At 39.7% G+C, this 144179-nt stretch overlaps 1 long non-coding RNA gene across 4 annotated transcripts; it reads right to left on the bottom strand.

Moving 5' to 3' along the window:
* Window positions 1-32637: 32637 nt before the first annotated feature.
* On the bottom strand, window positions 32638-132878 carry LOC108178325 (uncharacterized). Of its 4 annotated transcripts, none has more exons than XR_007910344.2 (10): window positions 129322-132877; window positions 125663-128679; window positions 109157-109265; window positions 95349-95486; window positions 89985-90069; window positions 85297-85391; window positions 83809-84011; window positions 63537-63677; window positions 62664-62824; window positions 32638-33444 (listed from the first exon to the last, which is right to left on the bottom strand). It is a non-coding gene; the product is annotated as an uncharacterized lncRNA (long non-coding RNA). The 4 variants fall into 4 exon arrangements; XR_011380675.1 differs by lacking the exon at window positions 32638-33444 and adding an exon at window positions 45530-60237 and having other exon boundaries at window positions 129322-132878; XR_011380674.1 differs by lacking the exon at window positions 32638-33444 and adding an exon at window positions 61629-61866 and having other exon boundaries at window positions 129322-132878.
* Window positions 132879-144179: the final 11301 nt, after the last annotated feature.

Genomic DNA, 144179 nt, shown 5'->3' with positions numbered 1-144179 from the left:
CTTAAGGCATGCAGATCCGGCTGAAAAGCCCATGAAAGTATTTCAGGCATGGAAGGCCAAGACACTCTGGGGGAAAAAAAAAAAATAACTAAATGAAAGATCTCCGCGAGTGAGATCCCAGTGGAAAGAACGGGTCATCAAAGAAGGGGGTACCTTTCTCTGAAGGGAGGAGAGAACTTCCACTTTGACCATGGCCTTGTCTAAATATGATCAGAGTCAGTGAACTCAGGGGGCTTCCATAGCCTTGGCAGCTCATGACAAGAGCCTAGGGTGATTACTGAGGCCATAAACAAGAGTGTCAATTTGTTAAGTCAACAACAGGAGTCACTGTGCACTTACTCCTCATGTAGGATCTTTGTCCTTAGTGTGCTGTACATTGAGATTTAATGCTATAACTAGTACTCAAACAGTATTTTACACTTTATGTTTCTGTGTGGGAGCAAACTGTTGAAATCTTTACCTGCTGTATGCTAAACTGATCTTCTGTATATAAAGAGAATCGAAAATGAATCTTGATGTGAATGGAAGGGGAGAGGGAGTGGGAAAGGGGAGGGTTGCGGGTGGGAGGGACGTTATGGGGGGAAGCCATTGTAATCCATATTCTGTACTTTGGAAATTTATATTCATTAAATAAAAGTTAAAAAAAAAAGAAATAGATCTCTGGGATGGAAGGTGTTCTAAGATCTTTGGACTGAGTTGAGATTAATCCCTGAAACCATGGTCTGCAAGTCTTTTTCCTCCCTCTAGTGAGAGGACAGACTATACTACCCTAAAATAAGGAACTGTTGAGCTGAAGACAATTAATGAGATACAGAAAATTCTCTGTCTTCATTTTACTTGCCTGCAGGTAGAACACAATTTGCAAACACAAAAGGTATCCTATTACTCCCCCACCCTTCTATCAGGAAGCACAAAAATAAACCACTAAAAATAATATTAGACCCTTACCAGAGTAATCTACCTTATTAACTATCCTATATCTGACATGCGTTTACATTTCCACAAGTTGCTGCTTTTAGAGCCTCAAAATTCTTTGTTTTGTCTCTTGTCTGCTATTCCTTGTTGAAGATAACACATGAAGTAGAATTCAATGACACTTCTGAGAACATCTCATTCTTTCTCTTCTTTTTTGCTATGTTTTACATTTTTTTTCTACATATAAGGAAATAATCAATTGATTAGGCAGTTCCAGAGCTGTTAGTATTCACTGATCAAGAATGAAATAAGGTCAGAAGGCAAACTTTTCATTTCCTCCCAAACATACATTACACAAGCATCACAGACATTCTTAACACATGCAACACTGGTTTGCAACACAGAGGCTAAGCAAGAAGGGTGAATATGGAAGATGCACAGGGGTCAGATTGGGAGCAGTGCTCCAGGAAGCTTGAATCTACTCAAGCAGCCCTTTTCCTCCACATCCTATTACTTCTATTCTAAGTTTGCTAATCCATACACAGAAACCCAGGCAGCTCCAAGTAGGATTGCCCAGCTGTGTTTCACAAGATGTCTCTACAAGGTAGACCCTGCTCAAATTCTGTACAGGAAGTTCCCATTTCTGTCAAAGAACTCCAACCCCTTCTGCACTGCTTTGCTGTTGAAGTTCTAGTCACCAGCTTCCCCTGCCTTCAACTCTTCCAACTTCTCATCACTTGACTATCATTTCTCTCTCTCTCTCTCTCTCTTTTTTTTTTGATAGCTGACCTCTATGGGTGTTGATTTGTTTATTTAAAAATTTGCTTTAAATTACACTAATAAAACATGAATATACCCTCTTTGTGATAAGTTCAGTGAATCAATGGAAAAAAAGGCAAAAAAGTTCCTTTGACTCTTCCTCAGCCTCTCTTCCCTACTCAGGGATCAGAATTGGTGTCAGTTGGGGGCAGGGATGTATCTTTCCAAATGTTTAATGCATTTGGATATGTTATGGGTGAAACGGTGGCTATATTACCCTAGTTCTCTGTCACAAATGGAAGAAGAATTTCCAAGTAGGCAAGGCAGAGAGAGAAAGTATTTAAAAGTATTTAGAAGCAAGATTTATTACAGAAAAGACATCCAGAGTGGCATGGAGAGGGGCTCCAAGAAAGGTAAAGGCCAAAGGAGCTGGTGGTACGCAGTGTTCAACCCTTCTACCTTTCCACTACCAAAATGGGGAAAGATTTCCTATGGGGGGGAGGGGGGAAGGAAAGTCTTCTACCAGTTGAAACTTAAATTGGAAGTTCTATCTCTCTTTTTTTTAAAATATTTTTATTTATTTGACAGATAGAGTTATAGACAGTGAGAGAGAGAGAGACAGAGAAAAAGGTCTTCCTTCCGTTGGTTCACTCCCCAAATGGCCGCAACGGCTGATGCTACGCCGATCCGAAGCCAGGAGCTAGGTGCTTCCTCCTGGTCTCCCATGCTGGTGCAGGGCCCCAAACACTTGGGTCATCCTGCACTGCCTTGCCTGGACACAGCAGAGAGCTGGACTGGAAGAGGAGCAGCTGGGACTAGAAGCCGGTGCCCATATGGGATGCCGGCACCCCAGGTGGAAGATTAACCAAGTGAGCCCTGGCGCCAGCCCTGATGGCAGTTCTATCTCACAAAGAATTGAACATGACCATCTAGCAGAGGATGATGATAAGATCTGGCCTACAGTGAGCACTTCAGCAATCTCCTTGTACAACCTATCCTCTGCTTTACCAGAACTATTACCAGGGACTTTCCATGCTTCTCTCTGGAAATAGGTAAGGCTTTGGATACTATTCAAGCTAATGTGAATTTATCTCTGATTTTGACACTGATTTGAGAATCATATCATATCATATTACTGTAATCACCTGCAAAAGTTTATGCAGAATGGGCTCTAGATTTTCTAGAAACAAATATGCCAACGCCTGGCATTACATATATCATCCTTATTGGTTTTGCTGTTATTGGCCTAAGAACTACATTGCATCATTTAAAAAAAAGATTTATTTTTTGAAAGACAGAGTGACACAGATAGGGACACACATACATGCACACATGCACACACATACAGAGATATCCTCCATCTGCTGGTCCACATCCTATATGCTTACAACTGCTGGGGCTAAAATCAGGAACTCAATCCAGGTCTTTCATGTGGGTGGTAGGGACCCCAGTATTTGTGCCATCATTTTTTGAGTCCTCCCAGTCACACATTAGGAAGCTGGTCGCAAGCACAGAAAAGCCAGGACTAGAACCAGGCTCTCCTATATGGGATGCAAGCATCCAATGTGGCAGTTCAAGCCATTGTGCCACGACGCCAACTTCTAGATTACATTTTGTAGGAAGTTTTAAAAAATACTATAGATACTTATTTATCATAATGACACTCTTTTGTTCTTTATACTTCAAGTGAAAATGTATTATGTGGGAGACAGGTGTTTGGTGCAGTTACTTAAGTCACTTTCTAGGACTCCTGCATCTGTGTTATAGTACCTGATTTGAGTTCCAGATACCCCATTTCTGATCCAATTTACTAGCAGTGTGCATCCTGGGAACCAGCAGATTATGACTTAGGTGCTTGGATCCTTGTCACCCATATGGGAGGCCCAGATGGAGATCTAGAGTCCTGCCTTTGACCTGATCCAGTCCTGGCCATTGCAAGCATTTAGGAAGTGGATCCTAAGATCCTAAGATCTCTCTCTTGCTCTCTCTTCATCTGTTTCTGCATTTCAAATAAAATGAAAATAAGCCAATAAACTTTGAAAAGATTTATCTATATAGTATGTACTTAATTGAAAGGCAGAATGATGGAGGGAGAAGGAGAGGGAAAGAGAGAGAGAGTGCTTTTGTCCATGTATTCACTCCTCAAGTGGCCACAATGACAGAGTGGGCCATACTGAAACAAGGAGCCAGGAACTCCATCCGGGTCTGTTACATGGATTGCAGGTACCCAAGCTCTTGGGACATCATCCACTGCTGACCCATGTGCATTAGTAGGGACTTCCTAGGACCCTCCTGATTTAACCAGGAAGGTTTTGGCAACACTCAACAAAGACAAGGGGCAGCAGCACCCAACATCAAACAATGGGACCTTCCTAAATGGTGCTAGCCACATGATAAGTTCTGTTGGTAAGCCAGGGAGAATGTAACGTCATTATGTTATACTCCTTAGAATTGTGACCACAGAGCATGACTGCTGCACCAATTGTGATTTTCCATTAATTTGTACTAGGGTCTCTCTCAGAAGAGTTGATATAAACTGTAGCCCTGCCCCAAAGGGTATAGAAGAAGTAGTCGTGGATATCTACTGTGTAGCGTCCCTTTCACTGGATATTTCTTCATTAGGTGGATAGCCTAAAGCCTGTGTTTGACCTATGATTAAGTGTCTCTCTTTAGGAAACCTGTTTATGCTGACCAGCACCAGTATGGCTATTGGCTGATGTGAATCCAGTTTATTCTTTTCAATATAGATACTCTGTAGGAGATCTCTGAACAGGAAAGAAGTTAGGTTTGGGTGTGTAGGTCAGGTGAGACAAAGAGAGGGCTGCACACAAAGCATATGGAATAAGAGAAGTAGTATATGACTTACATATCCTAGAGAGAAGAGGCAGCACACTTTACTAGACTGATAGAAAAGAGGAAGCCTTCTGAGACATGTGTGTTCAAACAATAGTTGCAAAGCAAGAGAGAAAATGTCAGATTTTGAGGTCCAAGGCCTTAATTGGGGTCCAGAGTGTTACCCAAGTAGGTTTCCCACAGGGAATTTTAACTGGTGCATTTAAAACAAGCAGGCTGGAATTCCAGGAGGTTACACTGTGCCATATCTTGTGGGGTGTTGGGATCATTGGGTTGAGTCATGTAGACTGTCTAGTTATCACATAAATAGGTGGTTTCCAGAAGATTACAGAGTTATGTAGGAGAGATATCTATATTGGCTATCTTGAGGAAAAGGAAGGAGGTGAGGAGCTAGAAACTGTCAAGAATGACTAAATTCTGATTCTGGTGTTAGAAAATTAACACCTTCAAAATGGATGTTGAGACAACAGAAATGCCAAAAATTCAGTATTCAAGGCAACAGAATATAAGAATTCATCACATCATGTAATAAATCTATTTTATGATATTCTATAATATATCAACATCTCTGAACAAGTGGTACAAATAGGTTTTCACTTTAATCTCACTAAATCTGTCTTCAAACAGACTAACCTTTATAGCAGTCAAAAACTGATGTCTGCTTCAGCTTGTGTCTTACAGAAGTTTAAATTTTATAAATGAAATATCTCTTAATACCAAATAAGATATCGCCTACAGTCATTAAGATGCATTTTAAATGAATTAATTTTTTATTTGATTAATTATACTAAGTTCTCATTTTCCATCAAAGGGAAAGGATGGAAAATCTAACTCTGATATTTCTATGTGCATTATAACTGTCAGGATTTTGTCGGTCTTCCTTTATTGATTTTATTACAGTTTCCCTCTATCTCAATATTACCAATAAGAAGTCAAAAATCTGACATACTGAAATCTTTCAGTAAAAGTTTGCAAAAGAAATGAATAATAAAATCATTGCAAATTTTAAAAGATGGAAATTCTAATGAGCTTCAGCCTAAAAGTTTTGATACTTAATGTGATTTTAGTGACTGTGCTCCTGTGTATATAACATAATTGGAAAGAACACACCTGTGCATTGAAGAGCTTCAAGAAATGAAAGAACAAGTTCAGGATGATGGTTCCTAAATATTCTCAGTATTTGGAAAACAGTCAAATTTCAATCTCGAGCAACTTAATATGTTATCCCTCTTAGTATTTTTTTGTTTGTTCTACTTAATACTTTTGGTTGAATACTGTAATCAATACACAATTCTTCTTAAGTGCTGAAACTTAACTGAAAAGTGATCGCTGTTAAATATAAGAGTCGGAATAAGAGAGGGAAGAGATGTGCAATTCGGGACATGCTCAAGCTGACTTACCTCAAATGGTAGAGTTAGAAACATACCAGGGGATTCGAATTCAATCCCATCGAGGTGGCATGTACCAATGCCATCTCACTAATCCCAGTGATCAATTTCTGTTCACAATTGATCATAATGATAGGACTAAGAACCAAAGGGATCACATAAACAAGAATAGTGTCTGCAAATACTAGCTGATAGAGTAAGAAAGGGAGAGAACGATCCAACATGGGAAGTGAGATACACAGCAGACCCATAGAATGGCAGATGTCCTAACAGCACTCTGGCCTCATAATCAGCCCTTAAGGCATGCAGATCCGGCTGAAAAGCCCATGAAAGTATTTCAGGCATGGAAGGCCAAGACACTCTGGGGGAAAAAAAAAAAATAACTAAATGAAAGATCTCCGCGAGTGAGATCCCAGTGGAAAGAACGGGTCATCAAAGAAGGAGGTATCTTTCTCTGAAGGGAGGAGAGAACTTCCACTTTGACCATGGCCTTGTCTAAATATGATCAGAGTCAGTGAACTCAGGGGGCTTCCATAGCCTTGGCAGCTCATGACAAGAGCCTAGGGTGATTACTGAGGCCATAAACAAGAGTGTCAATTTGTTAAGTCAACAACAGGAGTCACTGTGCACTTACTCCTCATGTAGGATCTTTGTCCTTAGTGTGCTGTACATTGAGATTTAATGCTATAACTAGTACTCAAACAGTATTTTACACTTTATGTTTCTGTGTGGGAGCAAACTGTTGAAATCTTTACCTAATGTATGCTAAACTGATCTTCTGTATATAAAGAGAATCGAAAATGAATCTTTTTTTTTTTTTTTTTTTTGACAGGCAGAGTGGACAGTGAGAGAGAGAGACAGAGAGAAAGGTCTTCCTTTGCCGTTGGATCACCCTCCAATGGCCGCCGCTGCAGCCGGCGCACCGCGCTGATCCGATGGCAGGAGCCAGGAGCCAGGTGCTTTTCCTGGTCTCCCATGGGGTGCAGGGCCCAAGCACCTGGGCCATCCTCCACTGCACTCCCTGGCCATAGCAGAGAGCTGGCCTGGAAGAGGGGCAACCGGGACAGAATCCGGTGCCCCAACCGGGACTAGAACCCGGTGTGCCGGCGCCGCAAGGTGGAGGATTAGCCTATTGAGCCACGGCGCCGGCTGAAAATGAATCTTGATGTGAATGGAAGGGGAGAGGGAGTGGGAAAGGGGAGGGTTGCGGGTGGGAGGGACGTTATGGGGGGAAGCCATTGTAATCCATATTCTGTACTTTGGAAATTTATATTCATTAAATAAAAGTTAAAAAAATTCAATCTCCAGGACGCAGTTAACATAAAAATAAATATTTTGACCAGATTCAAGTAAAGTGGAAATACAGTTTCAGTTCTGATGATAATAATGCTACTTCTCATAATTTAAAATAATTAACCTATATAAAATAGGGGAATGTTACAATCTTATAATTGTTCTTTCAGTCTTATATAAAGAGTGAAATTCTAGTGTTGTTACTTACCCTTAAAATAGTGATAGCATATTCTTTACCATCAACCTGGCCTCTAAAGTAAATCTTAAAAAAAATTGCTTATATTCTATTCCAAAATAAATTATCTACTGTTTTCCAAGATGATTATGCATAGTTGTATAAACTCTCTCCTGACATCTATAATCTCTCAGATGTGTGCTATGGTTTGGATATGGTTTGTTCTCCAAGGGTTGGTACACAATGTTATGGTGTTAAGAGGTAGTGGGGCCTTTAAGAGGTAGGACCCAATTGGAGGGTATCAGGTCATTGGGGAAATTATCTCCTGAAAGTGTTAATGTTGGTCTCTTGGAATGAATGAATTCTTACAAGAGTAGGTTGTTGTAAAAAAGAAAGATTGGCCCCTCCCTGGTGTCTGGATTACTGTATTTCAGTATGACTGCTCTCAACCCTTTCATATGCACTCTTGTCTCAATGCCATCTGCCACAAATGAAGCTCTCACCAGAACTGAGCAGATGCTGATGCCATGCTATTGAATACTCAGAACTATGAGCTAAATAAACCTCTTTTCTTTATATTTTACCCAGCTTCAAGTATGTTGTTATAGGAACAGAAAACAGACTAATACAATGTTGTCGCTCCCCCTCTTCGTGGAGGAACGACACAGGACCCTGCGCTGTTCTTTCGTCTGCTTGGCCCTCCCCGGGTTTGCTGCTGGTTCTTCCTGGGTTGGCTGCCGTCCCTTCCACCTCCATGGAAGGGCGGTTCCCCCTGGCCACTTTCCCCACTTCCGCAGGGGAGCGGCACACCGCCAGCCGGCTCTCTCGGGGGCTGCACAGGTGTTCCCCTTAGATGTTCCCCTTAGATGTTCCCTGGTGCATGCCGTCTCTCTCCTCCTTTATAGTCCTCTTCCACCAATCCCAACTCTGCTACCCACATGCCGAGTACGCTGCTCTCCTCCAATCAGGAGCAGGTCCCACAGTTTATTGGTTGAACTGGAGGCAGCTGTGTAGAAGCTGTTTCCCTTCTCAGCGCCATATTGTGGGAAAGCAGATGCATAGAATAAGTCTTAATTCCAGTAACTTAGTCTAGTCCGAGTTGCTCCCAGTTGCTCCCCACACAATGTGTCTTATCAAAGGCAAATTCAACACAACCTTGCAAAAGAAGGTTTAGTGCCTCCTAATACCACAGTGAGATCTAGCATTGTACTGTAGGCAAAGCCTCTATGATTCCTGATGGCCTCTGTGTCATTTCTTAACTCAGTCCTGCCACTTGCCAGGTAGGATCCCAACCAAGGTATGTGCCACAGTTAGTTTCAGTTTGCAAATATCCAATATTTGAAATATAAATCTACAATAATGATTTTTTGAAACATGAATAGGGTAAATGCATATGGAATAAAATTATTGCTAATATTTGAATTCACTTTACATGTTCAATCCTATTTAAAGTCATACTCACAAAGTGTGTCTTGGCATATTGACATGTGGGTCTCTCCTGAAGAAAATGGCTAAACCCTACACTGAACCCAAAATTCTAGTGTCAGGAATGAAAAAGGAACAGAGACAATCCTTACCTGGAAAAGTGCCCCCACGAAATTGACAACCCTGTGGAAATTTTTGGAACTCTAAATTCCTTTCTTCAAACTATCTGTAAAAGAAAAAGAATATTCAACAATACTTGCTAAAGCACGATAAAGACAACTTCATTTATAATAAGTATAGGGACCATAGCAATGGGGTTTTGCAGTCAAGCAGAGAGATTGGGCCCAGTTATGAATATAGCATGGCAAAATGGGAAATTTAACTAAGGAACAAGATAGAGGGCAATGGGTGGAAAAATCATAGGAGGTGACAACAGGAGGAAGAAGGATTCTGGCTAAAATGTCCTAATGGGATTATTGCTGAAGATAGGCCAAGGTGATCAGATATTACTTGGAGGTGGTTAAAGAACTTGATCATCTATCAAGGATGGGGAAAATTATTGTTAAACTGATTTTTCAGAATTATTCTTAAAGACAGATTTTATAAGGCAGTGCATGGATGTATCTAGGAGAAGGTTCAGGAACTTTACAAATATTTGGCTAAGAGTAGAATCTTTGTTCCATCAACCAGAATTAGAGAATGAAAAGAAAGGTTACATGCTGAGGATGAAGAAACAGAAACCAGGATTCTGGGTCCACGCAGATATTCCGTTTTTTTTTATTTTTATTTTAATTAAATATATTTATATGAGAAGGAGAAAGGAGAGGAAGGAAGGAAGGAAGGAAGGAAGGAAGGAAGGAAGGAAGGAAAGGAAGGGAGGGAGGGAGGATGGAATGGAGGGAGGGAGGGAGGGAGGGAAGGGGAAAGGGAAGGAAGAGAGAGAGGGAGGGAAGGAGAAAGGGAAGGAAGAGAGAGAGGGAGGGAAAAAGAGTTCCCATACATTGGTTCACTCCTCAAATCCCTAAGGCCAAATCCTGGAATTCAGTCAGGAGTGAATGGCAGGGACCAAATTATTCGGGTCACCATCACTGCTTCCCTGGGTCTGCATTAGCAGGAAGTTGTAGTCAGGAGTTGGAGGCAGGTGCTGAATCCACTCAATATGGGATGCAGGTGCCTTAACCACTAGGTCAAGTACTTGCCCCCGTGCAAATATTTTTTTAATACTATGATTTTTAATCCCAGATATTCTTGAACTTTGAAGAGTCTTGGTCTGCCCACATTAGAATCTACCATACATTTGAAAATATACTCAAAACATGGTCATATCACACATAGGCAACGCCCTAATTATAGCAATCTATACATAACAAAAAATCCTCAAATCTCTTCCTCAACAGTGCTCCCTATCATCAGTCCTTGCCTTCTCTTTTGAATTGTGTATCCCTCATTAGTTGTATTTATTTTTTGTGTGTTTGTGGGTTGATTTGGAGCCCTTAATTTCTTCTTTTTAATTGCTTTAAAGATTTTATTTATTTATTTGAGAGGTAGAGATACAGACAGTGAGAGGAAGAGACAGAGAGAAAGGTCTTCTTCCATTGGTTCACTCCTCAAATGGCCGCAGTGGCCAGAGCTGCGACGATATGAAGCCAGGAGCCAGTAGCTTCCTCTTGGTCTCCCACGTGGGTGCAGGGGCCCAAGCACTTGGGCCAACTTCCACTGCTTTCCCAGGCCACAGCAGAGAGCTGGATTGGAAGAGAAGCAGCCGGGACTAGAACTGGTACCCATATGGGATGCTGGCACCGCAGGCAGAGGATTAACCTACTGCACCATGGCACTGGCCCCATTATCTTTTTAATTTTTAAAACTTATTATTTATTTATTTGAAGGGCAGAGTGACACAGAGAAGGAGAGAAAAAGAGATCTTCCATCCATTGGTTCACTCCCCAAATGACTGCAATGGTCAGAGCAAGGACAAGAGCCTGGAACTCCATCAGGTTCTCCCATATGGGTGGCAGGGCTTAACCTGCCATGCCACAATGGCAACTCTGCCCCTTTTTGGTTCTAGATGTTGCAGATATGTTGGAAAGCCCAGGTAAGGAAAGCAATAAGTAGCACGATGATGAATAAAGGAAAATTGATTATGGGCTGGCGCTGTGGTGTAGTGAGCTAAACCTCGCCTGCCACGCCATCATCCCATATGGACACTAGTTATAGTACTGGCTTCTCCTCTTCCCATCCATCTCTCTGCTATGGCCTGGGAAAGCAGTAGAAGATGGTCCAGCTGCTTAGGCCCCTGCATTGACCTGCATGGGAGACACGGAAGAAGCTCCTGGCTTCGAATGGTGGACTTTTCTCTGTCTCTCCCTCTCTGTATCTGTAACTCTACCTCTCAAATAATTAAGTAAACTCTTTTAAAAAATGGTTAAATCATTCAAAAAAATTAATATGTGATGTGACTCATATTTTGCAAACATGCATATGTTTCTGGGGCAGGTGATGTGACACAGCAGGTTAAGTCATCACTTGAGATGCTGCATCATATGGAGTGCCAGTTTGAGTCCCATCTACTCTGCTTCTGATCCAGCTTCCCTGGGAGGCAGTGGGATGGCTCAAGGACTTGGGCCCCTGCCAATCATAGGGGAAATCCAGATGGGGTTCCTGGTGCCTGGCTTTGGCATGGTCTAGCCCTGGATGTTGCAGTCATTTGGGAAATAAACCAGCAGTTAAGAGATTTCTCTCTCTCTCTCTCTCTGTCTCTCTCTCAGCCTTTCAGGCAAATGAATATAAATATACACTTAAAAATGTTTCTCTGTTTATCTAGAAAAGTGAACAGAAGATAATAATATCATCTTGTGAGGTAAGAATATTTCAAAAGCAATTTGAGAGTTCTAGAAAGATTTTAAAGGAACACATCAATCTCCTTCACACAGAACATTTATATTATGATTTAGTTATATGTCTAGGCATTTGTATTCCAACAATGTTTTTGCACTAAAAATAATAAAAAATATTGAAATATAAAAAATAGGAGTATAGGGAAAGTAATTACGGCCAATCTGTACAAAATACTAATGAAAACTTTTAAGAGAACAAAATATAGAAGAATCAAAAAGCTGGATACAAAAAATGACCAAGACTTCAGAATATCACATGGGTGCACAATCTGGCACAATAGTGAGAAACGTGATCTGTGGGGAGAAAGGATGGGCTTGCTGTTAGGACCGCAGCATTTCACACCTTTGAAGTATCCCAGGAACTGCCACCCCCAAAATCTGGCACTCTTGTAGCTGATTATTTTAAATTAAAGAGATATAGAAAGCAGTATATGTTGGAAGAGGCTTTACTCTTAGATGCTTACAGCAGCTCAAAGTCTTACCCCCCCTCCCCCCCAGGAAGAAAACAACAACCTTCGATCCCTTCTTTAAGTGTCCATTAACTAAATTCATATCCCAGGCAGAGAGACTGTAGCCTGTCCATTCACCTGGACAGATTTTATCACACACTTTGTCTACTATTTCAATCCCAAAGAGAATCATTTACAAACCATTGTGTGCTCTGCAGGCCTAACAAACTTTGTCTCAGGCCGCTGTATATTCCTAAAATCCACTAAGTTTCTCTAAAAATCATTTACTGTTCCCCTCACATTCCCTATTCTCCCCGTCTCCATAGAAAAAAGAGATCTATGTGTTTCTTCGTTGTGGGGAGCAACTAGGAGCAACTCGGACTAGACTAAGTTACTGGAATTAAGACTTATTCTATGCATCTGCTCTCCCACAATATGGTGCTGGGAGAGGAGAAAACAGCTTCTACGCAGCTGCCTCTTGCCAACTTGAGTGATGACCTCCAGGAGCTGATCCTGCTCCTGATTGGAGGAGAGCAGCGCGCTCGGCGTGTGGGCAGCCGAGTTGGGATTGGCGGAGGAGGACTATAAAGGAGGAGAGAGACAACATGCACCAGGAACATCTAAGGGGAACACCTGAGGAACACCTGTGCAGCCCCCGAGAGAGCCGGCCGGCGGTGTGCCGCTCCCCTGCGGAAGTGGGGAAGGTGGCAGGGGGCCCGCCCCTCCACGGAGGTGGAGGGACAGCAGCCAACCCGGGAAGAACCAGCAGCAAACCCGGGGAGGGCCGAGCAGACGAAAGAACAGCGCAGGGTCCTGTGTCGTTCCTCCACGAAGACGGGGAGCGACACTTCGTAATTTTAAGCTACTGGGTAATCACACTCCTGTGATTTTTCTACTTATGTGGGTTAAACTGCATGTCTTTTCTCATACAAAGTTTTTGTCAGTTTATTTTAGCACACATTTTGATGTCAGAGGAGGAATTTTCCTTTGCCTATACTCTTTTCCTGATTATCTATGCCGCTCTCTCAATTCCTTATTGTGCACTTATACTACACAATATTAATTCATACTTTTACCATGAGTATTAAACTATGAAAGACACATATAAGACACTTTGCTCAAGGTATATGTGCTATATTCTTTGTCAATACTAGCAGTAACTAATATTACAATTGTATATTGAATACAATAACACTCACAAGGAAGCACACATAAAAATGTGTATCTTTATGCAAATATTGATCTGAAATGATAAACTCTAGGCTGTTAGCAATGATGGGTGTTACTATACAGAATGAAATTAGCAGCATCCCAGCACCAAAGCTGGATGTGGAAGTTCCAGTGTGTTTGCTGGGAGTAGGGAACAGGTGCCCTGTCTGTTCCACACTGTGGAGGTGCATTCAGAATTTACTCCTGGCACCTGCCAGCCATGTGGCTGCCTTTTGGCCCAGGAGTTGGGAGAGCTGCCACTGTGGCCAAGGCGCTTTTCCTGCCCACCCGCTGTGGTACATGATAGTGCAAGCTGACAACATGACCGTGGCCAGCCGCTGTTTGACCCAGGAATGTTCTTGACCTCTCAGTGTGCCAGGAAGTGGCCACAAAACCTCTGGATTCCAATTTCTTTGGTTTACTTATGGACAGTCCAGAAGTTGGAATTTCAGACAACTATGAAAATGGATCATGGATTTGTAATGTCACTGCAGTAATATTCATTGGTAAAAATTTTGAAAAATATTAAACACACACACACACACAGACACTTGCTAAAATATCACAAGATAGCCACAAACTTTAGGCAGCATTTTTTTCCTTCTTCTTTACCCAGGTTAATGTAAAATGTTTACCTTTGAAAACAAATTGTAGTTAAAAATGTAAATCAAATGGGGCTGAATTTAAACAAAAAGACTTTATGGAAAAAAACACAAGTTAACATGCACAAGATTGGGAAAAGCAAAGAAATGTCTAAATATAACACAGAAGAACACCAAAGTTCAAAATCAATTATCAGAACACCATTGAGATAATATGCAATTCTATAAAGAAGCCCCTAGACTATGAGTAGGGAAGGGCCTTTTTGGTCTAACTCAGAGCACCCTGGGAGGCTTAAATGGGTAGACAGAAGATTGACAGCTGCGAACCCAGGGCCACTTTTGTTGAGAAAGTGGTCTTGGTTGTGCCCCTAGTCCTCATTTGTCTGCACAGGATGTATCCCTAAGGGCCTGGATTGTTCATGCACAGTTTCACAAAGAGGCTTGACAGTTACACACAAAGCATTTCTAAGATTGGTACTCCAAATAAAACTCATAAATAATTATTAAATTCATGAACATATCATAAGATTATTTCAAAATATAGATGTACTTCGTGTAACTCATATTTCTCAAGTTTTTTTTTTTTTTTTTTTTTTTTTTTTTTTTTTTGACAGGCAGAGTGGACAGTGAGAGAGAGAGACAGAGAGAAAGGTCTTCCTTTGCCGTTGGTTCACCCTCCAATGGCCGCCGCGGCCGGCGCGCTGCGGCCGGCGCACCGCGCTGATCCGATGGCAGGAGCCAGGAGCCAGGTGCTTTTCCTGGTCTCCCATGGGGTGCAGGGCCCAAGCACCTGGGCCATCCTCCACTGCACTCCCTGGCCACAGCAGAGGGCTGGCCTGGAAGAGGGGCAACCGGGACAGAATCCGGCGCCCCGACCGGGACTAGAACCCGGTGTGCCGGCGCCGCTAGGCGGAGGATTAGCCTAGTGAGCCGCGGCGCCGGCCTCTCAAGTTTTTAATGCTCAGGTTTATGCTGGAACACTGACTTTTCTGTTCATTTTTATTATTTTAAATTTTTTGTTTCACTCTACTAGATACACCTGTTAGTTTTTAAACTATCCTTTTCTATGCAGATGGAAATCACCTTCAGATGTCTGAATTCAGCTTTACTGCTAGTACCTGGGGCAGCAAGATCTTCACCTGTTTTGAACACATGTCTCAAACTTCATGGAAATTTAAAATATAAACTGAGACCCAGAGCAAGTCCACTATTATCATGATAGTAGGTGCATTACAGTGGGAAAATATAGAAATACTAGAGTATGTTTACTAATACCTATACAGTGTTTCATATTAAAATGACATTCTTATTCAAATAACAGAAAGAATGAACTGGGCTGAAGATGTTATTTTATGGGCGTAAATGTGAATTTGTTAGCACAAATTAAAGACTTTTCCGTTGTCTTTTTTTGCTAAAAGAAGTAGAATAGGCTGCTACTAGGGCTCCATTTTTAGGAAAGATAGAATAAGTATATTCAGCTCTGCACTGATTAAAGCTACAAAATTTGGATGAAATCTGTGGAACAGCTCTATTATGTAGGACTACGGAATTGGTGATGCATTTTCATTTTTTTTACCTGTTACATATAATCTGGCCTGAACTTAACAGAAGGTTTCAGAAGAAGTCTTCTAATTCTAGTCTGAAAATTGAAAAGGGAGAGTGAAGAATTTTCCTTCCCTCCCCCACTTTTCTCCAAACTTTCCTGCTCCAACACCCAGGCCAGCCTGTTGTCATGGTGACAATGGCTCCCAGAGCTCACTGAACAAAATTTAAGGTAGGAAAGTTTCTCTAACCGCTGGGAGGAGTTGTTGGTCCAAGAGAGTTGGGCCAATCTCATCGCTTGTTTTCATTTTTTTCCTCTTTCCTATCCTCTGACCACCCATCCTAGATACAAGACCAATTGTGATCAAAGGAGTGAAAAGAGGAGCCCAACTGAAACTGAAAATACTGGGAACTCAGGGAAACAAAAATGTCTGAGAAAGGGAATCCTCAGAATTGTTTAAGAATTCACAAGCTCACTCCCTTCTTCAAGTTGCCAAGAGAGGATCTCATGGTAATCAGCACACCAAAGGCTGAACCGCCCTCCCCTGATGGTGTGAAGGCCAGAGAGCAAATACTTTTGGCTTTCCTGGCCATACTGTCTCTTGTAACTATTGAACTCTGCCATTGTGACATGAAGGCATTCACAGAGAACACATAAATGAAAGGTTGCAGCAATGTTCCAATAAAGATTAAATTAAAAATAGCATATATTAACAGGATTTGGCACCCAGGCCCTATACAAACAGAAAAGCAACTGATAGTGTACATTCCAGCACAAGGGAAAAGAACCAGGTCTCTATAGACAGAACAGGGAAGTTTTTCTCACTCCAACACTAATTGCTGCTTTAAAATTGGAAAGGCATTTTACCTCTTCTTAAATTCACGTAACACATTTCACATATATTTTCTGTTTCAACAAAATGCTCATCATAAAATAATCTCTAAATAAGTACTGGCTGAAGTTAACATTATCCTTATACATGATACATAAAATTTCTTTTCATATTTAACAATCTTTAATTCAAATGTAAAACTTCCAATACAAGCCATTTGTAGGGCTTGGGATTTGTTTTTCCTTTAAAACAAGAATGGGGAAATTCAGCAAAATGATCTTTCTACTTTTTAAAAACTTTAAAGGAAGGGATAGATCATAGGGCCATGAAAGATCCATTCAACCAAACCCAGTCTCTCCCCTACCAATAGTCTTCCACCCATTCCACAATCTTAATTCCATATTCCTGAATGAAAAGATTTATAGTTCAGCTTTGCTTATATAACCATTGAAAAATACTTAGAACCAAAGCTTGCTTCCGGTAATGCCAAACAAATCATGAAATTACCTTAGTATTTGTTTCTTCTTTTTAAAACAAGGGGGCAGTTATTTGTAAAAGGCAGTACTTAGCCTCCAGATACATAATATTTTAAAACACATTGGCAGATTCTTTGCTTGACTAAACTTCAGTTAAGTTCCTGAACCTTCTTTTAGGCCCAATACACAGTAAAATCCAGTCAGTAAGAACCCCCACCCTTGTTGGCTGATCAGGTTCTTTATTTTTTACCATCCCCCAAGCTGATGACTGCCCACCCTGCCCTTCACCAGAAGAATCTTCAACAAAAATCCTGTTACGTCAGTTTACCCAGACTACATCCGCAACTTTCCTCCTAATGTTATTTCTTGGTAATTTCCTATCTGCTGACTCCTTGGCTATAAATTCCCATTTGCTCAAGGTGTATTTGAAGTTGAACCCAATCTTTCTCCCACACTGCAAAATCTCTGTGGTACCTATCTCTCCTGATTGTCCTGAGTAAAGTCTCCCTTGTCTTACTTTTAACAAGGACAACTGAGTAATTTTTCTTTAATAACAAATAATAAAATGTAGTGATAAATATAAATATGTATTAAATGCACATATAAGAAAAGGAGAGCATCAAAGCCCTAATGTTGGTAGTGCACTTCAATTTTTATTTTCTGGAATTTGAGTTAGGAGGAGAAGTTTACAATTATTTTCTCTTCCCATTTCATTTATTTTTAAAAATCATCAGTAGGGATTTCTTTAAAAAAAAAACTAAGATAGTAAACATAACTAAAAAGCATACAAGATTATAAAAAATGTAATAAGCATTTTGTTAAGATTTAATAATTTGCATTTCATTTTCTAAACAAGAGTTTTCCTGTCCTTTCTCAACTTTTTGTCTTATTTAAAGCATGATGACCTATAACAGTTGTGAAAATTGAAATAGCTATACATAGACATTTAAAAGACATGAAAAATAAGTCAATCAAGTACAATAGATCTTAATGTAATTAAATGGAGGTTTCCTTTTTTATCCTTCTCTAGTACCACTTTAAAATTTTCACACTAACACTTGAAATGCAGGTAAAATCAAAATGTGTAACAAGATAAAAAATATACATGACCTTGGGGTTTGTATAAACTTAGGTATTTGTTTACAGTGAGCAAGGATCTTAGCTTAGCTATAAGAGCAAATCCTACATTTCTAAATAAATCTTTACTGGGATAACCATTCATTTACATATGGTCTATGGCTGCTTTCACACTACAGCTGCAGGGAGTCAAAATGATACATAAAATTTAAACTACTTAATAAATGGGTTTTCACAGGAAAAAATGCTGACCTCTGTACTATGGCATTTAGGCAATATTTTTCTAAAAAAAAATGGAACTAGGAGTGTAGGTGGAAAAATAGGAATAATAATAAAAAAATTACTTGGGGATTCAATTTATCAGTTCTAAGATAAAACTAGGGTGATGAAGAAGGGGATGCAAGATGTATACAAAAGCAATGCCTAGTACCTGTTTAAAAACAGTGTGGACCTTCTTCCAACCTTGTACATTTTTTATTATTAAAAATAGTACTTTATCTAGAATATTGAGTCTTTGGGGCAGATCCTACCTTGAAATCCCTACAATTCTCTCGTATTTTATTAAAGGTATTTTGTTGTCAAGAAAAACAGTAAAGAATCATAAATCATAAAGAAATGATTAAAGTAATATTCCATTTCAAGGAAAACAATTCAGTATTTAAAAATATTTGAATTTTTCAGACAAGTGCAAGAGAAATGAAAACACTGAAAAGTGTATAATCATGGTTCCAGACAATGTTTATATAACTATAAAGAGGGGAGCGTGTTGGTAAAAAAACACCACAGTACTTAATTTTTTGGGCAAAAGATACCACAAACTCGACAAAACACAAAATTCCAGAGTAAGAACCGAAACAATGACAGGAAGCCAAGGATGAAAATTTTTAGAGGGAGGTTTGGTTTACATGCTAAAGCCTTTGCGACTCAAGCGACCAACGGGAAATTTCCAGCATGCGCCTTAAAAGGAACATTAAACCGAAAGTGAAAAGGAAACCCCGCAAGCGAGGGTCACCGCCCACGCGTCGCTCCGCCCGCTCCGCGCAGGCGCGTACTGGATCGACCCCAGCGGGCCGCCGTCCCCCTGCCAACCATGTGATCATCCCAGAGCACACCGCACGCTCGCGGGCAGAGCCCGATAATGGTGCACTGCCTGCGGCTGCGGTGCCGGGATGCACGTAGTGACGGCAGTCGGTGCGGCTCTGCTGAAATGAGCCGGGTAATCAGGACCCTGACCTCTACCAGATTGGAAATGTTTCAAAGAGTAATAATTTGCCAAAGTTTTTTTTTTTTTTTTTTTTTTTTTTTTTGACAGGCAGAGTGGACAGTGAGAGAGAGAGACAGAGAGAAAGGTTTTCCTTTGTCGTTGGTTCACCCTCCAATGGCCACCGCGGCCGGCGCACCGCTCTGATCCGATGGCAGGAGCCAGGTACTTCTCCTGGTCTCCCATGGGGTGCAGGGCCCAAGCACTTGGGCCATCCTCCACTGCACTCCCTGGCCACAGCAGAGAGCTGTCTGCCAGAGTTTTAACCAAAGAAATTTCATTTTATGAACTATATGACGCGACTGAGGAGGAAAATTAAATGTATGTAAAGGCACACATGTTGATCAAGGATGAATGTGACACAGTGCAAAGACAACTATTGGTACCGTCAAATAGGACCTAGGTCTGTGGGCATGGGACTACTTCTGTCCATCCCTGTTTGTAAATGAATTCGGTGAACCTAGTGATTCCCATCAACCTTTAACGCTAGCGATTGTGTGTAGCAAGGGATAGGCTTTTCTGCGTCTTTAGCGGAAGTAATTAAAAGCTGCATTTCTTTGTGGAAGCAATTATGCATTATCTTTAAATTGTGAAACAAATGATTTTTAAAATCCCACTCAAACATACACAGTAATTTCTGTCCCTCGATCTGCATCTTTGTAAATGAACTCTTAGAATTAAGTTTGCTATTAGCCCTCCATTGTTGCTACATGGCACTGTGAACACAAGGGTTATTCATCCGGCAAAGCAAAGTGTAGCTTCTTCGGAAATGTAAAGTGAGTTTAAGGCAGGAAACCCAACTTGTTTGGAGAGGAATTGTCTTCCAGGAGGACAGTTTATGGTCTGACTCAGCGTCTTTTATAGGGAAGTTTAAGAAAAAGCTCTATGCTGAAAATACTAAAGTTTTTTTTTTTTTTTTTTTTTTTTTTGTGACCATTTTCCCTGTTCTTTAGGCTGTCTCATTTCCCACACCCTATATTTTTCTTTTGCCTGTACAAGGTCTGATTCTAAACCCCATATGTTTTTTTTCTTCAATTTCACAGGATTCACATTCTCATTTTACATTTATTTTGGATATATTCATTAGTAAGCACACCTCATAGTACAAAAATCCAACCATATTGACATGGGATAAAATCCCTTAGAAATCTAGCCCAGGTATATATTTCTAGCTTCCTTCAGATGTGTTGAAATTGCTACTCTCCTTGTCATGTGTCAAACTTTTTGACTTCTATACATGCTCTGGTCTCTACATACTAATCCTACTTTTGTCTTCACTAGGTCTAATTTGCATGGTTTCCACCTACTTATTATTCTTGTATTCAATAATAAATTCTTCCCTTCAAGAAAGCTTCAATGATCATTTAAATTTGAGTTGCACGTTCTTGTATCTTGTGGTTTTCCACAGAATAATGCAGTACTACAGTATCTCCACTCTGACTTTTATTGCCTATTTTTTGAGTATATCTTTGAGATGTCTCCAATAAAGAAAAATTTATCTTTACTGTTAATTTGCCCACCCTGCACTTGTAGCTATGTGTATGTCACATGGTTGCCAATTTTCTTAGTGAATGGTTCAACATTGTATTCCCATTTGTCCATAATGAAGAACTAGTTATTGAAGTTAAAACTTTTTCAATAGGTTCAAAAATATGATACATATAAGGATAATTCTGACAAAGTGTATACAAAAACATGCTTTCTAGATATTAGAAAACACTAAAATTAAGATATTAAGATTAAGAAATTAATTAAAAGATTCATGTAAAATGTAAAGATAAACCAGTTTTGTGGATTGGTAATAGTAAGAGGTAAATTATTATAATATTTTTTAGAAGTATAAATTAGCATACACATTTATTTAATGTACATAGGCCGGGGGGAGTCATAGGAAAGGTGATGCCCCCCTCAAATTCTTATAAATTTATCTATATTGTACTATAACATATAATCATTATCCATTTATGAACAATTGGATTTTAAAATTTATATTATAATACAACAGATTTAGAATACCCACACCAATTTATAAGAAAGTGGAGCAATGTTGGAGGACTCACATTATTTCCAGACAATTTAAAACAACATTAACCAAGATAGAGTGGTATTGGTATAAGGGCAGGCATTTAAATAATGGAACAAGCAACCAGAAATAAATGGTCAGTAGATTTTTGATTAATGCACCAGAGAAATCCTATGGAGAAAGGTTAGTATTTGCATTAAATAGTACTGGAACAATTGAGCATCCATATGTCAAAAAAGAAAAAAACACAACAAAACTGTCTACCCTTGTTTTGCACTATAAAAATTCAAAATTTATCATAGAAATAAAGGTACCATCCTAATATATAAAATTTCCAAAGAAAAACATAGCTGGTAATCTTTGTGACCTTGGGTAAAGATCTATTTGATAGAAAATAAATATAAGCCACACAATTAAAAATTGGGTAACTAATAAAAATAAATGCTTCTTTAAAATATAGGCTGAGAGAAAACATTTTCAATGTATAAATTGATAAGTCATATCATTATATATATATATGATTAAAACTTTTATAATTTCAAGCCAATAAACACAGCTTTTAAAGTGGAATGAAGGGGCCGGCGCCACAGCTCAATAGGCTAATCCTCCACCTAGAGGCACCGGCACACCGGGTTCTAGTCCCGGTCGGGGCGCCAGATTTTGTCCTGGTTGCCCCTCTTCCAGGCCAGCTCTCTGCTGTGGCCAGGAAGGCAGTGGAGGATGGCCCAAGTGCTTGGGCCCTGCACCCCATGGGAGACCAGGAGAAGAACCTGGCTCCTGCCTTCGGATCAGTGTGGTGCGCTGGCCGCGGTGCGCCGGCCATGGCGGCCATTGGAGGGTGAACTAACGGCAAAAGGAAGACCTTTCTCTCTGTCTTTCTCTCTCACTATCCACTCTGCCTGTCAAAAAAAAAAAAAAAAAGTGGAACGAAGGGCTGGTGCCATTGCGTAGTAGGTAAAGCTGCCCCCTGCAATGCCAGCATCCCATATGGGTGCCAGTTGGATTCTTGGCTACTTCACTTCTTATCAAGCTCCTGCTAATGCGCCTAGGAAAACAGCAGAGGATGGCCCAAGCTCCTGGGTCCCTGCCACCTATGTGAGAAACCTGGAAGAATCTCCTGGCTCCTGGCTTCAGATTGACTTGGTTCTGGCTGTTGTGGCCATTTGGGGAGTGAACCAGCAGGTGGAAAATCTCTGCCTCTCCTTCTCTCTCTGTAACTCTGCCTTTCAAATCAATGAATTACTTTTTTAAAGGGGGAGTGACACTTAAGGAAAGATAGGACAAATAAGCCCATGTATATAAGCTTGATTCCATTATTATTAGAAATATATGAATAGATGTCAGTTAAGAGAAAAAAAGAGAAGTGCGTGGAAACCAAAATGAAGTTCCACTATATATCCACTAGAATAACAAAACTTTAAAAATGCATTTTATATATGATTCATGTAATACACCTCCACTCCCACACACGTGTGTTTTTTGTGTGTGTGTGTGTGTGTGTGTGCGCGTGTGTGTGTGTGTGTGCGCGCATGCACGCTAAGTATGTGTATTCATCTCCAATACCAAATGCTGGTGAGGCTATGGAGCAACTGGGATTCTCATGTTTTACTATTGGGTTGCAAAACTGTATAGCCACTTTGGAAATATTTTGGCACTGTCTTGTAAATTCAGTCATCCATGTATTATATTATCCAGCAACCCTGATCTTAAGTATTTTCCCGAGATAAATGAAAGCATATGTTTGTAGTAACTAAATTTATATATATCCTTCACATGGTAAAAAATGGAGAATAGATTATGGTACATTTATTTCATAGTGTTAACTCAGTACCAAAAAGGAACAAATTACTGATACATAAAACAACATGAATGGCTCTCAAAACTCTAGTTTTAAGAAAAAAAAACTAGATGGAAAAGATTACATAGAGAAAGATCTCACTTATAGGACATGGAAAAGACAAATCTTTTGAGGTACATATGATCAATAATTGCCAAGCTATCAGGATAGATATGATCAATAATTGCCAAGGTTATGTGTGTGGGAGGATTACTACACACAGCACAATGGAACTTTTTGGGGCAATGATGCAAGACAGTTGTCTGAATGGTCTTGGATGGCTCCAATTTTTCCTTACTTGTGGATCTCAATAATAACTGTAGAATGTGCTGGGAATACAATACCTTGAGGTGTCCTGAGGAATGCATTAGCCTACAGGATTTTCTAGAACAGCTTGGATCTGGTTCCTCTCACTTCTAGGGAATGTGACATCTTGGGTTGCAGAGTAACTGTCTAGCACAAGTTGGGCTTTGTTCCTCTAACCCCTGGAAGCAGGATGTCTTTTAAAGCTTTTCCCAGGGAGCCATTTTGGCCGGGAGGTCCATAACCTGAAAGCTGCCTTTGGTGAAAGTAGGGTATGCACAGTAAGGCTCCATTTTCTCACATAATTTCTTAAGCATACTTGGATTTACTCACCACGAAGCAGTGGTTTTTTGATCTTTTGCTGCCTCCCTGTAAGCGGTAAGCCAGCTTCATTTAAATTGTGTATCAGTGGGTTCTTCCTTACTAGACTGAGTGCTTAGGAAATGGTGCTCAGATGGATCCCGAGGCATCTGTGAGGGAACAGTTGTGAGGGCCTCAGATGGTCCCTGAGGTATGAGAGGAGATTAACACAGGAAATGTCAACTCCCACAGATAGGGAGGGTCACACTATGGAAATGACAGACACTGAGGAAGACAGGGAATGCTGAAGAAGCCTGGCTAGTGTGGCTGTGTGTGGTTGGTAACAAAATATTGCAACACCACTGCCACAGGCTGAATGGAGCAATTACAGATGGGGTCAAGGTCTTGAACCCACTGGAAGTCAATGGCCATATGTGCCTGTCAAGATAAGAGGAGAGAAAAGGGGATCCAGACCTGGATCCTGAAGTCCACATTACAATGTTTCTGTATTACCTTAGGTGGAAAAATTATATTGAGGGGATTCAGGGGTAAATGCAGTGACTCATGGTGCTGAATTGTTTTTGGTCTCATCTGCTTGAGGGTGAGACCCTTTGGGCCACTTTGCATGGTAACCACTGTGAGTGCCCTGTGTGCATTGATAGTCCAGCTACTTGTGGCATTACTTCTCCCTGGGGAGTTAATGTCCCTCACCACTAATTACCCAGCTCTAATAGTGGGGCATTCCCACACCTGCTTGCTACCTAGGTTCCTCAAGCATCACTGGGCTACTCAACAAAAGCAGTGCTGCATACCAAATGAAAAAAAGGGAACAATACTTTTTCAATTAAGGATTTACTTGTTACAGATAAAAATGTTACGACTCATCCTGTCTCAATGTAACAGTCCAGTTTAGCTACTCCAAAAGGCCTCTAGGGAAAGGAGACCATGAATGTCAAAGCCACTTGGGCAAGAAGTCATAAAAGTATCCTAGATACAAATAAAATATAATTCTGGTGGTATTCACTAATGAAAAATAGATCTGACAGCTAAAATAGGCATCTTTGTGTCCTGGAGGCAGCATGTACTCCATTTGGTTAGAATGCCACCAACTTTCAATGGAGTTCTTTTACAGGAGCAGGCCTTGGAAGCTGTTCAATGAGTTGTGGTTTAGGAATTGCCTTTAAAACTGTTATAGCCTGCTAGCCTGATGAAATTACATTTGTCTGCAACTTCATGCATGCTAATTAGAGTTTGTGGCAACAGAAAAGTACAGCTGGGATGTACCAGCCTCTCAGATGATAGACAAATTTCCTGAGGTAGCCACCAGCATTGCCTCTTTTCAATGATTACTCCTTGCCTGCTATTGGGCACCCATGGGAACTATGTGTCTTATGGACAGAGTGCCCATGTGATTCTGCAACCTGAAATACCCATTCTCCATGCTCTTAAACCTTACCAATAATATTGCGCAGACTCAACAAAGCTCAGTGATCAAAGGGAAATAGCATATTCTATATCAGCCTAGTCAGTATGCTATAAGACCAAGAGGCTCCCTGCACAAATGGTGAGATCACCAGAAATGACCAGGAGACGCACAGGGGATGCTAGACCCTAGTTGGGGTGGGGGAGGTTGCTAATCTGCCAATCTTTTCTTTTCAGAGAGCAGTAGCAAGAGATTCCTGGAAAGATAAAGCCATTGCTAGGCTTTCCCAAGCTGTGGCCATAGCTGGGATCTTGATTATGTTGATGGTTGTATAACAATGTATATTTGTTGAAATTCATTGAACTATCTACTGTAAATTTATGGATTTCACCTTAATAAACCCAACTTTGAAAATCATTGCATAAATGTCCTTATTTTGGCTCTTTACTTCTTTAAATTAGTAGCTTTCCAAATGTGAAAAATATAATGAGCCCTTTACCAGACACTTTTTCAAATTATTCCCTCTGCATCTGATGAAATAATCAGAGTTTTACTTTCAAGTTCAGAATTGTCTTTTACCCCAATCTCCAATGCCGATTTTACAAATGGATCATTCTATTGTCTTATTACTCTTAGACAACTGTACCTCTCGGTAATCCTTTTCTTCCTTTCTCATGATCAAAATCTGTATTCATACTTGCAATGCATAAAATGCTAAAGATGATGGGGTACAGGAAACATTACCCAAAATATGGTACCTTGAGTTACTCAGTGTTTTAAGCTGAAGGAAACTGAGAAAACTGCAGAGGAAGGCCTCTCTTTCTCCCACTCCATCTCACTTAATGATCCATACAGGACAAGTGCCCTGCCCTAAAGAGAAGGAATATCAACAGAGAGGCCTGGAAGAATTAAAATAAAGAAAACTGGTTAACACTCCCCAACAAGTTTATTACCATTATATCACATCCTTATTCATGCTTGATTGTCCATGAAAATACACAGGTATCCTTGGGTCTTTGGATCTTCATTTCTGATGGTTGGATCACATAAAGCTTACATGAAATAAATGTGCATGCATTTATTTTGTTCATATAGGTTTAATTATAGGCGAATTCATCCATGATACTTGCAGTGGGTAAGGAATGTACTTTTTTTTTTTTAATCTACAAAGTCCCGACACCTGGTGTCTCAGAACATGATTATATTTAGAGATTGGGCCCTTAAATAGATGACTAAATTAAAATAAGGTCATTAGCATGGGCCTAATATAATCTGACTAAGAAAGTTTGTACATACAAAGAGATAACAGGAATAACAGAGGCAAAAAGCATTGGAAGATACAGCATTAAGGTGGCTATTTACAAGCTAAGGAGAGAGGTCTCAGAAGAAACCAAACCTGATGACACTGTCATCTTATATTTCCAAGTTTCAGAACCATGAGAAAAGAGGCTTCTGTCATTTAAGCTGACCAGTCTTCAGTGCTCTGTAGATAGAAGAATGGGATGGGAGAGGGAGTGGGAGATGGGATGGTTGTGGGTAGGAGGGAGGTTATGGGGGGAAAAGCTGCTATAGTCCAAAAGTTGTACTTTCAGGCCAGCGCTGCGGCTCACTAGGCTAATCCTCCGCCTTGCGGCACCAGCACACCGGGTTCTAGTCCCGGTCAGGATGCCAGATTCTGTCCCGGTTGCCCCTCTTCCAGGCCAGCTCTCTGCTGTGGCCAGGGAGTGCAGAGGAGGACGGCCCAAGTGCTTGGGCCCTGCACCCCATGGGAGACCAGGATAAGTACCTGGCTCCTGCCATCGGATTGGCGCAGTGCGCCGGCCGCAGTGCGCCAGCCGTGGCGGCCATTGGAGGGTGAACCAACGGCAAAGGTAGACCTTTCTCTCTGTCTCTCTCTCTCACTGTCCACTCCAGCTGTCAAAAAAAAAAAAAAGTTGCACTTTCGAAATTTATATTAAATAAAAGTTAAAAAAATAAATAAAAAGAAAAAAGAAAAAAATATAATGCTCTAAGAATTCATTCAGTTATCTTATTTAAGAAACTCGGCCGGCGCCGCGGCTCACTAGGCTAATCCTCCGCCTTGCGGTGCCAGCACATGGGGTTCTAGTCCCGGTCGGGGCGCCAGATTCTGTCCCAGTTGCCCCTCTTCCAGGCCAGCTCTCTGCTGTGGCCAGGGAGTGCAGTGGAGGATGGCCCAAGTGCTTGGGCCCTGCACCCCATGGGAGACCAGGAAAAGCACCTGGCTCCTGCCATTGGATCGGCGCGGTGCGCCAGCTGCAGCGCGCCAGCCGCGGCGGCCATTGGAGGGTGAACCAACGGCAAAGGAAGACCTTTCTCTCTGTCTTTCTCTCTCACTGTCCACTCTGGCTGTCAAAAAAAAAAAAAAAAAAAAAAAAAAAAAAAAAAAAAGAAACTCTCTCCTTGACCTCTCAGGCTTTCCTTATATACATTTCCTCTGGATTAAGAAAATATACAAGCTTAGGTCTTGTTTCTCTCTTCCTCAACATATTTTTGTAAAACTCATTCAGAGTTTCTGTGCCCATTTAATATTCTTTATCTTTAAAGAGCCAATGATTAGTAACTAAAGAAGAATGTAAGCATTCATTGTAGTGATGACTTAATCCATTTTCTGTTGCTATACAAATGATTTGTTGATAGGTATTTTATAAAGACAAGAGGTTTATTTAGCTCACAGCTTTGGAAAGTGAAAGTCCACGACTGGTCTGCCGAATTTGTTTGACCTCTGGTGAGGGCTTCATCATTGACAGTGGTTCAGAACATGTGAAGAAGAGAAACTTGATGAGACATGAAGCCAGAGAGAGTCAAGGCCCAACATTGTTTTTAGAACAACTGCTTTTATAACAGTGCTTATATGGGGTGGGGTCTTAAAGAACTATATTAATATACTTCTGAGGTTGATTACCCCAAAGGCCTAATTTCCTCCCACTAGGCCTCACCATTTCAAAGTTCCCACTGCCTCTAGACATTACCACACAGGTTCCCAAGCTTCCAGTGGGTGAACTTTTACAGGAGACACACTCAAACCATAACTAAACAATGGCAAGGCATGACATCATTTGTGAGGAAGGAACAAAGAATAGGAAAATCTGATGGGGAATAGCTTGAATCTTTAGAATGCCTAAACTCATCAGATGCTCCTTCTATAGGGACAGGTTCCAGTGAGAGGTAATATTGACACAAGAAGGCCAGAACCAATAGTAACAGGCTGAATAGTACACTAATAAATAAGCAAAATAGCTAAAGGAATTGAGTTTCATTTTGATTCTATGAAAATAACATAAATTTAAGTTCTTACTAACCATTTAATTACAAGTTTGGGCAAACAATGACAACACATGTTACTAGAGCTAATAGTGCCATTTTGAAGTCAATATATTCATTTAAAAGAAAATACTATACCACTCTAAGTCACTTGTAAATTTTATAGAAAAACTGAGGCGGGCCGGTGCAGCAGCTCATTAGGCTAATCCTCCGCCTGCGGCACCGGCACACTGGGTTCTAGTCCCAGTCAGGGTGCCGGATTCTGTCCTGGTTGCTCCTCCTTCTGTCCAGCTCTCTGCTTTGGCCCAAGAGTGCAGTGGAGGATGGCCCAAGTGCTTGGGCCCTGCACCTGCATGGGAGACCAGGAAAGACACCTGGCTCCTGGCTCCTGGCTTCAGATCAGCACAGTGCACCGGCCGCAGTACGCCAGCTGCAGCAGCCATTGGAGGGTGAACCAAGGGAAAAAAAAAAAAAAAGAAGACCTTTCTCTGTCTTTCTCACTGTCCACTCTGCCTGTAAAAAAATAAAATAAAATAAAATAAAAAGAAAAACTGAGGCAAAATGCCTTTAATGGTTTGAAAACAAGTGATCTGTATGCATTCCATGCATGTATTCATCCAGACTAAATGAAAATTGAATTTAGAAGGATGGATTTCCACATGGGAGACCAGGAGGAGGAGGAAGCACCTGTCTCCTGGCTTTGGATCGGCGCAGCACACCAGCCGTGGCGGCCATTTGGGGGGTGAACCAATGGAAGGAAGACCTTTCTCTCTGTCTCTCTCTCTCTCACTGTCTAACTCTGCCTGTCAAAAAAAAAAAAAGGATGGATTTTCTGAGATGTAATTCTTCTTCAAATATTTCACCTATATATTAATTCAGTATCTAAGTACTTCTACCAATGAGGTCAGAGTAAATATTCTAGACTATTGTGGTACAGTTGAAAATTCAAATAACATTCTCTGCAAAGGACTTACATAGTAGTTCTAGTTTTCAGGTGCTATAAATGCAGAACTTATAAACATGATGTTCACATTCTGATTAAGGGCTGAGTGTTAACGGAAGATATGGATATTAGCCACTAAGAAACTGCTCTGTGATTACCTAACACCACAGTAGAGCAAGAACCAAGCTCTAGGTGCCTTGCCCCATAATTTCTGTCCTATGTTCATCAGTTTTTTATTTCATCCTATTCCTCTTCTGTAGCAAGAATCTGCAAGCTCTGTGCATATTTTTCATCTAATTGACAGCTTTTGTCACCAGGTTGAACTGAACCCAGATTCTTAGCTGATAACTCTATGTAAACAGACACATATCATATTTATATATTTTTAAGTTATATATGTTTTTAGATATAGAATTTGACAATTTTAACACTTTGCCACATTCATTTCATATGTAGACATTATATGCATGATGTATTTTTTTCTTGAAAACAGATATTAATATCATAAAGTGAAGGATTAATGATAAAGACCATGTCATGGTAAAAGAGTATATATATCTATACACACAAACTCAAATATATATAATAGCTTCAGTAATTATATTTTAACACTTAAAAATTTTCTAAAGTACTTTGAAATACTTTAGAAATAATGTGCTAAATACATGCAACATAAAATTTACCATTCTAACCATTTTTAAGTACTATTAAGTATATTTCCCAAGCTCTTTTCATCTTGCAAAACTGGAATTGTATAACCATGTGCGTCATGTGTCAAAATTTCCTCCCATTTTAGGGATCAAGATTATACCATTTTTATTTATTTATTTAGCTTATTTGAGAGAGAGAGAGAGAGAAGAGGGAGATGCACCAAGAGAGTAAGGGGAGAAGGAAAGGAAGCATTCCTACTCACTGTTTAACTCCCCAAATGCCAGGTCTCCCATGTGGGTGACAGGGACTCAATTTCATGAGCCAGTTCTCCCACACTGGTGGCAGGGACTCAACTTCTTGACCTCATTATCTGCTGCAACCCAGTATACACATTAAAAGGAAGCAGGTGTAGAACAGAGACTCCAACCTAGACACTCTGAAACAGGGTATAGGCAACACAAGTGGCTTCTTACACCTTGCACCAAATGTTTACCCCACGTTTTTCTCTATCTCTTCATCCATCCTTCTGCATTTGGGTTGTTTCTACTTTTTGGGTATGGTGAATAGTATCATGAATATTGAACATAAGTGTATACATAGCTCTTTAAGATCCTGTTTTCAACTCCTTTGGGTTATATAATTCAATGTTTTTTAAGTTTTTATGGAACCACCAAACTATGGATATACCATTTTATTTTTTAAACCACAGTGCATAAAGATGCCAATTTATCCACATCCTCTTTTTTTTTTTTAAATAAAAGCAACTACAATTGGTGTGAGATGGTATCTCATTGTGATTTTGATTTGCATTTCCTTAACAATTAGTGATATTGTACATATTTCCATGTGCTTGTTGGTTATTTGTTTCCTTCTTTAGGGAAATGTCTATTTAAGTCCTTTTGTTACTTAGAATGAAATTGCTTCTTGTTACTGAGTTACAGGAGTTCTTTATACATTCTGAATATTAACTCCTCACCAGATTTGTGATTTGCAAATATTTTCTCCCATTCCATAGTGTATTTTCAGTCTACTGATTGTGTCCTTTAATGAACAGAGGTTTTAATCTTGGTGCACTCCCATTTATTTACCTTTGTTGACAGTGACTTTGGTGTCATATCCAATAAATAATTGCCAAGACCAATATCATTAAGCTTTTCCCCTATGTTCCTTTTAAAATTTTTTTATAGCTTTAGCTGTTATTCTTAGGTTATTGATCCATTTTGAATTTTTAAATTATGGTATAAAGGTTAATACCATACTTTTGCACTTGAATGTACAATTTTCCCAACATCACTTGTTGAAAAAAATTCTTTCCAAATCAAATAATCTTGGAATCCTTGCAAAATTAATCTGGTCATGTATAATATGACTACACACTTTTCAGAAGAAGATACATAACTGGCCAACAAATATGAAGGTACCTCAGCAATTTTTGGAATATGCATAGTATGAGGAAGCTATGCATAGATATGAAAATATTTGACATGAAAAGAAACTTTTTTTTTTTTTGACAGGCAGAGTGGACAGTGAGAGAGAGAGACAGAGAGAAAGGTCTTCCTTTTGCCGTTGGTTCACCCTCCAATGGCCGCCACGGCCAGCGCGCTGCGGCCGGCGCACCGCGCTGATCCGATGGCAGGAGCCAGGAGCCAGGTGCTTTTCCTGGTCTCCCATGGGGTGCAGGGCCCAAGCACTTGGGCCATCCTCCACTGCACTCCCTGGCCACAGCAGAGAGCTGGCCTGGAAGAGGGGCAACCGGGACAGAATCCGGCGCCCCGACCGGGACTAGAACCTGGTGTGCCGGAGCCGCTAGGTGGAGGATTAGCCTAGTGAGCCGCGGCGCCGGCTTTAAAGAAACTTTAAATTTCATCTCCTGTAAGATTTTTTGAATCCTCATATATAACAAAATACTTAAGATAACTAATAATAATAGAAATGCAGATCAAAACCATACTGCATTATCCTCTTATCTCAGTTGGAATGGCTATAATAAATTAAAAAAAAACAGCTGTTTGAAAGGATGCAGAGAAATGAAAACTCTTATATGTTACATGTAAATAATATAATCATTATGAATAACAGTATGAAAGTTCCTCAAAAAACTAAAAATAGAATTACCTTAGAATAGTTATCCTCTCACTACTGGATATATATCTAAAAGATAAGAAATCAATATATCAAAAATACACCTTCACTTCCATATTTATTATGGCAGTAGGATATCTAAGGAAGTAATGAGAGTTCTGATGTGATATTCTGAGGTTCAAAGGTGATAATCCATGTGGACATTAACACCACATCATGCATGTAGAAGCATGCTAACATAGGTCAGGACTCATACTCCAAGCTGTTGAATACAGGAACTGCATCTGAGCACATTTTTGTCTCCATGAACCTTCTTGGTAGCAACTTTTCTACATGGCCAGGCACAGACCAATTTCCCTAGGCCCATCTGTCCAGGTGATCACCGATCACATTTTAGGTTCATGTAAAGCCAAAAAAAAAAAAAAACTATTTGGGATATGACAATACCTTCTATCTGTAGTGGCCCAGAAGGTTCCATAGAAGAATGTGACAGACATTACTTGCACATTAGTTCACTTTCTTAAGTCCTTCTCCATATCCAGTAGCAAGAATGGGACAGAGCAATTACACCAGCTTTCATGGACATGAGGGCTGCTGTATGCCATCATCTCACCACTGAGACATGGATCACGGAACTACAGAGCAGTCCAGAAGAAAAAAAAAACATAAGGAAAAGTCATTTGAACATATTTTCCCTTCAACTATTTCATCTAATTGTTGACTACTAAGACAGAGGCCTTTGCATGACATAGCTATCTTGCAGGAAGCCCAAAGATGAAAGGAAACCCTTTGTAGATAATGCATGTATAAGTAGGTTGAACTACTCCATGGGGACTCAACTCTGCCTTTCCTATGACTTGTTCTGTGTAGTTGAACAACAGCCTACATTATAAAATAAGTGTACTTGCCGGCGCCACAGCTCACCAGGCTAATCCTCCGCCTTGCGGCGCCGGCACACCGGGTTCTAGTTCCAGTCTGGGCGCCGGATTCTGCCCCAGTTGCCCCTCTTCCAGGCCAGCTCTCTGCTATGGCCCGGGAGTGCAGTGGAGGATGGCCCAAGTGCATGGGCCCTGCACCCCATGGGAGACCAGGAGAAGTACCTGGCTCCTGCCATTGGATCAGCGTGGTGCGCTGGCCGCAGTGCGCCGGCCGTGGCGGCCATTGGAGGGTGAACCAACGGCAAAGGAAGACCTTTCTCTCTCTCTGTCTCTCTCACTGTCCACTCTGCCTGTCAAATAAATAAATAAATAAATAAATAAAATAAGTGTACTTCTCTGTTTGCAAGAGCAGAACACAAATGTCAACAAAAGAAGAAACCAGTAAGGCTTAGGTCCTCTAATCATTTCTGCAGAAAATGTCCAGCTTTCTTTAAATTTTGGAACCATCTTACCTTTGGCCTTCAGCACATAAACGCTGCAGTCTAAATAGCTGGCATAGATGATCAGATTGCTGTTTAGACATGAATGTGTTAAGATCTAATACAATAATACAGTGAAGATCATAGGCATATTCTTCTATTAGTAGTAGTAGTAATTTTAAATTTATAAAAAATATCGTGAAGTTGTACTACAATGAATTCCCCTATATCCCTCACCTTATATCCCCTATTAACATTTCATATTGGTATATTTGTCACAATTAATGAACTACACCCAGGTACATTTTTTAACCAAGATATGACCTTGAAATTCTTTCTATATAGTATTGATGCTCATAGCTGATGACTTCAGCATTTCCTGACCAAAATCTACCCATCTATTACATGGAAATTACCCATAAAATGTCAATATCTTTGGCCTTTGTGTTGCTGGCATCTAATAATTTTTTAACATTTCTTATAAATCTCTTAAATATTGAACCAATGCCTCCCTACCAGAATAGGTACTAGACCATGCATTGAGGTTTCCATTACTTGCATAGCAGACACATACTACTGCATCTGAGAGACACACCCTGTAGCAATGCGTGCTTTACGGGCCAATGTGATCCTCTCAACACAGTTATGCTGGCATTAGTGCATCTATATTGCAGGCCTTGGATTTTCTCTATCCTGCTTGTTGAAGTACTATATTTGTTGTACCCTCCTCTTGCCTTTGTGTAACTTGTTTTCAGATGTGTAAATCCTTGCTCAACCCAGGTTGAAGACACTAACCAGGATACTCAATCATCTATTCACAAACAATGGCAGAGAATAATCAAAGGTTCAGCTTAAAACAACGGATATCGATGGATCACCTAGAGATGGGAAAATTATTGACTGAACCAATTAAATGAAAATCTGAAAAAGTCACAACATGAACACCTTTTTAAAATATTATGCCAGATGATAGAAAAAGAAAAGATTACAGTTCCTTATTTTTTACAAGCCAGTAATACAAAAGTATGTTCTGTCTTGAGTACATTTATTTAAACCATCTTCTGCTAGGGACTTTTGATTTCATTAAAAAATGAAAGCAATTTTAGTAAATAATCAGTAAAGAGCAAGAAAATAACATCTATGTACATTATGACCCATCTATCCCAGGAAATGCTGTACAGACATTTATAAAAGTCAGATGGATGGAATCACAGACTCTAGCCAGTGTCTACAGCTTTTGAGTAAGGAAAAAAATCAAGCAATATGATGTAGTTCACACTGGTACAGTAGCAAAATGGCTGGCCTCTGCTTCAGAATGGGAGTCTCAGTGTTCTGTCTATACAAATGGATGCCTCTGTGAGCCTTCACAATGAGAACAAACTAAGCCACACAATGGAAACATTCACAGATCTTAAGTATGAACATCTTAGAAAATTTTGCCTGTGGCTCCCAGAAATATCTCTGTTTCTCTCCTTTTCAACCAAAGTTATTTCAGAGGAAATTTCTGGAAAACACTGAAACAGAGAATGTGTAACATCTGTATGTCCTAATAAAAGTGACATTTCCATTCAATTACTAAAAAGTGATGCTTGCAAAAATGAAGACATTTGAAACGATTCCTGAAAAATGATCATAATTAATTTTTAAATGAGAAACAAAAAGCATTAATACACAATAAAAAAGTGAATTTGGTTGTAGATGATGTTTATGACTAAAAACCCCCAAACTATATACAAATGATTTCTTTTTTTATAAAAAAGGAAGAACAAATATTACCAGGTAAGCCTGAAGCGGTAACGTGTCCTTCCTTGGTCAGCAAGCAGAACCACAGCGGGGAAAACTCGCTCTTATACAAAAGAACTGCACTCCCCAACCAAACCCAGAGGCGGAGTGAGCAGCTGTCTTTGCCTGTGCAGACCCACAGAGTGGCTCTCAGCTCTGCCGCAGCGGTTGCGGCACGACCCTTGGTGGGCGTGGTCTGGAAGAGGAGGGGGAGGACCTCTCTCACTGGGGCATCTGCGCTTGTGCAAAAGGCCCTCAGGGTGACTTTCTAGGTTCCCGCCCTCTATGAGTGTTTTGGCTGTTCTTGGGGGGTAGGGGGATGGGAGGCTCCAGAAGGGAGGAGAGGTGAAAGAGGAGTCTTGGAATCTAATAAAATTCATGGAGAATATGCTAAGCAAATAAGCTGGGGAAGGGGTCAGTATTGGGTGGACTGTCCAATACTAAAAAGCATGTAAGGTGTAGAATCTTCAACAGCAATGCTCCGAGGTTCTACACCCTCCTCCCCATTCAAGGTGCATCTGGGAATACAGGTGTAGGTGCCAAGCATACAGGTTTTCACTCTTCACTTTCTTCATTTTAGAAGAATGTAGCAGATAAAACAAAGAGCTCAAGAGGAAAATTCTTGTGTTAAATGAAATCTCTTAATAAGACATGATATCTGTACAGACCTAAAGAAATAAAACATGAAGAAAGAGAAAAATACCTCAAAAATAGACATACGCTAAAAGAGAAGGTTTGAATGTTCTCACAACGAACACATGACAAATATTTAAGGAGGTGAATGTACTAAGCATCCTGAGATTTGATAATTACACATTGCATGTATGTATTGAAGCAGCACATTGTATCCCAGAAATACATAGAATTACTATGTGTTATTGAGCGCCACGGCTCAATAGGCTAATCCTCCGCCTGCGGCACCCACACACTGGGTTCTAGTCCCGGTCGGGGCGCTGGTTCTGTTCCGGTTGCTCCTCTTCCAGTCCAGCTCTCCGCTGTGCCCCAGGAGTGTAGTGGAGGATGGCCCAGGTTTTTGGGCTCTGCACCCACATAGGAGACCAGCAGAAGCACCTGGCTCCTGGCTTCGGATCAGTGCAGTGCACCGGCCGCGGTGCGCCAACCACAGCGGCCACTGGGGGGTGAACCAACGGAAAAAGGAAGACTTTTCTCTCTGTCTCTCTCTCTCATTGTCCACTCTGCCTGTCTCTCTCTCTCTCTCTCTCTCTCTCTATATATATATATATATATATAATTTAAAAAAAAACAACTGATGATAAAGTCACTGCCCGCAGTGCTGGCATCCCATGTGGGTGCTGGTTCAGCTCCCGGCTGCTCCACTTCCCATCCAGCTCTCATCTGAAAACTACCTTTATATGTATACAAACACATGATTTGAGCTACAGTGAGGAAAAGATGCATTTTTCTATAAATGTTCTATGAGATTGAATGTCCATAGGAGAGATTATAAGACTTTTGATCACACATTACACACAAAATAAATCCCAGTGGGATCATTCACCTAAATAAAGGAGTATTTTAATGCAGCATTTATAATGTAACTTAGAAAAGTAACTTTGTGACCATGGAGTAGGATAAGTTTTCTGAAATTAGACCAAGAAAGTATTCTGTAACTGAAAAAATATCATAATAACATTGATGTGAGTAAAGACACTGGAGCTAGAGAATGAATCAGCTAAAGTTTCTTCTATCCATTTCAAATTTAGTTTTTTTTGTTTGTTTGTTTGTTTGTTTTTTTGACAGGTAGAATTGACAGTGAGAGAGAGAGACAGAGAGAAAGGTCTTCCTTTTCTGTTGGTTCACTCCTCAAATGGCCGCTATGGCCGGCGCTGCATGGATCTGAAGCCAGGAGCCAGGTGCCTCCTCCTGATCTCCCATGCCGGGTGCAGAGCCCAAGCACTTGGGCTATCCTCCACTGCCTTCCCAGGCCACAGCAGTTAGCTAGACTGGAAGAGGAGCGACCAAGACAGAATCTGGCGCCCCGACTGGGACTAGAACCCGGGGTGCTGGCGCCGCAGGCGGAGGTTTAGCCAAGTGAGCCGAGGCACTGGCCTCATATATATAATTTTATGAACATAATATTACTTCCCAGAATCTATCCTCTTTCCTTTTTTGTTTTTCTTTTAATTTTTGTGATTACATATTTTCAATTTACTTTATAATCACAAGCATAAGCCTCCACTAAATAAAGAGTTCAACAAGTAGTAAGTAGAAACACCACTGTTATGCAGGAGTAGAGACAAGAGCTAAAAACAATAATCAAATCTCAAGATGTCGATTTCACTCGTATGTATTACATTTTTGTACTGTGTGTATTAGTTCCAACAAATCAGAGAAAACATGATATTTGTCTGTTTGGTCTGGCCTGTTTCAGTAAGCATAAGGGTTTCCAGTTGCATCCATTTTGTTGCAAAAGACAGGATTTTGGTTTTTTTTTTTTTATTATGGTTCAGTAGTATTCCATCATATATATATATATGTGTATATACATATATACCACAATATATATTATATATACCTATATAGTAGATATCTATATCTATCTATCTATTTAATTCAGCCCCACATGAACCAACCTAACAGGTTCCACTTTATTGTAAGTAGCTTACAACTCTAAGAGTTGATGCCATTTGCTTAATCATTGCATACCAAAATCCATGTGTAATGATTTAACAGTTGGTAATATTTACACCCAAAGGAAACAACTTAGCACAGTTAAGGCACAGTGCTTAAGTGTGTTCTTCAGACTCAGAATATCCATTAATCTCTTAGTTAATAAGGTCATCATTTTTTCTCTTGCCCCCTCAATTAATATTTAAAAAATAAAAAATGAAAAATAAAAAGTTCACATGTTTCTTTTTTTTGACAGGCAGAGTTAGACAGTGAGAGAGAGAGACAGAGAGAAAGGTCTTCCTTCCATTGGTTCACCCCCCAAATGGCCACTACAGCCAGCACGCTGCGCTGATCCAAAGCCAGGAGCCAGGTGCTTCCTCCTGGTCTCCCATGCGGGTGCAGAACCCAAGCACTTGGGCCATTCTCCACTGCCTTTCGGGGCCACAGCAGAGAGCTAGACTGGAAGAGGGGCAACCGGGACAGAATCCGGCACCCCAACCGGGACTAGAACCCCGGGTGCCAGCACCCCAGCCAGAAGATTAGCCAAGTGAGCTGTTGCACCGGCTGATTTTTTAAATATACAAAACACCTACCATGTGATCAGAACAAAATGCCTACTTTCCTAACAAAACCATAATATACCTCTTAAGATGAATATACACATAGTACAATGTGTACAGCACTTATAAAATATAAAATAGAAACTGTGCACAATTATGTAACTCATCTTTTGTATATTTATGTTGCAAAAAGACAAATGTCCATTGATAAATTTTCTTTTAAAGAATCCAGGGATTTTGGAATAATTATATACTGCATACATATCAAAAATCTGAAATGTAAGTTTGGAATTTTTAGGAAAAATTTAAAGTGTGCTGACATCAGCTCCCTATTTTGGTTGGAACTTTCAACAGTGCTTCAGTCAGTAACTAGAAGACCTTGAAGGAGCATTAGGCAAATGTAGATCACTAAACTACTTCGCACCAGCATAAATTTCCTTAGGGCTAGCTTCAATTAGAAATGCTAATTTGTTTTCATATGCATACTTTTAAGGTTCTCAGTAATTTTTTTTTTTTTTTTGACAGGCAGAGTGGACAGTGAGAGAGACAGAGAGAAAGGTCTTCCTTTGCCGATGGTTCACCCTCCAATGGCCGCCGCGGCCAGCGCGCTGCGGCCGGCGCACCGCGCTGATCCGATGGCAGGAGCCAGGAGTCAGGTGCTTTTCCTGGTCTCCCATGGGGTGCAGGGCCCAAGCACCTGGGCCATCCTCCACTGCACTCCCTGGCCACAGCAGAGAGCTGGCCTGGAAGAGGGGCAACCGGGATAGAATCCGGCGCCCCAACCGGGACTAGAACCCGGTGTGCCGGCGCCGCAAGGCGGAGGATTAGCCTAGTGAGCCGCGGCGCCGGCCGGTTCTCAGTAATTTTTAAAAGTGCCACCCCCTTGCCCCAGCTTCTGAATTCTATCGGATGAAACAGAATGCTTCAAAATTTTCTTCTCTTTTCTTTTCCAAAGGTGATCTTGGTTAGTGGTAAGTTATATTTGCTTTTCTATTAACAAGCTGGCCATGGGGAAGTGCGACTGTTTGATAATTTTCGCATCTCTCACTTTAAACAGCAGCCCAGGGGCAGGGCTCTTGCCCTCAGTTCCACTGGCGGCTGCAGGACCCTGGCCAGCCCGAGGCTGGGACAGCATGGCTGGAGCTCCCGCATTTCTCTCCTGCTGGTCACCTGGCTCTGGCCGCCTGCCAGATTCCGCCAGCGCTGCTGGTGCTGGTGGACACCACCTGGCAGCTAAGCACTGCTTCTCCGTCGCTGCCTAAAGGGAGCCTCCCGCTTTCACTAGGCTAAAGTTGGGCAGAGTTGCTGGAGGAGAGGACATGGATCACGCTACCCCCTAGGAAGTGAGCAAGGCACAGGGTCGGGGAAGCGCCCTGGGTTCCGGACAACAGCAGCATCGGAGCCCGGTCACCATCCAGAGGGCTCCAAAGTGAGTGAAGCAAGCTTGGGTGGAAAAGCAAAACAGACACCAGCTCCGGCTGGAGGGAGACAATGGTCACAGCTCTAGGAAGCCAGTGGCTCAGCAGGAGCTAAGGGAGACAGCAGGAGCTAAGGGAGACAGCCAGAAAGAATTTGTGGGGGCCATGCCTCCAAAGGGGGCATCATAGCAACCAGAGGAAAAGGTTGGTGTAAGCTTGGGCTCTGAAGACACACACAGACAAGCTCAAGGTTCTTATATTCCTTTCTTGTAGGCTTTAGCTCAGTGGCAAAAACAGTGTGAGTAGTAATAGTGCCTACCTCTTAAGACATTGTGAGGGTGGAGTGAACTAATATTTCTAAGTGATTTCTAAGTAAGATAATTTGTAAGATGCATTATTATCTTAAGTCACAATGAAGGAATAGCACCATTGACAAACTGTGACATAAAAAAGTCTTCTCTATTGGAATGTTTACTTCCTAATCACTTAAAATACTTTTCAAATTATGAAACTGTGGATGCATGTCTTATAGCATACCTGTAATTACATAATACAGAACATATGAGCATAATGCATGAACAAAGGTGTTCCTACAATTTCTCCCATTAATATAAAACTCTCTTTAATTACTTTTCAACTCCTCTTCCATGATATTCCCTGCATTTTCATTATATGCATCCGTCAGACGTTCTGGTGGTTCTGGTGATGTGGCATTTCCTGAGAAAGTTCTAAATCATGCTCCATGAGATTATCTTTGCGAATCCAGTGGCACCCTCCTGAGATCAATGATATTATCAGTGCCTAAATTGACCTGTCTTCTATTCAGGCCAGAACGTGGATAGTGTTGGTTTTTGGCTTTATGATGTGACTCAACTTTGGGATATTTACAAGGCATCTTTTTGAGAATTCTGGTGGCCGGGAGACCTCTCTGAAATTTGGTTACAGGAAATTTAAAAGGTTTGGGAAATCATATTCCATGCTCTCAAAGATTAATGTTTGGAGACTATGAACTGAGTAGTATGTGCCTGTGGCACCCTGTTAATCCAGTTTTGCATCTATCATCTGTTCACTCAACTGTGGGCATGCAGACCTCACCAACCCTCATTTGACACTTCCAAATGGATCACTCTTTGTGCAGAATGATTTGTGGCTCAGTTATGGCCTGTAATTCTTTTTTACTGATTTTGTTTTTTTGCTAAAGTGTTTGGTAAGAAATGATATTGACAGTGTATCTAATGAATTATATGCATGGAAATTAAGAGGAAAAGGGGATTTGCCTAGATATTATATATTATAGAAACTCCAGGCAAAATTAAGCTAACTTTTTGTTACTACATAACAAATACATGAAAGGAGCTACCTATGAGAGAATACAGTTTATTACAACTTACATTTTTGGAGGTTCATGATCCAAGATCAAGCAATCCCACTGGTTTTGGCATCTTGTGAAGCCAAAGGTTGACAGCATCCAGGGATGATCTCATGATGAACAAGGGAGCAGGCAGACAGGTAACATGCTCTAGTAATGTAAAGACTTCCTACTGGGCTCATCTAGATAACATAATTAGTTTAAGTCTCCACATTTAATCCATCAACATGCATCCATTAATGATTAATATAAGACTTTGGGATCAGGCCTCCAATACATGGGCCTTTGGATGACGTTTAAACCATTATCCAAATGCTAACACACTCTCTGTATTAAGCCATGAACTTTAAGTGTGTGTGTTTTTTCTCAAGGAGTGCAGTTTGAGCTTGGAGAAGTGAAGTTTCTTGAATTCCAAATGCTCAAAATAATACCACTTAAAATAAATATTCCCCTGACCTCAGAAGTGAGAAAGGTAGCCCAGGTCAGCTGTTAGGTCTCACTGTGGGTCTCCAGGACATTGGGGCTAGTGTTCTTACTGACATTATCTATGACTGTCATGGGAATACAATATGATCTTGGACTGAAAAAGCAAGAGTCTTGACTTTGTAGATGCCCATGGGAGTGAAGTATACAGTCAGTAAGCATATATTTGTACTCCATTATAGAAAGGAGGGATTATATATTTGTAGAGAATAACAGGCTGCTAAATATGCAAGCCTAAGAAGACCCTCATATCTTTTTCCAACCAATTGAAAAAGCTTTGGCCGGCGCCGTGGCTCAATAGGCTAATCCTCCACCTTGCGGCGCCGGCACACCGGGTTCTAGTCCCGGTTGGGGCGCCGGATTCTGTCCCGGTTGCCCCTCTTCCAGGCCAGCTCTCTGCTGTGGCCAGGGAGTGCAGTGGAGGATGGCCCAGGTGCTTGGGCCCTGCACCCCCTGGGAGACCAGGAAAAGCACCTGGCTCCTGGCTCCTGCCATCGGATCAGCGCGGTACGCCGGCTGCAGCGGCGGCCATTGGAGGGTGAACCAACGGCAAAGGAAGATCTTTCTCTCTCTGTCTCTCTCTCTCACTGTCCACTCTGCCTGTCAAAAATTAAAAAAAAAAAAGAAAAAGCTTGCCTTTTCACCTGAATGATATTATTGGTTGATTCAGTTTCTTGGCTATGAGGAATAACAGGACAATAAACATTCAAATGTAGGTATCTCTTTCATGTGCTGATTTCATTTCTTTTGGATATATACCCAGAAAGATTGCTGGAACATATAGTAGACCTATTTTTAGTTTTTTGGGAAACCTCTATACATTCTATATAATGGCTTGAAACTACTCAAGGATGAAGGGTATTCTATTACAGATGAGGGAAAGGAAATCTAAGTGGGTTGAACCACCCTATATGGCCTTAATCTGCCTTTATTATTATTTCTTGTTATATGTGGTTAAAATATTTCTTCATTATGAAATAAATCAAGTAGAGGTTTCTATTTATAAAACCAGAATGTAATTATCATCAGTAGAAGCAGAAAGAAGAAAGGCTTTATTTACACTATTTGTTTCTGCAGAAAACCTCCAGTTTCTTTAAAATTTGGGAGTAATCTTGTCCCTGGTCTTGACTACATAAATTCCACTAATTAATTTGCATGGATTTAGTATTGTTCTTCATATGCAGTGAATTTAAGAATAGTGAAAGGGTGTAATACAAAAATAAGAGTGAAGATGATGAGTTTATTATTTTTGAGCCATATCTTGCCTTCAAATTCTTTGTGTCCTGTATTGAGACCCAAAGCCCTTGATTGTAGCATTACCTAGGAATACAAGTGCCCATTTATTCAGTTGATATGAAAGTAATCATAAAGTTTCAGCAATCTTGCTATGTTAAATGCTCAAATTTGATTGATCTTTGGCAAATTACTTCCCTACCAATTTCAGAATACTTTCTAGACATCAGATGTTCACTAGGCAGTACACTGAGCCATCTATTCGCATCCAAATTATGTCATATAAGTACCAAGGATTCATCCTAAAATCATGGACATCAACACATCAGCTAAAAAGTAGGAAAGTAATTAAGTTGTTGACAAAGTCAAGAAAAGTGGAAATCTAAACAATTATAAGTATGAAACTTTAAAAAATGTGCCAGCTGGGACCAGCAAAAATCCTCACGTGTAATACTCATAAAACAAATCACTATCATGCAAAAAGAATTATATACTATGTCCAAGGAAATTTATATCATAAATGCAAGTATGGTTCAACATACAAAAGCAATTAGTGAATTGGGTGTCTGACCTAACAGCTAAGACACCAGTTAATATGCCAGTATCTCACATTGGGCTACCTGGGTTTGACATCTGGCTCCAGCCCTCAGCTTCAGCTTTTCATCAATACAGACCCTGGGGGACAGAGGTGATGGCATATGTAATTGGGCTCTTGCTACAACATGTGATATCTTGATTGAGTTTTTGGCTTCTGACTTGGAACCAACATAGCTCCCCTGCCAGTGCAGGCATTTGGAGAGTGAATCATCAAAGAAAGTTTTGTCTTTATGCCTCGCTCAATAAATGAGTAAATAATTTAAAAGGCAAATGTCCCAATTAAAATGGGCAAATTATTTGAAGGCACATTTCTCTAATACTGTAGTCATGTTCCAGGGGTATAGGAAAAGATACTCAATGCCATTTGATATTAGGCAAATGAACATCTAAAGAGCCATGAGACACATTTCACAGATTTAAAAAGCAGGTTAAGTGAAAAAAGGCAAGCTTGGAAAGGGCAACATTTTGTGTGATTTGATTTACACGACTCTGGAGAAAAGGCCAGATATAGAGATAGTACAGTGATTAGTGGTTACTAGGGTTTCGGGAGACAGGAAGGTCAAATAAATGAATTCATGAATTCAAGTTTTTTTTTTTTTTTTTTTTGAGGAACGTGATATTATCTTCTATGCCACTGTAGTTTTACATAGTTGATATGACAAAATCTTCAAGGGCTACAGAACCTTATAAAACACAGAATAAAAACAAAGGCACACACATTAAAAACATTATTATTAAATAATAATCCCAGGAAGGAGTATAGAAAAAATTAATATAATTGTACTAAAATGTATGAAATAATGTTCTTAAAGGGAATCTGGAAAAAGAGGAGTGACCTCAACTCACTAAATGAATGCAGATTTTAAGTCTAAATGTCAAATGATTCTTCAACATAGTTGATAAAGTTGGTTTCCATGGGAGTACTGATTATCTCAACTCTGAAACCATTACACATGTATTTTCAGATGGTATAATTAAATTAACAAAGCCAGTTTTCCACCTATTAGGACACAGTGTACACACAAATAAATGGAAATAGGTAAATTAATTCATATGCTCCCGGGAAGGAACATGTGGTACTGACTACTAGAATAGAACATGTGGTTCTTGAGACATAGTAGGAATTCATGCAGAATTCAATATGGATACATATGGATGAATAAAAACATATTTATGAGTATATGTATATTTGTGTAGCATACACAGAGAAATATATTTTTGCTCGGTTGGCTTACAAGGCTTTAAAGCAACAGATGTCCCCATAGCAATAAATACAACAGTGCCACTGATCTTCATTTTTAACTCAACTTACTAGTAAAAGGAAATAGGGCACCAAAGTACAATTATGGGGATACTTCAAACTCATATAGGAGTCAACTCCAAGACCCTCTAATGGCCCATACTGGGACAAACTGAGCAATAATAAATCAAATGTATAAATAATATAAAAATCAATATCCATGCTGACATACTGACATAAATAAATGCTTGAAATAAATGGAGGATAATAGAAACATGAAGTTGGTATAGGATTCTAGGTAACTTTAGTAACTACTCTGTTGTCTTGCTGGCAAACTCCCTTGATGGATGGATTTCACAAAGTACATTATCACTTCATAGGTCATGTTGACACCTTATAATAACAAAATAATGCTAATTTCTCCTTCCTGTCCCCTGTACTATTGCTTTCATTCATTTCACTTATATATAGTCAACAATGCTTCTATAATGCATATGTGCATATAAAAGATATATACATAAAAAAACTACATAACAAAATATATAGGGGTAGGTGTTTTGTTCAGTGGCTTAAGTTGCTACCTGAGATTCTCACACCCCATGTCAGAGTGCCTTGTTTGAGTCCAAGGGACTCTGCTTCAGATTCAGCTTTTTGCTAATGCACACCCTAGGAAGAAGCAGGTGAAGGGTCCAGTGCTCAAGTCTCTGCCAGCCGTGTGGGAGACCCAGATAGAGTTCTAGGCACTTGACTTTGTTCTGGCACAGCCCTTGCAGGTGTTTGGAGAGTAAACCAGCAGATGGAAGATTTCTGTCTGTTTCCTTCCTTCTCCTTCCTCCCTTCTTCCCTCCCTCCCTCCCTTCTTTTCTTCCTTTTTTCCCTCTTTTTTTTTCTCTTTCTTGCTCTGCCTTTCAAATAAAAATGAAAAAAAGAATAAAAATTCATGTTCATTAAAATTATATATAAGTGATATGCTAATAAAGGAGAGAAAATAGAATCAGATAAAATACTCAATTAAAATTAGAAAAGTAGAAAATTAGTGAATGATGAAAGCAGTAAGAATGAACAAGGACAACAAATAGAAAACAGTAAGAAAATGGTAAATACCAACAAATTACAAATTACTTTTCATGTTCACGATCTCAATCCATCAGTTAAAAGTTGCAGAGAAGGGTAGCTATCTGGCCTGGTGGTTAAGATGCCAGTTAAGACACCCACAAACCATGTCAGAGTGCTTGAGTTCAAGTTCTGGTTCCACTCCTGGTTTCAACATCCTGCTAATGTTCTCCTTGGGAAGCAGCAGTTGGTGTTTCAAGGAGTTGTCCCCTGCCACAAATGTGGGAGACCTGGGTTGAGTTCCCAAATCCTGGCTTTGGGATGGTCCAGCTCCAGTGACTGCAGGCATTTGGGGGAGTGAACCAGTGGATGGGAGCTCCCCGTTTCTTTGTTATTAATAAATAATAAATAAAAGATACAAATGGTGAGGGTATTTGGTCTAGGGTCAAAGCATTGGTTGGAATGTGAATGTCCCATATCAGAGTGCCTTGGTTTGATCCTGACTCTGGATCCTGACTACAACTTCCTACTAATGCAGACATTGGGAAGCAGTGATAATGGCTCAAGTGATTTGTTCTCTGTCACTTAGATGGGTGACCTGGATTGAGTTACTAAAATATGGTTTCAGTTCCTGGCTTGGGGCAATTGTGGACATTTGTGGAGTGAACCAGCATATTGGAATGCTTTCTCTGATTCTCAAATAAATCAATAAAAAGTAAATAAATAAATAAAATGTGCATATTGGCAAACTGATTTAGAAAATAAAACCCAACTGTACTGACTACAAAATTCCATGTTAAATATAAATATATACATATATATGTATATCTAATCGGATGGAAGAATATGCAAAGCTAACATTAATCAAAGAAAGAAGAATAGCTATAGTAATTTCAGACCCAACAGATTTTAAAGCAAGACAGTTTACCAGGACAATATACAGGCATCACATGCAATATTAAGGGGGTAGTTCTACAATAAAATAAACTAATCCTTAACAGGTACATGCTTAAAAGTAGAAAGTCAAACTATTTGAGGAAAAATTGAATTGGAAAAAGAGTCGAATCCATTATTACATGTAGAATCTTCAAAACTCTGTCAGATATGTGCCAAACCAGGAGGCAAATTTTCAGTAAGAATGCAGCTGAAGTCAACAATATCACCATTAATTGGATATAACTGACATCTAAAGACCACTTCATCCAATAACTGAAAGTCAATTTCTTTTAAGCTTACATGACAGATTCACCAAGATAGATCACATTCTGGGCCATAAAGTATGTGAAAACAAATTTCAAAGAATGGAAGTCATCACACCATGGGAATAAAATGAACTCAAAGAATAACTGGATTGGGTGGTGCCACAGCTCACTAGGCTAATCCTCCGCCTGCGGCACCAGCACCCCAGGTTCTAGTCCTGGTCGGGGTGCCGGATTCAGTCCTGGTTGCTCTGCTTCCAGTCCAGCTCTCTGCTGTGGCCCGGGAAGGCAATGGAGGATGGGGCAAGTCTCGGGGCCCTGCACCCGCATGGGAGACCAGGAGGAAGCACCTGGCTCCTGGCTTCGGAGCGGCGCAGCGCCATCCATTGCAGCCATTTTTGGGGGTGAACCAACGGAAGGAAGACCTTTCTCTCTGTATCTCTCTCTCATTGTCTAAATCTGCCTGACAAAAAAAAAAAAAAAAAAAAAAAAGAATAACTGGATAAAAAATAGAAAGCCCCAAAATTAATTAAAATTAAGAAACACGCTTCTAAATAGCTATGGATAAAAGAAATGCCCAGAAAAACATTTTGAGCTAAATGTAAATGAAAACACATCAAAATCTGTGCGATGCAATGAAAGCAGGGCTTAGAGGAAACTGAACAGAAATGTTAGAAAACAGCAAAGATTTAAAATGATCCAACATGGGAAGTGAGATACACAGCAGACCCATAGAATGGCAAATGTCCTAATAGCACTCTGGCCTCATAATCAGCCCTTAAGGCATGCGGATCCGGCTGAAATGCCCATGAGAGTATTTCAGGCATGGAAAGCCAAGACACTCTGGGGGAAAAAAAACCTAAATGAATGATCTCCACGAGTGAGATCCCAGTGGAAAGAATGGGTCATCAAAGAAGGAGGTACCTTTCTCTGAAGGGAGGAGAGAACTTTCACTTTGACCATGGCCTTGTCTAAAAATTATCAGAGTCGGTGAACTCAGGGGGCTTCCATAGCCTTGGCAGCTCATGACAAGAGCCTAGGGTGATTACTGATGCCATAAACAAGAGTGTCAATTTGTTAAGTCAACAACAGGAGTCACTGTGCACTTACTCCTCATGTAGGATCTTTGTCCTTAGTGTGCTGTACATTGAGATCTAATGCTATAACTAGTACTCAAACAGTATTTTTCACTTTATGTTTCTGTGTGGGAGCAAACTGTTGAAATCTTTACTTAATGTATGCTAAACTGATCTTCTGTATATAAAGAGAATCAAAAATTAATCTTAATATGAATGGAAGGGGAGAGGGAGTGGGAAAGGGGAGGGTTGCGGGTTGGAGGGACGTTATGGGGGGGAAGCCATTGTAATCCATATTCTGTACTTTGTAAATTTATATTCATTAAATAAAAGTTAAAAAAAATAAAATAAAATGAACCACCTAAGTTTCTTCTGTTGGAACCTAGAAAAGAAGAACAAATTAACTCCAAAGTATAAAAAAAGATGAAATATCATAAAGAAAGTAAAAACAAAATAATATTGAAGCTATATTTTCCAAACAGATAAGGATATAGATCCCTGAACACAGAAATATCCACTATTACCAAGGAAAACAGCACAAATAGAATACTTGCTTCTGTGCATGCAGATGTGACTCCTAGCTGAAATAAGACACTAATTTTCAGAAATTATTGACCAAAGGATATTAACGTGGTCTAATTTCCACTGTTTACTAAGTTGGCAATCGTTTTACAAGTAATCCATCAATAAACCAAAATAAGGCAATGTTTACTACATATACACAAGTATTTTAAATGAGACATGAAAGAAGAAAAGTATGTAATTCATGTTATGAATTAAGTTGAGACAGAAGAGCATAATCACTGCATCTGTAAGAGGATGTGGAGACAAAGACCTCTGGACAAAGGTACTTCTGCAGAGAAACGTCCTGTAAACCCAGCCTACTGCCCTCCCCCCACCTCCTTTCACCAGCATTTACACCTTCCTTCACTACCTCACTGATTCTTTGACTCCATGTTAGGCTGCTCTCAGCCTCTTAAGTGTAAACACAAGACAGGTGTAAGCAAGCCAATATTTTTTTCTAATCCACAAATCCCCATTAAAACTGTAAAAAGATGAACATATAGTAACCTGCACTCAGGGTGGCATGGCAGTTCTGAATGACACAGGAAGGTGAAAGGGAGCAGTGTCACTTGTTCCTTAGTCAATTCAGGAGCCTAGGAGTCCTCTCTACCCATCTATACTGTTGATCCTCCCCAGACAATCTCACCCCAGTAATTATGAATGCATTGTTAAACATAGCATAAAAATACAGATGAAAATTTGGTTGTAGATGTTTGTGACATAAAAAATGAAAAGAAAAAATTACATGCCAGAGTTAAAGAATTTTGAAGGCCAAAAATAAAAACATGAATGCACATTACCAGGTGAGGTCCTTGGTCAGCAAGGAGAATGATTGCTGAATAACTCCTTCTGGAATTCCAGAATCAACCCCAGAAGTGGAGTGCAGAGTAACTCTTATTTCTCAAGCAGACTTCACAGAAAAGCAGTCAGCTCAGGGCAACCACAGGGCTCTGTCTTTGGTGGGTGGGATCAAGAGAAGAAGGACCTCGCCCACTGGCTCATCTACCTTTGCACAGGTGCCCCCACGAATGCTTTCCCAGGTTCACACTCTACTGGTGGGAAAGAGAATACCACAGCCTCCCAGAGCAGGAAAATAAAAGTAGGAGACATAATGACAAATACAGTTCCTGAGTTGTACTAACAAGCAAAGCTGGGGTCTTATTTGTTCTTGTAGGGGACTAAGACTCACAAGGACAATGGAGATGGAAACATCAACAACAATTTTCTAAAGTTCTAAACAATCCTCTTTATTCAAACTACACCTGGGGATACTGGTAGAGGTTCAAGTCATGCAGGTTTCTACTATTTCTTCATAACAGCACAGCAATTGAAATACAACAAAGAAAATAGAATAGTAATCTCAAAAAACAGGCACATGCTACATAAACAAATTATTTATAAGATGAGTGGGTAAAAGATTTTTTTTTTTTTTGACATGCAGAGTGGACAGTGAGAGAGAGAGACAGAGAGAAAGGTCTTCCTTTTGCCATTGGTTCACCCTCCAATGGCCGCCGCGGCTGGCGCGCTGCGGCCAGTGCACCGCGCTGATCCGATGGCAGGAGCCAGGAGCCAGGTGCTTTTCCTGGTCTCCCATGGGGTGCAGGGCCCAAGCACCTGGGCCATCCTCCACTGCACTCCCGGGCCACAGCAGAGAGCTGGCCTGGAAGAGGGGCAACCGGGACAGAATCCGGCACCCCAATCGGGACTAGAACCCGGTGTGCCGGCGCCGCTAGGTGGAGGATTAGCCTAGTGAGCCGCGGCGCCGGCAAGATTTTTTATATGTTGTGGTAACTGAATACCCATTTGAGGGGGGGAGGAATCAAAATCTAATCCTTGGCTAAATTACATACAAAATCAATCACAGGTAGATCATTTACCTGAATATAAAACAATTTAAAGTATCTCCAGGACTGTAGGGGATAGGGTAAATTTTTTTTGACAGGAGGTAAAATTAACTACACCAGATCTAATATGTATTTTCCACATAAAAGATATTCTGACATCATTAATATGGGTAAGGACTCTGGAGACAGAAACAGTCAAGCTTAACTGTCTTCTTATCCAGGAGGGCTTTACTTAAGATTCAGAACTGGAACACAGGTGAGGTTACATCTCCTAGCTGAGATGTGGGGAGGACTGATTCAACTAAAATGTGCAGTGTATAGACTAATAACATATAAACCATTAAGTATTTATCTACACTGAGGAAATCTTCTGAGTAATTACAAGGTGAATCATTTACATCAGTTTTAAGATGCATTATCATTTTTTACCACATTTTTTATGAAGAATAAAACCATTGACAAAACATGACACAAATGATTTCTATTAGAATTTTTACTTCATATTTATGAAAAAAACTTTTTAACTCAAATAAATGTGGATGTTTCTTATGCCTGTGATTGCATAATATGAAACATGCCCCACATGATCATGATCTGTATGAACGTGAAGCTCTAGTGATGCTGCATTTGTGAAGCAAGTACTATGCCACTGCACCTCAGTTTATCTTTCCAGCCTAAAGAAACCCTATCTGGATGCTTTAATGCTGATATCACCAAAAACTGCCATATGAAGGGTTTTGGATCAAGTTTGTATATGTGCACACAAGGTAACCATATTTTTTTAAATTGTCTTAAATTTTTGTTGTATTAGAAATGCATGTGCCTGCACCAACATACTACACACAACTGGTTCATTTGATTTGCTCCTGATGCTTGCAATAGCCATGCATGGGTCAGGAAGAAACTAGGAACCTAGAACCCAGGTCTCCCCATGTGAGCGGTAATGACCTAGGGATTTGAACTGTCATGTGCTGCCTCCCAAGGAATGACTATCAGGAAGCTGAATCAAAAGAGAGGGGCTGGCACTGTGGCACAGTGGGTTAAAGCCCTGGTCTGCAATGCCAGCATCCCATAAGGACACCAGTTAAAGTTCTGGCTGCTCCACTTCCTATCCAGCTCTCTGCTTTGGCCTGGGAAAGCAGTAGAAGATGGCCCAAGTCCTTGGGCCCCTGCACTCGTGTGGGAGACCCAGAAGAAACTTATACTATACAATCACATCCTGGAGTCCACCTAATTATGGCACAACGAGGTACAACATCCTACTGTGTCCAATATCGCATGGGCTATGCATATCTGCTGTTTAGACTACAACTTAGTTACATTGTGACTCCATAGAACCTGTGCTTGCTTACTCCAAATGTAACAATTTGCTCTCCAATTGAAACTTGAGTAATTTCCTGAAACTAAATAAAAGCTTCATACCACAAGTCACTCATATTGTCCCTCTCTACTTTCCCACCGTGTTCCGGATTTACCTGTGGGACAAGACATTTCTCTATTACACAATAGCCACTTAATCATGCTGTCCTCTTTATCTGAAATCTAAAAGTGATATACTTTTTTAGTTTTATTTTACGTGTTTTATTGAGTTGTCTCCTCTGTGTTTTACTTTGCCAACACAACTGATTTTGACTTCTTCCCAATTCAGACCCTCCCCCCACCCTGAGAGTGTTTATCTTTGCAGGAATGAACTTGACACAGGTAAGAGACAAATGGACATTTTTTTTCCTGTAGGAGGGACTCTGAGTAACTCATGAAGTCACTTAAGCATTAAGTCACCCACTTGTGTAGCACAATTTTAATTTCTTTTTACTACTGAGGCTTCTTTTCCCAAACTTTGAAACTTTTGCTTTGGAAGATACAGGTTCTATATCTTTGCACAGGTTCTATATCTTTGATTCAGTGTGGTATGCAAACCACACTGAAAGCTCTTGAATTAGGAGTTAATAGTTAGGGCTGGTGCTGTGGCATAGTAGCTAAAGCCACTGCCTACAGCACTGGCATCCTAGAGGGGCGCCTGTGAGTCAAGGCTGTTCCACTTCCAATTCAGCTCCCTGCTAATGCATCTGGGAAAGTAGTGGAAGATGGTTCTAGTCCTTGGGCACCTCCACCCACATGGGAGACCTAGATGAAGCTCCTGGCTCCTGGCATCAGCTTGGCACAGCCCTGACCATTGCAGCTATCTGGGGAGTGAAACCAGCAGAGGGAAGATATCTATTTCTCTGCTTCTCCCTCTTCCTCTCAGTAGCTGTGCCTTTAGAATAAAGAAATAAATCTTTTAAAAAGAGAATTGTTTAGACTCTGCCATACTCCAAAATCATCATGCCCTGGATACTGATGGGCCAACAAGGAGTGACTTGCATCGTCATTGGTGGAGAATGATTTTTTTAAGATTTATTTATTTATTTGAGAGGTAGAGTTACAGACAGTGAGAGAGAGAGTGACAGAGGGAAGGATCTTCCATCCACTGGTTCACACCACAGATGGCTGCAATGCCCAGAGCTGAGCTAATCTGAAGCCAGGAGCCAGGAGCTTCTTCCTGGTCTCCTATGTGAGTGCAGGGGTCCAAGTGCCTGGGCCATCTTCTACTGCTTTTCCAGGCCACAGAAGAGAGCTGGATCTGAAGAGGAGCATCCAGGACTAGAACCAGCACCCATATGGGCCCATATGCAGGTGGAAGAATAACCTGCTATGCCACAAGGCCAGCCCGAGAATGATGTTTTTAAGTAAATCACATGGGATACACAGCGTCTAAGATGCAAATTTTACAAGACAAGTTAAGCACTCTCCATGATGTGAGTGAAGCTCATTCATTTGCTGGGCTTGATTCATTCTCAAGGGCAGGAGGCTAGCCTACTGGGAAATGGGAAAATATGCTGAGATCTATTCTTTTCTGCTTCTTGATCTAGTTCTCACCTTTCCCTTTGCAGCTTTCTTGCCACTTAGTTACTGACTTTTAGTCTTCTCTCCACATCTACTTAGTAGCTTTTTAATATGTGAAACTTCCAGAGAAGTTCCAGACTTGGTGTGTGTATGAAGAAGCTAAATTTATAGCACTATGACGTATTGACTATCCTGAATTCTTTTTTTAAAAGACTTATATATTTGAGGCAGAAATTGAATCAGTAATAAAGGCCCTCCTAACAAAGAAAAGCCCAGGACCAGATGGATTCAGTGCTGAATTCTACCAGACATTTAGAGAAGAACTAACTCCAATTCTTCTCAAACTATTCAGAACAATTAAAAAAAGAGGGAATCCTCCCAAATTCTTTCAATGAAGCCAGCATCACCTTAATCCCTAAGCCTGAACGAGATGCAGCATTGAAAGAAAATTACAGACCAATATCCCTGATGAACATAGATGCAAAAATCCTCAATAAAATTCTGGCCAATAGAATGCAACAACACATTAGAAAGATCATCCACTCACATCAAGTGGGATTTATCCCTGGTATGTAGGGATGGTTCAATGTTTGCAAATCAATCAATGTGATACAGCACATTAACAAACTGCAGAAGAAAAGCCATATGATTATCTCAATAGATGCAGAGAAAGCATCTGATAAAATACAACACCCTTTCATGATGAAAACTCTAAGCAAACTGGGTGTAGAAGGAACATTCCTCAATACAGTCAAAGCAATTTATGAAAAACCCACGGCCAGCATTCTTTTGAATGGGGAAAAGTTGGAAGCATTACCACTGATATCTGGCACCAGACAGGGATGCCCACTCTCACCACTGCTATTCAATATAGTTCTGGAAGATTTAGCCAGAACCATTAGGCAAGAAAAAGAAATTAAAGGGATACAAATTGGGAAGGAAGAACTCAAACTATCCCTCTTTGCAGATGACATGATTCTTTATTTAGGGGATCCAAAGAACTCTACTAAGAGACTATTGGAACTCATAGAAGAGTTTGGCAAAGCAGCAGGATATAAAATCAATGCACAAAAATCAACAGCTTTTGTATACACAGGCAATGCCATGGCTGAGAAAGAATTCTAAGATCAATCCCATTCACAATAGCTACAAAAACAATCAAATACCTTGGAATAAACTTAACCAAGGACATTAAAGATCTCTACAATGAGAATTACAAAATCTTAAAGAAAGAAATAGAAGAGGATACCAAAAAAAAGGAAAAATCTTCCATGCTCATGGATTGGAAAAATTAATATCATCAAAATGTCCATTCTCCCAAAAGCAATTTATAGATTCAATGTGATACCAATCAAAATGCCAAAGACTTTCTTCTCAGATCTGGAAAAAATGATGCTGAAATTCATATGGAGGCACAGGAGACCTCGAATAGCTAAAGCAATCTTGTACAACAAAAACAAAGCTGGAGGCACCACAATACCAGATTTCAAGACATACTACAGGGCAGTTATAATCAAAATAGCATGGTACTGGTACAGAAACAGATGGATAGACCAATGGAACAGAACAGAAACACCAGAAATCAACCCAAGCATCTGTAACCAACTTATATTTGATCAAGGATGTAAAACCAACTCCTGGAGCAAGAATAGTCTATTCAACAAATGGTGCTGGGAAAACTGGATTTCCACAGGCAGAAGCATGAAGCAAGACCCCTACCTTTCATCTTACACAAAAATCCACTCAACATGGATTAAAGATCTGAATCTACAACCCAACACCATCAAATTATTAGAGAACATTGGAGAAACCATGCAAGATATAGGCACAGGCAAAGACTTCTTGGAAAAGACCCCAGAGGCACAGGCAGTCAAAGCCAAAATTAACAATTGGGATTACATCAAATTGAGAAGTTTCTGTACTGCAAAAGAAGCAGTCAGGAAATTGAAGAGGCAACTGACAGAATGGGAAAAATATTTGCAAACTATGCAACCAATAAAGATTTAATAAGCAGAATCTACAAAGAGATCAAGAAACTCCACAACAACAAAACAAACAACCCACTTAAGAGATGGGCCAAGGACCTCAAGAGACATTTTTCAAAAGAGGAAATCCAAATGGCCAACAGACACATGAGAAAATGTGTCGTTGGATCACTAGCCATCAGGGAAATGCAAATCATAATCACAATGAGGTTTCACCTCACTCTGGCTACAATGGCTCACATACAGAAATCTACCAACAACAGATGCTGGTGAGGATGTGAGGAAAAAGGGACACTAACCCACTGTTGGTGGGAATGCAAACTGGTAAAGCCACTATGGAAGTCAGTTTGGAGATTCCTGAGAAACCTGAATATAACCCTACCATACAACCCAGCCATCCCACTCCTTGGAATTTACCCAGAGGAAATTAAATTGGCAAATAAAAGAGTTGTCTGCACTTCAGTGTTTATTGCAGCTCAATTCACAATAGCTAAGACAAGGAATCAACCTAAATGCCCATCAACAGAAGACTTGATGAAACAATTATGGGATATGTACTCCATAGAATACTATACAGCAGTAAAAAAAATGAAATCCAGTCATTTGCAACAGAATGGAGGAATTTGGAAAACATCATGCTGAGTGAATTAAGCCAGTCCCAAAGGGACAAATATCATTTAGTCTCCCTGATTGTTGACAACTAACCAAGCAAAAAAAGGAAACCTGTTGAAGTGAAATGGACACTATGAGAAACAATGACTTGATCAGCCCTTTTTCTGACTGTTGATGAACAACTTAATACTTTATTCCTTTTAGTATTTTTTTGTTCTACTTAATACTATTGGTTGAACTATTTAATTAACACAATTATTCTTAGTTGTTTTAATTTAACTGAAAAGTGATCCCTGTTAAATATTAGAGTGGGAATAAGAGAGGGAGGAGATGTACAGTTCGGCACATGCTCAATTTGACTTGCCCCAAACGGTAGAGTTAGAAACATGCCAGGGGATTTCAATTCAATGCCATCAAGGTGGCTTGCACCAATGCCATCTCACTAGTCAAAGTAATCAGTTTCAGTTCATAATTGATCATAATGATATGAGTAAGAGTCAAAGGGATCACATAAACAAGACTAGTGTCTGCTAATATTAACTGATAGAATTAAAAAAGGAGAGAATGATCCAACATGGGAAGCGGGATACACAGCAGACTCATAGAATGGCAAATGCCCTAAACAGCACTCTGGCCTCAGAATCAGCCCATAAGGCATTCAGATCTGGCTAAAAAGTCCATGAAAGTATTTTAGGCATGGAAAGCCAAGACACTGTGGCAAAAAAAAAAAAATGACCTAAATGAAAGATCTCTGTGAGATCCCAGTGGAAAGAACAGGCCATCAAAGAAGGAGGTAACTTTCTCTGAAGGGAGGAGAGAACTTTCACTTTGACTATGACCTTGTCTAAATAAGATCGAAGCTGGCAAACTCAGAAGGCTTCCATAGCCTTGGCAACTCATGTCGAGATCCTCGGGTGATTACTGACGCCATAAACAAGAGTGTCAATTGTTAAATCAACAACAGGAGTCACTGTGCACTTACTCCTCATGTAGGATCTCTGTCCTTAATGTGCTGTACTATGTGAATTAACAGTATAACTAGTACTCAAACAGTACTTTATACTTTGTGTTTCTGTGTGGGTGCAAAGTGTTGAAATCGTTACGCAGTATATACTACATTGATCTTCTGTATATAAAGATAATTGAAAATGAATCTTGATGTGAATGGAATGGGAGAGGGAGCAGGAGATGGGATGGTTGCAGGTGGGAGGGAGGTTACGGGGGAAAAAGCCACTGTAATCCAAAAGCTGTACTTTGGAAATTTATATTTATTAAATAAAGTTTTAAAAAAGACTTATTTATTTATTTGAAAGGCAGAGTGACAGAGAGGCAGAGGCAGAAAGAGAGAGGTCATTCATCCACTGGTTCATTCCCCAGATGGCTGCGATGGATGGAGATGCATCGATCCAAAGCCAAGAGGCTGGAGCTTCTTCCAGGTCTCCCATTGGGGTACAGGGTCCCAAGGACCTGAGCCAGTTTCTACTGTTTTCCCAGGCCATAGCAAAGGGCTGGATCAGAAGTGGAGTAGCTGGAACTTGAATTGGCGCCCATTTGGGATGCTGGCACTGCAGGTAGTGGCTTTACCCTCTACGCCACAGCACTGGCCACAGATTTTTCTGAATTCTAAGCTCTTGAAAAATTCCAGGTGCAAGAGCCCATTGACATGCCTTCACTCCTTAAAAGTAGGAGATAGTAAGAGAGGCAAATATTTCCTCTTTGGGATACTAATTAGAAAAAATACCACAGTGCCAAAGATGATTCTTTTTTTTCTTTTTTAAACTCATATTGCACCTGAAGCACATACATGTGAGGAAGTTAAAAACCAAAAGAACAATTTTAGGTATCAGTGCTGTGGCACAGTAGGTTAATGCTCTGGTCTGCAGTGCCGGCATCCCATATGGGTACTGGTTCAAGTTCTGGCTGCTCCACTTCTGACCCAGCTCTCTGCTATGGCCTGGGAAAGCAGTAGAAAATGGCTCAAGTCCTTAGGCCCCTGTACCCATGTTGGAGACCCAGAAGAAGCTCCTGGCTCCTGGCTTCGTATTAGCACAACTCTGGTTATTGCAGTCAGTTGGGGAGTGACCTAACAAATGGAAGACCTCTCTCTCTCTGCCTCTCCTTCTCTCTCTGTGTAACTCTTTCAAATAAATAAATAAATCTTTCAAAAAAGATAATGACTTTATAAAAAATTCACAGACTAATTTGTAGAAATAATGTTCCTGGTTCTGATTTTTAAAGGAAACAAAAGGAATTTATCAACTTTTTAAATATTAAGAAATATAATTTTGCTGTTACTTTATAATCAAACCTTTCAATGATTTCCAAGATTGTTCCTACAGCCTATTTCCAATGAGCCAGTTCAGGAGACACATTGGTTGATAAAAGTCTTGAATATATAAGCTTTAAGCCTAAAATTTCCATCTTCAAAATGTAAGGATTTAAATAGAGCCCTTGACAAGTTACTCAATGCAAAATTTCTGGCCAGGAAGGAAACAAGTACTAGACAGAAAAAAAGGTCAGGCTTTAACATTTAACTGGAAACAAAACAAAACAAAACAAAACACAGGTCTTTCATGGCATAAGAGAATTTAGTTAGGTCAGAAGGGTGATGGTCTAACAGCCTCAATCGCAGTATGTCAAGTACACATAGTTCCATTAGAGATATCGACAGTCCAGATGCTTTTATTTATTTTTTTTTATTTTTATTTTTTGACAGGCAGAGTGGACAGTGAGAGAGAGACAGAGAGAAAGGTCTTCGTTTGCCGTTGGTTCACCCTCCAATGGCTGCCATGGCTGGCGCACCGCGCTGATCCAATGGCAGGAGCCAGGTACTTCTCCTGGTCTCCCATGGGGTGCAGGGCCCAAGCACTTGGGCCATCCTCCACTGCACTCCCTGGCCACAGCAGAGAGCTGGCCTGGAAGAGGGGCAACTGGGACAGAATCTGGCGCCCCGACCAGGACTAGAATCCAGTGTGCCAGCGTCGCAAGGCAGAGGATTAGCCTAGTGAGCCGCGGCGCCGGCCAATCCAGATGCTTTTAGTAATAAAAGCAGAATTTTTGAACTTCTGGGAAAAAATAAAAACAGAAGATAGGATTGTTGCCCACCTCCCCATACTTGAAGGTTCTTATTATCAAGGATAGACAGGCAAGGAGATAACTGTGTACAGAACTTGATAGAGTAGCTTTTTTTTTTTTTTCCAAAGAGAAAAGTAGGATTTATTTAAGTCAGAAACCTCCTTAAGTGTCTTGTAGTGGGGCTTCAAGAGGGGCAGACTCCCTGAACTATGAGGTTCTGAATCTTTAAAGCATATTTTTTTGGGAAAAAAAAATAGCAACTAACAATTGGTAGAAGATGGGGACAAAACTCATCAATAATGTTGGTTTGTAATCTTGCCTGTCTTGTTTAGCTTGCTCATGATAAGACAAAATAACCAGCAGAAGCGTGAAAATACCACTCCCTTGCTATTCTCATGATAAGACTGGAAGTTCTCAAGGAGTGGGATAGGCACTTTGATCTTGCTAAAGGTAACTTTTGTAGGAAGCAAGCATTTTATAGCCTCTTAGAGGGACTACCTTTTCTCATTTTCCATTGGGACCAATCTGTCTACTGTCCCATCTGACTCCGTGCATTCTCTCCCCTTGGAAAATGGGTCCTAACTTCTGTTAGGGGTATGGGATGACGACTGTTCTGGCTGCTTAATGCTGAAAATGAGAGAAAGCAGCAGAGCATTCTTTTGAGGGTTGGATCTAAGGGTCCCAGATAGAATGCAGATATCTTCAGGGACACTGAAATAATGCCTCGAGTTTGATGGATTCTAGTAGTTTAGTCCTGGATAACACAGAGCATAAGGCAGGTAAGGCAATTACTATCTCTCCCAATTGAGAGTCATATGTTGTGAGAGTTCCAGGGATCCAGCTGAAAACCTCAATGTCAAAGACATTTTTGGAGCTTTAGATATAAGAGAATTTTACATCAGGTTTAAACTATCTGGTCAAAGTGAGTTAGACCTGAGCATTTTAACCAAACTTGTGGGCCGGATCTAATCAGATAAACCTAATTCCTTATGATTGAAATTCAAAGCAATTAAACTCAATAAAGGCAACAGAAAAAAATGCACGAAACATCCCTGAGATACAGAAAACTTTGTTACACAGGACAGTTAGAAAAGAGAAAACCTTGATTGCTAATGATTAGCATGTGATAGCAGCATGCACTCATCAGGACAGTTTCATTTAAATACATAAAGCAGTTTTTGAATTTTGAAAATGTCAAAGCAGTTTTTTTTGAATATTGAATAAATGAAGTTACTTTACCTAAGTGCTGCATACTCTAGGAGTCTCAGGAAAATATTTAGCCTAGAAATCAAGACATTTAAGAATAGTACTAACAATGCTTTGTTAACAGACATAAATATTTTTGAGAATCATATTATGGATCACAAAAATTTTAAATAGTCATGATTATGATGACAATGGTTGGTAGTGTCTTAGGAAGTATAGCAGAGTTTCATAGATCTTTATACTTTTTAGCCAGTGGTGACTGCAGAGCACTATAGTTTACCAAGGCATATACTGACAAATGGAGAACAGAAAAAATCTTAAAATGGTGGACAGAGAGACTTCTACAGTTTAGTAAGAAAATATTATGACCAAACAGCACCTAAAACTGGTCAGAGACATTGCTGTAGAACCTCCAAACTAGGTCTGCTCACTCAATGCACAGAAAGCCAATCATTGAACTAGGGTGGTGAAAGAAAGTAGGTGTTTTTTGGAAAGTGATAGCAAAGAGCCGGGCAGCTATTTCTTAATTCCTGGGCTCCCCGAGGAGTTAGGGATGAAGGTTCAAATATATAGATTGATATCTGGAAAGGCAAGGAGAATATTGAGAGCATTTAGAAAGGACATAACAGAGTTGGACCCAAGAGAGGGAGTGACCTGAGAAGGAAGGCAATACCGGAGAACATGCTGGATGATCTGCCTATACATGTTCAGTCCATGTTAGGATCTATAGTTAATGGGAGTCTAGATGGAAAAGCTGCCTGTCTATAAAAGAGATAATTAAATGCTGACCTAATACTAATGAGATATCCAGGAAATACTAGCTAATGGGGCCAGGAATTAGAGTTTTTAGGAAATGAGGAAAAGTAATTAGAAGAGCAGAGAGAGCTTTTGTTAGGATCTTGGGTAGAGGAACAATTCACTGAGGCATGGAGCCCAGAGCCCATGTCTCACTGACAAACTGATCTCCAACACTGATCAGCCCGACACCCTGTCAGCTGTCAAAGTTTGGTGGAGTCTTTGAAAAACACCAGAGGGTGGCTGTGGCCTGAATTCAAAGTTACTCCTCCCAGTCTTGTGCCAACAGGCCAATCCCCACAAAAGGAAACTGAGTTGGACTGGATCAATATTCCCAGAGCTGAGAAAAAAAAAACTAAAAATGGTGGAGCCTCTAGAGTTACAGCTTGTGAAGACTCCAAAAGAGCTGGGGACAGGTACTCAAGTCTGGAACAAGGTAAGTAGTCAATGTTCCAGACTGCGCCCAGTCTCAATAGTGCTGCTCCCTGCAGGAAATAACTTCCCAGCCCGACACCAGCTGTCCGGGTCTGATGTCCTGCCAAGAGACCTTCTGGAAGCACTGGAGTGTAGTCCAAGCCAGGATCCACCATCTCAAGGCCTTCTTCTGTTACTGGAGAAATTGCAGGGTTCTTGTCTTCGCACAAGAAAGAATTCAGGCGTGAGACAGAGAGTAGTGGGAGGTAAAATAGCAAGGTTTATTAGGGAAGGGACATCCATAAGGATGGATGGGCACCCCTCCAGACAGAGCCTGAGAGACTGGGGTGGGGGGAGGAGCGAGGTTACATGATTGAGTAGAGAGATTACACCTGACCACGCCAGGCTCAGCAGAGAGGCAGAGGGCTGAGCTCGCAGTCCGGTTGAGGCCGGGGGTTTTTAAGGAGATGAGTCTCTGTCTTCACACATTTTCTTCTGAAACAAAGGATTTTACAGCTGTAAATACTAAGAAGCTCCTATCTGAGTTTTTTCTTGAAGGTATCAGACAGGAGGAAACCTAGCTGGCGCCATCCTGGATTCAGAGGAAGGGTGAGCAGGACCCCCTAGAGAATGGGGATCCGGAGCAGGGTGTTTGAAATGCAGATACTGGGCTGCATATGGGAGATTGTGGAAGATTTGTCAGGCAGAAGGGGCAGGATCGGGGCCTGGCAGGTTATCAGGTAGAAGAGGGCAGGGCAGGATGCGAACACTGGGCTGCCCCTGAAGCATTATCGGGATAACTTTGAGATGTAGATGCATATGCTGGACGTAGAAGTCTTCTCCGGAGGCCTTTGTCACACACACATAAGCTCATAACTAACTTCCTGCCTAACACTTCCAGTTTCTCTCAAAGGGCAGATCTACACAAGAGGGAGGAGAGTGCTTCACAGCCCAGTGCCCACACAGGCTTTTCTGGCACTGGGGTCCAGCCAAGAGAGTTTCAGAATACACCACAGAGTGCTCCAGCCAGAGTTTTTCAGTCACCTCAGGGCATTTTCCCATCCTTCATGAAGGGCCGATCTACACAAGAAAGAGAGGTGAGAACAGTCTCAGCTCCAGGGGATTTCTGGCCTCATCAGTAAGCCTAGCTCCTGAGTCTTAAGGCCTGAAGCCATGCGAACCACTTTTAACTGGAGGACACGGACCCAGTGTTCTTGAGAAGGTGAGAGAGTTAACATGGAAGAGAGTGAATCTCTCTGGAAGACAGAAGCGAGAGCAGTCCACGTGCTTACCTGTCCAGTGAGGCGATCTGATGCTGGCTAGAGTTGAATTCGAACTGGATCCTGGTCATGTTGGAGTCCGATCTGAGTCATGGCACCAAAAATGTTACAGCTAAAACAGTGGTGGAGAAAAGACAACTTCAGTTCTTTGTCTCATGTGAAAGAAGATTTCTCTGTGGATAAGGAAGAGAGAAAAGCAAGATTTACTTAAGTCAGAAACCTCCTAATAAAACAGCTGGGAGGAGGGCTACAAAAGAGGCAGACCCCCCAACAGAGTAACTCTTAGCTTCCAAGTCTCCTGATATAATTTAGTTGCTTTTTTCACACATTTATTTATTGCCCAATTCATTATAAAAGGCTTGACAAACTACTTCTGTGCTTGTGTATTTCTTCTCGAACATTCCTGTGCCATATAAATCTTATCCTAAATAAATTCATGAAATTGTACTCTTTTTACCTCCTGATCTGTCTCATGTCAATTTACTTCTCAGGCCCAGCCCCGCTCCCCCACCCACCAATCCAAACAAACAAACAAACCCACATACAAACATAAGAAAAATCTGAATTCAAAGAGGTAAAAACCTACTTAGGACACCTACATTACAGAAAATTTTATATGAATTCCGGCTTCCTATAACATTAATAATTTACATAACTACAGATAATTTATGAAAAGGAAATTGACAGTATTACCAAATTATTAACTGAGCTGGACTTTATTCATATTTTACTATGTTTTCTAATCATATTATTTATCTGTTCATGGTTGTAATACAGAACACCAGAGTTTGTTGAATGTCATACGTATTGCTGGTTTAGTGCTGCATAACAAATTGCTCCATAACTGTGTGGCTTGTAGACACAAACACAAATGTGCACACTCACTAATCACTCATGTCCACATGTATTTCTCACAGTATCTCTGGGTGAAGAGTCCAAATGTAGATGATGACCCAAACTGAGGTCTCCACAATCACGTGAAGTTGGGAGGACAGTTATAAATGCCAGTTGGCTCTGATGCCATACCTAGACAAAGATATTGCAAGAAAGGAGAATAACAAACCAGTAAGTCTTGAGAACACAGAAGCAAAAATCCCCAAGGAACTTTTGGCAAAATTTGTTTTTGGCAACACAAATTGAGTACTATATAAAAAAGTATTATGATATGATCAAGACTATTAAATCCAAGAATGCAAATTTGGTTCAACATAAAACATCAGAGTTAGAAGGAATAAGTTCCTATATTATACAAAATAATAGGGTAACCATAGTTCACAGTAATTTTATATATTTTATGAACAAACTGAAGAAAGAGTTCCCAGACCCCAATCATAAAGTAATGTCAAAGAGAGGGAAATGCCGATGACTCTATTTTGATCAGTATACATGATATACATGTACTGAAATGTGGCACTGTAACCCATAAAAATGCACACTAATTGTGAACAAATTTATAATAGTGTAGTGAACTGCATTAAGAAAATAAAGGACAAAATGATCATCTCAAAGGATACATACAATGGACCTGACAATCATAAATCCATTCATGAATAATATGTTAGGAATTAGTCATAGAAGTGAACATTCTTATACTCCATATATTAGCTGCTACAAATCAGAAAAAACACACATCTGTCTTTTTGGGCCTGGATTATTTCACAAAGCATAGCTCTACAGTTGCATCCATTTTGTTGCAAAAGGCAAGGGTTTCATTCTTTACTTTTATGACTGAGTAGTAAAAAAAATGCATATGTGTGAAACTGACATCTTGTGATTTGGAATTGTTGATAGTCCTCTGTATTTCTGTGGAAGAATTTTCTTTCTACTTTTTTATTTGCTGAATGCTTTATTTAGTGGAACGTTAAATCTGTGATATAAAGTAAATTATCAGGACTGGATTAATATGGCAGGGCAGGGAGAGAGCTTACTGTTCTAGTCTAGAAGAAGATAGTTTTAAAAAAGTGGAAATAGTACAGTCTCAGGAAAGAGTTAGGGATAAAACATCAGAGGAAACTCTATGCAAATTAGAGGGACACAGCTGACCTACGTTGAGGGTGTGGACGTACACAACTCAGACCCCAGCAGCCGAGAGCCTCTGCACCAGTGCTGGAGAGTGAGGTGAGATCAGACTGTAGCAGCCCAAGTCACTGGTGAAAAAGCTGCAGGAAGAGCCTAGAGGAAATCCAGCTTGGAGCCCCATGGGGGATAGTGTACCTGCCAAACTAGAGGAGAAAAAACAAAGGGGAGGCATGTTTTGCTTTCCTAGATCACTCTGCAACAGCGTCCTGTAACAAGCTGATAGAGAGCAGGCTCCATTTTCAACATACATAACAGCTGTGCCAGCTTGTGTCCATGCCAAGCAACCAGCCAAGCGGAGGCCCCTAGGTTTGGTGGGGAGAACAGACAGGGGGCTGGGTGCTCCTGTCTGTAGGAAGCTTGTGTACTGGGGCTGTGAAAACACTGAAGCTGCGGGGGAGGACTCAAGGTGTGGCTGGGACTTTGGGCAGTCACTGCTAGGGCTCCACACTGTCAAGGATCCCTGGTTACCTGGTGAGGGACACTGCTGGGAAATCTGAGCTTACAATAAGGACTGCACAGACCCTTTGTGTGGTCCTTGTGGCAGAGCAGACAAATAAAATACCCAGTGAGGCTAGCACCCAGGCAGTGGTCTCCTTTGAGAAGAGGAGCTCAGCTGTGACTATGCAAACAGACAAGAACAAACCTACCCACTGATAAAAAAAGGGGAGATTTACCCACCAAATCTGGCTGTGTCACCTCAGACATGCCCTACACCCTGGAGAACTGAAGAGAGCTCCTGGCCACACCTACTATGCATCTCTAGGTATTCACTGAAAGCAGACACTACACTAACCTGCAGAGGAATAGTACAAAGATAAAAACCAACACAGTGAAAAAAAAACAAAAAAGAAACCAACAAGTATCTCCACAAAAGCAGAATAACAAACACACCAATTCAAGAAACAAGCATAAGGAAGACAACATGATGACCCCCAAAGAACACAGCACTTCAATACTAGATTATGAAGATGATGAGATTCAAGAAATGCCAAAAATGGAATTCAAAAAACTGATCATAGGATTACTTAGAAGTAATCAGAAGTAAATGCACAAATTAATGAAATCTGAATATGGCGTGAAACAAAATTTCTTCCCATGAATTGATATCTTAAAGAAAAATCAAAAGGACATCTTGGAAATGAAGAATTGAATAGAAAAAATAAAAAATGCAGTGAAAAGCCTTAACAACAAAATTGGTGAAGCAGAAGAAAGAATATCTGACTCAGAAGGCAAAGCACAGGAGATTACACAGACAAAACACAAGAAGAAGAAATTAGAAAAAAAAAAAAAAGCACTGTTGGAAATATTCAGGATACTATCAAACAACCCAACATATGGGTTCTAAGAGTTCCCGAAAGCATGAAAAGAGAGAAAGGATTAGGAGGCCTTTTGAGTGAAATAACAGAAATCTTCCCTAATTTGTAGAAAGAAAGGGACATCCAAGTGCAGGACATGACCAGAAAAGATCTTCTCCACTGCACACTGTTATCACTCACCAAAGTAAAACATAAAGAAAATATTTTAAAATTTGCACGAGAGAAATGCCAAATTACTTTCAGAGGATCTCCAATTAGCCTAAGAGTAGTCTTCTCATCAGAAACCCTACAGGCTAGGAGAGAATGGTGAGATGCAGTCCAAGTCATAAGAGAAAAAACCTGTCAACCCAGAATACTATACTCTGCAAAAGCTCTCATTTAAGAATGAAGGTGAAATAAAGACTTTCCATAACAAACAGAAAATGAAATAATTTGTCACTGCCAGCCCTGCAAAATATGCTTAAGGATGTGCTGCCCACAGAAACACAGAAACATGGTCATCATTACAAAAGAAAGTAAAAGAAGAAAATCTCCTTGAGAAAGTACAAAGGAAACCCAAAGTAAAAAAAAAATAGTGAAATTTATGAAAGAATGGCAGGGCATAGTCATGACTTATCAATAGTCACCTTGAATGTAAATGGTCTCAACTCTCCAGTTAAAAGACACATACTGGCTGAATGGATTAGAAAACAAAACCCATCTATCTGCTGCCTACAAGAAATACATCTCACCAACAAAGATGCATGCAGACTGAAAGTGAAAGGATGGAAAACAAAAGTACATGCTAACAGAAATAAAAAAAGAGCTGGTGTAGCCATACTAATATCAGACAAAATAGACTTTAACACAAAAACTGTTAAAAAGAGAAAAAGAAGGGCACTATGTAATGATTAAGATATCAACTCAACAGGAAGATGTAACTACTATAAGTGTATATACACCTAATTACAGGGCACCTGACTATTTAAAAGAAAGGCTAAGGGACCTAAAAGGAGAAAGAGATGCAAATATAATAGTAATAGGGACATTAATACCCCACTTTCAGCAATGAACAGATCAAGAAGACAGAAAATCATCAATATCATCAATGAAATGGAGTTAATCGACACTATAAACCAAATGGACCTAAGAGATACCTATAGAACTTTCCATCCTACAGTTGCAAAATATACATTCTTCTCTCCAGTACATGGAACTTTCTCTAGGATTGACCACATACTAAGCCATAAACAAATCTCAGCAAATTCAAAAAAATCAAAATCATACCATACATGTTCTCACTCTACAATGGAATGAAGCTGGAAATCAGAAACTCAGGAATCTCTAGAACATATGCAAACAGATGGAGACTGAACAACATGCTCCTGAATGAACAGTGGGTTATAAGAGACAAGGTTTCTTTGTGTGAGACCCTTAGATGTCAGGCTGGAAGAGCAATGGTGTCTCTTGACAAGAAACACCATAGACAAGCCTGATGAGTGTGTCCATTTATTAGCAATCAGGCACAGACTTTTATAGGGTAAGAGGGGAAGAAAAAAACCTGGGGCAGTAGCAGTAATTCTATAGGGCGGAAGGGGCAGCATGCCAGAAGACCCCTAACCAATCAATTTATAGGTCACGTAGGCCACATAGGCCCCTTTGTGCAACCAGCGCACATCTGGAATATGAGAGTTGCTTATTGGCTATGTTTATAAATCATAAAAGCACAGCCACAAGGCTCCCAACAGGAAGGGGAAATGGGGGAAATGTGCCTGGAGCTCCTGCTGCCTGCCAGCATCCAGGCAGTGGGGTCCCTCCCAACCTCTTGCATGGGCAGGAGAAGCAGTCGCATGGGATCACCCACATTCACCCCCCCTCCGTGTTTTAGGGTGAGCCCTGTGGTAAGGTAGGGGCATGAGATCACATAGGGGGATTTGGTGAAGGCATGGTCTTCCAGCTCACAAACCTGATCCTATATATCTGCCTACATCATTCCCCCTTTAGAGATCCCATTCCGTTAAACCTAAGGAGTGTTGAAGGATGTAGAATCATCACATCTTTTATAGCTGCTTCCTGCTTATGAGGGACATAGTGCAGGCCCTGCTTGTTATGGGTCTGGAAGTCTCTGCCTATATCATCTAACAAACTTGTTTTGAAAGCTGGCTGGGGAAGTCTTGGTCACTGCCAATGTCTGTGTCTCCTGCATGGCCAGTTACTGCCAGAAGTCGAGCTATGGAACATATAAGTTTGTTGATTAGTGTGAACAAAACTGGAATAAGGCAAATCACAAGTAGAGTTCCCCTTTAAGATGAAAAAAAGCATATCTTACAGACTCCCAGATACAGGGTGGTGACAGTTTATAAAGCCATCTAGCTTGTGTATAGAGGATTATGCTAGAAGAGCACATTAGGAGTTTTTTTAGCGACAATATTATTTCTCAGAGAGGAAGAGAGGCAGGTGCAGCATGTCTGCCTTAAGGCACAGCAGTCTTGATGTAAGTTCACCTGTGAGGACTGAAGGGGCAGAAGTTTAATCCTAATTTTACTGAGGTAGTCGTACTCAGTAACACCTGGTAAGGTCTCTTCCATTTAAGCTGTAACTGATCCAAAGAGGATCTTTTTTGTGAATAGCTTGTTCAGGGAAAATAGCTGAAGTTGACCTGTTGAAGGGTTAGCTTTTGGAGTCTGGGGTCCAGGGTTTGACATTTTGGGCTGGTACCCACATGGGCTGTGGAGCAATCTCTGTAAAGACACAAGCAAAACTTTTTCCCATTGTTATGAGGGGATTAGGTCCCTTCCATTTTTGGGTGGTCTGGTCCCTCTATCGAACCAGAGGCAATTGGGTTGGCTTGTGGGAGGTCTCCAGTGTCTCACTGCTGGCGGTTCTCCAAGGGGTGAGACTTGTAAGAAATTTAAGGTGAAAAGGGCAAAGTTAATGTGCTCAAGGGGGGGTACCATACTCCCACCTCTGTTTTTAAGCATAGTCTTAAGATCCTGTATAAGAAGTTAGTACACAGTGACTCCTGTTGCTAATTTAACAATTAACACTCTTATGTATGACGTCAGTGATCATCCGAGGCTCTTGACATGAGCTGCTATGGAAGCCTTCTGAATCCACAAACTCCATAAGTATTTAGACAAGGCCATAAGCAAAGTGAAAGTCCTTTCCTCCCTTTGGAGAAAAGTACGTCCTTGATAACTGCTTCTTTCCACTGGGGTCTCACCCAGGGAGGTTCTCCATGCAGGGACACCTGTTCCCATGAGTGCCCTGGTTTTCCATGCCTGAAATGCTCTTGTGGGCTTTGTAGCCAGACCAGAACACATTTATGGCTGACTCTGAGGTCACTGAGCATTACTTGGAGCAACTGCCATTCTATGAGTCTGTTGTATGGACTTTTTCCCATGTTGGAACATTTATTCCTCTTTAATTTTATTAACTTTATTGATACAATCAGTTTAACAATTAGTCCCATCCATTTGACCACTTTAAAACTTAATCCAATCTAAAAGGTCATTTTAAAACTTAATTTAATCTGTATAATCACGTTAAAACTTAAGATGTCATTTTCACCATCTAGCCCAAGGGGATTTGGGATCCCATGGTGAAGTCAATTTAGCTGTGACCTTATGATTTAACCTCTCATTTTGGCTATATTATTATATAGAATATGTTAGCCATTCCTTTCATAATATCTAAAAATCAAACTGTATATCTTGGAGAATCCCTCAGAAGAATCAGTTTCTCATCGTAAAGAGAATAGAGAAATGAGGGAACAAGTTAGGCTTTCCAGATTGTCCTTTGACAATAACAATATCAAATGAAATCTTAGCAAGCAGTTTCAACTGTTAAATAACAACTTATGAAACATTTATCAGAAGGTCTAATGCCTTTTATAAATTTTAAGAATGCATGTATTTGGAAACATTTCTTAAATATCTAATATGGTGTAATTTGTTTAAACAGCAAATTTAAGTACAAACATATAAAACACTTTTAGTTTCTTTCAATAGATTTAAAACATCTGATAAAGAGATTTAGGTCACATGAATCAAATATATCTTTGATTAATTTTAGTAGTTTAAATTTATGAGTAATCTTTTATCTATAAGCCAATTAAGATTTTTTAAATAATTTTTTCCATGTAGACATACAATATGTATATATGAGAACATAACATACAAGATAGAACAGTAAAGAAGTTTTAGTAACAGTTTCTTAAAGTCTTTAATTTTTTAAAGTTACTAATTGATTTAAATTTCTTTCTGCTCTTAGTAACTTCAATTAACCATACTTTCTCCCAGTTGGAACCTGTAGTGTATTATTGGCTTTATCTGTTTATAGAGCCATCCCAAAGAACTGAATACAACAGAAGTTGCAGGAAAACGTCCATCAGAACCTAGGGTAGGACAGATAAACACAGATCCAACAATGTTTTAGTTTTATGAGAAGCAAATGGGATATACAAAGCTTTGGATGACAAAAGACTTTAAATAGCCACATTTAAAATTATAAACTCATTAACCAACAAGAGGTAATTGTTTACTCCACAAAGTATTATTTAAAGCACATTAGGATTTTACAAAACATTTAACCCTTTTAGGCCTCTAGGCCTTTTTTTTACTAATATAACTATCATGTCTAGTAACACAATCATTAGACATTTTAACTTTTAGACATTTGTATCAGTAGCATTTTGTAGTATCAAAACTTAAAATTTAGCACCACTTTACATCTTGAGAGTACCTGTAATATAATCCAAATAGCCTGATCAGTTGGTGTCTCTACAAGATGAGAAACATATCCTTTGACATTTCCAGGGGCCCAACTGGAAATATCAAAGTCCAAAGAATCTGGAACTTTGATTTTTTGAATGCCTGTCAAGGATGCCAAGAAAGCTAAAAATATCTGGCTGAAATAAGATCCCTTAACATGATGACATAATATATACCAGATTTAATCACTGTTACAAGGGGATTACTCAAATGTTTTAGAATAAGTACATATTTAAACAAGTCATAATTCCTTTAAAACTCAGTTGTTTTACACAATTAGAACCTAACAGAGACAATAAGAGAACATAATAGATTACTTTAATATTTCACAAAATCTGTCTCTCTGATTGTTTCAAAAACCGGGAATGAAACTAAATTTAAGAGCTGGTGCATAGAGTCAAATCCCATAATTTGGAACAGTTTTAACAGAATTATAACTAGAGAAGAGAGAATAGCTCACTGGAGCTGGCTAGAAAACTAAGCATAGAGTCACCAATTAAACAAAACTATCAAAAGGAGGGGCCAGCACTAACAGTGGGTTAACGCCCTAGCCTGAAGTGCCAGCATCCCATATGGGCGCTGGTTTGAGACCCGGCTGCTCCACTTCCGATCCAGCTCTCTGCTTTGGCCTGGGAAAGCAGTAGAAGATGGCTCAAGTCCTTGGGCCCTGCACCCACATGGGAGACCTGGAAGAAGCTCCTGGCTCCTGGCTTCAGATCCTCACAGCTCTGGCTGTTGTGGCCAGTTGGGGAGTGAACCAGTGGATGGAGGACCTCTTTCTCTCTCTATGCCTCTCCTCTCTCTGTGTAACTCTGACTTGCAAATAAATAAATCTTAAAAAAAAAACTATCAAAAGGAGATGCTACGGTTTTAAGAAGATTTTTAAGACAATTAAAAATATTTATTAACATAGTATTGTAAAAACTTCATTGTTTTAATAGAGGATCAGATTTAATTCTATGTCAAAGAGAAATAAATTGATAGCTTTTGCATCTATCTGTTGATTTTGATTTATATTTTGAAATAACCCTTTAGAAATCTCCAAATTAAGAAAACATTTTTAAAATAAGATAACACATCAAATTTTAAGCTTAGATACTTCCAAGTGGTGTTGAACTATTTTTGTAACAGAAACCTGGGGTGGGAAAACTCCCCCCATTCAAATAGGCTCCAGAGACCATGGAGGATCAAGCAGTCTATTACCCCCATGGGCTCAGCTGGAATCATTTCCTGAGAACTTGAGCAACAATCCCAAGTTTCTTATAATATTTATAGGTTCATCAGTATCATACATCAGCTGTTACAGCAGTGGTGGGTTTAAATTGTATCCTACGTGACACAGGACCACACTTCTAATGGTCAGTGGGCCCAACATGTTTGTAAATGAGATACCAGGGACAGATTCATTAGGACAGATTTATGACTGGAGTTGACAGAAGCAGAAATTAGGACATCTTTCCTCCATAGATAAGATAACAGTGGGCAGCTGCTTCACTAGTTAATTGTAAGCAGCCACTTTTTAAGGTCTGTGTTGGGAGGAGGAGTCTGCTTTTTTTTTCTTTGTCTTTTCTTGTGGCTGTATTTCCTCCACATTTTTATATGAACAACTTATTAAAAAATAATTAGCAAACTCAAACAGCTTTTTAATATATAATACAAAGTGTTAAGATTACCTAACTTTATGTTTATACACATTTATCTCATCTGTTTTACCTAATTTAGATTTTGTAACTACACCTAGATAGTGGAAGATGCTGATATTATATCATATCTCTATCTAAATTGAGGTCAAAGTCACATTTGTATCAAACTTTACTCCTTTTTGTAAAACCCCATGAACAAATCAGTGACATTAGACCAGAGATTGTAAAATTTATTTAGGGTCCATAATGAGTACTGATTACTCATTATTATATCACTGGAAACCTGTTAAAACAAATTGGAAAATGAGGTTGGCAAATTACAAAGTAGTATTTTTTTTTTTGACAGACAGAGTGGACAGTGAGAGAGAGAGACAGAGAGAAAGGTCTTCCTTTGCTGTTGGTTCACCCTCCAATGGCCACCAAGGCCGGTGCGCTGCGGCCCCGGGCACCACACTGATCCAAAGCCAGGAGCCAGGTGCTTCTCCTGGTCTCCCATGGGGTGCAGGGCCCAAGCACTTGGGCCATCCTCCACTGCACTTCCCTGGCCACAGCAGAGAGCTGGCCTGGAAGAGGGGCAACTGGGACAGAATCCGGTGCCCTGACCGGGACTAGAACCCGGTGTGCTGGTGCCGCAGGCAGAGGATTAGCCTATTGAGCCGTGGCGCCAGCCACAAAGCAGTATTTTTAAAGGCAGTGATTCTCCTGGATTTAAAGAGAGAAATTTCTTTTTGGTATTCAGTTACAAGGTGGGGACAACCTGTACTGATTTTATGGTAAAATTGGCAGTAACTATAGGGTTACATTGAAAAACTTTCTCATCTCTGTCAGAATTCAGCAGCAGCAGGTCGGCATAGGCACTGGCAAAGCTGCAGCTGGACATGCTGGAGTGGGCACTGCCCCTCCCCCACGGTGGCCCGGGGCCAAGGCACAGGCCCTAGCCAAGCAGCGGAAGTGCAGGCTGTTGCAGCGCTCCTCTGCCACCACAACACTGCAGGCCCCTCTCAGCTGTGTGGAGAGGGCCAAAGCTGCTCTGGCAATGAGCAAAATTCCCTTACTTTTCCATCACCCACGGACTGAGTGTGGCACACACATAAGGGTCAAGGTGAAATGTAAAAAGATAAGTCAAGTTAGAAAGCATGGGCAGCCGTTTCTCACTATGTTCACATGGGGAGCCCATGACTTCTTTGGAAGTCCCTAGAATGAGACAGAAATTTCCTCTCTCCTAACAGAAAGGGCCAGAAAGATGAAACTATGGTCAGACCAGTCTGATGGGGTAGTAACAGTGAGCTACAGAGAGAAAGTGAGGGCCGTCAAGATAGTCAGAGTGAGAGTCAGAGGAGAGCAGAAGATCCACATGAGGAGCAGGCACCCATGGTGGGCACCCCTAAGGAGGGCAAGACAATCCTCCCACCTAACAGAGGTGCTGGGCCGGTACACAACGGAGGTCCCTAAAACGGGATGAATATTCCCTTTTCATCTAGCAGAGAGGGGTTGGGGCCAGTTGCAGTGAGGGGTCCCCAAAAAGAGGGGCAGATGAGTCCTGTCACCTGGAAGAGGGGACTCGGGGGCTGAGAGACGGGTGAGACCTCCTCAGGTAGCAGGGAAGACTCTTCCAGTGCCTACCTGGTGCACTCAGGTCCCTGTTCGGGCTCCAGCTGAAGTCTCTTTGTGTGAGATCCTTAGCTGTCGGGCTGGAAAAGCAACGGTGTCTCTCGACAAGAAACACCATAGACAAGCCTGATGAGCATGTCTGTTTATTAGCAGTCAGGCACAGATTTATATAGGGTAAGAAGCGAAGAAAAAACCTGGGGTAGTAATAGCGATATAGGGCAGAAAGGGCAACATGCCAAAGGACACCTAACCAATCGACTTATAGGTCATGTAGGCCACATAGCCCCCTTTGTGCAACCAGCCCACATCTGGAATATGGGAGTTGTTTATCAGCTCTTTGTTTATAAATCATAAAGGTACAGCCACAAGGCTTCCAACAGGAAGGGGAAACGGGGGAAATGTGCCTGGAGCTCCTGCTGCCTGCCAGCAGCCAGGCAGTGGGGTCCCTCCCAACCTCCTGCATAGGCAGGGCAGTCCCATGGGATAACCCACAAAGAGATATAAAAAGAGAAATCAAAAAATTTCTGGAAACAAATGAAGACAATACAACATGTCAAAACATATGGGACACAGCAAAAGCAGTGTTAAGAGGAAAGTTTATAGCATAGGTGCCTACATCAAGAAATTATAAAGTCACCAAATAATTGAGCTATGAATGCATCTCAAGGATCTAGAAAAACAACAGCAAATCAACCCCAAAACTAGTAGGATAAAAGAAATAATTAAAATTAGAGAAGTAATCAACAAAATTTAATCCAAAAAAGCAACACAAAAGATAAACAAAATTAAGAGCTGCTTTTTTAAAAAAATAAACAAAATGGACACAGCTTTGGCCCAACTAAACAAAAAAAAATGAGAGAAGACCCAAATCAATAAAGTGAGAGATAAAAAAAGAAAATGTAACAACAAATAGCACAGAAATAAAAAGAATCATCAGAAATTACTACAAAGAGCTGTATGGCAACAAACTGGGAAACCTAGAAGAAATGGATAGATTCCTGCACACATACAACCTACCTAAATTGAGCCAGGAAGACACAGAAATCCTAAACAGACCTATAACCAAGATGGAAATTGATTCAGTAACAAAGGCCCTTCCAGCAAAGAAAAGCCCAGGACCGGATGACTTCACTGCTGAATTCTACCAGAAGAACTAACTCCACTTCTTCCAAATTTATTCAAAACAATTGAAAGGGAGGGAATCTTTCCAAATTCTTTCTATGAAGTCAGCATCAACCTTAATTCCTAAACCTGAAAAGATGCAACAGAGAAAGAGAATTATCTATCAATTTCCCTGATGCACATAGATGCAAAAATCCTCAAAAAATCTAACCAACTGAATCCAACAACATATCAGAAAGAATATCCACCCAGATTAAGATGGGATTTATCCCTGCTATGCAGGGATGGTTCAACATTTGCAAATCAAAAAGTGTGATACATCACATTAACAAACTGCAGAACAAAAATCACATGATTATCTTAATATATACAGAGAAAGCATTTGATAAAATGCAACACCCTTTCATGATGAAAACTCTAAGCAATTGGGTATAGAAGGAACATTCCTTCACACAATCAAGGCAATTTATGACAAACCTACGGCCAGCATCCTATAGAATGGGGAAATGTTGGAAGCATTCCCACTTAGATCTATAACCAGACAGGATGCCCACACTCACTATTGCTATTCAATATAGTCTGGATGTTTTAGTCAGAGCCATTAGGCAAGAAAAAGAAATCAAAGGGATACAAATTGGGAAGGAGGAAGTCAAACTATCCCTATTTGCAGATTATATGATTCAATATATAGGGGATACAAAAGACTCCACCAAGAGACTATTGGAACTCATAAGCTAGTTAGGTAAAGTAGCAGGATATAAAGTCAATACATAAAATCAATAGCTTTTGCATACAAAGACAATGCCAAGGCTAAGAATGAATTTCTATGATGAATCCCATTCACAATAGCAATAAAAAATCAAATACCTAGGAAAAAATATAACCAAGGATGTCAAAGATCTCTACAAAAAGAATTAGAAAAGAATAAAGAAATAGAAGAAGATACAAAAAACTGGAAAAAATCTTCCATGTTCATGGATTGGAAAAATCAATATCATCAAAATGTCCATTCTCCCAAAAGCAATTTACAGATTCAAAGTGAAATCAATCAAAATACCAAAGGCATTCTTCTCAGATAGAAAAAATAATGCTAAAATTCATATGGAGGTACAGGAGACCTCGAATAGTTAAAGCAATCTTATGTGACAAAAACAAAGCTGGAGGCATCACAATACCAGATTTCAAGACATACTACAGGACAGTTATAATCAAAACATCATGGTACTGGTACAAAAATAGATTTATGGACCAATGGAACAGAACAGAAACACCAGAAATCAATCCAAGCATCTACAGCCAACTTATAGGAGCTAAAATCAATCTCTGGAATAGGATAGTCTCTTCAAAAAATGGTGCTGGGAAAACTGGATTTCCACATGCAGAAGTATGAAGCAAGACCCCTACCCTGCACCTTACCAAAAATCCACTGAACATGGATTACAGATCCAAATATACAACCCGATACCATGAAATTATTAGGGAACTTTGGGGAAACCCTCCAATACATTGGTACAAGAAAAGAGTTCTTGGAAAAGACGCCAGAGGCAAACAATCAAAGTCAAAATTAACAAATGGCATTATATCAAATTGAGAAGTTTCTTTATGATAAAAGAAACACTCAGGAAAGTGAAGAGGCAACCTACAGAGTGGAGGAAATTATTTGCAAACTTAACAACTGATAAAGGATTAATAAGCAGAATATAGAAAGTGATCAAGAAACTCCACAAGAACAAAACAAACAACCCAGTTAAGAAAATGACTTAAACAGCTATTTTTCAAAGAGGAAATACAAATGGCCAACAGACCTATGAAAAAATGTTCAGGATCACTAGCTGAAGGGAAATGTAAATCAAACCACAAAGAGGTTTTCCTTCACCCCAGTTAGAACTGTTTTACAGAAATCAACAAACAACAAATGCTGGCAAGGATATGGAGGAAAAGGTGCCATAATCCACTGTTCACAGGAATTTAAACTGGTAAAGCCACTATGAAAGATGGTATGGAGACACCTCAAAAATCTGAATATAGACATATCACATTACTCAGCCATCCCACTTCTGCAAATTTAGCCAAGGGAAATGAAATCAATAAACAGAAATGTTATCTGCAACTCCATGTTTATTGCAGCTCAAATCACAATAGCTAAGACAAGGAATAAACCTAAATGACCATCAACCAATGACTGGATAAATTATGGGATATGTACACTATGGAATACTAGACAGTGGTAAAAAAAATGAAACCCAGTCATTTGCAACAAAATGGATGAATCTGGAAACCATCATACTTAGTGAAATAAGCCAGTCCCAAAGGGACAAATACCGTATGTTCTCCCTGATCTGTGAGAACTAATAGAGCACCTAAAATGGAATCTGTAGAAGTGCAATTGACACTTCATAAAGGGATGACTTGAGCTACCCTCATCTTGGAATAGTTCCATTTTTTTTCATACTTTTGTTGAACTGTTTACTTAACAGAGTTAATCATATGTGTATGACGTCAATTGAAAATAGATCTCAGTAAAAATGAGAGTGGGAATTAGGGAGGGAGGAGTAAGTTTGTATGTGTAAAGCTGTATAGTTCTGCATACAATCCTATGGACTTACTTCTAAGGGTAGAGCTTAAAAACTTGTCATGGGACTCCAAATCCTATTAAGCTTGGTGGTAAACATGCCATGTTAATTGTTGAAGTGATCCTATTAAGTGTTAAAGTGAACATATACATAGGATTAAGTGTTAAAATTATCATTTAAATAGGATTAAGTGTCTGGTAATAATAATAACAGAATTAAAATGGAGATAATGTTCCAACATGGGAGGCAGTCTACACAGCAAACTCATAGAATCACAATTGCTTTAAGTAACACTCTGACCTCAGAATCAGCCCTTAAGTCTCCCTTGTCTGGCTGAAAAGCCCTTGACAGCATTTCAGGCACGGAAAGCCAAGGCACTATGGAAAAAATTGTTCCACATGAAGGATTTCTGTGAGTGACAACTCAGCAGAAAGAAGTGGCCATCAAAGAAGGATATATCTTTATCTAAAGGGAGAAAAGAACTGCCATTTTGCTTATGGCCTTGCCCAAATACTGACAGAGTTTATTGACTCAAATGTTTCCATAGACATAGCAGTTCATGTCAAGAGCCTTGGGTGGTCATTGCTGTCATATATAAGAGTGTTAATTGTTAAATTATCAACAGGAGTCACTGTGTACTAACTGCCCATGTGGGACCTCTGTACTCATTGAGTTGTATTATGAGAGTTAACTGTAATACTAGATTTCTTTTTTTTTTTTGACAGGCAGAGTGGACAGTGAGAGAGAGAGACAGAGAGAAAGGTCTTCCTTTTGTTCTGTTGGTTCACCCACCAATGGCCACCATGGCTGGCATGCTGCAGCTGGTGCACTGCGCTGATCTGAAGGCAGGAGCCAGGTGCTTCTCCTGGTCTCCCATGGGGTGCAGGGCCCAAGCACTTGGGCCATCCTCCACTGCACTCCCGGGCCACAGCAGAGAGCTGGACAGGAAAAGGAGCAACTGGGACAGAATCCGGCACCCCAACCGGGCATAGAACCCGGTGTGCCAGCGCCACAGGCGGAGGGTTAGCCTATTGAGCCGCGGTGCCGGCCTTGTAATAATAGATTTCAAACAGTTTTTGTGTGTGTGTAATTGTTGAAATCTTTACTTAGTATAGAGTTTGTCTTCTGTATACAAAGTCAATTGAAAATGACTCTTAATGGAGAATGAGACTGGCAAGGGGAGAGGGAGGAAGAGGAAGGGTGTGAGTGTGGGTGGTAAGGTGGGTATGGTTGGAAGAATAACTATATTACTTTTTTTAACTTTTATTTACTAAATATAAATTTCCAAAGTACAGTTTATGGATTACAATGGCTTCCCCCACCCCATAATTTCCCTCCCACTCGCACCCCTCCCATCTCCCGCTCCCTCTCCCATTCCATTCACATTAAGATTCATTTTTCAATTATCTTTATATACAGAAGATAGATTTAGTATATATTAAGTAAAGATTTCATCAGTTTGCACCCACACAGAAACAGAAAGTGTAAAATACTGTTTTAGTACATAAGTGTACTTATGAAATTTTTATTCCTTAAAAATAAATTAAAAAGAATAAAGAATGATTTATTAGGAGGGAAAAAAGAAATTAGCTTATTAGATGTGTTATAATCTCTTTTCATTTCACATCTTTTCTGAGGTGGTCTTCTTTCCTCTAAAATCTTACACATTTTAAAATCAACAATAATTGGGGGCTGGTGCTGTGGCACAGCGGGTTAACACCTTGGCCAGATGTGCCAGCATCCCATATGGGCACTGGTTCAAGTCCTAGCTGTTCCTCTTCTGATTCAGCTCTCTACTGTGGCCTGGGTAGCAGCGGAGGATGACCCAAGTCCTTGGACCCCTGCGCCCATGTAGGAGACCTGGAATAAGCTCCTGGCTTCAGATTGGAGCAGCTCCGGCCATTGTGGCCACCTGGGGAGTGAACCACCGAATGGAAGACCTCTATCTCTGTCTCTACCTCTCTCTGTAACTCTGTCTTTCAAATAAATAAAATAAATCTAAAAAAAATCAGCAATAATTGTACTACTTATTGAACATAGAGTGATACATGTATACAATGTGCACTGAACAAATGAGGGTACATAAGCTGTCTCACTCTGACATTACTTTGTGATTGTATCCTTGGAGATATTTCTTGCATTTGCTAATAAAATATATAACATGTTATTGTGGACTAAAAGATTTTTTAAAAATTAAAAAAATAAAATAAAAATTAATTGATTCAAGTTTTGGTTTAGTTATTGATCTTTTGTTGAATATGCAGAAAAAGAAGGGAAGATAATGAAAAGGAAGGCTTAAGGACAATATCTACATAGAATTCCACTGTATAAGTTCTATCTGGTTGAACTATTTGTACTTTTAGTATATCCTCCAATGAATTTCTAAGTTTTATCCATTATGGACAACATAATTACCAACTCCTGAAAAGGACAAAGAAGGAGAACTGGGCTGGGGGCTAGTGCTATTGTGTTGCAGGTAAAGCTGCCACCTGTGACACCATCAGACCAGAAAGCTATTGGTTTGAAACCTGGATGCTCCACATCCAATCCAGCTCCCTGCTAATGCTCATGGGAAAGTAGCAATGAACGGCGTAAGTGTTTGGGCCCCTACATCCATGTGGAAGACCCAGAAGAAGCTTCCAGAACCTGGATTCAGCCTGGCCCAGCCCCAGCCATTGCAGCCATTTGTGGAGTGAAATCAGCAGATGGAAAATCTCTAGCTCTCTCTCCCTCTCTGTCTGTCAGTCTCTCAGGAGAGAACCAGGACTCAATAAATCAATCCTCTCCTTACCCAACAGGCATCCATCTCCTGACTTGACTGTGTATCCACCTCTAGTTCCAAACCCATCAGCAGCAAGTAGTATCCAGACCCTCACCACAAATGACCCTAACCACAAAAGATCCCATACTGCCCTCTTAGGAGTCCGTGCTCCTGCCCCACCCACATGTATGTGTCAAAGCAGAGTTACATAGACAGAAAAGGAGAAAATAAGACATTTTCCATCCACTGGTTCATCAGATGGCACAATAGCCAGGGCTGGGCCAGGCTGAAGCCAGGAGCCAGGAGCTTCTTTCAGTCTCCCATGTGGTTGCAGTGGCCCAGTGACTTAGGCCATCTTAATCTGCTTTCCCAGGTGCATTAGCAAGAAGGTGGATTGGAAGTGGAACAGCCTGGACTCGAACCTATGCCAATAGGGATGCCAGGTGCTTTTCCAACCTGCACCTAAGCCCAAATAGGGAGGCAACAGTGAGCACCACCACCATTTTGAGAGAGTTTTATGTGAAACAAAACAAAACAAAACCCAACGCAAAACAAAATGCTGTGTGCCAAGGCCAAGGGGGTTAAGCCAGAGATCAACAGGACATGACCACATCTCTTAAACTTGATAAAAGCCCCTGTTCAGCTCCAATTAGGGAGCAAATCAGTAATGCATCACCTCCCCATACCATACTAGACCTACTGTACTGACACATAAGCCACTAATAAACCTTGTATTTATTGCATGTTGGCCTCTTTATAATTTCTACAGCAAAGGAATAAAATAATTTTGGATTATTTTCAGTGGAGAGTCCAAATCTAAGTTCCAAAGGGATTGTACATAAGCAATGCAGTTTTGTTGGAAAAGTTGTATGAATGGAGGTATAGATTAATAATTCTGAAATGGCTATGAGTGCTTTTTAGGTTGAAGGTTCAAATCAAATATATTACTATTATATATGAGCATACACAAAATAAGTGGAAGTTGTTTAGATAGATTCATATGACACTAGGCTAGATTCAGGTCATACTGGAGACCTTAGTAGGATCACTTTGATTGTGATCATACAAATAACATTATGACTAGTCACTGCAGAAGTAGAAGTGTTACCTTTTTCATAAATTTTCTCCTGTGCCCACTTGCTAATCTGTTCAGCTTTACTTTTGGAAGCATAAACATTGGAGAAGCTTTGGTATTCTCTGATGAATAAACTGAATGCAGAAAAACTCATAGAACTTAGAAGTTAGAAAGCTGACTTAAGTTTCACCTGAAGTATAAAACTCCATGCAGGATGAATTAAGTCAGCAGCAAATCTTGATTTCAAATCTATGATCCATGCCTCTACTGGAATTTATTCTGTTTAGACTATAGAAAAAGGGCACTGGGTTCTTGTCTCATGATGTTGTCTGGGTTTGGAATATTTGCAAGGACATCTTCCTGAGAATTGTATTAGCTAATAAGACTCTGTGAAATCTGGTTACAAGAGGTAAATGATATCTTTCCTTCTACCAAAAAAGTCGTGTGTGAGAACTTGGGCTCTGCACTGTGTCCTTTGTGCCTGTGATGTGATATTAGTATTTTTTAAAATCTCTTGTCTCTTGTCTTTTAACCCTCAGCATTCAGGATTCATTGATACTTGTTTCTATTTATTTGTTTGTTTTTGGAGAATTTATCAAGGAATGATATTAACAGCATATGCCATGATGGAATATAATATATACATTGAAATTTATTATAGAAATGTTATAATAAATATTTGGAATAAGCTCTCATGTTTTAAGATGATAATTTTAAGTGAGGTTATCTTTCCTCAATGAGAGAAATACGAGTTTTGAGGGATGAAAGGTTTTCTTGAATTATGAATAACAAAAGTAAAACAAGAAGAAAACAGAAAAATTAAAAAATGGTGTTGGATATTTATGGAATATTATCAAATGACCCAACATATGGGTCTTAGGATTTCCTGAAGGTATGGAAAGAAAGAATTGATTATAAGTCCTATTCGGTGAAATAATAACTCAAAAATTCCCCAATATGAAGAAAGAAAGGGACATCCAAATGCAGGAAGTACGTAGAATTCCTAATAGATATGACCAGAAAAGATCTTCACCATGACACATTGTAGTCAAACTTTCTACAGTAAAACATAAAGAAAATATTCTAAAATGTGTACAAGAGTAATGCCAGATTATCTTTAGAGAATCTTCTTAGATTCAAAGCTGAATTCTCATCAGAAATTCTAAAGGCTAGGAGAGAATGGAGAGACATAGTCCAGGTGTTAAGAAAAAAAAATCATCAACCCAGAATACTGTACCCTGCAAAGCTCTCATTTATGAATGAAGGTGAAATAAAGACTTTCCATAACAAACAGAAATTGAAAGAATTCTTCGCCATTTGTTCTGCCTTACAGATAATACTTATGGATATGCTACACAGAGAAATATAGCCATCATTATGAAGGAATATGAAAGCAGAAATCTAGTAAAAGTACAAAGGGAATCCAAAGCAATCAATAGGAATATTTATTGAAAAATGGCAGGGCCAATCATTACTTATCAATATTAACCTTGAATTTAAATGGCCTAAAGTCTCCAATTGAAAGATACAGACTGGCTGAACAAATTAAAAAACAAGACCCATTTATTTGCTGCCTATAAGAAACATACCAGCAAATATACACACAGGCCAAAAGTGAAAGGCTGGAAAAATTTATTCCATGCTAACAGAAAGCAAAAATAGTAGAGGTAGCCATCTTAATGCCAGACAAAATATACTTTAGCACAAAAACTCTAAAAAGAGATAAAGAGGGCATTATGTAATGATTAAGGGAGCCATTAAACAGGAAAATGTGACTATAATAAATGTATATTCACCTAATGCAAGGGCACTTGGTTATTTTAAAACAAATGTTAATGGATCTAAAGGGAGACATAGATTCTAACCCAATAGTAATGAGATACCCATGTGAGTGCAATGTGCAGTTCCATGTCTCATAAGTTTTGTAGTCATGGCTTCTGGACACAATCTTGGTGCTGTGCTATCCAGTAGAGGGCTATGGTTTGTGAACAAGGAACTGTGGGGGATGAATAGACAGCTCTTCCTGTTGTGGGGATTCTTTGCTTATCATGAACATATGCACATGAATCCTTATTGAGCACATGTCCATTTTTTAGATCAGTTCAGTAAAGTGTGAAGGATGTTTTAACCTTATTTTTCTTTAGTTTTCGTTTGCTTTAATTAGGCTTTCTCCATCTACCCACAACTCATTCTGAGTCACTTATTGGCCTTCACCTTTCAAAATACCTGATGTCTAAAATTAATTTCCAAATCAGTGTAAGCTGATACTGGTCATATAACTGTATGCCTACAGACTTTTTTGATGTTTTGTACTCAGATTATCTTGCACCATGACAGATTTCTGGGGCCTCTGACTTTGGCGGGGATAACAGAATTCCACAATGTGAGTTTCAACAGAATACATTGTCCTGAAATATTCTTGATGTAATCTGTAGAATGAAAAGAACTTAATTACAATAAGGTTTTCTCAAAGGCTTAAAGATACATTTGTCAATAGAAAACTGGAAGAATTCATAAAAAATGATCCTGAATGCAGAAATATGATTTATGTTTCATGCTACTGAAATTTCCAAATGATGTTTTCTTATGCTCAGAATTTCACACTGCTCAAGAAGTTCTTTGGTGGGATCCTACAGACACATTGTTCAACTAGATTTGAATTATGGGATTTTAAGGATAGGTGAGGGACAAGGATAGTCTTAGTCTATTTTTGTTGCTATAAGAAATGAGGTTTATTTAGCTCAGAATTTTAGAGACTAAAAGTCCAAGATTGGGTGGAATCTTGTCTTTCATCAATGGTGAGGGTCTTACAATTATATCACAGCATTGCAGAAGGCAGTTAAGTTTATTTTGGAGAGATCAACATGCAAGACAGGAAACCAGAGAAACACAGAGGCTAAGTTTTCCCTTTTCATAGGAATACCACTCTCCAGAGAACTTACTAGGGTCCCTGGAGAAATGCATTAATTCCTTTAGAGGGTGATGGCCCAATGACCTAATTACTTTCTACTCTGCCTGATCTCTTAAAGGTTCTACCTTTTCTCAAAATAACCATAGAGGACGCATTCCACTACATGAACCTTTGGGGGAAACACACAAAGCACAACAGACACTTATTTTGAAAAAGTAGCTACTGACACACAACCAGGCAACTAGTTAATGGGGAGTTTACTGGGAAAGTAGAAAATGGAGCAGATTCTCAGAGCTTAAGGGAGTCGTCATAAATCAAGTGAATCTGTGTTTGGAAAAAATATATACATGAGGGATGGTACTTTGCTGTTCTCTGCCTGAAAGCCTATCACGCAAAACAAAGGATTTTGCATATGTCCTGTTTGAGAACTTCCTTTATGCTAAAATAATATTTTTAAAGTGATATTATTTTTAAATAATTTCATATCTACTTATATTCTCCAAAAATGGTACAGAGATTTTGGCTTTCAGTAATGTCAATGTCTTTTATAAATATAGGACATTTGTGAATCTTGACAACTTTGACAAAGGTCCACAAGTACACAGAGAAGTACAGACTTTCTTCAAACCTGACCATATTTCCTTCTGATACCATTTTTCTGTTCCCCAAGATGGAATTCAGGGTGCCACAATATATTTATTGCCACTTGTATTACTTATTTATTGCTGTATAACAAAGTGATTTACATCCTACTGGTTTAACCCCTGCCCTCCACACCCCTCCTCTCCCCCAACATTACTCACACTATCTCTAGGTTAGGAAGACAGTGCGGATGAATGCCACAGTAAAGCATTCAATGGAAGCTCTTCCAAGATCAGCTGAATTAGGAATCAGTTCCCTGCCAAAATAGAAATGTCTTCAGGCAAAAATCATTCTAAATCTTTAATGAATAACAATCCTTCACAAAATCTTCCTCCAGGCAGAACAAAACAGAACCAAAGAAAATAAATAATAAAAAAGAGAGCATTTTCCAGTGCATTCTAAGAGGCCAGTTTCCCCTAAAACCACAAACAGACAAAAGCATTACAATAAAGGAAAATTATAGAAACATGTTTTCAAAAAAATTATATGAAAATAAGCCAGCAACATGTTAAAGAGAATCATACACTTTGACCTGGGGTATTTACCTTAGAAGTGCAAGTTTGATTCAAACATGCTCACTGGTCTAGGTCTGGTATATGTTCTGGTATATATTCTCATATTCTCTCTTACTATTCTCATAATTTTCCCATGACTCAAAACATAACATACATTTTCACTTTATTCTTTCTATCAAATGCACCCTATAGATTACTTATGTAACAATAATTGTACACCTAAATTTTTAAGTGGTGGATAATTAGGCAACTTAAAACATTCATGAAAAAATGTATATTATGAAAAACCTATGCAATGAGTAAAATGCACTGTATGAATACATTAAAAGACAAAAATCACTTGATCATCTCCAAAGAGACAGAATAACCATAAGACTAGTCAAAAACATTCACCAGAAAAAATAAATGCAACATATTAGGCACAAAAGGGAATTTTCTTCCCCTGAATTGGGCATCCATAAAGTACTGACATCATATCAAATGTCATAAAGAATTGCTCTCTAATTCAAAGTTAGAAAATATACAGGGTCTCATATTGTGATGCCATGGCCTGTGATACCAGCATCCCCTATTGGAGTGCCCAACTGACTTTCAGGTGCTCTGCTTCCTGTCCAGGTCCCTGCTAATGCACTTGGGAAGGCAGTGGATAAGACCTAAGTGCTCAGGGACCTGCCACCCATATGGGAGACCAGAATGGAGTAAGTGGCTCCTGGCTTCTACTTGACCCAGACCTGGATGTTGTAGCCATTTGGGGAATAAACCAGGAGACAGATGATATCTATCTCTGTCTCTTCCTCTCTGTTGCTCTGCCTTTTAAGCAAACAAATATATCTTTATTTTTTTTCTTTAAAAAGGTGGAAAATACACAAATATGTACAATCTTGCCATTTCTAGATGACACTATACTGAAGGTGGTAGTCAGGGTAATTAGGACAGAAATATGAGTTATGTAGATCAGAGAATAAAATCAGACTATCACTCTTTGCAAGTAGCATCACAATTTTTATGAAAATACTAAGGACTACACCAAAATACAATTAGAAATAAAAAACAAATTCAGAAAATTTGCAGTACCCAAGGTAAATGTGCAAACAACTACCAACTTCATTTCTACACATTATCTACTAAAAATCTAAAAACAAGATTCAGGAAACAATTCCATGTAAAATAAGATCAAAAAGGAAAATAATTGGTAAAAATTTAATAAGATAGGTACATTGAAACTAGAAACATTTTGAATAAAATTGGCATGTTAAACAAATGGGAATATATTTCCTTTACAGTAACCAGAAAACACAATATTATCAAGATAAAATAGGTTCCAAATAGGTAAAATATGCTACATTTTTTGCCTAAATTGGCAAATGGATTGTAACATTCACATGTAAATGCAGGAGTCTTGGAAAATAACTAAGTTGGTGTTCTAAACTTACTTCATGATTCCGTTTCTTTCTTTCTTTTTTTTTTCTTTTGACAGGCAGAGTGGACAGTGAGAGAGAGAGAGACAGAGAGAAAGCTCTTCCTTTGCTGTTGGTTCACCCTCCAATGGCCGGTGTGTTCGGTGCACCACAGCCGGTGCACCGCGCTGATCCGAAGGTAGGAGCCAGGTGCTTCTCCTGGTCTCCCATGGGGTGCAGGGCCCAAGCACTTGGGCCATCCTCCACTGCACTCCCGGGCCACAGCAGAGAGCTGGCCTGGAAGAGGGGCAACCGGGACAGAATCCGGCTCCCCGATTGGGACTAGAACCCAGTATGCTGGCGCCGCAGGCGGAGGATTAGCCTATTGAGCCGCGGTGCCGGCACTTCATGATTTCAAAACTTACTTTAAGGGACCAACAATGTGGTATAGTGGCTAACGCTGCCACCTGTGACGACAGCATCCTATACAGGCGCTGTTTCATGTCCCAGCTACCCCAGGTCAGATCCAGCTCCCTGCTAATGGCCTAGGAAAGCGGCAGAAGATGACCCTTGTACCCACGTGGGAGACCCAGAAGTTACTGGCTTCTGGCTTTCAGCCTGACCCAGCCCCAGCCATTGCAGCCATTTGGGGAATGAAGCAGTGGATGGGAAATACTGTCTGTCTGTCATCTGTCTGTCTCTCTCTGTCTAGTCTCCATCTCTTTCTGTAATTCTGCCTGTCAAATAAATCAATCTTAAAAAAACTTTACTACCAAAGGGTAAAAGTTACTATCAATGGTGCTAGTATTACAATAGGCACACAAACCATTGGAGTAGTTAAAAACTAACACATTTAGGTCAAATGATTTCAAAGTCTACCAAGTTAATTCAATATGAAAATATTTTTTCAACAAACATTCCTGGAACAATTGGACACCATCTGCAAGCTGGAGTCCTTACTCACACTATATAGATAATTCACTCAAAATTTATCACAAGAGAACCTAGAAATATATCTTTATGGTCTTAGGTTAAAAAGAATATATATATATATATATGATAAAACATAAATAAACATAAGATATATAAATACATATACTACATATAAGATATAAATATAAAAAAATGACAACAAAACCTCCAAATGTAGGTAAAATGATTTGTGATGCAACGTACATCATGAAAGTGAAGATACCCCAGATAATCAGAAAATCTTTGAAAGTCATCCAGGTGATAAGGCTCTGCTATGGCTTAGATATTAGCTTTAGTGTTAAATGTTCCCTAAAGGCCTATGTGTTGAAGGCTTTTATGTTAGTGCTAGTAACATTTAACATACTTTATTTTATTTTAAAGTACACACAAACAACACACACACACACACATGTGTGTGTGTGTATATGTATATGTGTATATATATGTATATGTATATGTATATATATGTATGTATATATATATATATATATATGGGGGGAGAGAGAAATAACGATTTTCCATCCACTAGTTCACTTTCCAATTTCCCTCAACAGCAGGTCTGAGCCAGGTTGAATCCAGAAGCAATCTCAATCTCAAACATAGATGGTAAGGAACCAAATACTTGATAGAAAATCTGCTTTCTCCAAGAGTGCACATTAGAACTAAGGAAGCTGAAAAGGAAGCTGAGGCGAGCCTGGATCCCAGGCACTCTGATATGGGATGAAGAGAGGACATTCCAATGGCAGCTGTACCAAAACAGCTCCATCGAGATTTTATATTTACAATAATTATTTTAGAGGGAGAGGGAGAGGGAAAGAATGTTCCTATATGTTGGTTTACTCTTCAGTGCTTAGGAGGCAGGAACTCAACCCAATTATCCTATATGTCTGGCAGAGAGCCAACTACTTGGGCCATAACCTGCTTGCTCCAAGGCTGTATTAGCAGCAAGTTGGAATCTTAAGCATATCCAGGACTCAAATCCAGTCACTCTTATATAGGATGTGGGCATCCTAAATGGCATCTTAAGCTTTGCAGCAAATGCCTATGCTGTTAAGTGGAAATTCTAAGTCTAAATTCCAAAGAATTGGGGTCAGTGCTATGCTGCAGTAGGTTAATGCCCCAGCCTGCAGCACTGGCACACCATATGGGTGCCATGTTGAGTCCCTGCTGCTCCACTTCCAATCCAGCTCCCTGCTAATATGCCTGGGAAAGCAGCTGAGGATGGCTCAAGTCCCTTGGGCCCCTGTACGTAAATGGGAGACTTGGAATAAGCTTCTGGTTTCTGGCTTCAGATTGGCTCAGCTCTGGCCATTGTGGCCATTTGAGTAGTGAACCAGCAGATGGAAGACTTCACTTCTCTCTATAACTCTTTAAAATAAATAAAAATAAATCTTTGGGCCAGCACTGCGGCTCACTTGGCTAATTCTCTGCCTGTGGCGCCGGCACACCAGGTTCTAGTCCCGGTCGGGGCGCCGGATTCTGTCCCGGTTGCCCCTCTTCCAGGCCAGCTCTCTGCTGTGGCCCGGGAGTGCAGTGGAGGATGGCCCAAGTGCTTGGGCCCTGCACCCCATGGGAGACCAGGAGAAACACCTGGCTCCTGCCTTCAGATCAGCGCGGTGCGCTGGCTGCAGCGCACTGGCCACAGCAGCCATTGTGGGGTGAACCAGTGGAAAAGGACGATTTTTCTCCCTGTCTCTCTCTCTCACTGTCCAGTCTGCCTGTCAAAAAATATATTATCTTTCAGTTTGTATTTCTAAACTATGTATTATTCATTTTTCCTTAGTTTATTCTTATATCAACACATTTAACTTAATGTATACCCCTAGCTCTATTAAAAGAAACCAGACTGTTCTGGGATAGTCTACCAAATGCCTGGCTGATAGTTTACATAATGGTCAAAGTCATGAAAAATAAGTGAAGAATGACGAACTGCAGAATACAGTTGACATAATATGGCAGGTATACCTTAATGTGGTGACTAATGATCCTCACATGTTGTTCATACAACTTCATTTTCTAATCCTCTCCTCTTGACATTTGGAACACAATACTGTAAAGATAGTGGATGTAATGTTACACAGGTTGTGGCTTAGGCTTTGATAAAAATCTTCTCATTTCATGTATTTCATTGAGTGTTTGTGATATGAGGAAAGCACACAGGTATATTTGTTTGGGTATTAGTTTTGATATTCCCCAAAGATCCATCTGTTAAATGTTTTTTCTCCAAAGTCCTATAGTAATAGTATTTAGAGGCTAGGAATTTAACCAAATTGTGATGAGATGAGGCCTTTAGAATGTGATTAGTTTGGGTTAGATTGGCAGAGTGGGGCTCTGTCATCAAGTCATTGTGGATTTATTAGGAGTGCAAATGCACTCCCTCTTGCATGGAATGTTCTGGGCCACTTTATGTCTCTACAAGTAAGAATGTTCACCATCAACAGATGCTGAACAAATGGGGCTGCCTGATCTTGAATACAGGATTGAAATGAGGCTTTCCCTTTTCATGGAGTGAAGTATGAACTTAGCTAGGGGAGAAGGTTTCTTGAATTACAAATGCCCAAACAAAAAACATCTAAGTATCTCCTAGCTCAATGTTAGAAGTTACAAATGTGTAAGGCTTCCAAGGTGGAAGAGTGGGGAGGAGCTTACTGTTCTAATCTAGGAGAAGAAAATTTAAAAAACTGGAGAGAGTGCAGTCTGAGAAAAGAGTTAGGTAGAAAATGGTAGGAAACTATGCAAATTAGAGGGACACAGTAGACCTATGTGGAGGGTGTGGAAGCCCACAACTCAGGACCCCAGCAGCAGAAAGCTTCCACACCAACATTGGAGAGTGACATGAAACCAGATTGCAGCAGCCCAAGCTACTGGCCATAAAGCTGGCAGAAGAGCCTAGACAGAACCCGGCTTGGAACCTTGTGGGGAATGCTGTACGGGCTAAACTAAAGGAGAATAAAAGGAGGGGCACATTTCTCTCTCCCCATGACCCTGCAACAGCATCCTATAACAAGATGATAAAGCATGTGCATGTTTGGACATATATAAGAGCTGTGCAGCTCATTCTGCGCCCAGCAACCAGCCAAGTAGATTCCTAGCTCCGGCAGGGAGAAATAACAGGGTGCTTGGTGTTCATGTTGTGGGAGGCTTGTGTGCTGGGATTCTGAAAAAACCGAGACTGAGTGGGAGGGCAAATGGTGTGGCTGGGACTTTGGGCAGTCATTGTGGGAGACTCCACATGATCAGGACTCCATGATAACCCGGTAAGGGACATTGCTGGGGAATCTGAGCTTACACTGAGGACTGCACAGATCCTCTGTGTGGTCCTTGTGGCAGAGTGGACAAATATACCTACTGGGGCTTGCGCTCAGGCACTGGTCTCCTTTTGAGGAGAGGAGCACAACTTAGTAGATTAAACCTCCCCTCTGACAAAAAAGGAGGAGATTTACCATGCCAAACCTGGTTGTATCACTTTAGACATGCCCTTCACCCTGGAGAACTGAACAGAGCTCCCTGGCCACACCAACTACTAGCCTCTAGATATTCACTGAATGCAGACACTCCACTATTCTACAGAGTATTAGTGCAAAGACAAAAGCCACCGTAGCAAAAAAAAAAAAAAAATCAATGAGTGTATCCAAAAATGCTGAAAAACAAACACACAAATTTAAGAAACATGAATAAGGAAGATAACAAGATGCCCACAAAAAAACAAAACACTTCATTGCTAGATTATGAAGATGATGAGTTTGAAGAAATGCCAGAAATGACATTCAAAAAATGGATCATAATTACATAGAAATAATCAGAAGCATATGCATGAACTACTGTAATCTGTACATGACATGAAAGAAAATTTCTCCCATAAAATTGAGATCTTTAAGAGAAATCAAAATTAAATGAAGAATTCAATGGAGCAGATAAAAAATGCAGTGGAGAGCCTTCACAACAGTGAAATAAGCCAGCCCCAAAGGTAGAAATACTATATGCTCTCTCTGATCTGTGAGAACAGAGTACCTAAAATGAAATCTGTAGAAGTGAAATTCACACTTTAAGAAGGGATGACTTGAGCAGCCCTTGTCTTGACTATTGAGGAACAGTTTTTTTTTTCTTCTTCATAATATTTGTTGAACTCTTTACTTAACATAGAGTTAATCATATGCATACAAAGTCAGTTGAGGATGGATCGCATTAAAAATAATATTGCGGAGAATACTGGAAAGAACAGGCCATCAAAGAAGGAGGTATCTTTCTCTGAAGGGAGGAAAGAACTTCCACTTTGACTATGACCTTGTCTAAATAAGACCGGAATCAGCGAACTCAAAATGCTTCCATAGCCTTAGCAACTCAATGCAAGAGCCTAGGGAGATTACTGACGCCATAAACAAGAGTGTCAATTTGTTAAGTCAACAACAGGAGTCACTGTGCACTTACTCCTCATGTAGGATCTCTGTCCTTAATGTGTTGTACATTGTGAATTAATGCTATAACTAGTAAACAAACAGTATTTTATATTTTGTGTTTCTGTGTGGGTGTAAACTGTTGAAATCTTTACTTAATATATGCTAAATTGATCTTCTGTATATAAAGATAATTGAAAATGAATCTTGATGTGAATGGAATGGGAGAGGGAGCAGAAGAGGGGAGGGTTGCAGGGGGGAGGGAAATTATGGGGGGGAGGAAGCCATTGTAATCCATAAACTGTACTTTGGAAATTTATATTTATTAAATAAAAGTTAAAAAATAAAAAAATATTGGGGATAAGAGAGGGAGGAGGAATTTCTAACTGTAAAGCTGTATAGTTTTTCATATATTCCTACAGACTTACTTCTAAGGGTACAATTTATAAACTTGCCATGGGACCCCAAATCCCATTAAGCTGTGTGGTATGAATGCCATCTTAAGTGTTAAAGTGGTCACATTAAGTGTTTAAGTGAACGTATAGAGAGTATTAAGTGTTAAAATGATCATATAAATAGGATCAAGTGTCTGGTAATAATAATAGATAGAATTAAAAAAGAGAGAATGTTCCAACATGGGAAGAAGTACACACAGCAGACTAGAATGACAATCACTTTAAACAGCAATTTGACCTCAGAATCAGACCTTAAGGCATTCTGGTCTGGCTGAAGAGCCTATGAGAGCATTTCAGGCATGGAAAGCCAAGACACTGTGGCAAAAATGTTCTACATGAAGGATCTCTGTGACTGAGACCCCAGTGGAGAGAAGTGGCCACCAAAGAAGGGTGTACTATTCTCTTAAGGTTGGAGAGAACTTCCACTTTGCTTATTGCCTAGTCTAAATACTGACAGGGTTTGTGGATTCAAAAGGCTTCCACAGCCTTAGCAGCTCATATCAAGAGCCTTGGGTGGTCACTGACATCATACATAAGAGTGTTAATTGTTAAATTAACAACAAGAGTCACTGTGCACTTACTTCCTATGCAGGACCTCTGTCCTCAATGAGTTGTATTATGAGAATTAACTATAAAACTAGTTCTCAGTTTGTGTGTGTGTGTGTGTGTGTCTGTGCACGCAAACTGTTGAAATCTACTTAATATAGAGTTGGTCTTCTGTATACAAAATTAATTGAAAATGAATCTCAGTGTGGAATGGGACTGGGAAGGGGAGTGTGAGGAGAAGGGGGAGAGGGGTAGGAAGTAGAGGTAGGAGTGTGGGTTGGAGAGTGGGAAGAATAACTATATTCCTAACGTTGTACATATGAAAGTATATTCATTAAATAAAATGTTTCTTTGGGAAAAATAAGAAAAATGAAACAAGTGTTTGTAAAATACAATATTTTAAAATTCTCAAAAAATGTTAATATATGTGGTCCAAGTCAGCTGACAATCTCACACTAGAACTCTTGGCTATAGGAATTCATTTTTTTCCACTAAAGACATAAATGTGGGATGAAAAAAAATCACATGAACATTGACCATAACAATGAGAACATTGACTGCTTGAATGTCTATGAAAGTGCTGCATGCAGGAACAGGGTTTATAATTACTTTCAGCATGATTCCTGGACACAATGCAGAATTGTATGGACTGTCAACAGGGAGCTGTATGGGGGGACGAGTAGGTAGTCCTCCTGCCATGGGGATTCCCTGTTTGTCTAGCAGATATGCAGCTATCACCCACTCTGTGTCCCTCTCTTGCATTACTGTGTGAGGCTTGGAATATGTTGTACATTGTTTGCTATTTTTTAATACCAGGATTATTCTACTTGAATATTATATGTTCAGAATCACTCTCTTGCCTTCATCTTCAAAAAAATATGCTGTTAAAGGTTTTTGTCCTGGTCTGTATAAGCAGGCAATGATCTAAATTATCAGGTTTGTAAAGATGACTTTTGGGAACACAGGTGACCTGATGATGCCTATTTTATGACTCTCTTGGCCCTAGTAATGGATAATATAATTTCAAGATATAAATATAAACAGAATATATGAGTGCAAAAAATTTATCAGGGGGTTTGCAGAATGAGGCAACATAATTTAAACAGGGTGACCTTAAAAGTTTTGAGGTACAGTTGTCCTTTCTAAAACATCAGAAAGGACACCCTGAAGTAAAGAAACCATCTACTGGATACTGAATTATTTTTTATGTTCCCTATTACTGAAATTTCTTACTACAGATTTCTAATGTTCAGAATGAATTCCTTCTAAAAAATTTTTAATGGAATCTTGCAGATAACATTGCCAGAGGTTTTGGAAATAGGACTTTCTGAGACATTTGATGTGCAGGCACCTATCTTATAAGAAGTAGTTTTTGAAACTCAATCTTGACACTGGGTAATATGGAATGTTTGTGGAAGAATAAAGAGGAGAAAGGTCCTAGGAATTTGGTGGTGTTTTCTTTAAGCAGGTGCACACAGGTTTGGATATCCAAGGAAAGTTGCTTTGCCTTTTTTCTCAAAGATGTCCTCTTAGCATTTGAGCCCAGCTTTTGTGTTTATATCTGTAGGAGTTGTTTTTTTTTTTGTACTATGATTATTTTAAACACATTACTTTTGAAGCAATTTTGATTTACAGAAAGTTACAAAGATAATACAAGGAGTTTCATATATACTTCAGATTCCTGTAATGTTCATCTATTATCTAACCATACACTACATATGAGACATGAGAAACAGATATTGATAACAAAACTGCTAACCAAAGAACAGACTTTGTTTTTATTTTACCAGATTTTTCAATAATAATAATTTTTTTTGTTCCAGGGTCCCATCAAAACACCAAATTACATTTGTTGCCAGTGTACTACTTATCTATTACTATCCAACAAGTTCACAGTGATTTTGGTGGCTCAAAACAAAGCACACGCTACTCACAGCTTCTTGGATAAATGGCCATATCTAAGGTCTTTGGTGATGGTTCATGACAAGAAGAAATCATTTTATGAGCTCATAGAACTGTTGTGAGGACTCAATTCCCTCCCAGGTTTAGGTGATTTCACTGGTAAATTAAACCTAAAATGAATTAATAACAGAACTTCAGTAACTCCTTTTTAAAGAAAAAAATAATAACAGATTAGAAGAGACCACTTCCCAATGCAATATATGAGCCTGATTACTCTGAAACCATAAACAGACACAGAAATTACAAGAAAGAAAATTACAGACAAATACGTCTCTTAAATAGAGGAAAAATACTGAAAGGGAGATATCAAAATATATTAGCAACATATAACAGCTACCTTACACCCTAAGAGTACTTATCCCCAAAACGTAAGTTTGGAAAAAGTGAAATTACCAAAAAAGATAATATTAGTAGTAACTGAGTTTTGGAGAGAGAAACATTAATTAGATGAAATAAATAGATAATAGTGTGTCATGTCAGTGTATCTATTCCCTATGATATTTAGTGGTTATGTTGATCAGCCAAATGTAAGGAGATTTTAAAAAGTATTTAGTAATTTGGGAGATTCAAAGGGCAATGCAGATAAAATAATATAATTATTTAACAAATAAATGAAATAGCTTTACTGAGTTACTGCGGAGAGAATTGGACTGACCCACATAATTTAGAACATATGAGGGTATTTCAAAAAGCCTGTAAAAATGAAATTGAAACATAAGTTCATTTTGGTACAAAAATGTCTTGATATGCAGATTTTCTGTAATATGCATTTTCTTTTTTTAAAAGATTCATTTATTCATTTGAAAGTCAGAGTTATACAGAGGGAGGAGAGGCAGAGAGAGAGAGGGAGAGAGAGAGGTCCTCCATCTGATGGTTCACTCTCCAATCAGCTGAAATGGCTGGAGCTGTGCCAATCTGAAGCCAGGAGCCAGGAGCTACCACTGGGTCCCCAGTGTGGGCACAGGGACCCAAGGACTTGGACCATCTTCCACTGCTTTCCCAGGCCATAGCAGAGAGCTGGATCAGAAGTGGAGCAGCTGGGTCCCAAACCTCTGGCCATATGGGATGCTGGTGCTTCAGGCCAGGGTGTTAACCCACTGTGCCACAGCACTGGCCCCTGTAATATGCATTTTCAATGAACTACTGAAGACCACATCTAAGTGGTGATTTTAAGTTTTAAAATACAAAGGATGTATACATAAGCAAAGCCCTTTAGTAGGTAAAGTCTTTTTACAAGTGGCTATTGATTACCAGTTCTGAAAACAGTATACATTTACAATCAACAATCCATGCCATATAAATCAAATTGCAATGATGTAGGTACTTGAAAATGGTACATGAACCTACTGAAAGAACTTCCAGGGGTTCTATAGGAAGCATTTGGGCAACAAAAACAAATTTAGCGTTAAGTATAGTGTAAAATGAATATCCATAATTTCATATGATAATACATTTGACATAGATGATTCAATAAATTAAAAAATGACAAATGAATGTGATTAAACTGCCATGTTGATGAGGATGCTTAGCCTAATGATTTAATCACCACATCCCGCATTGCAATACCTGGGTTTCATATCCAGATCTGGCTCCTGACTTAGCTTCCTGCTAATGTAGATCATCTAGGCAAGAGTGAAGTAACTGGAATGCACTGTATGTGAATCACATTCATGTGGGATATCTACATTGATATTTTTGGAAGGCTGGGCTGTTATAGGCATATGAGGAGTGAACCAGTGGTTGGAAGTTCTGTTTTTTATTCTCTCTCTCTACTTCTCAAATATATACATATATATGTATATATATATATATAAGTATATATATATATATTTAAAATGTTTGCTGAAGAAGTAGACATATTTGTGCAACTTCTGCCTACGAGAAAGCTGAGAATAATGCCCTACTTTTAAAAAACAATCTATTTTTTTCTTATATTATTTTTCCACATAAATCAAATAATTCTATCTACCTTCCATACAGCTATTAGGGCTATTAAAGTTATTTGTGGGCTGCTGGAGTTTTATGTTGTCTCTGAATCCATTGTGAGTCAGCTTCAATAAAGAAGCAGGAGCTAGTCATCCTTGACATAGAGTCAGGAGCTTCTTCTGGGTCTCCCACATGGACGGCAGGAGCCCAAGTCCTTGGACCATTATCTGCTTCACTGCACATTTGCAGGATGGAATGTATAACAGCTGGGACATGAATCAGTGCTCATAGAGGATTTCTCAGTTACAGGTAGCAACTTAACTTGATACACTACAATGCAGGGCCCATGCCCTAATCTTTTAAATGAAATGGATACGTATTGGAATACAGTGTATCATTTTCCTTTTAAAAATATGGGGCCCCCCTCTTCCAGGCCAGCTCTCTGCTGTGGCCAGGGAGTGCAGTGGAGGATGGCCCAGGTGCTTGGGCCCTGCACCCCATGGGAGACCAGGAGAAGCACCTGGCTCCTGGCTCCTGCCATCGGATCAGCGCGGTGCGCCGGCCGCAGCGCGCCGGCCGCGGCGGCCATTGGAGGGTGAACCAACGGCAAAGGAAGACCTTTCTCTCTGTCTCTCTCTCACTGTCCACTCTGCCTGTCAAAAAAAAAAAATGGGGCCAGTGCTGTAGCATAGTGGGTAAATCTGCTGTCTGCAGTGCCAAGATCCCATATGGGCGCCAGTTCGAGTCCTGGCCTCTCCACTTCCGATCCAGCTCTCTGCTATGGCCTGGGAAAACAGTGGAAGATGGCCCAGGTCCTTGGGCCCCTACACCCATGGGAGATCTGGAAGAAGCTCCTGGCTCCTGGCTTTGGATCGGTTCAGCTCCGGCCATTGCCGTCAATTGGAGAGTAAACCAGCAAGTAAGTGGAACTCCTCTCTCTCTCTCTCTCCCTCTCTCTCTCTCTCTCTCACTCTCTCTCTCTCTGCCTCTCCTTCTCTCTGTGTAACTCTGACTTTCAAATAAATAAATCTTTAAAAAAATAAGTATATAGAAATTTCTTTAGGATAGACCATATGCTAGTCCATAAAGCAAGTCTCAGTAAATTCAAAAACATGAAAGTCTTACTGTGTATCTTTTCTGACCACAATGAAATGAAGCTGGAATTTAACAATTTAACAACTCAGGAATCTCTAGAGCACATAAACTTGAAGAATGAACAACATGTTCCTGAATGGACAGTGCCTCTTAGAAGAAATCAAAAGAGAAGTCAAAAAAACTTCTGGAAATGAATGAAGACAACAATACAACATACCAAATCTTATGGGACATAGCAAAAGCAGTGTTAAGAGGAAAATTTATAGCAATTTGTGCCTACATCAAGAAATAGGAAAGACATCAAATAAATGCATCTCAAGGACCTAGGGAAAAAAACAACAAACCAAACTCAAAAGTGGTAGGAAGAAAAAATAATTAAAATTAGAGAAAAAAATATTGAAAATATAAAAGATCAGTGAAATGAGGAGCTTTTTTTTTGAAAAAATAAACAAAATTGATATACCAGTTTCCCAACTAACCAAAAAAAGAGAAGAACAAAATCAATAAAATCAGAGATGAAAAAGGAAATGTGACAACAGGTACCACAGAAATAAAAAGAATCACTAGGAATTACTACTAAGAGATATATGCCAACACATTGGAAATTCTAGAAGAAATGGATAGATCCTTGGACACAATCTACCAAAATTGAGTCATGAAGGCATAGAAAACCTAAACAGACCAATAAATAAGATGAAGACTGATTCAGTAAGAAAGACCTTTGCAACAAAGAAAAGCCCAGGACCAGATGGCTTCACTGCTGAAACCAGACATTTAAAGAAGAACTAATTCCAATTCTTCTCAAGCTACTTAAAAGAACAAAAAGGAAGGGGATCCTCTCAAACTCCTTCTATGAAGCTGGCATCATCCTAATTCCTAAACCAGAAAAGGAAACAACAGAGAAAGAGAACTATAGACCAATATCTTTGATTAACATAGATGCAAAAATCATTAACATAATACTAGCTAAGCAAATCCAACATAATATTAAAAAGATCATTCAACCAGACCATGTGGAATCTATCCCTGGTATACAGTGATGATTGAACATTTGCAAATCAATAAATATATCACATTAACAAACTGAAGAACAGATTCCATATGATTATCTCAACATATGTAGAGAAAGTATTTGATAAAATGCAACATGCTTTCATGATGCAAATCTTAAGCAAATTGGGTAGCGAAGGAACATTTCTCAACACATTCACAGCAATTTATGACAAACCCACAGCCAACACCTTTTTAATGGGGAAATTCTAGAAACATTCCCACTAAGATTGGAACCAGACAAATATTCGCACTCTCACCCTTGATATTCAATATAGTCCTGGAAATTTTAGTCAGAGCTATTAGGCAAGAAAAAGAAATCAAAGCAATATAAATTGGAAAGGAGGAAGTCAAACTATCCCTATTTGCAGATGTCATGATTCTAGATAAAAGGAACTAAAGACTCCATTAAGATTATTAGAACTCAAAAAAAAGTTTTGTAAAGTGGCAGGATATAAAATTAACATACCAAAATCAATATGCTTTGTATACACAGACAATGTTGCAGCTGAGAAAGGAGTTCTAAGATAAATCCCATTCACAAGAGCTATAAAAATTGCATACCTTAGAATAAATTTAACCAAGGAAATCAAAGATCTCTATGATGAAAATTACAAAACATTAAAGAAAGAAAGAAAAATATACACAAAAAGTGGAAAAATCTTTCACGTCCATGCATTGGAATAATTAATATCATCAAAATGTACATACTATCAAAAGCAATTTATAGATTTAATGTGATCCCAATCAAAATACCTATGACATTCTTCTCAAATCTAGAAAAAACAATGCTAAAATTTATAAGGAAACACAAGAGGTCTCAAATAGCTAAAGCAATCTTAAACAATGAAAACAAAACCAAAGGCATGAAAATGTCAGATTTCAAGACATACTATGGGGCAGTTATAATCAAAACAGCCTGGTGCTGTCAATGGAACAGAATAGAAACTCCAGAAAGTAATCCACACATCTACAACAAACTTATCTTCAATAAATGAGCTAAAAATCAATCCCTGGAACAAAGACAATCTGTTAGTTCAACAAATGGTGCTGGAAAAACTGAATCTCTGTGTGCAGAAGTATGAAACAAGACCCCTATCTTACACCTTATACAAAAAATCCACTCAAAATATAAAAAGGGCCTAAATTTATGATCTGATACCATCAAATTACCGGAAAACTGTACAAGATATTGGCACTGGCAAAGACTACTTGAAAAATACCCGAGAAGCACAGGCAATTGAGAAATGAGGTCACATCAAGTTGAGAAACTTCTGCTCTGCAAAAGAAACACTCAGCAAAATGAAGAGGCAATCGACAGAATGGGAGAAAATATTTGCAAAGTATGCAATTGATAAAGGATTAATATTCAAAATCTATAAGAGCTCATGAAATTCATCAACATCAGAATAAGTAATACAGTTAAGAAATGGGCATAGGACTTGAATAGGCATTTTTCAAAAGAGGAAATCCAAATAGCCAAGAGACACATGAAAAAATGTTCAGGATCACTAGCTGTCAGGGAAATGCAAATCAAAACCACAATGAGGTTTCATCTCACCTCAGTTAGAATGGCTGTATACAGAAATCTACAACAAATGCCAGTGAGGATGTGTGGAAAAATCTACCCTAATCTACTGTTGGTGGAAACTAAACTGGTGCAGCCTTTGTGAGTGTGTATATATATATATATATATATATATACAGTATAGATATATCTCAGAAACCTGAAAATATATCTACTATATAGCCCACTAATCCCAATCCTGGGAGTTTACACAAACAAAAGGAAATCAGCATATGAAATAGTTATATGTACCCCCATGCTCATCGCCAGTTCAATTCGCTATAGCTCAGATATGGAATCAATCCAAATGTCCATCAACTGATGACTGAATAAACAAATAATGGCAAATATACACTACTACTAAGTTATAAAAAATGAAACATTGTCTTTTGCAACACAATGGATGCAACTGAAAACCATTGTACTTACTGCAATAAGCTGGTCCCAAAAAGACAGATACCATATGATTTCCTTGATCTGAGGTAACTAATAGAACACCTAAAACATAATGTATTGCAGTAAAATTGACATTTTGAGATTTGATGATTATTTATAGCTCTTGTCTCAACTTTTAAGGTATAGCGTGTTTTTCTTCATTTTATCTGTGGAGCTCTTTACTTTGTGTGGGGTTAATATCATGAGTATAAAGTAAATGGAAAATAGACTTTGTAAAAATTAAATGTGGGAATAGGAGAGGGAGGAGGAAATGTGGGAGTGTGGGAGGAACCACAGAGTGGGAAATATGACTATGTTCCTATACCTGTATATATGAAATACATGAAAGTTGTATACCTTAAGATATTAATTTAAAAACAAAAAAGAAAACTCATGAGAAAAATTTACCCACACTTCTGCTAAAACTCTGAAAATATAGAATATTTTTATCAAATAAATCCATTTTGTTTTCTTCCATTTCAGAAGCAATCATTTTCTGACTTCTATCACCATATATTAGTTTTTTTTATGTATTGTAGAAGCTTATATACACCTAATAATACACTAAAAAAGATTCAATACCCCTTCATGATTAAACCCCTTCTCAAATTAGATATAGAAGGTATATACTTCAAAATTAGAAAGGCTATATATGACAAACCAACAGCCAATATACTAGACGGGTCAAAAGCATTTGCCCTGATACAGAGAAAAATAAGCAAAACTCCACCATTCTTATTCAATATAGTGCTAGAAGTATTAGCAAGAGCAATTATATAGAGCAGAAAGAAATAAATGGTATCAAAATTGGAAAGGAAGAAATAAAATTATCCATGGTTGCAGATGACATAATGAAGCACATGCAAAGACCTAAACACCTCACAAAATGCTGTTAGGATTGATAAACCAATTCAGTAAAGTTGCAGATTACAAAACAAACATATAAAACAGGAACTTTTTAATATGATAATGATTAACTCACCAAAAGAGAAATCAAGAAAGAAATTTCATTCACAATAGCCGCAAAAAATATATATTTAAGAGTAAACTTAAACAAGTAAGTGAAAGATTTATACAATGAAAATTATAAAATACTGATGAAACAAGTCACACACACACACACACACACACACACACACAATGGAATATTATCCAGCTACAGAAAGAATGAATTTCTACCATTTGTATCAAAATGGATGCAACTGGAATACATAATGTTGACTGAAATAAACCAAACACAGAAAGACAACCACCACATATTCCCCTTTACATGTGGGAGCTAAAACTAAAAAAAGAAAAAAAATAGCAAAAGACAAAGAAATGCCTGTGTGTATCAGTACTGTTGCAAATAGAGTTTTCTTTTCTTTCTTTTTTTTTTTTTCTTTTTTTTTTTTTGACAGGCAGAGTTAGTGAGAGAGAGACAAAGAGAAAGGTCTTCCTGTGGGGAGCAACTTGGACTAGACTAAGTTACTGGAATTAAGACTTATTCTATGCATCTGCTCTCCCACAATATGGCGCTGGGAGATGAGTAAACGGGAAAATATCGGAGAGAGACTAGGGAAGAAGCGGGAAGAAGCCTGGGGAGCAAAAGACGGGAAGCCAAACTGAAAAGCAGAGACGTAAGCTAGGTTGGAATTCGTCAGGTTAGCCCGGGGAACTTAGACTGAAGACCTGTAGCGGAAACGTGAGCTAGGCCGTGATTCGCGGAAGCCGCCGAGCGCAGAGAAAGCACGCTGGGCACAAGCGGAGAGAGCGCACGGGGTGCGAGTAGATAGGAGAGCGCGGGGCTGGTGCTGAGGCCGTGGTGCGGGTGCGAAGGGCGCGGAGACCACGGAGCACGTGCAAAGCCGGGAAGCTGCGCAGATGAGAGAAGCATGGGCTGAAGCCGCACAGAGCAGGGAAGCCGCCGCGGGGTGAGGCGCTGAGAAGCCGCCTCGGGGCGGGCGCTGGGAAGCCGCGGGGATAAGAGAAACAGAAGTATAGAAGTAAAATGAGAGAAACAGGAATGCTGGCAGATAGAAGTAAAATAAGAGATATAGGAATGCCCGGAGATAGAGAAATAGAGAAAAATAAGGCCTCCCCACAACATGGCAATGAGAGAGCTTGGATTCAGTCTGCCTGATTAGGCGATAAGCACCAGCAGGCAGCTCTAGCAGAGTATGAGCCGCAGGTCACCGAACACAGGCACGCATCAGTGCCTAAAATCCTCCTCACAACATGGCGAAGAGAGGACCCGGATTCGGTTTGCCTGATTGGTAGGGATTATAAGCACCTGTGGGCAACTCTAGCAAGCAGAGCAGAGTGTGCGCCGCGGGGCACCGAAGACAGGCGCGTATCAACGCCAAAGAATAAAAAGAAAGGGGGAATTGTGGGGAGCAACTCAGACTAGACTAAGTTACTGGAATTAAGACTTATTCTATGCATCTGCTCTCCCACAATATGGCGCTGGGAGAGGAGTAAACAGCTTCTACGCAGATGCCTCCAGTTCGACCAATAAACTGCAGGAGCTGCTCCTGATTGGAGGAGAGCAGCGTGCTCGGCGTGTGGGTAGCAGAGTTGGGATTGGTGGAAGAGGACTATAAAGGAGGAGAGAGACAACATGCACCAGGAACATCCGGATAACATCTGAGCAGCCCCCAAGAGAGCCAGCTGGTGGTGTGCCGCTCCCCCGCGGAAGTGGGTAAAGTGGCAGGGGGAACCGCCCCTCCACGGAGGTGGAGGGGTTGCCAGCCAACCAGGGAAGGACCAGCAGCAAACCCGGGAAGGGCCGAGCAGACAGGAGAACAGCGCAGGGTCTGGTGTCGTTCCTCCGCGAATGGGGGAGCGACATCTTCCTTCCGTTGGTTCACCCTCCAAATGGCCATTACGGCTGGCACTGCGCCGATCCCAAGCCAGGAGCCAGGTGTTTCCTCCTGGTCTCCCATGTGGGTGCAGGAGCCCAAGCACTTGGGCTATCCTCCACTGCCTTTCTGGGCCACAGCAGACAGCTGGACTGGAAGAGGGGCAACTGGGACAGAACAGAACCAGCGCCCAAACTGGGACTAGAACCCAGAGTGCCAGCGCCACAGGCGGAGGATTAGCCTAGTGAGCTGTGGCGCCGGCCTGCAAATATAGTTTTGTCAAACTTTGTTTTATATCTTTGTCAAACCGATGGTAATGAATGATATGCTACTATAGTTGTAATTACCTGTGATTATCTTAAAATTTACTGTATGTAAGAGAAATGAATATTTTTTCATTTGGTTATTGTTTATAGCCCTTGACTATATTTCCACTGATCTATGATCTGCTTACTTTTTACATATTGACCATTTTATTTAGTGGAGCATTGGGTCTTTCACTACAATGTAAGTTAAAAGGATGTTATCTTAAATATAAGAAAGAGAAGAAAAAAGAAAATAATAAAAAAGGAAGGAAGGGAAGAGAAATAAGGAAAGAAAGAAGGGAAGCAAGGAAGGAAAGAAGTGGAAGGAAGGGAAGAATTACTATTCTCAGAATTGAGAATTTGTTCTCTTTGTATTAATATCACATTAGCAGAAGAATTGTGTTGTAGTGATTATCATGCATTTTCTATAACCCTAAGAATGAAATGTATTGCTAAATTCCTTAAAAATAAATGAAATAAAATAAAGAAGTTCATAAGGCCCCAGCATAAGAAAATGATGAGGGCAAGTGTGAACTAGAAATAACCATAGAACAATCCATGTGGAGAGGTACCTTTATAAACTATTCAGAAAAATTCATAGAGAATGAAGATAGAAATGCCAAAGAATTAAGGGTAAGTTTGCACTGGAGTGGCAGCTTCTAAAGACATAGAAAAACTTGCATCTTGCTCTAATCTTGGAATTTTGAGCACTGCTATCTGTAAATTTCATTTTAAATCTAACTCTTCTATCCAGAATAATTTCTCTCTCTCTCTCCATATATATATATATATATATATACACACACACATATATATATATACACACACACACACACATATATATACATATATACACACACACACATATATATATTGTTTTTTATAATCACATGAACAATGATCCTACAAAGTAATTTATGAAAAGTAATTGCATATGTAGATGCATTATGGCTTTTATAAAATGTTGCTCCCTGGGCCGGCGCCATGGCTCACTTGGTTAATCCTCATTCTGCAGAACTGGCATCCCATATGGACACCAAGTTCTAGTCCCGGTTGATGATCTTCCAGTCCAGCTCTCTGCTGTGGCCCTGGAGGGCATTGGAGGATGGCCCAAGAGCTTGGGCCCCTGCAACCGCATGGGAGACCAGGAGAAGCACCTGGCTCCTGGCTTCAGATTGGCACAGCGCTGGCCGTAGTGGCCATTTGGGGAGTGAACCAGTGGAAGAAAGACCTTTCTCTCTGTCTCTCTCTCTCTCTTTCACTGTCTATAACTCTACCTGTCAAATAAAAAAAAAGTTCTAATCTTATCACCTTATACACTGATAAACTCTACTTCTGAGTACTTAGAAAAAGCAATGGGCTTCTAGAGAAGTTCCCTGAAAAATATACTGAATTAAGAAGAAATCCATGTAATTTGTGATTTATGATATTGCTATATTTTACTTAATGTTTCAGACTTTAGGAAGGCTCAATTAACTTAATAGCAATCCTGATCTCTAATACATAAAACATTCATTCCCTGTACTCTGTACTTTGATCAAGCTAGTCTGAAGACAAGTGGGTGAGTCCTTGCCTCATGGTGTGGTCTGAATTTGGCCTGTTAAAATGGAAAGTTCTTGAGAATTCTGGTGGCCAGGTGAGCTTCTTTGGGATCTGGTTACAGGTTATAGATTATGGGGAACCCTGTCTTCTGTTAATTCAGAGTAATTATTTGGATTCAGAGTTCAGCAATGTGTTCTCATTGAGTATTACTTCCTATTATTACAAATTTGTGGCTCTTGCCTGCCCTCTCTTAAATCTGACCACTTAGGGCTCATTGTCTCTCTTGGAGTTCTGAGAAAAGTCATTTTTTTAAAAAGATTTATTTACTTATTTGAAAGGCAGAGATACAGAGAAAGAGCCATTTGGTTTACTCCCCAAATGGCTGCAATGGCTGGAGCTGGGCTGATACAAAGTCAGAATCAAAGAGCTGCTTCTGGGTCTCCCACATGGGCCCAAGCACTTGGGCCATCTTCCGCTGCTTTCCAAGGCACATTGGCAGGGAAATGGCTCAGAAATAGAGTATATGGGCCGGCGCCGCGGCTCACTGGGCTAATCCTCCACCTTGCGGCACTGGCACACCGGGTTCTAGTCCCGGTCGGGGCGCCGGATTCTGTCCTGGTTGCCCCTCTTCCAGGCCAGCTCTCTGCTGTGGCCCGGGAGTGCAGTGGAGGATGGCCCAAGTGTTTGGGCCCTGCACCCCATGGGAGACAAGGAGAAGTACCTGGCTCCTGCCATCGGATCAGCGTGGTGCACCGGCTGCAGCGTGCTGGCCGTGGCGGCCATTGGAGGGTGAACCAACAGCAAAGGAAGACCTTTCTCTCTGTCTCTCTCTTTCACTGTCCACTCTGCCTCTCAAAAAAATAAATAAAAAAAAGAGAGAGAGAAATAGAGCATCTGAGGCTCAAACCAGTGCCCATATGTGATGCCTGCACTGCAGGAGTCATATTTACCCGCTATGCCACAGTGCCAGCACCAAAATGTCACTTTTATAAACTTGTTTTGTTGGGAACACAGCTGAATTGATGTTACTCATTCTGTGACTTTTGGGACCTGGTAATGAATAGCATAATTCCATGATGTAAATGTCAACAGAATACATGAGTCCAGAGAATTCATGAAGTGTATGCAGAATGAGGCAAATCAATTTTCAGAGTATTCTCAAAAGCTTATAGGTATAATTTTCTTTTCAAAACTTGAAAAATAAAATCCTGTACCAAGACAAAAGTCTCCTGAAAAAACAGAAAAGTAGTTTATATCCCATGTCATTGTCATTTCTCCCTCTTGATTTCTAATGTCTAAAAGTCATGACTTCTAATAATTCTTTAGTGGAATCACTGAAGAGGGGGTTTGGAAATTGGGCTTTCTAGGCTAAGTGACTCTTAGGCAACCTTCTTGGAAGAGGTGGCTATTGAAACTTAAAACTGGAGACCGGGTAATGGGGAGTGTGATAGGGAAGATAAAAAAGGAAGAGAGGGAATAAGATTGTGGTGTAGCTGGTAGATGCTGCCTGAGACACCACATCACATATGGGCACTGGTTGGAGACTCAGCTGCTTCATTTCCTCTACAGCTCCTCACTAAGATGCCTCAGAAAAGATGGCCTAAGTGCTTGGGCCCCTGGACCCACATGCAAGAACTGGAAAAAACTTCTTGCTCCTGGATTCAGCCTAGTCCAGCCTCAGTCATCGTAGCCATTTGGGGAATGAATCAATGGGTAGATAATCTCTCTATATCTTGCTCTATCTCTTTATAACTCTGCTTTTCAAATAAATAAAATATTTTTAAAGATTTATTTATTTGAAAGGCAGAGTTAGGCAGAGACAGAGAGAGGTCTTTCATCCACTGGTTCATACCTCAGATGTCTGCAATGGCCAGAGCTGCACTAATCTGAAGCCAGGAGCTAGGAGTTTCTTCCAGGTCTCCCACATGGGTGCAGGAGCCCAAGGACTTGGGCCATCTTTTACTGCTTTCCCAGGCCACAGCAGAGAGCTGGATCAAAAGTGGAGAGGCCGGGCTTCAAACAAGCGCCCATATGGGATTCCAGCACGGCAGGCAGCAGCTTTACCTGCTACACCACCACGCTGGCCCCTATGGAAGAAGAAAGCAGGAAAGGAAATGAAGAGACACAACATTGAATAAAAGTTTTAAATAATATACTAAAATATAATTCCAGAAGTTGTGTTTGCAGGATTGCATAAGATTGATTCAAAAATATATTAGAGACAGAATTTGTAAGCAGTGTTAAATTTCTAAACATGCTTATGTATTAAAAGTCCTGCTGAAAATACTCATATATGTCCAAAGCACTAACATGTTCTATTTTAAGTTATTTATTATTTATTTGAAAGGCAGAGAGAGAGAGAGAGAGAGAGAGAGAGACTTTCATCTGCTGGTTCACTTCCCAAATGGTTGCTGGGTTGATACAAAGCCAGGAGCCTGGAGTTTCTTCCAGGTCTCCCACGTGGGTGCAGGGGCCCAAGGACTTGAGTCATCTTCTACTGCTTCCCCAGGCCATAGCAGAGAGCTCAATAGGAAGTGGAGTAGCCAGGACTCCAATTGGCACCCATATGGGATATTGGCATGGTAGGTGGCAGCTTTATCTGCTATACTACAGCACTGGCCCCAGTCATTAAAAATTTTACTATTTGCTTTTTCCATTACAAAATGGATAAGAGCAAATATTGTAGGTGGAAAATATTTATGGTAAATTAAATCTCTTCTTGATAGTGTTGCATTTGCTCAAAGAGAACTGAACCACTGAAAAATAAGAAGAAAACACATAAACAGACTCATGTAGAAATACATATCATTTATAAGAAACATCAATAAGAGAAAGATGTATTCTTCTATAAAGTTGAGTAAAAACCTTCCCATTTGCCTTAAAGTAAACAAAAAGTAACTTCCACAGGGCCTTTTGACCTAACTATAAAATCAACTGAATGCAATATTCTAAACCTGAAGGAGAATAATTTTATCACTATAAAGTGTATTATTTGGAAATTTTTGACTATGACAAAGTACCTGAAAGTTTTGTTGTGGTTCAGGGTTCTGGAGTTTCACAGGTTTCACAGTTCCGGACTGGGTTGACTCCACTGGTTCAGTCTCTGGTGGTAGCATCCTTACTGAGTTTCTGTGGTGGCACAGGGCATCATAAGGAAAGAGACAGGCTATGGGTGTGTCTGTCTTTATGTCTATCTTTTTCGTTAAATAACAAAACAAACAATACAGCAAAGAAATGGGCAAAGGACTTGAAAAGACATTTTTAAGAGGATGAAATCCAAATAACCTGCAGACACATGAAAAAATGCTCAGGATAACTAACAATCAGGAAAATATAAATAAAAAAACAGTGAGGCTTTGCCTCACTCCAGTTAGAATAGTTATCATCCAAAAATCAAAAACAATGAATACTGGACAGGATGTGGGGAGAAGGCACGGTTGGTGGGAATGTAAACTAGTATAATCTCTTAATACAATTAACATAAGACACTTGGAGCTTAACTCAATAGCCCAGAAGGTCAGTTTAAATACAGCAATTTGGTAGGCAAGATTTCTGAAACTAGACTCAAAGCATTTTCCATGTTAGCAAAAAGATATTCTAACACAGTTGATGTAAGCAAGGACTCTAGAGTTAGAGCCAGGATCAAGGTTCCTACTCATTTCTTACAGAGCTTAAACTCAGATTCAAAACTGACCATGGATATGGCTAAAAAGCCCATGAGAGCATTTCAGGAATGGAAAGCTAAGATACTATTGCAAAAAATGACCTAAATGAAAGATCTCTGTGACATCCCAGTGGAAAGAAGGGGCCATCAAAGAAGGAGGTATCTTTCTCTGAAAGGAGGTGAGAACTTCTACTTTGATTATGGCCCTGTCTAAATAATGTCGGAGTTTGTGGGCTCAAGAGGCTTCCATAGCCTTGGAAGCTCATGACAAGTGCCTTGGGTGATCACTGACACCATAAACAAGAGTGTCAATTGTTAAATCAACAACAGGAGTCACTGTGCACTTGCTCCCCATGTAGGACCTCTATTCTTAATGTGTTGTACTATGAGAATGAACGGTAAAACTAGTCTTCAAACAGTACTTTATACTTTGTGTGTCTGTGTAGGTTCAAACTGTTGAAATCTTTACTAAGTATAGAGTTGATATTCTTTATATAAAGATAATTAAAAATGAATCTTAATGAAGAATGGGAGAGGGAGTAGGAGCTGGGATGGTTTGGGCATGGGAGGGCGGGTATGGGGAGAAGAACCACTGTAATCCAAAAGCTGTACTTATGAAATTTATATTTATTAAATAAAAGCTTTCTATAAAAAAAAAACTGACCATGGGAGTGGTCCTCTTCCCTGCCTCTGAGATGTTGTGAGGTTTGAATTAACTAATACATAAAGCCTGTAAACTAGCATCAGATGCATAATGACCAACAATTCAACATTTCCTAACACTGACAATAATTGAACAATATATCCCTTGCATCAATTATGGGATGAATTGTTACTATAGAACATAGTAGTAGATCACAATGGAAGAATAAAAGAGTTGACAAATGAATACATACATCATTCTTGTCACTTTAGAAGTTTTACCTTATAATTACTGAAAAAATCATCCAACTTATATAAATGTGAATTAGTCCTAGATTATTTTTTCTGGTTACAAGAGATTTAAAAAAGCCAAATACACTAACAGAAGTATTCCCAAAACTTTTCCCATTCAGATCAAATGCTGCAGAGTCACTAACTCATAGTGCTCTTACAACCCTTACATTATTGTCATCAGTGTTAGTCTGAAGCCTGGCTATGCCATGTTTCTTGAGAGTGCCCTATACTTCTTTCTTTGAAATTATTTTTTGAACTGAGAAACTCTTTGCAAGTTTTCATGATAATAATACTATTAGAAATTGTTAATGGAAGGTGGTTGTTGTTGACAAAGCCCACACTTATGCATTTAAGGACACTTACTTTATGACTGAATTTGGTTAATTCTGTTTTTATAAAATCAAATATAATAGCTTATTCTCCAAAGATGTGAAAATATGCAGTCTAGCCCTAATGGAATACACTAGTTTTCTCTGTATTGAGGTATTTCTTAGTGTAAAACCACCCAATGGTGGATCACCTGCTGTATTCTGGTTTGTTACTCAGGAAATAAACTTGAATATAGTTTCATGTAAGTTGATAAATTCCATTTGCCTTCTATATACCTATGAGAGATATTAGATTTCTTAGTGGACTACTTTATATTCATATTTTATATATAGCAGGATAATGTTATAAAGTATATATCAAGAAATCCATTGATGTGCCAGCATTGTGGTACAGTGAGTGAGACCACTGTTTGGGATGCTTAGAGTGCTTGTTTGAGTCCCCATGCTCTACTTAACAATCCAGCTCCCTGATAATATAACTGGGAAAGCTGTGGAAGACAGATTAAGTACGTAAACTTCTGCAACTCATGTGGAGAATCTAGATGAAGTTCCAGGTTCCACGATTTAACATGGCCCAGCTCTGCCTATTGTGGGGAGTGAACCAGTGATGAATAAGATCTCTCTCTCTCTCTTGCTCTCGCTCTTGCTCTCTTGCTCTTTCTCCTTCTCCTCTGCCTTCCGCTCTCCCTCCTTTCACTTTCTCCTTTTCTTTCCCTCCCTCTCTCCCTCTCTCCTAATGAAACAAATAAACAAGTCCTTAAGAAAATATAAATACATTGACAATGAACATCAAAATGATGAAGAGTTCACTAAAAGTTTGAAACAGCTTGGGTGCTTCCTAAAGACTCAGAAAAAAAGTTATATGTTGAGAATTTGTCTTACTGTTAGGGATATAAACAGCATTTGCTCTAAGACACCTTCAAATACAATTCTAAAGTAACAAAGTTTTTTTTTTTAAAGATTTGCCTAGGGGCTGGCACCATGGCTCACTTGGTAAATCCTCCGCCTGCAGTGCCAGCATCCCATATGGGGGCCGGGTTCTAGTCCTGGTTGCTCCTCTTCCAGTCCAGCTCTCTACTGTGGTTCTGGAGGGCAGTGGAGGATGGTTCTTGGGCCCCTGCACCCGCATGGGAGACCAGGAGGAAGTACCTGGCTGTTGGCTTCAGTTTGGTGCAGCGCACCAGCCATGGCAGCCATTTGGGGAGTGAACCAATGAAAGGAAGACCTTTCTCTCTGTCTCTCTCTCACTGTCTAACTCTGCCTGTCAAATGAAAAAAAAAGATTTCCGTAATTATTTGAAAGGTAGAGTTATGGAGAGAGGGAGAGACAGAGGTAGAGGCAGAGGCAGAGACAAAGGGAGGGAGGGAGGGAGGGAGGGCTGTCTACAGGAAGAATATTCTGCTGAGTTCACATGATTCTTTTTTGCATTAATTATTGGCCAGGTAAAGATTATTTCATTGATGAATATTTTCAATTTTTTAATGAATTATTTTAAAAATCCCTTTACTTTTGTTCCAAGAGAAAAAATACATAAATGGAGAGACTAGATCACCTTTCAGTGCATTTTATGGGTCAGTTTACACATATATCAAAACCAGACCAAGAGATTTCAAGAAAGCAAAATTATCATTATACCTCATGAATAAAGGTGAGAAAATCCTCAAGAATATATATCAAGGCATATCAAAAAAATAAAACTAATATAAATATAAAGGGTATTTATTCCAGTAAGGTAAGTTTGAATTACATGAAATCATAATTGATGTTGAAATATCTGTGGAGTTTAGGGGCTTAGCAAAAATGAAGTTTAATTAGATGAAACAGAATTATTTTGGGCAGTGAAGTTACTCTGTATGATGTTCTCATATCACACAATGTATTATTTTTCAAATGCTACAGAACCTATGTCACAGAGTAAACATAAACACATACAAATTTTAAAAATATATGCTAGGTTGGGGGTGCTGGGAGCAATGTGGACTTAATAATATAACCACTTAACAAACATATAACAACCGCACTAAAAGGAGTAGGGAAAAAGGAATGATGGAAGAAACCGAATAAATAACTGGAGATTCTGAGTCTAAAAGCCGAAGTATTTGTACTAAGTACTGTACTTAGTTGACAAAGTTGTTTGCCAGGGGGGCATGGATTAAAGTTTCTTAAAATACAAGGTATATGTTACATGATTCAATGATTAAGTGAATGAGGTCAATTTTCTCATCATTTGAGTGTGAGTTTATACATAAACAGGTATTTATGAGGGTTGGATTTATGTTTTCCTGGATCAGATTTATGAAATGCTGAAGAAATTCCTTGAAATTTACATTTAACTAATACAGATATGTATGGAGAAGAGGGCAAATATTTACACACGTATGTCTATGTGCAAAGTAATATATACATATATGTCCTTCTGTGCAGTCAGATGACAAAGAATAGTCTACAGACCCCTAATAAAAATTAGTTCATCCACTGCACAGAACTTTAATTGTAAAACACTTCTAACAAATGAGAATTCCTTGAGTAGGCCATCAAAAATCCTGGAGCAGCTTACAGTATCAGAAAATAAGAAAATACTTAACACAAAATCAATTAGCGATACAAATAAAATAAAATCACAATGGTATCAGTAGAAAAACCAGCTGAAAGATCTTCTAAGAGAGCCAATACTGAAAAACTTTGAGCAGCAAAATAAATGAGCTTGCATTAAATAAAGTGTAGAATATCCATGATTTCATAGCATAATCCATGTGATATAAATAAATGATAATCGTTATCCCAATTTTGACCTGGCTTCTGCTAATGCAGCTAGGAAAGCAGTAGATGATGTTCCAAATACCTAGGTTCCTGCCACCCACAAGGAATCAGTGCTGGCATGGCCCAGGACTGTCTATTGTAGGCATGTATCTTTCTCTCCCTCTCCCCTCTCCCTTCCCCCTTTTCCCCTCCCCCTCCCCCCTCTCTCCCTCTCTCTTTCAGTGTTACACTGCCCTTCAACTAAAAAAATGATTCTTTAAAAATAAATACTATCACCGTCGCTGCGGCTCACTAGGCTAATCCTCCGCCTAGTGGCGCCGGCACACCGGGTTCTAGTCCCGGTCGGGGCACCGGATTCTGTCCTGGTTGCCCCTCTTCCAGGCCAGCTCTCTGCTGTGGCCCGGGAGTGCAGTGGAGGATGGCCCAAGTGCTTGGGCCTTGTACCCCATGGGAGACAAGGAGAAGTACCTGGCTCCTGCCATCGGATCAGCGCGGTGCGCCGGCCGCGCACTGGTAACAGCTCATGCCACTGGAGATGTTGTGAGGACTAAGTAAATTAATAAAACCAAATCTGTAGACTATTAGCAGATCTGGGTTCAGCACAAAATCAGTATTTTGGTAATTCTCAAAGTATTTTTCAAATAATTTTAAGATTTATCATTTGTGGCAATTAAAAATGCACCCCTTCATGCCACAATGAAAATATAAATCCAAAGACAAGCCAACACAAGTAATCCTTGTCACAAACAAGAGACTGAAAAACTCTTTTTAACTTACAGAAATACATTTGTTTTATGTATCACAAGCATGATTATATGACATGGAAAAAATAAGCAAATATATTAACAAAGACATGTCTAAATTTCTCCCATTTAAAGAAAGTCTTCTAAATTATTTTTCAAATCATCTTGCCAATTATTTTCCCAACATTGTATCATTTCTGCCAATCAGAATCTTTGGAAATGCCACATTTCTTTACAAAGTCCTACATTACTCCCTTGTGATTATCTTTATTCAATTTACTGATGGTTCCTCTATAATTTTGATGTTGATTACCTCACTGAAGACATAAATGGCAGGATTTTAAAGTTCATTCAGGTACAAGAAAGTAAAACAATTATAACTGTCTTATGACCAGTACTATTGTGATATTATCAATTTTAAGATACATCCTAAATTATGATACACACACACACACACACACACACACACGATGGAATACTACTCAGCCATAAAATATAATGAAATCGTGTGTTCCTCAACAAAATAGATTTAAATTTGGAGACCATTATGCTCAGTGAAATAAGCCAGTCCCCAAATGACAAATATCATGTTTTCCTTGCTGTATCATAACTAAAATAAACAGTACAAAAAAGACTGTATATGAGCAAAATTGACGTTTTGAGGTTTGATTATTGTTTACAGTTCTTGTCTATACTCTTGAGGAACAGCTGTTTTTCTACTTACTGTTGAATTCCTTATTTAGTGGATAGTCAGACTTTGATCATAAAGGAAATTGAAAGTATGTCATTGTAAAATTTAAAAATACAAAAAGAAAGAGGAAGTAGGATAGGAGTAAGGGAAGGTAGGGTGGGAAGTATAACTAAGTTCTTAAAATTGTATACATGAAATATAAGAAATTTGTTCCTTTTATATAAATAAAAGTTATAAAGAAGAAAAATATATATCTTGCTGTGATTTGGATACGTTACAAGATGTTGGTCCTTAGTATGGTGATGTGAAAGATATTTGGCCTTTAATAGCGGTACACTAGTGAGAGTTTGTTACTGGCCAATCCCTGCTCTCTGGACCCACTCTTGGCATATCTTCCTCCTGCAAAACTCTACCCCATGCTATCTACTACTAGGTCTTTACTGGAAGCCAGACTGATGAAGCCATCCTATCTTAAATTTCAACTCTCCAAACCTGTGTTAGATATTTTATGTATATTTAGGTATATTATGTATAGCTATTAACTATCTAATCTCAACTGTTCAATTTCAGCAATAATTTAGATCATTATTTAAATGATGTAAAAATATGCAATCTTGCATTAGTGTAATGTGATATTTATCTTTGTGCCCAATTATGGTGGCTCATCACTGAATCCTATTCTATTACTGAGGATGCATGCTTACATTTAATTTCATGTAAGTTGACAATATTATGTAACTTTTGCTAAGAATTTAGAGATATTGTAGTCTTAGTGGAATTATTAATGGAATTCTTGCAAATCTATAGTACATTAGTATACATTTGAATCACAGTGTAACATGTTCATATCATAAACAGGACTTGGTTACCCCAATAGAGTGTCCAGTTCTTTGTCCACAGGCAAAGACTCCTTGGAAAAGATCCCAGAAGTACAGGCAATGAAAGCCAAAATTGACAAACTGAGAAGCACAAGAAACACTCAGCAAGTGAAGAGGCAACTGACAGATGGAGAAATTATTTGCAATCTATGCAACTAATAAATGATTAATATCCAGGATCTATAAAGAGTTCAAGAGACTCAATAACAACAAAAATAATAATCCAGTTAAGAAATGGGCAAAAAGGCTTGAATATGCATTTATCAATAGAAGTAATTCAAATGGCCAACAGAGACACACACAAAAAAAATGCTCAGGGTCACTAGCCATCAGGGAAACACAAATAAAAAACCACTATGAGTTTTCACCTCACCCCAATTAGAATGGCTCTCAACAGAAACCCATGAAGAACAAATGCTGGTGAGGTTGTGGGGGAAAAGGTACACTAATCCACTGTGGGTTGAAATGTAAACTGGTGCAGCCACTGTCAAAGAAAGTATGGAGATATCTCAGAAATCTGAATACAGACCTATCATATGACCCAGCCATTATCCAAACAAAATGAAATTAGCATATGAAACAGTGATCTGAACCCCCAGGATTATTTCAGATCAAGTCACATAGCTAGGACATGGAATCAACCCAGATGTCCATCAGCTAAAGACTGGATATAGAAATTATAGTATATATACACTATAGAATACTACTCAGTGATAAAAAAAAATATGAAATTCTGTCATTTGCAGCAAAATGGATACAACTGGAAAAAACATTATACTTAGTGAAATAAGCCAGTCCCAAATAGACAAATGTCATATATTTACTTTGATCTGTGGTAACTAGCAGAGTACCCAAAAGGTAATCTATAGCAGTGAAATTGACATTTTGAGATGCAGTGATTTTGAACAGCCTTTTTCTCAACTGTTGAAAAAGTGTCATTTTTTTTTCTTCATACTATTTGTTGAACTCTTTACTTAGTGTAGGGTTAATTTTTTTTAATATTTCTTTATTTGAAAGAGGTACACAGAGAGAGAAGGATAGGCAAAAAGAGAGAGAGGTCTTCTGTCCACTGGTTCACTCCCCAATAGGCTACAGTGGCTGGAGCTGAGCTGATCCAAAGGCAGGAGCCAGGAACTTCTTCCAGGTCTCCTATGTGGGTGCAGGGGCTCAAGGACATGGGCCATCTTCTACTGTTTTCCCAGGCCATTGCAGAGAGCTGGATCCTGGATCAGAAGTGGAGCAGCCAGGACTCAAACCGGTGTACATATGGGATGCCAGCACTGCAGACTGGGGCTTTAACCTGCTACGCCATGGCACTGGCCCCAGGGTTAATCTTATGAGTATAAAGTTAACTGAAAATATACTTTTGTAAAAAATAAGAATGGAAATAGAAAAGGGAGGAAAAAAAAGGAGCATGGGCAGGAGGAAAGGTAGGGTGGAAAGTATCACTATGTTCCTGAATCTGTATATAGGGAATAAATGAAGTTTGTATAGCTTAAATAAAAATCTTTAAGAATATATGATGGATCATATATCTTCTGGATTACAGCCTTCTTATGGGAGGATTGGCAACAATCTACCTAATTCATCCCTCTGACCACCACACTCCAAATGATAAGATAAGCTACACTGATGGTCCTTCAGTCACAATGTGACCTGCTGGAACTTCTCCTTGTTTCATGTGAACCCAACAATACAACTCCCCATGGGAAACCTGTTTGGGCAATGCCCTGGACATCAGTAAAGCTTTCATTCCACAGGTCCCACACATTCACTTTCTCTCTTTGCTACCAACCACTGGTTGAGGGTGTTTCCCAGACACACACCCCCTTCCCTGCCTTACCATTTGCTTGAAAGGAATTCTTCCCTTTTATCTGAGACCTGTAATCAGATACTGCTTCTGTGATTTCATCTGTTTTGTTCAGCTTCCCCCTCTTGTATCACTTGACAAACTCACTAGAACTTAACTTTTTCCCAATTCAAGACTCTCCTGGAGAGTGGTTGCTTTTTGAAGAGTAAACCAGACATTAGTCAGGTAAGAACCACGAGTGTATCTGCCAGGAACAAAACATTTTTTCTCTCTTAGGAGACAGATATGCTACATTTAACGGGTTGTAGCCAAATACCAGGCACTTAGGTATTACACCATCTACCAAGATAGTATCCTGAAATGTGCAAATAAACATACAAATCCTCTGGAGATGTTTTAGGGCAGAGGTAGAATCCATAACCACTGTCCAAAGAAATACCACAAGAGCAAACGAGGAATAATAAAAATTCAACATATGTGGAAAGATAGTTTTATAAATGAAGGTTCTAAAAACCCATTAATAGTAAGACAGAAATAGCAAAATATCCTTGAAAAGTTTATACCCAACAACTTCCTAAAGATATAGAAAAAGACATATCTTGAGAATTCTAGCCCTGACCTTATAAATTTTACAAATCTTCCTGTATGACACATACAAAATCAAATTCTTCAATCCAGAACAATCCCACATCTATCTTTTCTTTCTTCAAAATCACTTTTATAATCATGTGCTTGTTGATCATACAAATTAGTTTATGATTAGTGCAGAAGTAGAAGCCTAATGGTTCTCTTTCTTTAAAATATTTATTTATTTATTTATTTATTTATTCATTCATTCATTCATTTGGAAGAGGTAAAGAGAGAGAGAGAGAACACTGAGACCTTCCATCTGCTAGTTCACTCCCCAAATGGCTGCAAATGCTGGGCCTGGGTCAGGTTGAAGCCAGGAGCTAGGAGCTCTCTCCAGGTCACCCACATGGATGGCAGGGGCCCAAGGAGTTGGGCCATCTTCTGCTGCTTTTCCATGGCATTACTGAGGAGCTGGATTAGAAGTGAACAGCCGGGACTTGAACCGGTGCCTATATGAGATCCAGCACTGCAGATTGTGGCTTAAACTGCTTTGCCACAGCATTGGCCTCGTATTATGGCTTTCATAAAATATTTTGCTTTGCCTTCTTTTTTTTTGACAGGCAGAGTGGATAGTGAGAGATAGAGAGAGACAGAGAGAAAGGTCTTCCTTTGCCATTGGTTCACCCTCCAATGGCCGCCACGGCTGGTGCGCTGTGGCCAGCGCACTACGCTGATCCAGAGGCAGGAGCCAGGTGCTTCTCCTGGTCTCCCATGGGGTGCAGGGCCCAAGCACTTGGGCCATCCTCCACTGCACTCCCGGGCCACAGCAGAGAGCTGGTCTGGAAGAGGGGCAACCGGGACAGAATCCGGCGCCCCGACCGGGACTAGAACCCGGTGTGCCAGCACCGCAAGGTGGAGGATTAGCCTATTGAGCCACGGCACCAGCCTTGCTTTGCCTTCTTACCTATCTCACCAACTCTATTTTAGGTAATTTGAAATTGAAATGGGCTTTGATGTTCCCTGATGAATACACTAAGTAAAGTAGAAACTCATAATTGATTATTTAGGATGTTGGCTGTATTTTCACTTAAAATTTCAGGCTCTAGTCAGGTTAAATAAATTTAACAGCAAATACTAATCTTACATACATGTTTCATGCATCCATTAGACTTTATTTTCTAACCAGGCTAGAACCTAGGAATAAGTAGATTATATCCTGATTATGTGGTCTGATTTAGGGATGTTTGCAATGGCATCTTTCTGAGAATTCTGGTGGTTAGGTCAAATTCTGTTGAAATCTGGGTGTGAGTGGTTTATCAGATTGTAGAAATCACATGTTGCAGGCCAAGAGAGTATGTTTGAGGACTTAGTGCTAATGACATCTTGTTAATACAGTTTCATGTCTATCACCAATTCTCTTATAATGCAAAGCACTGACCCTGATTTGCCATATTGATATAGAGCATTCCTTGTTAATATCTTCCTGTGTTTCATGTATACCATACCATGCTGTCCTTCCATTTTCTGCTATAGAGCTTGGTTAGTGACTATTCAGATTGCATATCATGATAGATTTTATTTATCTCTCTTCCTTCCCTCCTTCCTTCTCTTTGATATGAAAGGAAGAGCAACAGAGATGGAGAGAGAGAATGAATATATCATTCTATCCACTGATTCACACTTCAACTGGCCACAATAAGCAGACCTAGTCCAGACTGAAGGCAGTAGCCTAGCATTCTATCCAGGTCTCCCATGTTGGTCGGAGGTACCCAAGTATTTGGGCTATCTTCTGCTTCCAAGGGGATCCTTTGTTTTGCCAGCATATAGGCAGTGTCCTTACTCAGCCATTGTGTGTCTCTTACATGATTTCATGAAGTGTTGAGGATATGCTGTATTTTGCTTGTTTTGTTTGTTTTTAATGAGGCTTTCTCTATCATCACACATCATACTCTACATCTGTCACTTGCCTTCACCTAATAAAACATGGTGTCCATTTGTTAATTTCTAGGCCTTTGCAAGCAGGGATTAATATAACTCATCAAGCTTATCTTTTTTTTAAAAGTCACCCTACCTGCTATAAGGATATATACCTATTATAGCTTCTGAACTTGGTAAGATATTATACTTTTACAATGTGTCAATAAAATACATGATCCCACAGAATTTGTGAGGAGTCTGGTGAATGCAAAAATTTATTTTTCAGACTTGAAAATACAGTTACGTTCACAGAGTGTGCATTAGCAGGAATTGGGAGTGAAGCTAGAACTGGAATCTAGGCACTCTGATACAGGATCCAGACATCCCATTTGCATTTTAACCACTAGGGAAAATGCCCATCTCAAGGAGGTTTAATATTTTTAAGGTGATAAGCTTTCAAAATGGACCTAGAGATTCGATGAAGTTTGTAAAAATTCTAGGTTTTTAAACATTGCATTAATTGGACAGCTATTTCTAAATTCCATATGAAAATGTAAGATATCCAGAAAAACTAAAACAATCTTGAACAAGAAGGACAAGCAGGAGTTCTTGATTCTTGCTTCCTGATTTCAAAATTTACCATAAAGTAATAGTAATCAAGACATTGTGCTACTTGTATAAGGATATGTGTACATATATAGATCAATGGAGAACAACTGAGAGTCCAAAAATTAACAGTCAAATTTAGGATAAATTGATTTTAGAAGGTCGTCAAGATAATTCGAATGGGAAAGTTTGTTTTTCAATAAATATTACCAGGACAAGGAGATATTCACATGCAGTTGCCCTGCTCATACATGTACACACAAATATGTACACATAAATCACTATAAATGGTTTGTATGAAATGATAGCAAAAACAAAGTAATAGAAGAAAAAATAAGCACGTTAAAAGGTATTCAATATATTTAGCCATTAATAAAGTAGAAATCTACAAACATCATGAGATATACAATACAAATGTAACAAGTGTATTGCTAAATGAAAAAAAAAAACTTTGTTGAAAAGACCATGTACTGTTTTACTCCAATCATACAGCATCATGGAAGATGTGTGAAACTAAACACAAAGCAAATATATTAGTGGTTATTAAGGACTTAAGCAGAAAATTTGAATAGTGAAGTACGGAGGACATAATTAGAGTAGTGAAAAATTTTTGTATGATTTTGTAATACTGGATACAAAATACTCTTTCCGAATTTAAGAACTGATAATACAACAAATGAATCTGTTTGTATGCAAAAAATGTAAATAGCCATATCTAGTAGATTGGGGGATTCCATGTAAACAATAACAACAGAACTCTATATGGGACCGGCGCTGTGGTGTAGCTATTAAAGCTGCCACCTACAGTGCCGGCATCCCATATGGGCACCAGTTCAAGTCCTGGGTGCTCCACTTCCAATCCAGCTCTCTGTTATGACCTGGGAAAGCAATAGAAGATGGCTCAAGTCCTTGGGCCCCTTCCCTGCACCCACTTGGAAGATCCGGAGGAAGCTCCTGGTTCCTGACTTCAGATTGGCTCAGCTCTAGCCATTAACAACAGCACATTATCAATAATGTTGATGACCCTAGGGTATACCTCCCTACTACAATCCTTTTCTTATTTGATGAAGGAAACATATTTTGAGTTGTCATTTCTTTATTGTTTTTTCCAAGTTTGGATTTAAAAGTAATATATTGTTTAATTTTATTGTCTCCATACTTGTATGTGTGTCCAAATTAACCTATATTGCTGGTATAATTATGAGAAATCAATAGGCAAATCCATATTTCAGAATACTGCACAAAATAGTCGAGTACTTTTCAGGAGTCAAGGCCATGCAAAACAAGTGAAGACTGAGAAACTGCTATGGATTGGAGATGGTTTGATGTGGCAGACAGACTATCAGATGGCACCTGATGTTCCCCACTTCTTGATATATTCCAACTCGTATTCAACTCCCTTCCCCTTGAGTGTGGTCCAGAGATGTTATTACTTAATAGAATAGACTACTTACTAGTAGTAGAATGTAGAATGTTGTGAAGATATAATTTGAATTACTATGTAAAATTTTATTTCTGTCTTGCTAAAATTCTCCTCTCTCAATGGCTTTATTGAGAAATTCTCCATGTGTTAGAAGTCCACATGACAAAGAACTGAGTGTAGACTTTGGTCAATAGCTATTGAGGAACTGAGGCCATGGGTCTAAAAGCCTGGCCTGAAGTTTGTAACATTACATTTATGATGTACCCAAGTGCCTTTTCAAATAAGAATACATAACTTCACAGATAATATGAGAACTTTATCATAGCAAAATATGTCTAATTCCTCTCTCTCATCTCTACTATATTTGCAGTCATTCATTTCATTTATATAAGGGTGCTGTAAAAAGTTCATGGAAAAATGGTAATAAATATGATTATTTCAGGCATAAATTATTTTGAAATGGATACCATTTTTTCATGATACACAATTCCATGACCTTTTTGAGTACCTCTTATATATAAGCATATATGCACAAATGTACATATTTTTCAGGAATAAAGATCTGTACTTTATAATTCTAAAGGGCTCAGCTTTCCAAAATGATGTGACAGTATTTATGTATTTACTTAACTAAAGTGGGTCAAAGTAATTGAGGTGGAAAATGATACAATTGCAAGAAGAAACAGATTTATCTACTACTATAGTTGAAGACTTAAACACTTGCCTATTAAAAATGGACTTATCCAGGAAGTAAGAGAATCAGTAAGGAAATAGTTGAACTCAAAAGCACTATCCATCTATTGATATATTATTGATACCTATTGTTACCTTCCTCCTAAAATAGTAGAATATGCATTCTTTATAAGTCTACCTGTATAGTTGAACAAATTGACCACTTCTGTGGACATAAAATACACCTACTCCAATTTAGAATAATAATTAATCTAAAATGTCTGTTCCATTCTCAGCCCATGGTAAAATTAAACTAGAAATCTATAAAACAGAATGATAACTCAAAAAAATCTCAGAAAACATACTTCTAACATACTGAGTCAAAAAGGAAATCTTGAGTTATAATACAAATCTTTTGAAATAAATGAAGATGAAATCGTATCTCATAAAAGTTACTGGAATATGAGGATAGCAGAACTTAGGATACCAATAGCACTGAATGCATGTGTCAGGAAAGAAGAAACATCTAAAGTCATAACTAGTCTAATTTCTAATTATATAGGAAACTTAAAAATCAAATTATCCATATTAAGAAGAAAATGTATAATGTTGTAAAGATAGTCAAAACAAATCAAATACAAAGCAACTGTATTTCTCAAATATTTAATACCCTAACATATCCTAAAACAATTACCGAGATTTCACAGGGAAAGCTTAACACCCCAAGCAGTACCCTTTACTAACGGCATGAAGAGGCAATTCCTCCCTGAAATGAGGAGACATTAAAATCCAGAAATGACCAAACAAAGGCTTAATGATGTGGAGTAATGACATTGGTTTACTAAGAAAACAGATACCTTAAATATTAACATTCCATCAATAAGAAGCTAGGTGAACAACTATTCTTCATATGCAGTGTAAAATGATTCATATGATAGAGGGAAAAACCCTAAATGCACTTTATTGCTCTGAGATACATGAGAAAATCATGAAGTTTGTATGAAAATATCAAAGAATACAAAAGAGGACACAAAGAGACAGATGGATGAGCATATTTGTATGGAGAAACGCCCATAGAAGCTTGCCCAGCACTCACTGCTTCTCACATATACAACAAAAGCTCCTTTTTTGCTATGTTCATGTCACTTCCAAGTGCAGCTGCAGACTGACCCCTTGTCTACACATCCTGTTAGGCTGCTTCCAGCACCCCATGTGTGCATATCCATGAGGTGGTATCCATACTGGATGTTCTGATCAATGAATTGCATATATACCTGCAAAAAACTAAGAGGACAGGGGACTACATGTTGGGATGGGTCTGAGAGATGGAGGAAAGAAGGTGAACAGAAACAGCCAACATCTTTCACCATTCTGTTCCTCTCCATCCTTGCTCCTCCCCAAACCCAACTCCTCTTAGGAATGTCCAAGTACCTCCCCAGGGCACGGAACATTCCCCCCCCCTACTGTAAAACCTCATGATCTGGGTTAATATTTTAAAGAAGAAAGGCCCACTCAATATTCTTTCATACACAATGCATCCCTCTGTGTGTTGCCCCGTATGATCCTGTATGATCCCCTGATCTGCCCTTTAACCTGCCCAATTGCACCATGGTCTCCTTTTCCTGCTCCTGCCATCATCATAAATCATGTTTCTCAATTGTCCTTCAAATCCACTGGTTTCTTCTCATGACCTGACCTATGCCATGACTCATGGTTTACTCTTTTCACTCCCTCTCCTCTCCACTTGATGCATCACTGCACAATCTGCAGAATATCCTTGATGTTCTTCCTCCCACTGGCTTTCCTTATCTATCCTCTCCCAGGTCCCACACCTTTCCTGTGGACTTCAAATGCATCCCATTTCCCTACAATTCAGATGTGGTTAAGTCTTCTGAATCCCCACTGGGCTAAGATAATCTGAGAATTTGGAAACTGTGTCTGTGCTCTTCTCCTGAGAGCCCCACATGGAGTGGACAATGAGCAACACAGATGATTCTCCTTCACACTGGATTTCACACATGAATTAATGAATCTCTCAAACTACCCACCTATATTTTTGTCGGCTTTCCAACAAACTCTAACCCTCTTTCAATCTGAAGATTTGAAGGTGAAGACTAACATGTTTCTTTTGCTCATTTCTTCTCTCAGGACAGGTAATGGACCCTGAATCCCACCACAGCCGCTTATCTGGCCTCCCCTTGCTTAAATCACCTTAAAGAATCTCTAATGAGCCATGAACCATGCTGCCTCTCATATGAACCTCTTTATTCATTATCTATAACTTTTATGTCTTAAACCAAGGGAATTTTTGTTTGAAAAGATGTAGCACTATTAATATGTCTTTCCAGATAAATATTTTCAAATGCTTATTAGTTACACTACTTCATCATTTTTAGTAACTGCATTTTCCCCAAATTTTATAGTAATCTCTGTCATCCAGTGGCAGGCCATGATATTATTTTTAGTCTACACACTGATGAACTTATTTTAGAATCCTCTCCTATCGTGTTTCAGTAAGATCACTTACATCAACCTGTTCAGAATATGTGCCAGTAGCAAAGGTGGAGAGCACAAGCCAATGGTGCAGCCCCTTTTGCTGAGAAATGCGTCTTGCTCTCAGTCTTCCTGCCACAGATGGGGATGTGATGATCTCCTTGACTCTGGATCAGCTATTATTGAGAATAAGCAGAATCAGAATGGCAAGATATCTATGAATTCATTTATGAGTTAATATCAATATTTTATTTTTATGTGAATTATGATCTTAGGATTACAGAAGGACTTTTTCAATAAAGTGAGGCAATTGTGTATATACTAATTGACAGAGATACTATATTTTACATTCATCTTAACATACATGTGGGTGACCCATATAAAGACTCCTAGAGAACCTGTGCATAGAACAATTCTCACTTCCTCTTCAGTGTTACAAATGGCAGTTCACATGTCTTTCCCTTTGATTGTTACTTCCATTCTTCCTGCCTCATTCACCTTGATATTTCCAACTGGAACTATAATAACAGGGTTACAGTAATTATTGTTTGAGGAATGAACAAAAATGTTGTAGGAAAATTAATAATGACTGAATATGCCTTACCTATGCTAAAAATAAAACATTGAAAACTATGTGAAACAATGGTTTACAAGACATTGCACCTGAAACAGTAAAGGACAATAATGTGTGAGAGATATGAACAATGTCATGAACTCTGCTACTGACTCATTTATTTCCAAAGAATTCTCAGGTTGTTGTTCAGCAAAGGTATTGATGAGCTTCCTGAGTGGAAAAGATGAAACTGAAAGTCCGGAAGAAGAAGGTGGCCCATTTCATCAAGCCATTCTTAATATCAGCATAAAAATAGGAGAGAGTAATCATGCTAGCTCCCAGGAAGGCTGAACTGCCATGCATCATCATTATTTCACCAAGTCGTGGTTCCCATGCTTGCATTACAGGTGCAACTCAGATGAAAAAGACAAAGAAACAGATAAAAGCTATTTTGGTGTACTTGACCTTCATCCCCTTATTCTTACCCCTAACCAAAAAATAGAGAAGGCTTACATGACATGATCAAGCAAAAATCAAAAGACAAATAACTACCCAATAGAGATACAGGAAATGACATGTATAAATATGTTAACTCACTCAATGTAGACTCAACTGGCATTCCCTATGAATTTTATTGTTTGTATTTGATGAAATTACTACATCATGAATTAATTTAAGTACAGCTTTCTATTTCTAACAATAAAATACAAATTTTCATCAAAAAGGAAAAAATACAGTAAGGCTTATCTCCTCCATTTGTTTTCCTGGAAAACCTAATGTTCACTTCAAATTTTGGAATTATCTTGCTTCTGTCCTTCAGTACATAACTGCCACAAAGTATGTAGTTCATGTGTAGTATATGTTTCCTTCTATGTGTAGAAAAATTTTGATTAATTACGAAAGCTCTAATAGAATATAATTAGGGATTTATAAATAAATACACATATATATGCACATACAAACATGTGTATATTATCATAAATCCAGTCTTGTCATTCTTTGAATACAGTATTGAAGCCCAAGGTCCTTTATTATAGCAATACCTGGCAAAGAAAATTCACATCTACTAATTTGATGTGAAAAGATTCATAAAGTGAAAATGTTTTTGATAAAACTCATAAACCTTGAACAAACAGATACTTTGCTGTTTTGAAACTCCCTCCAAAAACCAGTGAATCATGCTTAAATTCTGCCTTCCAAAATCTCTAGGGAATGGACCCAATGTAGCCACATTTTTTGCAGCGGTTAACAGGTGTAGCTTTTATTACAATTTCCAACAGAATCCTCACTTATGTTTTAGAATCATTTCCTAGTCTCCTCACCTTCTGATCTCTCACCAAAATGATCAGGAGTGTTCCATTCCAGAAATTCTAGGCTTTTCCTCTCTCAATCTCTGCTCCTTACCTAATGTAAAGGCAACTTTCACATTTTCAGGTGGTTTTAATTTTCTGAATTTGTCCATTTTCCACTGCTATCACAAAACATTTTTTCAGGCACAATGTTGTATATGGAAAATGGGTTTATTTAGCTCACAATTTTGGGGCCTGACAGTCCAACCAGCATGGCTTCAGCTCTTGTGAGAGGTCCCTTAGGCTGCATCACATCATGATGGCTGTCATCACTACAGACATGTATGCTAGAAAGAGATCACATGGTGCCAGGGAGCCAGAAGCAGGGTGGGGCCACACCTACTTCTTTGTAATGACAGTCTCACTTGAGAACTCCCCCAAATCTTGAGAGAACTACCTTAATTCTGAATGCAACACTTCCAATGACTTCCCACTAGGATCAACCTTCTAAAGTTCCAACCACCTTTTTTTTTTTTAAAGATTTATTTATTTATTTGAAAGTCAGAGTTACACAGAGAGAAGAGAGTCAAAGAAAGAGAGGTCTTTCATCCGATGGTTCACTCCCCAGTGGGATGCAGCAGCCAGAGCTGTACAGATAAGAAGCCAAGAGCCAGGAGCTTCTTTTGGGTCTCCCATGAGGGTGCAGGGACCCAAGGACTTGGTCCATCCTCTACTGACTTCCCAGACCATAGCAGAGAGCTGGATTTGAAGTAGAGCAGCCAGGACCTGAACTGGTGCCCACATGAGATGCCGGCACTGCAGGTGGCGGCTTTATCCACTACACTACAGCACTGCCCTCACCCCTCCCCTGACCTTTTAACATCATCACATTGAATACCATCCTTCCAAGCCACAAACACTTGGGACAAAAACCATTTTTTATGCATAAGAACTTTCCAACTACGTGAAGCATATTCTCAATCATGTAATTGTCTTAACCTGTCAAAAACATGGTGTCAAAATTTCACTTCTATGCATGCACGTATGTGTCTCAACTACCATATTAACATATCTTTAGCTACTTGAATATTACTTACCTGCTACTGTAACAATACCTATTGTGCGGTGTTTAGGCTTTAGAAAAGATAATATAATCTAGTAATGTGGGTATCAATAGAATACCAAGTCCCAAAGAATTCATTATGGAATCTGTAGAATGAAAAAGAAATTGCTGATTATCACAGAGTTTTCTCAAATGATTAAATGCACAGCTGTCTTTGGAGAACTTGTAGATTTTTTAAATCAGAAAACACTAAACTGAATGGAAAATATGATTTATGGTACCTATAACTGACATAATCTCTAATTCTCAACTCCAGAAGCAGTGTTTTCCAGAGAATCTATATTGAGTCCTGCAGACACATTGTCAGACAATGTCTGAAAATGGTGCCTTGAGAGATGTGAGGCACAAGGACCTATCTTATAGGAAGTGGTTAAGGACAGGCTGGCGCCTCTGCCTGCAGTACCACCATCCCATATGGGCATCAGTTTGAGTCCCTACTGCTCCATTTCCTATCCAGCCCCCTGCTATCAGCGTGGGAAAGCACTGAAAGACAGCCTAAGAGTGCTTGGACCTGTTCACTCACGTGGGAAACTCAGAAGAAGCTCCTGACTCCTGGCTTCAGATTGGCCCTATTCTGGCCACTGCAGTCATTTGGGGAGTGAACTAGCAGATGGAAGACCTCTCCCTGTCTCTCCCTGTGTCTGTCTGTAACTCTGCCTCTCAAATAAATAAATAAATCTTAAAAAGAACAACAACTCTTTTAAAATAAGAAGTGATTAATGACTCACAAAGTGGAGACTGCATTACAGTGTAATGAGGAATAAGACCAGAAAGAGAGTCCAAGGACCTTGATGGTGTCTTCCTGAAGCAGGTGCCACTGTGTTTGAAGCAGAGGAAAGAAGTGGAAAGCTGCTCTGCTGTTCTCTACCGACATGCCCATTCATCTTTTGAGGTTGAGGTTTTTATTTACATGTTTAGGGGAGTATTTTGTAATGATTTAACATCTTTAAAAAACAAGTTTACTTCAAAATAATTTTAGCTTCACACAAAGTTTCAGAAGTATCACAGAGTGTTTTATTTATCCTTACCTTTATGTAGTGCTAATAAATTACATAGAAACAGTGTATTCCTAATAAACTGGGACATTATCAGTGATACATTTCCAGTAACTGAACTATACAATTTCTTCCTATGTTACCAGGTTTTCACCTAATATAATTTTTCTATTTCAGGATCAAATCCATGATACCATATTACATTTAAAATCAGATGCATTATTTATCGCTGCATAAAAATCTATAACAAAGCTTAGTGACTCTAAACCACACACAATTTACTCATGGCTTCTCTTGTTCAGGACTCAATATGTGGATGATGATCAAGGAAGGGTCACAACTGAAGGTCCAGATGGAGAAGAATTTCCTTTCACATTCGTTGACTCTTGTTAGGATTCCATCTCCTGTCCAAGATATGAGTTAACAGGTGAATTCTACCACTTCACAAACTCCTTAAAAAGTAGAAGAGAAGAGAAGAAAAAGGAGACAGAAGGGGAAGAGGAGAAGGAAGAGAAGAAAGCAAAGGAAGAAATACAACTACATTATAACATTACAAGAAAAGAGAATTACAAACCTATAGGCCATACAAAATAGAGGCAAATAATCTCCAAAAGAGCGCTAAAAGAAAACCCAAGAAATACGTAACTATGATGATATATTATGACTAAGGGAATTTATCCCAAGAAGGTAAGTTTGGTTTAACATGCAACACCAATTGATATAATATACAATATCAACAAAGATTTAAAAAAAAAAACATGATCATAACAAAATATAGAGAAAAAAGTCTGTCAAATCCAAAACATAGTCATGATTTTAGAAACTCAGCTTGTTAGGTTTAGAAAAGAATTTTCTTAACCTAACAGGGCATCCAGGGGTGGGCACTGTGGCATAGAGAGCAAAGCATTGCTTGGTCTGCCCATATTCCATATTAAAGTACCTAGAGTCCTCCTACTGATGCACCTGAAAGTCAACAGCTTGAGTCCTTGCTACCCAAGCAGGAAACCCAGATGGCGCTCCCTAGCAGTTGGCTCCAATTGAGCCCAGCCCTAAGTGTTTTGGGTATTTTAGGCAGTGAAGCAGTGAATGGAAGACATCCTACATCTCTGCCACTCAGTCTTTCAAATAAATACAACTTTAAAAACAAATAGGGCAGGGGCCAGTGCTGTGGCGCAGTGGATTAACACCCTGGTCTGAAGCACCGGCATCCCATATGGGCACTGGTTCTAGTTCTGGCTGCTCCTCTTCCGATCCAGCTCTCTGCTATGGCTGGGAAAGTAGTAGAAGATGGCCCAGGTCCTTGGGCCCCTGCACCTGCGTGGGAGACCCGGAAGAGGCTCCTGGCTCCTGGCTTTGGATTGGCACAGCTCCAGCCATTGCAGCCAACTGCGGAGTGAACCATCAGACGGAAGACCTCTCTCTCTCTGCCTCTCTTCTCTCTGTGTAGCTCTGACTTTCAAACAAATAAATAAATCTTTTAAAATAAATAAATAAATAAATAGGGCACACTATAATATCCATGTAGCATCACATGCTTATCTTGAAAACTTTAGCACTTTCCCTAAGGTAAGACATGAGTCAAGGATGTCTCTTCTTGCCACTTCTATTCAACATTGTTCTAAGAGTTGCAGTAAGGGCAATTAGGTCAGAAAAATAAATATACAGTGTTAACAATAAAAAAGGCAAAGTATATCTAATTCTAAATAAAATGAATTTGTGTTTAGAAAATTTTATGGACTCCATTGAAATATCATTAGAACCAAAAACAAAAAGTTCCACAAGGTGGCAGTATTATGATCAATATAAAAATTAAATTTAATTTCTATACACTATCTATCAACAATCTATAAATAAAACTCAGAAACTAATTTTATTTAAAATAGTATCAAAAAGAAAAATACGTGTAGGAATAAACGTAACAAAATACTTTTAAGATACGTGTACTGAAATGGATAAACACAGGCAGTAAAAGAAAAAAATGATGGGTGGGACTGCATCAAACTTAGAAGCTTCTGCACATAAAGGAAATAATCAGCAGACTAAATGAAAACCCATTTAAAGAGAGAAAATATTCACAAACTATATATCCCAAATACAAAAGGAACTTAAACAACTCAATAGCAAAAACCAAATCATTCAATTAAAAATGGGCAAAAGGTCTTAACAAAAATTTTTCAAAAAGAAGATATGTATTTGGACAACAGGTATAGTAAAAAGTGCTCAACATCACTAACCATAAGGGAAATATAAAACAAAACCCCAATGAGATGCCACCTCTCCCAAGTTAGAATGGCTATTATCAAAGAAATCAAAGATAACAAGTACTGGCAAAGATATAGAGAAAATGGACATCTTATTAGTATGGCCATCATGAAAAAGAGAATGAAGTGTCCTCAAAAATTAAAAATAGCACTGGCATGTGATTCAGCAATCCTACTACTGAGTACACAAGATAAATATAGTAAGTTCTTTGAAAATGTATATTATGAAAAACATACCTGACTTTAAAATATTTTGCAAAAAATTAACTTATCTTTTAATTCTATTTTCCATGAACTTTCTGAAGTGTCCTCATATATTCTAATCATGGTGTGAAAGAGGTCCTGCACGGCAATCTTCATTTCAACACAATTCACAATAGCCAAGACACAGAATCAATTAAATGACCATCATGGATGAATGCATAAACCGTGATATATATGCACAATGGAATACTATTCAGTCATAAAAAGGATGAAACTTTGCTACCTGGGACAATATGGATTAACCCAAAGAACATTATGTTAAGTAACATAAACCTGGTGCAGAAAGACATGTGCTACAATATTTCACTCTTATGTAGAATCTTATAAAAGTTATTCTAGAATCAGAGAATAGAAGAGTGGTTTCCTGAGACTGGGGAAGGGAAAAGGAAGAGGAGATCAGGAAGGGTTGGTCAGTGAGTACAAAGTCACAATTAGATAAAAGGAATAAGCTCTGGTGTTCCAATACACAATAAGGTGACTATGGTTAATGACAGTATACTGAATATTTAAAAGGGCTAGAAAAGGCTTTGAAATAGTCTCACAACAAACAAATGATAAATGTGTGGGATGACTGATGGATAACATAATTATCCTGACATGATTATTATATGATGCTTGCAAGCATGGAAAAATATACTGTACTGCATATTTATATATATGTATATACAAAAATTATTCCATATAAATAAAAATAAAATTGAGAAAACTTAAAAAATCATTTTTTAATTTTTTAAAAACTTTTATTTAGTAAATATAATTTTCCAAAGTACAGTTTATGGATTACAATGGCCTCTTCCCCCCCATAACTTCCCCTCCCTCCCACACCCCTCCTATCTCCCACTCCCTCTCCCATTCCATTCACATCAAGATTCATTTTCAATTATCTTTATACACAGAAGATCAATTTAGTATATATTAAGTAAAGATTTTATCCGTTTGCACCCACACAGAACATAAAGTGTAAAATACTGTTTCAGTACTAGTTATAGCATTAATTCACATTGGACAACACATTAAGGACAGAGATTCCACATAAGGAGTAAGTACACAGTGACTCCTGTTGTTGACTTAACAATTTGACACTATTGTTTATGGCATCAGAAATCTCCCTAGGCTCTAGTCATGAGTTTCCAAGTCTATGGAAGCCTCTTGAGTTCGCTGACTTCGATCTTATTTAGACAAGGTCATAGTCAAAGTGGAAGTTCTCTCCTCCCTTCAGAGAAAGGTACCTACTTCTTTGATGGCCCGTTCTTTCCACTGGGATCTCACTCACAGAGATCTTTCATTTGGGTCATTTTTTTTTTTTTTTTTTTTTTGCCAGAGTGTCTTGGCTTTCCATGCTTAAATACTATCATGGGCTTTTTAGCCAGATCCGAATGCCTTAAGGGCTGATTCTGAGGCCAGAGTGCTGTTCAGGACATCTGCCATTCTATGAGTCTGTTGTGTATCCCACTTCCCATGTTGGATCATTCTCTCCCTTTTTTATTCTATCAGTTAGTATTAGCAGAAACTAGTCTTGTTTGTGTGATCCCTTTGACTCTTAGACCTATCAGTGTGATCAATTGTGAATTGAAATTGATCACTTGGAATAGTGAGATGGCATTGGTACACACAATCTTGATGGGATTGTATTGGAATCCCCTGGCACATTTCTAACTCCACCATTTGGGGCAAGTCCGATTGAACATGTCCCAAATTGTACATCTCCTCCCTCTCTTACATGTCCCAGGTTCATTTATCAGAAAGATTAATATTGTTAACGTGGCAATATTTTCCAAAGGGATTTATAAATTCTAGGCAATTCCTATAAAAATCCCAGAAGGTTATTTATGTTGCAGTAATTTAGAAAATGATTCTTAAATTCATAAAAAGTACAAGAAAACCAAAACAGCCAAAGCAATCTTGGAAAAAAGAAAGAGTATTCAACTTCTTCATTTCAAAACTTAATAGTGATAGTCATCAATAAATTCCAGTACTGATATAAGCATAGATTATACCTGTCAATGGAACAGAACTGAGGGTGAAAATTTAATCCATATATTTATGTTCATCTGATCTTACTCAATACAGAAGATATTTTTCAACAGATGGTAGGACAACTTTATATCCACAAGCAAAGTGAATATTTTCCTCACATGCTAAACATAACTGACTCAGAACAGATCATATGCCAAAGTGTAAGAACTAAAACAGCAAAATCTGTGGAAGAGAACAACCAATCTTCATAGCCTTAATCAAAGCTATGGTTTTCTAAGATGTGACACAAAAATCACAATAACATTAAAAAAGATACTGTAAACTTAATCAGACTTAAATATTTTTTGTGATTCAAACTATTAAAAAGTAAAAAGGCAATGCAAACAATAGGATTAAATACTTATGGATTATGGGGCTGATAAAGGATCCATCATTCATAATATATAAAATATCTTTACAATTCTAACATTAAATAAATTAAAAATAGGTAAAAAAAAATAAAGACCCTTATTTAAAGAAGTCATATCAAAGTCCAGTAATCACCTGAAAAATATTCAATTACTTTAGTCCTTAAGGAACAGCAAACCTAAACAACTGTGACATGCGCTTCACAAATCCTAAAGGCATATCGATAAGTGAAATGAGCCTGTTTGAGAAGACTACATACGTTCAAAATGCATTTATATGACACTTTGAAATACAAGAAACTAGAGATAGTAAACAGATGGTTATCAAAGGATTTAGAGAGACAATGTTTGGTAGTTGAATTACAGGAGATTTTTCTAGGACTGTGAAACTGTTTCACATGACTGGCTAGTGATGGAAGCAATGGTACTGGTTTGGAAATACTACAGAAGCCTTTAACATGAAGAGTGAATCTAAATGCACATAAAATTCTAAAAAATATTTTGCAGGATAGGGGCTCCCAGAGAAGAACACAAACAAAATAATATAACTCTATTACAAAGGTGATATAAACTCTGCAGAAAGAGGGAAAGGGGATGGCCTAATTAACTTAGGGAATAAAGTGAGATTCTGCATCTAAAGGACAAAGGATTTCTACACAAGCACAGTGCTTTATTAGTAAAGCTCTTTCCAGTGAGGACATGGGTTATCAATTCTGAAACCACTGTGAATATATTTGCATTAAATGATAAAATAAAACAGAGCCAAATTTATCACTCTTGTGACAGGCTATGCACAAATAGAATAAGCACCCCAATGCATGGAATCCTGCAGACAGTAGTAAGAGCTCATGTATACTTTAATTTAGATGTGTATGGATGTATGCAGAAACACACACCTGTATATATGTGTGTTAAGATGCACACGTTTCCTTACTCTGTCAGCTGACAAGACAACCAAGAGACATTACAGTAGCAATGTGTGCATCTGTTGCCCACAGCTTTTTCATACCCCCTCAGCACAAGCAAATTTGACCCCATGAACAAACCATGGACACTAGGCTCTGGCAGGGAGGGAACACAATTAGCTTGAAACATCTTGTAGTGAGAGAAGAAGAAGGAAAAAAAAAAGGCTACATCTTAATGCATATCTTAGAAAAGAAGAATACTGATCTTCTGTATATAAAGAGAATTGAAAGTGATTCTTGATGTGAATGGAAGGGGAGAGGGAGCGGGAAAGGGGAGGGTTGCGGGTGGGAGGGAAGTTATGGGGGGAAGCCATTGTAATTCATAAGCTGTACTTTGGAAATTTATATTCATTAAATAAAAGTTAAAAAAAAGAATACCTAAACTCAATAATCTAAGTTTCCATCATAGGAACCTTAAAAAAATAAATAAATAAATTCAAGGTAAATAGAATTGATACAATATTGTATATACGGGTGAAAATAAAGTAAAAGATTCCATCACTGGACATTTCAAATGAATACTGATAGCTTCTCAGTTTAACTAGGAACACACACATCCCAAACAGAACCCTTGCTTTAGAATATGCAGATGCAGCTTCCCCCATGAAATGAGGAGATACTGTGCTTTAGAAACGATTAACCAAAGGTCGACTCACATCTGGCACAGATCACCAACACGTGTGCGGATGCGGAGAAACTGGCGATAAGGCCGGCTCACCGCCCTCCGCAGGTCCTCGCCCACCACAGTTGGTAAGACCAAGCCCTTCGCCCACTGTGGCCCTTAGCGCGCCGCGGGCCGCGGGCCTCAGGCTCTGGCCTTCCGCCCCCGCCAGGCCCTCGGCCCTCGGCCGTCAGCCCGCCGCCAACCGCGGATCCCAGCTCTCCACAGCCCTTGGCCCTCGGCCCTCAGCCCACTACCAACCGCGGATCCTAGCCCGCCGCAGCCCTCGGTCCCCGGCCCACAGCCCGCCGCCAACCGCGGATCCTAGCCCGCCGCCGCCCTCGGTCCCCGGCCCTCAGCCCGCCACCAACCGCGGATCCTAGCCCGCCGCCGCCCTCGGTCCCCGGCCGTCAGCCGTCAGCCCGCCGCCAACCGCTGATCCTAGCCCGCCGCCGCCCTCGGTCCCCGGCCCACAGCCCGCTACCAACCGCGGATCCTAGCCCGCCGCCGCCCTCGGTCCCCGGCCCACAGCCCGCCGCCAACCGCGGATCCTAGCCCGCCGCCGCCCTCGGTCCCCGGCCCTCAGCCCGCCACCAACCGCGGATCCTAGCCCTCCGCCGCCCTCGGTCCCCGGCCGTCAGCCGTCAGCCCGCCGCCAACCGCGGATCCTAGCCCGCCGCCGCCCTCGGCCCTCGGTCCCCGGCCCTCAGCCCGCCGCCGCCCTCGGTCCCCGGCCCTCAGCCCGCTACCAACCGCGGATCCTAGCCCTCCGCCGCCCTCGGTCCCCGGCCCTCAGCCCGCCACCAACCGCGGATCCTAGCCCGCCGCCGCCCTCGGTCCCCGGTCCTCAGCCCGCCGCCAACCGCGGATCCTAGCCCGCCGCCGCCCTCGGTCCCCGGCCGTCAGCCGTCAGCCCGCCGCCGCCCTCGGTCCCCGGTCCTCAGCCCGCCGCCAACCGCGGATCCTAGCCCGCCGCCGCCCTCGGTCCCCGGCCGTCAGCCGTCAGCCCGCCGCCAACCGCGGATCCTAGCCCTCCGCAGCCCTCGGCCCCCGGCCCACAGCCCGCCGCCAACCGCGGATCCTAGCCCGCCGCCGCCCTCGGTCCCCGGTCCTCATGCCGCCGCCAACCGCGGGACACAGCCCTCAGCTCTTCGCGACCCTCAACCCGCCGCGGAGCCTGCCGCGGAGCCTACCGCGGACCCCACCGCGGGACAGCCCTTCGCCCAGCGTACGCCTCAACACGCCGCGTCCCTCGGTCCTCTGCCCGCCGCCCACCACGGGACCCAGCCCACCGCTCTCCGCGGTCCTCAGCCTGCAGCCCCTGGCGAACCCTCGCCCGCCGTCAATCGCGGACGCCAGCCCTCCGCCGCCCTCGGCCTTCTGCCCGCCGCCCACCACGGGACACAGCCCACAGCTCTCTGTGACCCTCAACCCACCGCGGACCCTACCCCGCCGCCCGCCGCGTCCTTCAGAGGGCCGCGGCCCTATGTCCTGTGCCCATCCCCTCCGCGAAACCCAACCCGCCGCAGCCCTCAGCCCAGGGCCCTCAGCCTGCAGCCCTCCGCGGGACCTGGCCCACTGCTCTCCGGGGCCCTCAGCTCTCCGCCCTGAGCCGAAACCCATACTGCTGACCGCTGTCCTCCCGCCCACCGACCGCTGCTCACCAGCCGCAGGTCCCAGGCCACCGACTGCATCTTCCAACCCAGCCGCCCTCAGCGTTTCCCCCACTAACCGCAGTCCACCGCACGGAGACCACTACCCTGCTACCCAGGGTGCTCACTTCATGTGCCCACTGCCCTCGTGCCTGTGTATTACCCCTGGGGTCTCTATTCTGCGCAGCTGCGGGCCCCCTTTATCTGAATCTTCGCGCCACGCAGCTAGCAGCCTCTGATGCATGGACAGCAGGTGGCGTAGTGAGATGGTCACTATGAATTCTCAGGTGCATTTCTCCAGCCTGCACCCACACAATGATAGGGACCAGGAACTTCTAGGGGTAGTGGGAGAGCTGAGTCACAACAATGGAGAAAGGAAGGCAAATTAGAGAATCCAAGGTCCCTAAGGCTGCTTGGCCACAAGCCTGGAGTTCTCTTTACCCACCTCCATCCTCATTGCTTCCCAGCCCCAGTCCCTCCTGGTAATACTGAGGGTCCTCCCCAGTGAGCAGAGACCACTCTCGCTCTCACCCAAACATTCAAATATCCTTCCACACACAATTCATTCCTCCGTGAGCTGCCGCTGCGTTGCCTCCTAGCCTGCCCTGTCTCACCTGCCCAGTCCCACCATGGTCTGCCCTTCCTGGCCTGCCATCCTCACATGTTGTGTTGCCAGCTGTCCTTCAAATCCATTGACATCTTCTTGTACCCTGAGCTGTGCTGGGCACATGATTTCCTTTTCTCTTTCCCTTCACTGTGTGCTTGACTCGCCACTGCTCACTATTCAGAATATCCTCAGCGTTCTTCCAAGTGGCCTCCCTAGTGCATCCTATCTCAGGCCTGCTGTCTGTCCTCTGAGTTCCCAGAGCAATGCTTCCGCCTCCAGTTCTAGTTCTGAATTCCTGCCAGACTGAAATCTCAGAGAACATGGAAACTAAGTTGCTTCCGTCTGATGTGTAATGGACATGGACAAATATAAAATGCTCTCTTTTTTTGAAGTTCTCATATGAATGAATCAATCTCTCAAATCCCTTATATAGTATATTTTTGTATACTATTTCTTAAGATTTATTTATTTATTTATTTATTTGAAAGGCAGGGTTACAGAAGATGCACAGGCAGAAAGAGGTCTTCTATGCGCTAGTTCATTCCCCAGATGGTCGCGAGGGCCAGAGGTGCTCTGATAAGACAGGAGCCAGGAACTTCCTCCGAGTCTCCCACACGGGTGCAGGGGCCCAAAGCCTTGGGCCATTCTCTATTGCTTTCCCAGGCCATACAGAGAGCTGGATCAGAAATGGAGCAGCCAGGATTCGAACCAGTGCCCATATGGGATGCTGGCACTGCAGGCAGCGGCTAGTCCCTGTATACTTCTGAATTCTCTCTCTGTCTCCTCTCCCTCTCAGAATATGTTGCCCTTTCAAGCTTATACAGCGCATTTACCAATATAGATCATATTCTGGGACAAGAAACAAGCCTAAATAAATTTGAAACTTTCACGTATTTAAATATTAATATCCATTGTAAATAAATCTTTCAGCACATAGGAAAAGTCCAAACTTCAATGAAGGAAAACTTTTACATGGTATAGACCATGTTGCAAATACCTGCATCTAACATCATACTTCAATGTAAAAGATTGATACTTTCTCTTCAAATTTGGACAAAGCAAAGGTGTCCATTCCTACCACTGCAAAAAGAAAAAAAAAAGGTAGGGGATGTGAAGAGAGAAGAAAAGTGGGAGAGGGAGAGAGAGAGAAAGGGAGGGAGAGGGAGAGGAAGAGGAAGAAGGAGAGAGCCAGGGATGGAGGGAGGGAGAGAGAGAAAGGGAGAGAGACAGGAAAAGGAGTAGGGAGAGAGAGAGAGAGAGAGAGAGAGAGAGAGAGAGAAGGAGAAAGACAGGAGAGGGAGGGGGAGGTAGAGAGATGAGAGGGAAGAGAAGGGAAGTGGAAGGGGAGAGATAAAGAGAGGAAGCCTGGGAGGGGGCAAAGAGCATAAGAGAGGGTGAAATTGACAAAGTGGGGGAGGGAGATAGGAGAGATGGATATAGGAAAGGAAGATTTGAGAAGGAGAGAGGAAGGGTAGAAGATTGAAGAGGAGCATGGGAGGGGAAAACAGGAGAGAGACAGAAAGAGATTGAGTGAGAGAAGAAAGGAAGGAGAGAAGGAGAGAGCCTGCTTAGGCATATGACAAAAGAAGAAATAAAACTGTTTTGCAGATGTAGGTATCTACATAGACAATTTTATGGAATCTGCCCAAGAACCTGTATAACAAGTGATTTTAGTCAGGTTACAGGACAACATAAAATTGTGTGTTTGTGTGTGTGTATGTGTGTGTGTGTAGCAAACAGAATATTGGAAACTAAAATTTTTAAAAATACATAAACAACAACAATGAAAAGATAAATTAGCAATAAATATACAAAACTGTATAGGAACTTGGTGCTGAAAATTATAAAACATTAACAAAAAACAGAAAACAAAGACCTAAATAAGTGGGAGGACATAGCTTGTTCATAGAATGGCAAAAATGTCAGTTGCTCTAACTAACATATAGATGCACAGGAACTCATGTGTAAATATCAGTATATTTTTCTGTAGACATCAAAATTTACATGGGATAATAAATGAACAAAAATAACTAAAGCAACTCTGAAAAAGAACAATGAAGTTGGAAGAATCACAATATATAGATATTCATAAATATTGTATTCACTGAATCATACTCTTTAGATAAGAAGATTCCCTCCTGGAGAGAGAGCGGGAAAGGGGAGGGTTGTGGGTGGGAGGGAAGTCACTGGGAGGGGGGAAGCCAATGTAATCCATAAGCTGTACTTTGGAAATCTATATTCATTAAATAAAAGTTAAAAAAAAAAAGAAGATTCCCTCCTTACTTCATTTTATCATCTTTGTCATGAATCCCATGCTACGTGATTTCAAAAATTGTATATATACATACATACATACAAGAATGGGTAAGGAAAAATGTTAAGAATCATTAAGTCTTAGGACACCAGATTTTAAGACTTACTGTGTAACCATAGAGATTAAGACACTGTGGTGTTGTGGATAAATAGAGATATGTATCAGTGGAACAGAATAGAGTCTAGAACTAGACCCAGACAATATGAGCCAGACATTTTTAACAAAGCTACAAAAGAAATTCAGTGGAAAAACAGATTTTAATAGATGGTGTTAATGGCTGTATATATTCAATACACACACATAGTGAACCTCAACTTAATTTTAAATGAGACATTTATACAAATTTCAAATGTAAAACTGTAACGTTTACCTAAGAAAATGTAGGAGAACATTTGTTGACCTAAGGTTAGGAAGAGGGATCTTAGGCATAACACAGAAGTACAATCCATGAAAGAAAAAAGAAATCGATAAATTGGACTTCTTCAAAATTAAGAAATTTTGCTCTGCGAAAGATAATATTAACAGAATAAAAAGTGAAGGTGCAGAATTTATTAAAATATTTGCAAGCCATTTCTGACAAAGGATTCAAATTCAGAAAGTATAAAGAATTATTTAAACCAAATAATAAGAAAATAATTTATTTAAAAATAGGGCAGTTTTGACCACATATTTCAGCAAATGGAATACATGCATGACACATCATTGGCCATCAGGGAAATCCAAGTACAAGCCACTATGATACCATTATATCTGTTAAAATCACCAATTTTTTAAATGACAATATGAAGTCGTGTTGAGAATACAATTTCCATGTGGCCCAGAAAACTCACTCTTTAATATTTACCCTAAAGAAATGAAAACTTATGCTCACACAAATATCTGCACATGAATATTCACACTAGCTTTCCTTATAATGGCCACAACCAGAAAAGAACCCAATGTCTTTCAATTCATGAATGAACAAACAATGATACATCTACACACCAGAATATTACTCAGCGATCAATAAATATACACTATTGACAACTCAGCAACTTAGATTTAAAAATATCAAGTCAAATGAAAAATAAATCTCAAAAAGATTTTCTCTGTGATTTCATGTATACTACATTCTTGAAGATTACAAAATTACAATCATGGAGAACAAATTAGTAGGGGTCAAGATAGGATTGAAGGAGGATATCACAAAAACAGGGTAGCAACATGTCTTTTAATACCAAATTTTGCATCATTGGCTTGGCAAAACAATGGCTACCTATATATTCCAGAGAGATTTCATCCCAGTGAACATGATACCAGAATCTAACACATTTCGTAGGTTGCTACTCCCTATTCATGAGTATAGTGATAAATAGGGAATATTTTGAAATGTGTACTTACCCAAAGCTGGGGTCATAGTGAGAGAGCAATGCTATACTTCAGTTTAGTAACACAAAGATGAATGTAGCAGGATGAGCCATTATTAAATAAGAAGCAGAGTGAGATACAGAAGGGATACATTCTAGATACTTCTTTATATCTCTGTCCTTTGATATTTAAATTAAATTAGGCTATATGGGACTGCCTGGATTAATAACACAGACCTATCACAAAGAATGTGACCTTGTGAAATTCCTTGCTAAACCCCTTTTTAAGTGGAACATCAAGCATGTTATTATAAATTAAAATGTATTTGGAAAAAAAATTTTAAAAAGGAGGAGAGAGGGAGGGAAATATCAGGATATTAGAATTGTATCTATGAACCACATGGAATTTGTTATCGTTATATTACTAAATAAGAAATGTACCCTCAGTCTCAGTATTGAAATCTCTAAATTATATGTCTTCTGCTTTTCAGAGGGAAAAATTAGTGTAACTATTAAGGTAATAGCTGTCATTCAATTTTATTCTATGCATCGAAAGTGTTCACAGCATTTTCTAGGAATCATGTCACACCACAGCTAGTAATGGTTTCAGCTCTGATTCAGAGGTTACTCTCTCCACAAGAAAACCTAATCCCTGTGCTAAACCCACAACTCAACTGGAATGCAAGAGAAGCAGGCATTATTTCACAGCTGCACAAGAGATCCACATAAATGCTGTTTGTTCAGAGATGTAGCAGTAACCCCCATTGCCTCCTCCATCTCATTCTTCAGAATCAGGGGAATGTAAAAAGAAAATCAGCAGGAAGTGGAGACTCTGAGGATATTCCTGAGTATCCATGATAGTCAAAGTTTTAAATTTGTGACACAATAAAAATAAATCCTCATTGCATCTTAAAGAAACTAAAACAAGCTTTTCTTTAATACCAGCATTATTAAAATGTGGTCATATACCTTACTAATGCCAGGTATATGACTTAGTAGTACTTAGGCAGAATTTATAGAAAATGCTCACACCAAAGCTTGCCCCCGAATTCCAAATGCCTCAACCAGTGGTTCTCTCTGAAGAGCACCTTTTGTCTTTTCCTTCCACTCTTCTCTGGCTTCTGGTTTATTGTCCCTTTGTGATGAGTCTGTGGATCAGACCACCCCCAAACAAACTTTATCAAAGGAATGTGAAAGGTTTGATAAACACAAAAGACAGTATTTAAATAGATACTGAAGTAAAATAACTGAACTGTGCACTCTAATTTATAAATCAGATACTTTTGAATATGAAATTCGTTTTCTTATTATGTCATATACCTCGACAAGATGTGGTATACAATACAACTTGGTTAGCAAGGTGCACACACACAAGCTTGGAACCACAAGTTAAAATTCTACAATTATATTCAAGAAAAAAACCAGGTTTCTAGTGCAGATAAATGTACAACTATGTGTGCTTTAATTCTGTTTTGCAAAAATCAAAAACAAAAACTGATGTCAACTTGAACAAAAAATGAAAAACTTAGCATACACTCATCAAGGAATAGCGATGCCGAATACTTGTAACATATTATCATACAAACATCCCAGATAAATCAGTAATCTCTGAATATCTGAACATCCACAGTACAAGACAAAGAGACAACAGAACAGTGAGACATTGTCTATTACAAAAATGGGTGAGGATGATGTTGTAGAGTGAAGGAGACAGTATTCTGACATCACTTAATGCCTTTGTAATCTTTCAATAGTTACCTCATCTTTAGCATCTTCACCTATGCAGTGGATATAATGCAAAAATTACATTGTCTTTCTTCTGAGTAATAACGTTTTAATCATTGGTAAAAGCACCACAACATATGACATTTCTAGTTGAAATGAACACTTACTATATTGTCTATATACTACAAAATATAAATATGTATGTAATTGGAAAGCACAAGTCTGAAAAAGGCAAACCTCGAAGTATGCATGTTAACAGTGGTTACAAAATACAGAATTCAGGGTATGGATGCCGGTTTTTCATTATGCAAATTTTCTGAAGGTATAATTTTAATTGTTATCAACAAAATAATTTCTCCCTTCAAAAGTTAGAAAGGTGAACAGCAAAATAATTACTGGCACATAGTTCTGA

This window comes from Oryctolagus cuniculus, chromosome 12 (genome assembly GCF_964237555.1).
Source record: "Oryctolagus cuniculus chromosome 12, mOryCun1.1, whole genome shotgun sequence".
NCBI lineage: Eukaryota > Metazoa > Chordata > Mammalia > Lagomorpha > Leporidae > Oryctolagus > Oryctolagus cuniculus.
Note: the sequence above shows the minus strand (reverse complement) of the source record. Positions and strands in the feature narration are given on the sequence as shown.